General features: G+C 40.0%; 1 protein-coding gene across 4 annotated transcripts; it reads left to right on the top strand.

Moving 5' to 3' along the window:
* The first annotated feature begins 11631 nt into the window (after positions 1-11631).
* SPATA13 (spermatogenesis associated 13) lies at positions 11632-111836 on the top strand. Of its 4 annotated transcripts, none has more exons than XM_081327178.1 (13): positions 11632-11904; positions 53765-55563; positions 72544-72900; positions 77918-78062; positions 88173-88309; positions 88442-88621; positions 96856-97041; positions 98719-98898; positions 99634-99866; positions 103238-103367; positions 105808-106180; positions 109008-109082; positions 110311-111836. In XM_081327178.1, the coding sequence occupies exons 2-13, from the start codon at positions 53923-53925 to the stop codon at positions 110490-110492; spliced, it is 3819 nt and encodes a 1272-aa protein (XP_081183304.1). In that variant the 5' UTR covers positions 11632-11904; positions 53765-53922; the 3' UTR covers positions 110493-111836. The 4 variants fall into 4 exon arrangements, with proteins under 4 accessions (XP_081183304.1, XP_081183303.1, XP_081183305.1 ...); XM_081327177.1 differs by lacking the exon at positions 11632-11904 and adding an exon at positions 46824-47050; XM_081327179.1 differs by lacking the exons at positions 11632-11904; positions 53765-55563 and adding an exon at positions 55564-55575.
* Positions 111837-122400: the final 10564 nt, after the last annotated feature.

Raw genomic sequence — 122400 nt, 5'->3', positions numbered from 1 at the left:
ACGTGTTATCACATTGGAGCAGGAAGAAGTACGATGAGTTTCATATGAAGATTGTACAAAACTTTTCGTGGAGACAGACATGGATCCAAACATACATGCAGAAAACATTTCTTTCATTCCAAACTTCTGTTTCCATCTCTCTTGCCTCTCTTCCCTAGCTATTATGCTACAAGCGAGAAGCAAAAACCAAAACAATTGTATGTTCAAAATGCTTGAACTCCTTTTTAAAAGATAGCAAAACAAAATTAATCCTTCCCAAAAGCAGCTTCTGGTTGCTGTTATTTAATTATTAACACTTGTGCACTGCAGGTTGGATTATAGAAATGATTTTTTAAAACCACCCTTCAGACTTTGCCCCGTAATCCTTCAGCAGCCTAAAGTAAACACATGTTCTGTTTTACTGTTTGGATGTGTCAGTGGCATTTGTTTTATATCTCTGCCTGCTGTATCTTAAAAGCAGTGGTGATAATTTATTTTAACTTGCTTTTCTTGTATTCAGTGTGCCAAGGTGGTAAACCCATGTTATTACATTCTATTCAATGAAAAAAGATGAAAAAAGCAAAATGTTCAGAGTATCCCATCGACATATTAAATGAAACTGATGGTGATACACTTCCAAGTAATCATGGATAAGCTCAGCATTTTCATTTAGGCTTCAGTGATTTTGCAATAGGATGGTTAACTAGGTATTAAAGTCCATTGACAAGCTTTAAAAAAGTTTAAAATGTTATTTATTAATTGTCATTTGGTTTGGAAATATACATGTTGTCCTTGAGGTGTCCAGGCCAGTATAAATGGAATAATTAAATAGTATACTGGATAATAATGTGACAGGAAAAAATATGAAAGCATTATTAGCATAATCCAGCCTTCCTCAAACAATCTCAGGGGCTACCACAAAGAAGAGGGAGTCAAGCTATTCTCCAAAGCACCTGAAAGCAGGACAAGAAGCAACGGATGGAAACTAGTCAAGGAGAGAAGCAACCTACTGTAGAACTAAGGAGAAACTTCCTGACAGTTAGAACAATTAACCAGTGGAACAACCTGCCTCCAGAGGTGGTGAATGCTCCAACACTGGAGGTTTTTAAGAAGAGACTGGACAGCCATTTGCCTGAAATGGTATAAGGTTTCCTGCCTGAGCAGGGGGTTGGACTAGATGACCTCCAAGGGGGGTTGGACTAGATGACCTTCCAACATCATCATCATCATCATCATCATCATCATCATCATCATCATCATTATTATTATTATTATTATTATTATTATTATTATTATTATTATTATTTATTGGTCCCTGTGGGTGTCTGGAGACTACAGCTTGCAGAAATCCATGTTAGCAACTTCATGGAAATTCTGGGAATTGTCAAACAACACAATTGGAAACAACCAGGATGAGGAAGTTGTGCCTAATCATGGAGATGCTTTCCTGAATAAATAGCTCAAGTGTGGTATATTTATGGAAGCATGATAGATTCTCTTCTTGTTGTTAGCTGCGAAGTCATGTCTGACCCATCGCGACCCTATGGACAACGTTCCTCCAGGCCTTCCTGTCCTCTACCATCTTCTGGAGTCCATTTAAGCTCCCGCCTCCTGCTTCAGTGACTCCATCCAGCCACCTTATTCTGTCGTCCCCTTCTTCTATTGCCCTCAATCTTTCCCAGCATTAGGCTCTTCTCCAGTGAGTCCTTCCTTCTCATTAGGTGGCCAAAGTATTTGAGTTTTAGCTTCAGAATCTGGCCTTCTAAAAAGCAGTCAGGGTTGATCATCAATAGGACTGACCGGTTTGATCGCCTTGCAGTCCAAGGGACTCAATCAGACTTAAATGTCTAGGGTTAAATAATACTATTTGAGCAATTTGTTTGAGCACAAAAGAAAAAAAAGAGGAACTATAGCTGTGTTACCAAAGGGGCTGGAGGGAAAATGGAATGGCAGATACAGCAGAAATGGTGCAAAATCTATAAACTGAAAAAGGAAGAATTCTAGAGGAAAGTAATTGATTATCTTCAGATAGTGAGTCAATTGTATTTAGGTGAAACTGAACAAGGAAATCAGAAACAGGTTTGGCTCTCTTTGTGGCCCAGAAAACACTAGGAGCAAAGCAGCTTATCAAATTACATTACATCATCAAAGTTTACTCTCCCTTGCAAAATCATGGCCTGTAGCCATCTTACAGCTGCTGAATGGGCCTTAGACTAATTTTTTACATAGAATTTGCTGTCTCCAAAGATGCAGATCAGCAATTCTCAAAACAATGGGCTTCTTCTTTAATCCAGGATTACCTTGGATTAGAAATCATGCAATTCTCAATTAGCCAGGCTGATATCAGTAGGTTAGAGAAATCCACATTAAAGAGTAACTGATGGTGGATACTTGTGGGCAGCAGTCAGTTTTGAAGTTCCAACCTGAAACATGACAACTAGTTTTTCATTGGGCTTTTTATGTAACACCACCTTGTTCCGATAGTTGATTTTGTCATTGCTGATCAGTCGCTAGGATCATACCCGACTCTTTGAGACCCCATCTAACCATCTCATCCTCTTCGGTTCCCTTCTCCTCCTGCTTTCAATTTTTCCCAACATCAGGGTGTTTTCCAGTGAGTTCTCTCTTCTCATTTGGTGGCCAAAGTATTTGAGCTTCAGCTTCAGTAGCTCTCCTTCCAAAGAGCAGTCAGGGTTCCTTTGGGGTTGAGGTAGTTGATTTGCACGTAGGTAAATCTGAACCCACATCAATCACTTGTGAACATATTTTCCCAATGAGAGTTCTCCATAATATTTTCCTCAGCAGCAAGAACACCACCCTGAATTCTAAACCATAATGGGATTATTTTGGACAAATTATGACTATGGATGCAATCATGCATGAATCAGGCCGCTGCTGGTGTTTAACAAACCACAATTTAAAAATCCTGCTTGGCATGTGTGATTGAAGTCCATGTACTGTCCTCAGTACAATGCAGTTCAAGTATTAGAACAATTAATCAGTGGAACAACCTGCCTCCAGAAGCTGTGAATGCTCCAACACTGGAAGTTTTTAAGAAGAGACTGGAGAGCCATTTGTCTGAAATGGTATAGGGCAGTGATGGCGAACCTTTTAGAGACCGAGTGCCCAAACCACAACCCAAAACCCACTTATTTATTGCAAAGTGCCAGGGGCGCATCAGGATTATGGTCCCCTTGGGGGGGAGGGCAGGGAGGCACTTCTGAGTGCCGCCTCTGGCACGCAAAAACCAGGGGCGCAAAAATGGGCCACCGTGCTGCAAGGAGCTGATACAAGGCACTGCACCACGCAATGGGGCAGGGCTAGTGAGTATCATGCAGGCACGTGCATGCTCGCGGCCCCGTGCACACATGCATGCAAAATGCTTTCCCCTCCCTTTTCTTTCAGTCCACCAATCGACAATGGTTGGTGACCTTTGCTCTACCACCTCTACTTGAGCTTGCTAGTCGGCCGCTTCACCTCCTTTGTGCTGGGCGGGGTTCCTGCTCTGGGCGGCGGTGGCGGCCTGATGGACCTGCTGTTGCCAGCAATGGTGTAAGTGCCAACAGAGAGGGCTCTCAATGCCGCCTCTGGCACCCATGCCATAGGTTCACAACCACTGGTATAGGGTTTCCTGCCTAAGCAGAGGGTTTTTATTTTATTTTTTATTTTAATTCCATTTATATCCCGCCCTTCTCCGAAGACTCAGGGCGGCTTACAAGCTTAGCAGTAGCTAAGACTACTGCTGGACTAGATGACCTCCAAGGTCCCTTCCAACTTTATTATTATTATTATAACAGCACAAATGTTCCCATTTTGTTGGGGATACACAAACTGATGGCATTATAAAAGAAGGTGAAGACCAATGTAAGGGGCCTATTGATATCAGATGGTGATAATTAGGCAACCATCAAGGATCCTCTCCTCTAGGCACAACCTATTTCCTTTCTTTTTTTTATTAGCATTAGCAATGCCAGCAATGGAATTGGAATTGGAAATAGAATAGAATGGAATGGAATGGAATGGAATTGGAATTGGAATTGGAATTGGAAATGGAATGGAATGGAATAGAATAGAATAGAATAGAATAGAATAGAATAGAATAGAATAGAATAGAATAGAATAGAATAGAATAGAATAGAATAGAATAGAATAGAATAGAATAGAATGGAATGGAATGGAATGGAATGGAATGGAATGGAATGGAATGGAATGGAATGGAATGGAATGGAATGGAGTGGAGTGGAGTGGAGTGGAATGGAGTTAGAAGGAACCTTGGAGGTCTTCTAGTCTAGCCCACCCCCAAGCAGGAGAACTTATACTATTTCAGATAAGTGACTATCTAGCCTGTGCTTAAAAACCTCCAGTGATGGAGCACCCCCTATTTCTGAAGGCCAGCTGTTCCAATGGTTAATTGTCCTCACTGTTAGGGCAATTTCTCCTTAATTCCAGGTTGCTTCTCTCCTTGATCAGTTTCCAACCCTCGTTTCTTGACTTGCCCTCTGGTGCTTTGGAGAAGAATTTGACCTCCTCTTCTTTGTGGCAGCCGCTCAAATATTGGAATATGGCTATCATGTCATGCTGTTTCTTCATTTCTTTAGACTAGCCTAACCCAAATGCTAGAGGCACTGTGACTGTGGGGCAGGCAAAAGGGAGGGGCAAATCAGGCATATTGATATCATAAGGCAAATATTATTACCCATATACATTGGGATACAAGGACATAATGACAGAGTTTGCATTATGACATTGCTGAACTGTGTCATTGCTGGGATAGCCTATAATTCAGGTCTCATGGTTTCTATGATACCATAAGCCTGGCCTAAGGCAAACAGCAGGCCACATACAGATCAAAGAGGTTGGAGATCCATCTAATAACGGTTCCATTACTATGGACAAGTAACTTAATTCATATTTAACTGGAACTAATTCCATCCTCTGCAAAGGTAGGGGACTTATTTTCTGAAGATTTACTGTGGATTTAGCTTAGTGGCCTGCTGGGGTTCTTGTTTCCATTTGGAATTAAAAGATGCTTAAATAGGACCACAGAATTTCATCCTAATAGACTAAATCAGTGATGGCAAACCTTTTAGAGACCGAGTGCCCAAACTGCAACCCAAAACACACTTATTTATCACCAGGTGCCAGGTGGGATGTGGCCCACTGGGTGGGCGTGGCTGTGGTGGTCATAGCAGACTGGGTGAGTGTGGCCAAAGTGGGCACGGTCCCCTCAATGTTGCTCATGGGAGGGATGCCTGTGGGGACCGGACAGGGTTGGGGGAGATCCATGGGGTCTCTGGCAGGTGGGGTGGTGGGCAGGAGGCTCGTCCTACGGGGTGAGGTGAAGCAGGATGGGGGTGCCATTGCCATGGGGCAAGGCGAGGCAGGGGCCAGGACAGCTGTTGCCTGACACCATTGGCCCCCGCACACAGAGGCCAGTGAGCTCATGGGGGCTGACTGTGTCCGTCAGCAGCCAGAGCCTGCCGGCTCCTTGACCGGTGCAGTCTGGAGCTCTGCAGCCCGCTGCCAGCAGTTAAGAGAAGCTGCCTCTGAGCTGGACAGCTGACTGACAGCTGAGGAGGTGATGCAGTGGGTTGTGCCCAGGAAAAGGAGAGCATGTGAGGCAAGGAGGGACGGGACAGGGGGGAAGGAAACCAGCCATGCTGGGATGCATCCGGCCACGTGGGACCTCGGGTGGCTGGTTGAAGAAGGACGGTTGCCATCTCCGGGGCATGTGTGCCCACAAAGAGGGCTTTGAGTGCCGCCTCTGGCACGCATGCCACAGGTTCGCCACCACTGCACTAAATCAGAGGATATTGGTAGATGTCTGACTCTTCAGGAAGCCACACAGCATGTCATGGAAAAGCTGTAGCCGGAGTGCCTATAAAAGAAATCATGACAGCTTAGTATATATAGGGATCATTTTAAGGAATTCTGGTAATTGAGTTGACAAGGCCTGAAACTGGAGTGCTGCAAGTTTATCTATCTATACACTACTAAAATTCTTGTTCCCATAACCTTTAACTGTGTGAAATGATACATCATAAGACAATTTTTGAACCAACTTATTTCAAATGGGCTAACTTAGCAGAATGTCCCCAAAATCTGGGACTCATGACTGCCATGAAATTGAATTTTGACTAATTTTGTAAAACATTTTATGACATAATTCAGAAAGTCATAAAACATTCCCTGTGAACAACTTCTAATGTTTGATTATCTTATATAGTTCAGTGTAGGCTACAATTCAGCAAAACCAAGATCATGGCATCCGGCCCTCTCAATTCCTGGCAAATAGATGGGGAAGAAATGGAGGTAGTGACAGATTTTATTTTCCTGGGCTCCAAGATCACTGCAGATGGGGACTGTAGCCAAGAAATTAAAAGATGCTTGCTCCTTGGGAGGAAAGCCATGGCAAATCTAGACAGCACATTAAAAACCAGAGATATCACCCTGTCAACAAAAGTGCGTATAGTCAAGGCTATGGTCTTCACAGTTGCAATGTATGGCAGTGAAAGTTGGACCATAAAAAAGGCTGAGCGCCAAAGAATTGAGGCCTTTGAACTATGGTGCTGGAGAAGACTCCTATGAATCCCTTGGACTGTAAGGTGATCAAACCGATCAGTCCTAGAGGAGATCAACCCTGACTGTTCTTTAGAAGGCCAGATCCTGAAGCTAAAACTCAAATACTTTGGCCACCTAATGAGAAGGAAGGACTCACTGGAGAAGAGCCTAATGCTGGGAAAGATTGAGGGCAATAGAAGAAGGGGACGACAGAGAATGAGGTGGCTGGATGGAGTCACTGAAGCAGTAGGCATGAGCTTAAAAGGACTCCAGAAGATGGTAGAGGACAGGAAGGCCTGGAAGAACGTTGTCCATGGGGTCGCAATGGGTCGGACACGACTTTGCAGCTAACAACAACAACAGTTCAGTATGTGTGGATGTTTGCATTGTCACTCTGTAGATTCTTGTTGGATTTTTCAAATATTATGCAAAATACTGAGGGCAGAGCTGAAACTTTGATGGTGATTACAAAGACATAACTATGCGGTATTCATAAGAGCAGGTAAACAATTATAAGTGTAGTATTTCAATTGAAATTTGCAACAGATAAGCAATGTTAATATTGAACATTACCTCAGCATGTGTTTTTAAAAATTAGGAATGGTATGTTAAGCAGATCTAGCAGTTATCATTATAAATACTTATAATCCCCCTGTTGAAATAGTAAAATATTTGCAATTGTGCAGTGAAAGGTAACCCTAACTAGTTAGATAATTTTCAGTGGCTTGCTTTAACCATATTTAAGCACTTCAAACTTTAGTTTCAATGAGAGGTATTTCAACGTATGCTTAATAGTTTAATTTAAATGAAAAAGCTGACTGTCTTGTAGAATAAAAAGCCACAAGAGTGGTGCAAAAAATCTACTTTTTATGATAACAGATCACTCTATTAATTAATTGGCCAGGATTGATGGCACCTTTCTGTTACTGGTAATGGGAACAAAAACAAAACCACCTATCTTAAAATGGATATTTGAGATGCAAAGGAAATCTTCCTTGCTTTTCTCTTCCTCCCAGAATCAAATTTTAGCAAGTTTTCCTCCTGGTCATCTACTTGTTATAAAAAGTGCTATCTGTTTTTCCCACTAGCCAACTGATCAGCTGGACTACAAAGTGTTGTCCATATCACAAGGGGTTAATCAAATCTACTCTGAAGCCTGCATGAAATTCAGCTGAGAAGCATCTGTGGCAATAAATCCACACTACAACAGTCTATATAAAAATGGCTCAAAGGCAACACATTTATATGCCACTTCACATTTTAGAAGGTATTACAACTAATTCTAGCTGAAATGGTCCTTAGTATCAGCCACTGCTGATTATTCAAAGCTGACAGATGTTGCTGCTTTTCTCTCACTGAAGTTTTTTGAGTGCACATTTTTACTGTTATATTTTTATGACTGGTAATTCTAAATGATCCATAATATAAAATAAATTGGTGTGATAATACAGTGAAGGTGATCAGTGATTTGTCTTTAACTTTTGCCTTTCTTTCATTGCAATTTTTTAATTATTTGATAACAAATGGATATATCAAGTAGGGTTTGGCTGTCTCTCTCAAAATAATATTTGTGGAGGGGTAACTTAATTGGGGAAGGAAAGAAAAAGAGGAAATGGATAGGACTTTCCTCTTGAAAGTATACAGAATGTTCTAACTGGCTGCGAAGTTGTAAACAAGAGTATTGAACTGGAGATATTAGCATGATTTATGCTTTGCACCTCTACTTGCTAACACCTCCCCTGAGGGTATGCCATGTGGAATATATTTTGTATGTGCATATATTTCAATGCATACATTTTCTAAACTACAACTACTACATCTACAACAAAATAGGGCTGAGATCTCAGTCTGCTCATATATAAGCAAAAGCATCAACTAACATTTTTTAAGGACTGTTCTCATACAGTGCCATTAGAAAATACGATAAATGTGGACCTTAATCACATTGCCCTTCCCTAAAACTCAGTTTTTTAGGAATCTTCCACCCTTCCCCCCATGGCCAGAGTTTGTTCCCAAATAGTTGGAGAGGGATGCCAGGTTAAAAAAAGCTCCTTCTCTGTGTGAATAAATGTCTGGATGCAGAGGGGGATCATTATGGACTTCATGATAAAGAACCAGATAAAATCTAGCTGGACTGTTGATTCTTTCTTCAGCTCTAGTGAAGGAAGCATCAACTAACAGTAGCACCTTCAATTGCACTTTAAAATGGATGGTTATATTAAGGAGCAAAAATAAGTTGAATTTTCCATAACTTTGACTTTCACTAGCTGCTACTTCTGCATTCTGAATAATTGTCATTTGACCTAGAAGAGCTCTGTGGTTCATATCTGAATTTAGCAGGAAAGGAGAACAGGACTTTATGCATCCAAGCTGAGCTTTTTGACCTCCAACCTTGACTTTAGATAAGGATACAGCCATCAAAAACATCTTTTTTCCATTCTATGCCTGGAAACTGGCTCTTCTCTAGGACAGAGTAAACAGGCTACCTTAAGCAGTAAGTTTTGGATGGCATCAACATACAGCAAATTTATTATTGCACATTTATTATCAGCGTTGGGAGAATTGGGATTTGGAAGATTTTCTGCCTCATATAGGGAGTATCTTGGGCAGCAAAATGTCTTAGGTTAGAGTGATTCTTCCTTATATTCTGTCAATATACAGGGTAGAACTGAAAACTGGATTTAGAGAAGCTATGTGGTATAAATTTGCTTCCCATCTTAATCCAGAAAAATATCCTCTAATCATAAGCATAGCTGCTGTTGCTACCATTAAGAGGAAAAAATAAAGCTTGTGTATACGCATATGTTCAAGCAAAAAGTGAACACTGTGTGTAAAGAAATATAGTACACACATACTGTATGATGTTTAGCATTTCAGGAAGTACCTCTTTCCATCCATGAATGTTCCTTCCTAAAGACAGTAGTTTAGAAATGAAATCAAATTTATATGGAAATTACCCTTGGTAGTTGAACTGATGTAGCACTTGCCCAAAATTGGACTATTTCTAGCATCAGGTGATATTACAATTCTTTGGATACCTGCCCAGAGTGAGCTAGAAATCAATGTGATTATCCTATTTGGAAATGTTGATTGCATTGCATTTAGGTCAAAGATGACTAAACTCAAGGCAAAGATAGAGTTGTCGGAAACACTGCACTCCAAAATCGTTTAAATATCATTTTGCATATAAAAACGTTTGACCTCTTCATCAACTAGTGCAGAAGAACAAATTTGCATCCACACACCACTGCTTTCCTACTTGGAAATTATCAGCCTGGATTAGAAAACGTGGGGAACAAATCATCCAGCAGGAAGATGGAGGGGGAGGAACCCCATCTTTATACTAAACTCTGAGCATGGGTGGAAGGGGAATTTCAAAGAACTAACAATTTTTCATATGTAATTTTGATTATAGGCCTTTGAAAAAATACAAGAAATGAGTTTGACACTGATGATCAGTATTTGACATTAAGCAGTAGAAGTTTTCCTTACATCATCAGATTAGTAAGCAAACTTAGATTTCCTGGGGCATTTTCTCCCTCCCTACCCATAATGTACATATGCACCCACATTCATATGGATGTACATATACATAGACATAAAACATTCGCTTGTATTTTATATTATGATTATTTTAATAAAATTCTTAAAGGTAAAGGTAAAGGTTCCCCCGCACATGTGTGCTAGTCGTTTCCGACTCTAGGGGGCGGTGCTCATCTCCGTTTCAAAGCCGAAGAGCCAGCGTTTGTCCGAAGACGTCTCCGTGGTCATGTGGCCGGCATGACTAGACGCCAAAGGCGCACGGAACACTGTTACCTTCCCACCATAGTGGTCCCTATTTTTCTACTTGCATTTTTACGTGCTTTCGAACTGCTAGGTTGGCAGAAGCTGGGACGAGTAACAGGCGCTCACTCTGCTACGCGGCACTCGGGATTCGACCCGCCGAACTGCCGACCTTCTGATCGACAAGCTCAGCGTCCTAACCCACTGAGCCACCGCGTCCCTCATAATAAAATTCTTAGGTAAAGGTAAAGGTTCCCCCACACATGTGTGCTAGTCGTTTCCAACTCTAGGGGCCGGTGCTCATCTCCGTTTCAAAGCCAAAGAGCCAGCGCTTGTCCAAGGACGTCTCTGTGGTCATGTGGCCGGCATGACTAGACGCCAAAGGCACACGGAACGCTGTTACCTTCCCACCGGAGTGGTCCCTATTTTTCTACTTGCATTTTTATGTGCTTTTGAACTGCTAGGTTGGCAGAAGCTGGGACGAGTAACAGGTGCTCACTCTGTTACGCGGCACTCGGGATTCGACCTGCCAAACTGCCGACCTTCTGATCGACAAGCTCAGCGTCCTAACCCACTGAGCCACCGCGTAATGCACAAAAAATATTCTACTACAGACTGGAGAGAAATTACTCTTACTTTTCATTTATAGTGGTGGTATTCTTATGGAATGCAAACATTCTGAAGGGCCTTTAGCTATGAGGAGTGACCTTTGCTTACCATTGCATATTAAAGGAAAGTGTGTGCATACAAGTGGGCCTGGGGAAGGACAATGACTCTTGCAGAAAAATACTGGGGACCCGAATAGGGGGTTGGACTAGAGGTCCTCCAAGGTCCCTTCCAACTCTGTTATTCTGGATCTGCTCTGATTCTTCCCTCCTCCCAACATTGTCAGCTTTTTCCTCCTCTGTTGGTAAACGGGGGGGGGGGTTTCCATCAAAATTATCATAGAGAGGGGATTTTTTTCTTTTTCTTTTTGTAACTGGTTCTTTCAAAAGAAACGCCTTCAAAAGAAAAAAAGAAGGAAGGCAAACGAAAATGTAACAACTTAAAAAATGTAAGATCTATTTTCTTCTTGAAGAGGAGAAGCGCGCGCGGGGGGGGGGGGAGAACAGGCGTGTCCAGAGAGATTGAGAACAAAAACAAGGCAAGAAAAAGAAAGAAACGTGTTCGTTTCGTGCATTGACATTAATTTCCAAGCTCGCCTCCTACAGTACTGCGGGGAGAGAGAGAGAGAGAGAGGAAAGGAGGCGAGGCAGGCTGGAAGGGAAAGGGAGAGGAGAGGTTGGCTTCGGAGCAACGGATTGGTAGGAGAGGTTGCTCCTGAAAAAGAGGGCGGAGGACCGGCCGCTCCGAATCCATCTGGAGAGTCGAGCGGTCAAAAGCCAAGCGAAGCCGAGATCCCGGCTTAGACCTTAATCCTAATAACACCCGCAAACCGGACCGGGGTGTTTTGCTGGAAACGCGGGAACTTTTTAACTTGCCAGGCGAGGAGGGATAGGATAGTTTTGAATCGGTTTCCTCTCGGGGGGGAAGGATTTCCACGTGCCCCTGACTACCTCCTGCGGACCGGAAAGGAGACAGGTGAGACTGTTGGCTTGGTATGTCCCGCAAATGGGCCTCTGACTCTCGACCCCTCCCCTGCCTTCTTTTCCTTTTTTATGGGTAATAGAACTTCTGGGAGGTGGTAACAGCAACCCAGAAGGCACCTTGCAGCGTTGTCAATCACACACCCCACACTGAAACACACTCCTGTGGAAAAGCGAGGCAGTGGTGGAAGAAAGCACTTTGGGGGTGTATATGACGTTTGTTAAGAAGGTTAAGGCGATCTAAATGTGCAATTTTACAGCCTTCCCCCAGACAGACTCCTTTCAAATCTGTTGGGTGGCAGCTCCCACTCTCCCCAGCCAACATTGCCAAAGGGCTGGAATGAATGGGAATTGCATCCAAGGAGTTCGTCTGGGGAAGTGAAGATTGAAAATGTAAAAGAGCTGGAGCCATCCAATCACCCATGCAAAGCAGATTTGGAAGTGCCTAATAAAACAAATCTGGTAGAAAATATTGTATGTGGGTGGGAGATAGGGGTGGTGGTCTATTCTGTAAAATCAATTTAAGCATCTGTAAACAGAACCAGGAGCTAGCAGACTGAAATGGATTTGCATTGCAGCAATGCCCAGCATCTGGAGATTCAATGATTTAAGTTTGATCCCTGATTCTTAGTCTAATTCAACCTTCCAAATTTCCTAACAGAGTCCTTGGAATATGGGTGTGTGAATTTGTGCTTGTTTGGGTACCACCCAGATGATCAGACACATACATTATTAAGCCAGGATAGATACAAATCTTCTGCCTATGCATACAAATGCGGCAAGAAAGTCTCTTAAGAAACCAGTTTCAAAAAATAATAAGGTGAATGGAACCATTTTATTTCCTAAATGATCTGATTGGAAAAAATAGCCGCCATAAAACTTTAAGAGTTACAACCATCCTATTATTCTCAACCAGCAACTCAATTAGGAATTCATTGTCTTTCTTTCATAGTTTCCCCCCTCCATTTTAACGGGCAATAAGAGTGTTTAATTAATGCATTTTTTAAGGATTGGGGTGCCTCTTGTAAACTATTATCATCAAAGGCTAATATTAGAAGTACACTTTAATGGGAAGGAAAGTGAAGGAAACAGCAGAAACAGCTTGTGGATATTCCCAAACTAATTGTACAGAATAATGATTTTTGTGTTACTGCAAATGTTTATTATATATATTTTGTACCCATATTCAATTATTATTTTCTCTCTTTAAAAAAGGATCAGGTGCATGTTAGGCAAAGACTGATTTATGTAGTGGTCTTCTTCTGAGGTTTGGATATTTTGTTGGTATTAAATTGTGTTTTAGTCCAATAGAGAACAGGTTGATGGAATTGTGAGGGAGGGTAACGTAAGAAATCGTGTCAAAGCATCTGTTGCTGCTAAGCTTCAAAGTGTTTGACAGACTGAACATTCTTCCTTCCGTGACCTTAAATCCTCCCACCCGCCTGTTTGTTCCTTCTGAAATGTTTGAATCATCATCTTTCTCTTTTTCAGCTACTATATTTGAGCAGGGTGGATGCAATCTGAATATGAGAAAGACTCACTGTAGAATCTGAAGAGGGCATATGCCTCTGATGTTCATACATTCAAAATAAATTCTGTACCTTATACAACAGTAATTTCCTTTTGTGTGCTTGTCCAGGCTTCCTAGGCCACATAGCAAGTCTGGGTGGGCGTGAAGAATGCATGTAAGTTAATTACTTACTACATTCAAGTTACAGAAGATGACCAGGAACCTGAAGATATTAATCTTCAAATCCATAATCAGTGGCTACTTCCTCCAGTCGCCAAATGGAAGAGATCACCCGATGGATTGTGGTTGTGGGAAAATAGATGCTAGATAGATCAATGCGTAACTGCCTTGAGCTGTTTGTAAAAATAATAAAATCAGAATACGAATTAAATAAACCAATGTCCTCCATCAGCTCTTGAAATGGGAAACGTGGCAGCTCTTGCCCGCATTTTTTACATCCAATTCTGATCCAACTGGTAAAAGACACATTTTTATTTTCTAAAATGAGGCATAAGGCTGAAAGAACCTTTCTCTGCTGCTTTCTGCCAACATGGATGCATGATCCTTTTAACAAAAAAAAAAAGATAGCAAAAGAGTGACCATGAAGGACATTAATAGAAAACCTGGCAGTTCCACTAATAGATAGCTGATATGAGACACAGCCATAAAGAAAACTTTGTTTGGTGCTAGGTACACTGGGCAGAAAACAGTCAGAAATAGTTTACCCATGTGAAACTTTAACTTCAGCAAATCTGCCAAGGTCAGCTAGATTTAAGGTCGTCCTTCTCCAGCCTAGCACTTTCAGGATGTGTTGGGAACATAATTCCCAAAACTTCAATCAAAAGAGCTTTGTGGAGCAAGAATCAGAATTAGAGTCGCCGAATCAGTCAATTTTGCAAGAGTTGAAGTCTCTGGATTGCTAGGATTGGAGAAATCTTCCTTAAGTTATTCCTTGATCAGTACATGTTATGCAAAAATCAGCTTTTGGGGAACTGTGATGCATCCCATTTATTTAGATTTTCCAAATACATATTGTGCAATTTAGTTTTCTACTTAAACCCAGCTTCTAATCATTGTTCCACAGCTCACAATGTCAAAGACTTGTCACCTTCCTTATATTACGCATTGACCTATGTTGTTTTACTCATTTTATCTGATTCTGAAAAAATTGCCAGCACCTTTCTTATTTGTTCTGGGCCATTTTTTAAAAAAAATTATATGTGCCCCCAAATTCATTCAGATATTCATGCTGTGGGAGGGAGGGTACATAAAAGGACACTGTATTTTTTGCACTTTGATTTTCTATTACAGAACACTTTTCTAGCGGGGTGTGTGTGTGTGTGAAGGTCCCAATATCTACCATTGTGACACGTCTTTCTATTTACTAAGTGAAAGGTAAATTAGAGTTTCTTCCCCGCTTTATCAGTACATAAGCACAGCGGCACAGTTTAGCTTACGGGGGTACATTTAAATAACCAATGTTATATTTGAAACTAAATACCTAGATCTGTAATTATGCATAGCTGTACTAACCATCTATATACATTCCTAACTAACTGCCTCTTGAGTATAATCTTTAATAAAAATAGGAAGCAAGAGAGACTGTTATTTGCTACTATCCTAATTATCCACCATAATCTGTTCAGTCATTTGGGGCCTATTTTTGTTTATTTGTTAGAACATTTCTTTCATGCCATTCCATTAGGGATTGTCTAAGCCAGGGGTAGGCAACGGTGGCTCTTTTATGACTCATGGACTTCAACTCCCAGAATTCCTGAATCAGCATAGCTGACTCAGGAATTCTGGGAGTTGAAGTCCATGAGTCATAAAAGAGCCGAGGTTGCCTACCCCGGTCTAAGCGGCTCGCATATAATATTTTACAATGATTTTCAAAAGGATGTTTTAAAGAAACAATCATTTTAAGAACCTCACCTGGCTCTGTGCTACATGGGCTGTTCTTCGTTTTTCTGTCTGACATGTAATGATGGGCACGAGGGGCATTTTGGCAGATTGTTGAACATTAACTTTCACTAACTTAAGGCAATTTGGTTAATAATGAGGAATCAGGAAGTTTGACTCCAACATCTGGAAAGATACGATTTTTCTGATACCCGGTTTAAATGGTTGGATGAGTGGAATTAATGTTAGGAATTGCCTTTTGTGTACACATCTAGAAACACCTCACATTATTTTTGCGTGTATTTTGGAGATTCATAGTCATTCAGCTAACTAATCAGATCCTCAGTCCTAAAGCATCAGTAAGTCTGGCATCTGACATCAACATAAGAACAACCCCAATTCCTGGATGCACTTGGCAGTTTCTACTTATATGTACAGATATCACAGACAGTACTGGATATATATTATAAAATGGATATTTATTATTTGCAGTTTTCTTTTTTCTTCTTCCAGGCTGCTAGAAAGGTGTGTGTGTGTGTGTGTGTGTGTGTGTGTGTGTGTGTGTGTGTGTGTGTGTGTGTACACGTGTGTGTAGTTTTCTTGGCAAGATTTCAGAAGCGGTTTGCGATTGCCACCTTCCTAGGGCTCAGAGAGCGTGATTGAGTCAAAGTCACCCATAGTTTTTGTGCCTAAGGTGGAACTGGAATTCATGGTCTTGGAATTCTTTATATATGTAAAACTGTATATTAATATATCTGCTAGGTTATGTTTATGGCTTGCATATTTGCATGAAAAACTTAACTGGGGTCATTTAAAATTCAAATACCTACAGTATATTTGCATTTGCTAACTTTGGTATACAGTATTTCTAATCCTAGTTAGATTTGGTTTGTGTTTTGGAAGGTTTTGTAAATCCAGCTTCAAATTAGTTTATGCTTCAGTCTATTGCTTGAATCCAGAAAATGGATTAATATAGTAACCTTGCTATGCAAATTCAGCCTTTGCATATATTGGACTAGAAGACCTCCAAGGTTCCTTCCAACACTATTATTCTGTTATATGGGTATTGTACACATTTGAATTTACTCTGGTTTTCTAAATTATTTTGCCCACATACTTTATAATTTGTTTTAATCTGGCAATCATTAGAGTGGAAGTGGATGGAATCCTTATAAGTGTGTGTGTTTCCCTGTTAAATTATCAAAAACAATCATATTAATTGCATTCAGTTACTGTATTTATTTATTTATTTTATTTATTATTGGGACTTATATGCCGCCCTATCTCCCGAAGGACTCAGGGCGGCTAAAAACAATAACGTACAATAAATACAGAAGTTAAAATAAAAAATTAAAATTAAAGGCCCTTGTAGAATAAATAAAAATAAAAATAAATTAAAAATTAGAGTTAAAAATTAAAAACATAATTAAAATCCCTGTCAGTCCAGGTCAGCCAGGTGGAAAAGGAGTGTTTGGAGGCCACGGCGAAAGGACTGGAGATCTGGGGCCATCCGAAGCTCAGGGGGGAGCTGGTTCCATAGGGCTGGCGCTCCCACAGAGAAGGCCCTCCCCCTGGGGGTCGCCAGCCGACATTGTCTAGCCGACGGTACCCTGAGGAGGCCTTCTCTGTGTGAGCGTACTGGGCGATGGGAAGTCGTTCCCGGCAGCAGATGGTCCTGCAAGTATCCTGGGCCTAAGCCATGTAGGGCTTTAAAGGTAAGTACCAGCACCTTAAATCTCACCCAGAGGACAACCGGTAACCAATGCAGCTCACGCAGGAGGGGTGTAATATGGGAGTATCGGGGTGCTCCCATCACTACCCGTGCGGCCGCACTCTGCACTAGCTGAAGCTTCCGGGTGGTCTTCAAGGGCAGCCCCATGTAGAGAGCATTGCAGTAATCTATACGGGAGGTAATGAGTGCGTGGGTGACTGTACGTAGGGCATCTCGGTCCAGAAAGGGGCGCAACTGGCGTACCAGGCGAACCTGGGCAAATGCAAATGCTTTCTGCTCCCTCTCATTTTTCTTTTACCTGATGATGTTGCCATTTGCACTGAGGCCTCAGATCTGCCACTAAAAGACTGATGCAGATAGATTTCCTTAAAAGAGGCCACTGGTGATTCTCCTGCAATACAGGTAGTTCTTATGACCATAACTGAGCCCAAATTTTCTGTTGCTAAGTGACAAATTTCTTAAGGGAGTTTTGCCCCATTTTACGACTTTTCTTGTCATAGTTGTTAAATGAATCACTGGAGTTGTTGAGTTATTGACACATTGTGAAGTCAATCTGGCTTTACCATTGAGTTTGCTCATCACAAGATTGCAAAAGGTGATCACGTGATCTGGGATGCTGCAATTGTCATAAATATGAGTCGGATGCCAAGTTCTGAATTTTGATCATGTGACCATGGGATGCTGGAAAAGTCATAAGTGTGAAAAACAATTGATAAGTCACTTTTTTCAAAACTGTTGTAACTTTGAATGACCAATAAACAAACTGCTGTAAGTCAAGAATACATGTAAAATGAAAGAGGTCATTACCCACTATCATATCTTTGGAAATGAAAGTTTTGATAAAACAGCAAGGAAATACAGAGTTTTTGCTGCAGATCAGAGGTTGCCCAGGCTTAGGCAACCCTATCTGAAGAGCCACTTCAGGAGCATAAGAGCTGATACAGTCTGTTTAAAATTATCCTTATGGCCAGTCTTAATGGATAAAGAACTCTGAAATGTAGAAAGCAGTTAAAGCTTTGGTTATTAGTGGAACAGACATCTGTTTTGTATAAGTCTAAAAGATGGGCTAGAAACAACTGCATACAAGATCTTTGTTTTATAAAGACAAATTTTTTTACTGCTAGCGACCTTTAAAATCACTATAAGGAGCAAGAAATACACAGCTTGAGCCATTAAAATGTTATTAAAAAGCAGCAAAGTCCAATTTAATTCTCAGCAAAATACCTGACGCAGCTGGGCATCAGAATTTCAGTGGAGTCAAGCATATAATCACACACACATTATTATTATATTTCATGCTGAATCAGATACTATGTATAATGTGACAGGTTCATTACCTTTATAAGAACAGACTCTTATGCAGTCCTTTGTTGATGGGGGATTGCCATATGTTTTTGTATAATTATGAATAGCTTTTACATGCAGAGTACAAAAGAGTTGCTTATAACAGGTGAACCATATAAAAAAAAATCCTGTGTAGCATTTAAAGGTATATCAGTACTAGCACTTCAATTGAGTGGGCGGCATAAAAGTTTACATCAGTGTTAAAATATGATTCCTAAAATGTTAATGAACATAAGATTGGCTAAGCCATACAATTAATAAGTATAGCATTGGTAAACAGTTGCAAAATGCATTGAATTAATTGATAATATTAGAAAAGTTTAAATTTTTGAGCTTAATACCAAAAACGAAAGTCTCCACTCTATTGTCGTTTCTTGTGATTTATAAATGTTAAAAGAAAAAAAAAGAAAAACAAACTGTTGGGGGGGGGGAAAGGGTGTTTAATTTCTAACTTCCTTTTTCACATTCTAACCAATTTAGAATTTTAACCAAATTCAAGCGAGAATTCTTTTCATTTACACAATACATCACATAGCAATGCAAATACAAACACATAATGGTTTTTAAGAGGTTCTATATTATTGTATATTCAGAAGTCAGGCTCAGTTATGACCAATAACTATCAGCACAAACATCTGTATATGAGCAGGAATAATTCCCAAATGAGACTTGCTACCAGGAAAATGGCATTGGATTATTGCTTAAAAGACTGGACACACATGAACTAAAACTGCTTTGGTTAAAAAAATGTCTTTACTTTTAAATCCTAAATTATAATGTAGATTTGCATTAAAATATATACAGAATATTGTCATACGTCTTGTTCCACAAAAATACTACAACTGAAATCCATTTTTTTTTAAAAAGAGCTTGCTTTAGCCAGAGCTCCATCACAGTTAAAAAGACTGCCTGTCATTCACTGGTATGCCAGTTACAAGTATGTATGAGTGCTAATGAAATGCAGATTGGAACAGATGGTCTATGGAGTACAGCAAGTGCTGTGTTATCTGCCAGTAGTTGTTCCTGCTGGTGAGCAATGCCAAATTATGATGGAAAAAGCAAGCATAATTTGCAAGAATGCTTTGCCATGCTAAAAGTTATGCTGTAAGGAAGGAACGAGTTCATCACTATAATTATAATACTAATTTCATAAAACTGCTTATATAATTCACATTTTCTGCAATTCTGCATGAATGGAATGTTGCATATGTTACATGGTGCAGAATTGGAGTAACTTTTCATGTTGTATTCTCATTTCCTAGCAGTCTGTTTTGACTCTAAACTCATTGCATTGCCCTGTACTAAGCATTTTTTTAGCACAAATGCAGGCAAGAGAGGGACAATTCTCTTATCAAATATACCATAGAGGAACAACATTTTAAATATACCAGTTGTTCTCGATTTATGACCACAGTTGGAACTGGAAATCTGATTGTAAGTCATTGCAGTTGTAAGTTAAGGAGCCCACATGACCTGATCTTTGTGGTAGTTGTTAAGTTAATATGATGGTTGTAAATGCAAATCCATTCATTGGAATGGGAGCTTTTGCTGGAAAAAAAGTTGCAAATTGTGGTCACATGACTACAGAATACTCAACTTGTCATAAAGGTGAGCTGTTGTCAGGTGTCCATTATGCAGTCACGAGATGGGGGGGGCGGTGGCACAACCATTCATGATGGCCAATGTGCTTTACAAGCCATAAAGCACTAGTTTTATGGCTGTCATAAATGCAGTCATCAAATGATCGATTGTAAGTTGAGGTCTATCTGTATATATATTGAATAACATTGCAGTGACTGTAGCAAGGTTATCACCAATAGGAGATGGAAAACAAGTGCAGGCAAAATCACAATTTATAACAATCATTGACCTGCAGTGTCTCCATGCTTGTAGATTTATTGAATTCTCTAGGTTATCATTGATGGAAATGGAATACAAGATACATAGTGCTTTATTGATTGCTTACATCTCTAGGACTTAATTGCTTGATTGTAGGAGTTAATTCTTTATCATTTCCCACAACATCATTTCTTGCTTAGTAGCTTGCTTGAATTGTCAAATGATGCCAGCTGTTCTATCACCATATCAATAGTATCCCAGATGGATACATAAAAAAGGAGAAACTGAGAACATGAACATAAGCTAAGTTTTTGGCTTCTCCTACTCATATCCCCAAATCTTAGGAAGGATGGCCTCTGCAAGATACCACATTATTTCATTCAGCTGGACAGGTGAACAAAGAATCCTTACCTGAGTCACAGCTTTCTGGTGACCTCATGAAGCAGTAAACAGAGAAGCCATGCCCAAAAGACAAAACTCTTTTGAATTGAGCCTCACTGCTGATGACAACATGAACACATCTTTATATTTTCTGGGCAATAGCTTGTTCTTGCCTTTTTTCAGGATGTTTATTTTATTTCAGTGTAGCCTACAGTCTTGGATTTTCTAGCAGACTCCCATTCAAGAATAAACTAGGCCTTCCCCTATTTTATTTTATTTTGTTGAAATCAGCCAGCATTAGCTCATTTGTTAGGAAATACATATAGTTCTCCATGTATAGCAGTTCATCAAAGTAACAACAGCACTGAAAAAAGTGACATCATTTTTTGCACTTGCAACCACTGCAGCAACCCCAAGGTCACATGATCAAAGTTTGAATGCTTGGCAACTGACAATATTTATGACGGTTTCCCTGCCCCAAGGTCATATGATCACCTTTGGCAACCTTCTGACAAGCAAAGTCAATGGGGAAGCCAGATTCACTTAACTACTATGTTACTAACTAGACAGCGGCAGTGTTTCACTTAACAGCTATGGCAAGGAAGGTCATAAAATGGGTCAAAATTTACCTAACAACTAACTCGCTTAGTAACAGAAATGTTGGGCTCCATTGTGGTTGTAAGTCAAGGACTACCTGTAGTTGTTTGAAATCTTGACCACTGTCCACTAATAATTTGGACTATGGATACATATCTCTGATTCATACTTGGTATTCACATAGGAAACATACTACAAATAATAAACAGGTCTGTTGCACTATATATGACTTGATTCTCAATTTCAGTAGTAATTGAATAATGGGGAATCTGCAAACTGATCTCTGAATTTTGATAGAAAACACAATTAGCCTTCCTTTCTATGATGATATAATTAGTGAAAAGACCATTTTAGCTTTTATAGTCTACCAATACCATGACATAAGGTAGTAATATTTATCAAGTAAATCATTATATGGCTATTAGTTTAATTAGTTCCTGAGGGCTGGGGAGGGATTGGGAGGATGGTTACCAATGAGAAACCAAATGCCATAGAGTATTTGTAGTTTCCACTGAATGGCATACTAGCTTACAAGCAATTGTGACTAATTGTAGAAGTAGAGTTTATATAAACTTTTAAATACATATTGAAAATGCTTATATAATGCCAAGCATCTAAGCAGAATTTATACGAGATGGAATTAAGCATTAAACAAGCACATTATAAAAATGTCCTTTATGACTTTGGAAGATTTTGGGTCCTGATAGTGAATACAGAATGCAAAAAAAGATTGGTACCCTTTGTACCAGTTTCTGCAGCATAAACTGAAACTTTGCATATCTTTACCCTCATCCACACAGACAAAGATAAATTGTTTTCAATTAATACTTAAGCAGAAGGTGAAATTTCTCATTGTACTTTTGTCAGAACATTTTTATTCAGGAAGGTACAGTGAAAGTAGCTATCATGGTTGCTGTTCCATTTATGTTTAGCTGGAAATACTCTTGTGGGCACCTTTAGCAGGATTTGAATAGACGTGCAAAAGACTATGCTGCAAATATTTGATTTTTTTTCTAGTTTCAAAGTGAATTTGGAGGTAAACTGATCATTGACAACAGACTAGTTTATTTTTACTGAAAATAATTACATGGTTAGCCCACGCTATGGCCATATTCTCCAAAATATGGTTTTCCCCTTTGTAACTTTGATGGAGCTGCCCTGTGGTCAAAATCCTCCATCCTCTGATGCAAGGATAGCCAGTGAGTTGCCCATGGTTACCGCTTTGGGACTTTATGCCAAAACACTTTATTTGTAAGTTTCTTGATTCTTTTCATTAAAACAAAATTAACATGATAATTCAAAATGCTAAAGAACAAAGTATCAGCTTCCAACCATCTTTAATTACAGGAAAGTGACCTGGGTATCCCATAAGCTCCTAAGGAATTTTATGGCTGAAGCCTAGTTGTATGTAGGGAAGTGTGTTACCAGCCCAAACAACAACAACTAGGCAGTTGGGATGATAAAATCTGAAAAAACGGTAGAAAACACAGTAAGAAGCAGCTTCATTGTTTTCTTTAAAAAGTAAAACATAAACTAATTCATTATACTGTAACTTTCATGGAGCTTAATAGTTTAATAGGTGTTTAATTTTAACAGAGTCTTTAAGGAACCACAAGATTGTTCTTTTTATTACTACTAACACAGTTCTTCCTTTGGAAACTGTATTAAATAGATGTTATAGCCCACTATTTTGTGTGGTTCCCTTAAAGAAAAATATACATAAAGGCAACTGAGTAATTTTCTTTATTACATGTAGTGACAGTTTTTTCTAATTAAATAAAGAGACAATTTATATTTTGCTCCTTTGAGGTTCTTTGAGAATTTCCCATTTTTAACCAATTCTTCAAAAAGCATTCTGTAAACCCAAAAAGTACACCTGAAACTAATCTTTTTGCAGGAAGATCTCAGAAGCTATACTATAATCTAAATAATCTGAAAATTAGCTTCTCAGGGTCATAGAGCAGATAGGAAGCCTTGTGAACAAGGGAAGTCCCCAGAATGGTGGATAATCTCTTGTGGTGTAAATGGCCCTGTCTGCTGCTCTATTTGTGTCAAAGGAGCCGAAAGCTTACATTTCAACAGGTGGTTGTTGTTACATGAATGGATTGAAAATATCTTATTATTACAGGTCTTTTTTAATTAAAGAAATTCTGATATATGACAGGAGTAGAAGAGTTCATAGCTTAGTTTATTGTCTGAAAGCAAGGCTGCCTATAAAAGCCTTAAGTTAGCATTTTAGGCATGCTTAGATATTCCCAGAACATACCGTGAGTGTTTATCTTTCATCAATTTGGGCAATTAAATGAAGTTTAGATGGGATGACGATAAAGGATGTTATTCGGTCAGAATTAGCAGCAAGATGAACATTATCAACAGCTTCAGGAGGAGCTTTCAGAACTGTTACCTTATCACCCCCCACAAAAATTCAACAAACCATGCATTGAAAGAGGAAGATTGTGTTTGTCTATTTATACACACACTCAGGAACACATACACACAAAGACATTAGAACAGCTTTTCTCAATCTTATCAGCTTGAAGATTTGTGGATTTTAATTCCTAGAATTTTCCAGGGATGAGGTTGAGAAACACAACACTAGAGGCTACTGATGGCAGACTCGTAAGTTGTAAAGGTTGGTCTTTTCAGTGGTTGCCTATCATCATTTAATTTTAATTTAATTTTAATTTAATTATATTTTTATACCGCCCTTCTCCCGAAGGACTCAGGGCGGTGTACAGGGCAATAAATATAAAAAAGCAGAATACAAAAATTAAAAAACGATTAAATATTTAGCCCAGTTTAAAACAGTGTTAAAACATATTAAAACCCCAACCCTAACCCATCAGACCAGGTCAGAACTGCTCGAATAGATATGTTTTTAAGTCGCGCCGGAAGGAGCGGAGGTTGGGGGCCATCCGGAGCTCAACCGGCAAGCGGTTCCATAGGTCTGGCGCGCCCACAGAGAACGCTCTCCCCCTGGGGGCCACCAATCGGCATTCTTTGATCGGAGGCACCCTGAGGAGGCCCTCTCTGTGGGAGCGCACTGGACGGAGGGAAGTTGACGCCGGCCGCAGGTGTTGCCGTAGGTAATCCGGACCCATGCCATGCAGCTCTTTCAGTTTATTACAGTCTTAATCAGAATCCAAACAAACAAATAGGTTATTCTCACCTCCAACTAAAATAATTTGACAGCAAGAAGGTGCTGAAGGGGGGGGGAAAATCAACTTTAAAATTGTTTTAAAAGCCTCTTAAAACATAACAGCTCTGAAATCTTGAGTGTAAAGTGGTAAAATATTATTATTATTGTTGTTCTTATTATTATTTTCAAGCTGAATTAATCATTCTAGCAAAGGTATCCCTGTCCTTTTCCTGACCGAAGTCCCATTCCTTAGTTTTCATGAGAGATTTGCTGCCTTTTTTTTTTAAAGGAGTGGCTGCTCAATGGAGCAAAATGCTCCCTGACAGGAAAATCAAGAGAAGGAAATCAGGATCACTGGCAGCAACAGAGCTTGAAGAGGTTGGTAGAAGTTGGAAAGAGCTGGAAGAGAGGCTCCTGATCTCTTTTCCACCCAGTGAACCATTAGAGACTCTGTGAAAATGCTGATAAATGTTTGGTGAAGTGCAAAGAGAATTGGCAGGGCTTAGAAGGTGGGTATCTGATTGACTGAGTCCTGCTATGAAAGACTCAATATGCTGTGGAATGGACCAAGAGATTTTGAGGCATGCTGATATCCCATTGGGACAGCTGTCCCACAACAGCATCCAAGAAAGGATCCCAAAGGGCAAGGGAGAAGTCTGATCCCAGGGAAGCATGGGTGGCATGCCAGGAGAGAGACAGTGAGCTGGATGAAGCACTTTTCTAGAACCAGTAAAAGTAGTTCTAGAGATTGATTTGCCACCAGATTGTATGGGACAGGTTGGTAAAGAAAGGCCAACCTGAGGACAATAATATTGCTGGTCTCCCAAGCATGTGGGTGAATTGTAGGTAGTCTTGAGACGAGGTGGGGGATTGATGGATGTGCTGGGGAGGGAAGTCCGCCCAGATAAAGAGGGTGAGCCAATCCCAGCAGGGACTGGCCAAGATAAATACGATGGGGGAGTCCAGGCAATAATTTATGCTGTTCTTATTTCTGACTCTGAAAGGGTCCTGGTGGCCAATTCACTAATGACCTTAGCCTTACCATGTCTGCCTAGAATAAAATCCTATAGTAAATGAATAAAGAGACTTAGTCTATTATTACTGAAACCGGCTTGGATGAGGGTGGAGATGTTCCCTTTTCAGAAATCTGCCCTCCCAGGTTTCAAGACTTACAGCAATATTGATGCCAAAGCAAGGGGTGGGGTTGGCAAAGAGCTCTGCTGCTACTATTCTAGGAAATGAGTGCTTGAATGTTAAATTGGACTATAAAGACAAATCTGTATGCTGGCTGTCCTGTTGCCTGCTAGGACTCCTTGCCTGGGTTCCTGAATTTGATCTCAGGCCCTAATCCTCTCATCCTTTGGTGCAAGTGGTCTCCACTCCCAGGCCTGGGGCTGGGGGACTGCACTGCCCTAGATTTCAAGGCTTCTGTGATAAACACAAACAATGAAATAATCTGAGACACAATGTACGCAAGGAGTTTTACTTTGGATCTTGTGTTTGTCCCAGTATTAGATACATGATCTAGGTATTAAGAGTATCTCTTTTAGCCTTTGCTAAGATCATTTCCTTGTCCAATGAAATCGACAATCACCCAGGATCTCTATAGAGCAAACAAATTAAAATAATCTTCCTCACACATCCACTTGTAATTTCTTACTGGTTAAATATTGTCACTATGGTGAATCCAATTCTTGGTGCGATTAAAGTTTAAAGATGTTAATGTTTTGCTAAACTATATTTAAAATTATCTAGAATCGTTCAGAAGGAGGATCGTTAAGTCAGAAAACCCGCCAAGTGTTTTATTGGGTAGTATGAACAGAGGGGTGAGAATTGTTACATTATATTTGATTCTTGGAGGGAAAATTTAGATCTGGTTTCACTTTTGAACATGCTGATATTATGTATCCAATAAGCATGTTCTTTTAGGAACTTTCCTGCCTTAGAGTTCTGATTTATTTGGTCATATTGATCGGAACCTTGACAATGTACTTACATATATCCAGCTAGCCATAGGGTAGAAAACATTAGCTCTTCAGCTGAGTTCAGTTCACTGTCCTTTTTCTCTAAAACACTGGTTCCCAAACTTTGATGACTTCCACATGTCTGGATAGCCACAGTGGCGATTTACTGAGAAGTTTGCAAGTCGGTCCATACAAACTGAAAGTTGTCAAGGTCAGGAAATTACTGCTCTGCACCTCTACATCTATCATTTTTTAAAATGATAATATTATGCTATCAAAGAACCGTTATCTTTCTTTGTAGGGAAAGAGCTCCAGTCTTTTTGATAGTTTTAGATTTGTTTTGTTTGTTAATTTATATATCTAGAATTTCAATGGGACATACAAAGTACTTCTCTATTTTTCCCACAACAAAACCATAGTAGATTGGGCTGAGAAAATTATGGCCCAAGGGGATTTAGTGACTGTCGAAGGAAGACTTGAGCCTCAGTGTCCTGATTCTTAGAACGTCTACTTTCTCTTGCTGATGTGCATGACTCACACCCTGGACGGTATCTCTTTACTCTCCTACCATCGGGTAGGAGATATAGGAGTATAGCCAGCCGCACCAACAGGCTGAAAAACAGCTTTTATCCGTGGGCTGTTAGGCTTTTGAATGAGAAATACCTTTTGTGAATTTTATGCAGAATTGACTTGGGAAGCCGGTGTGTGGTGTAGTTGGTTCACATGGTGTAGTAAGATGGAGGGTTTGTTGTCACTGTGTGTTGGGGGGTGGGAGCACAAAGGGAGGCTGAGCTAATCTCAATGTACACATAGTTGTACTTTGACAATAAAGGTTCATTTCATAACACCAACTCATGAACTTTGTACAACTGAAGGAGTGAAAGGTATACATAATGTGCCCTCAGCTGTCTTAAATTATAACTTTCATTATTATCTGGAAGTTATGGTGCCTATAATCCCAAACATTGTGGGCACTGGTTTAGGGAAGCATAGGGATTCATGTGAACTGAAGAAAATAGTAGTCAAATATAAAGTCATGCTTGGAAATTTTTGAATGGATTTAGTCCAGTGTTGGCAACTTTATGATGCGTGGGTTTCAACTCCCAGAACTTCTCAGCCAGAGGTTCTAAGAATTTCATTATTTCACTAATGCCTCAGATCATTTTGTGAGGTTACAATAAAATAATCCTTTTGGTCCCATTGAAGTGCTTACAGTACACTAGTGGCCAAAATTGTGGAAGCCTTTTGGGAAAAGTGTACAGTAGAAATGCCACCTTTGATTAAGTTTCCACCAATTTTTCTTCTAATTTCTTTATAATTGAAGCCCTGTTCACTAAATAATACTATTTTACATCGCTTTCTGGGAAACCAGTCAGCCTTTTGCACCATTACTTTAATTTTATTACGTTTTACAAGCTCACTAAATGAAAGAACACAAAAAAAACCAATCAACTTGATAGCGATCACATAACACACTGACAAATGTCCTCCTCTCAGCTTCAGTACATGACATCAATAACTGAATACTACTGTGATCTGATTGGCTCTTTGCCAAAACAAGATGACACCTGATTGGCTCTCTAAACACTCATGCTCATTGGCTACAATCAGATGAAGGAAAGCTACCTGACATCAACCTAAGCAAGTTGTGCTTCCTTTTTCTGGTTATTTGGCTATAACTTTTCATAGAATACAGTACAGATAATTGAACAAACTTTGTTGCATTACATTCTTGATTAAATTATCTTTCCATTGATATATAATTTTATGGTACTACTCCAAAAAAAGTGGTGTTATTAGCCATCAAACCTCAAAAATATTTTTCCCAAAAGGTTTCCACAATTTTGGCCACTACTGTATATGCAGAGCATTATATGTGATTAAAATCAGTTATCCTCATTGCAAATTTACAACCATGCTATATGTAGGATATGCTTTTGAATGAATACAGAATGAACTGTATCAGATGATTGTATTTACCAAGAATGCATCTAGTGCTTTTTCCATAAGTAAACAGAACTGTTAAAACAAAATTTGGACAAGAGGTATAATAGCAAATTAAAGTAAATTAAAGGGTGATAGAATAGACTAATCTGGCAAGCCATCCTTTCCCTCTGCAGGAAGTTAGGCTTATGGAGATATTATTTTAAAGAAAAACTGGGAGGTAGGTGGAGGTTTATATAAACAAAGAACTCTTTCAGTTAAAAAAAGAAAGGCTTACCAAATATGTTTGGTATAAGATTAGAGTAACTATTAGTTTCCATTTTGAATCTCATGGAAAGCAAATTATTTTAATCAGTCCACTCTTTTTTGGAGTGACAGAAGTTAATATAAATCAGGTTTAGTAGATTAGTGAAATTAACATCATTAATTAAAACAGAATTTGAAGGATGACACTTGCCAAAACCACATATCTAATCTCTATGATAATTGGTACAAGAGTAGTAGGTAGAAGTAAATACTTATAGTATGTATTATTACTCTGTTTGGGGCAATTAAAAATATAAACAGAAATCCAAGATGTTTTTCTCAGCTTGTAGAAAAAAAGCTTTACCTGCTGAATTTTTCTGTTACTTTAAATGTTCACCTTATACCACACAAAAAGTTGATAGTATTGATTATGAGTTCTAGGAAACACATACAGTTATTGTGAAACAATTTGTCAGTATGCTATTGAGCCGTGTTAGTACAATTGGGTTATTTGTTACTTGTTTAACATAAGTACTGCAGGGTAAATTGGATTACTAATTTTTATTTACTAAAAAGAAAAGTTGGAGGCTTTGTGTTAGACATTAATGCAAATAAGAATTTAAATAGGTCACAACTGCTTTTCCTCTAGAATATTAAAATTTATATATCAATAAGGTATAGTGATTTTCTGGATTTCATCCTAAAAAGCCGAAAACCTTTTTTTAACATATAAAATCTTCTCTATTTCCGCCTACTTCTATAATTAGGTGTAATAATTTCTGGAAATATATATTGCTGCTAATATAATGATTAAATGTGATTTCTTTGCAAAACATAGATTTAATAGGACATTAAAATATTGTTACATAGTAAAAGATTGTGAACAGAGGCTATAAATGCGCTTGTCAAATTATAGTATGCATAGTTGAAAATGTTTATTTCATAACCCAGATTAAAAATTTAATTTTTAAAAAAAAATCTAATTCCTTTAAATACAAAGAGCTACATTTTCTTGGCTTGATACTGTTAAGATTCTCAAGTCATCTAATACAATAGTCCTTTTTTTACTGTTTTAACTTTGCTATATTTTGTTCTTTCTGTGGGAAACGTAGGAAGGCTTTCAGTATATTCTGTGAACAGATTAGTTTCTTCAAACCCACTAAGAGTTTCTCACTATATGAGAATAAAAGCCTTTTATCTAGGACTTTTATCTGACGTGAAATTACCCCAAATGGTAAAGAGACGCCAAGCATTGCTTTGGTTCATCTCTTGTTCTTGTGTTGAATGTGCAAGAGAGACATGTTAAGTCAAGAATTCTTGTGTGAGGCGGATTTGGAAAGATGGCGTCCGCACTTACTCTGTTATAAATGAAAGGATGAGATGGTCTTTTCTACCTGAAAAGTGTTTTTACAGGTAATGCACTTTTAAGACCCCCAAGAATCATTATGTTTCTTTTGTTTATAAAATAACTGAGAAGTTTCTTTCTATTTTCAGTCCACATACAGTACAGCTCCCCCACCCCTGTGCCACAGACTGGTCCGTGGCCTGTTAGAAACAGGGCCACGCAAACAAGGGTGAGCATGTGAAGCTTCACTTGCGCATGCATGGGATTAGGTTGCACGTGTAAAACCATCCCTCCCCCCCCAGCAGCTGCCACTGCTGCCGCCAGTCCATGGGCCCGAAAAGGTTGGGGACCGCTGATATATGGAACCATAGCAAAATTTACTGGCAAAACAGTTTATTTCAAACTGGTGAAGGGACAAGGATGTCTTATAATGTTTGAAGATAGCAGACTAGCTTAGTTTGTTCAATGTAATTGAGTAGATTGTGTAATGCACACAGGTCTGGAAGAAGGGAATTTCTGGGGGCTGCTTCTCTAATTTCATCAGCTAACAAAACCTTTGCTTCATTCTTTCTAATGGTCAGATTAGCCCTGTATACTGTAATATTGATTTTTTATTTCATTAACAATGTGGAAGAAAATGACCACAGTCTGCAGTGGTGTTAATCCATCGTACCAAGTGAAAATATGTGATTTATTTGGTTTTGGCATAATATTTTCTATGAATCTAGTTTATAAAGCAAGAGAGGGGTCGAGTGCCATCACCAGTCTTGAGTCCCTTCACACCCATAAAAGATCTAAGTCCACCCCACCTTGAATTCCATTGACTTATCTACTGCCTATTTGCTTTGATCTTTAGTAGTTTGGATTCTTGTAGAGAGTGTTAGCATGTAGTAAACCTGTATTATTTGAATCTCCTCGACTCCTGATTTCCTGCGCTTGACAATTTAATTTTTTCTCATTGAACTCTACATGTAAATCTTTGGAATATGTAAAAACCTAAGATGCATGAAAAGTACAGGTCGTCCTTGCTTAACAAACCAGGCACCTAGTGACTGTTCAAAGTTACGATGGACCCCTCCCCCCAAAGGTACTTATACTTGACAACTGGCTTACAGTTAAGGCAGCATCCCACGATCATGTGATTGTGATTTTCAACATTTTTTAAAAAGTTTCTAAAATTTACTTCTGGTTTCAGGCAGAAAACGCCCTTTGGATAAAATGGGTTTGTTTAGCCACCACATTTATTTAATGACTGCCATGTTCATCTAATAACCACTTCATGACCACTGCAAAAATCATAAAATTGGGCATGATTACAGGGTGACCCCCAATTTATGACTGTAGTTCCGGGCTCAATTACTGTTACCTGTAGGTGTGCTCAGAACAGAAACTAAATGAAAAAAATATAGACATATTTTCATCACCTGCATTTGCAGGTTGCTCTTGTTCATTCATGACACAGTGTATGAATTCAGCAAACTATGGTTTATTTAACAACTGGAATTTTTAGAAAATGGGTTTGAACCAAATCATTACATGTGGGGGTTTGCATAAATATGAATCACAGAAAGCAAGTCAATGTCTAACATCTGCTGATCTACTGCCTTAAGGACTGAAGAATCTCAACCGCTTTATCTAAGGAAAAAATCTCCATGGCACACTGGATCAACATATGCTCCAGCTTCTTTGGAGAAATTAAATTAATTTTGGCATGTTCAGGCATAATAATAAATAAAAACTCAATTACAAATTCAAGTCCTGCCAACAACCACAGAAATCAGTCGTTACGCTGATTAAATTCCACGAATTGTATATCTTTATGATAATTTGTCAGCACATTCCTGTTGGGAGCCTCAGGCTTAAACTCTTTCTCTGTTGGGTAGATTACATGTGTTCCAAAACACCACCCATCTGCAGAGAGGCAAATAAATTCTACTTATATGATTAATAGATACTGAAGAAACTTGAGATTCAGTTCTGACTGCTTTCTCTTAGATAACCTGTCCAACATTTCTGTAACTACAACTTCCAGAATTCCCAGCTAGTTTGGCCTAATATCGCACTTATGGTAGAAGAAAGCACCTGCATAGGTTTGCTTAACACTCTTCCTGATGAGAGCATTCTTGAACGCCATTTTTGTTTCTGAGAGCTGCACCAAACTTTTTTGGAAGGGAATCTCAGAAACTGAAGAGCAAAGTAGTTGGGATCGCGGCATTTTTTCCCCCAGGGTTTCTTTTGCTTTTAAAAGCTATTAAGCATATTTTAGGAATTGTGAAACTGTTTTTAATGCAATTCTTGCTTGCAATGGTGGAAAAATACCTATTTTGGGCAATGGTGATGTAGGATGCTTTTTGGATTCCCATCAATTGCCCATCTCTGCTCTAGCAAAAGAAATTACTTCTGAGGACACAGACAACTATCTTCTTCTCTTGTTCTACACCCTAATCCATGGAGGATAAGATTCCATTTAGTTCTAAAACCACTTACAAAACTGGTGCGAGTGTTCCCACAACGGAATACTGTTTAGATATCAAGATATGAAGGCTTCTCTGCTTCCTTGGATGCCACAGTGAAAGGGCCTCTCTGCAAGAGAAGACTATTTGCTGTTAGTGAAATAGCCAAGACCAACCTCTTGAGATGAAGATGAGATATGAGAAAATGACTGTTTTATTTCAGGGAACTTACACACTTACAGGTATTCTGAAGAACTCCAGACCGACAAACACTCAATAGAAAACCCTGGTCAACAGGAAGTGAGCCTGCAAGGGCCCATTATATCACACAGGTAAGCAAGAGGGTCTCATGGGTGAGGGGTAGGGAAGAATCTTATTCCTTAAAATATGATTTTGAAATTTAAAAGACTCCCTGGCTCATAGAAGAGAGTCACACATGGCCAAACCAAACAATGAATGAATTACTTTAGAACTTAGAATGATGTGTGAGCCAGGATTATCTCCTACTTGATTAACCCTAGTCTGTGAGAAGCTTCTGCTTTTGTTAGCTTCCATCCCTTACTTTTTATTTAATAGTTTGTATATGTGTCTGCTGTAATATGAGCAACTTGATGTGTATGGACTGTGCAAGAGGGAGAGAATTCAGAGAAAATATGCCCCTGCTGTAAGAGTTGCAGAGAGTTGCTCCATTTGTGTTCTTACACATTTCAAGTCTCCTTTTTGGAACTGAATTTGGAACATTGCACAGCCCTAATAGATACAGTAGTTGGAAATATCAAGCATTTTGTTGTTTTAACAGGAAGATCCAATATTCATGAAATCCTTTTTTCTCCCCAGGATTAGTGTGAGGCTCCCCCAAAAGAATAGTCGCTAGAAATCACTCCATATTTTCACATCAGATGGGTGAGTATTGTTTCAGTTATTGTATTGTCTTCTGGGCAAACATTCCAATATCAGTCTCAGAAGAAGCCAGCAGTAATAAAATGGGACTGGGACAGGAGCAGAACATTATTCTTGAACCAACCCAACCCACCATGCTTGTAACAATTACTACTCATTAATCATTACCACCCCCATGTCTGTGTTGTCTCTCCACAGGTAAACCAGATCACCATTGAATACTCACAGGGGAAAGGATGTTCCACACCATCCTCACCTGTACCATACATAACACAAAACCGACAAGAGCAGCAACTTAAGTGACACCATAGGTGCTACTTTCTTGCTTGGGTTCCTGTGCCTGTCAGAAATACACGACCAATGAAAGTGGTACATGTGTTGTTTCCACCCTGCGTGGCTCTGTAGTCTCCTACACACTTACAGAGGCAAAAAATATTGCAGCTCTTGTCAAGTTGGCGTAATACTGTCAATACTTTTGTGTTCAATCTGTTCAATAAAATATGTGACTGTGTCTGTATGTTTCTATATCTTTCTGTTCTGCTGTTGACTAGTAGATGTTTTCCTTTTGTCACCTTCACATGGGAGTGTAACAGAATTCTGTAACGCCATACCTCACCTAAGTATAACATATGATTTAAATACCTTCTATTTCATTACTCTTTTACATAAAACCACTAGAAAGCCTCATTGTTATTCTCTTGTGTGAATTTGTTCTTATAGCATGGAGTTTTCTTTATTATGTGACTCACCCTTTACTTCATATGTTTGTTGGCTAACTGCAATCATTGGTATGAAAAGTATTACATGAAATTCTTGTTAGGTAGCAAGAGTTGTACCCTTTGAGGAGGTCTATAAGATATTACATGGAGTATCAGGTCCTCTGAACTATATTGTTGTGATTAAAATAGTTTCATTCTGGTTATTGAATCTCCTTCAAGCAAGCAGTAATTAACCTTTGAGGTAGACAAGCATAGGAAACAGAAGTCATTAGGAAAGTACTTTAATGCAATTTGGCCTATTAGGATCTTGAAAACCTGTCAGAGTCTTGCTCTACTTCAGAGCCCCAGAAGGAGCCATTTTGAATTTCTTTCTTACAATTTCTACTTTTCCTAAGACCAAGATATCTTTTCTGTATCAATTTCACATTTGGTCACACCATGGAACTTAAGCTTGATTCCCAAATTTCAGCACTCTCAAGTTCACAGAATGCAATGATTGAGCCTTTTGCCCTACATGTGGATGGAATGTTTTAAGAAATGTGTCTTTAATTAGTCACTGGAACATCACAGGACATTTAATGAGAATTACATTTTACGTCATTCCAAAGCATTGTACAAGAGAAGTCAATTGTTCAAAATGTTTTTGTACCAATATTATGAGTAAATCTTGGCTTTAGAAATTAGGAGAAATTCCTTACAGAGTAATAATTGTAGACAATCTTTCCTGAACGATATGTGGGTTCTGATATGCTGGCTTGCAAAGTGGTCAGTTTCTTGATTAGAATTGCTAAATTGTGCAAAATAATAGGAGCAAGCTTGTGATTAATTGAACTTTGATGGTGCTTGTAGCAAACTGGTTAAAATAGGCCAAAACAAACTACTATTGTCCTTATTGTTAGCAGAGAACATTTATTCACTTGTCTCTTTGTTTATAATTTAGATTGATAAGGCCTACCAACTCAACACTGATTCTGTTGTATGTGACAGAAGTTTAAATAAGGTTATATTGTAGTCTACGCCAGGGGTGTCAAACTGCCAGCCCACTGGCTGGATGCATCATGGCGAAACTGCATCCACCCCATTGCTGGCAATGGAAAAAAAAGTCACAATATGTTGCAACACGTCACATGACATGGCGATTTTGACACCCCTGGTTTATGCCTTCTCTTAAAAAGAATCATGTGAAAATCATATTATTAACCATAATCATAAAGCCATAAATCTCAGTATCTTTGGGCCTATCTGACCATGGCATAAAGATTGTGATTAAAAAATTATAAGGAATCAATAGTAAATGTATGAATTGATAAATTATACACACACACACACACACACACACACACACACACATGGAAGTAAGACAAATAGGAAGAATGTAAAAAATCAGAGTAAAGATAGTTGTCATGGTTCTGACAGATGAACCTCTTCAAAAAAACTTCGAGGCATTGTTTACCTTAAAGAATCTTTTATTCAAGAAACAAAGTATCAGCACTACATAGTTGAAACCAGAAACTAAATTCCCCTCCCCTGGATACAAAGTAACAAAGTGCAATTCCCACCCCCCAATAAACAGTCATAAATCACATTCCCCAGCTCTCCAGCCCGCCAAAACACTTATCAGCTCTGGGCCCAATGTCCTTGGGTTACCATGACTAAGTTATTATTGTTATGACTAGCTGGACTCTCATCTCTATTCCCCCTCCCAGCAGCAACTAATTCTAAAAGCAATAGAGAAAATGGCTGCATTTCCATCTGTTGTCAAAGCAAGAATATCTGATGTTAGCAGCATTGAGATCATTTAGATCATCTAGACCGGGATGCCTTGCGTACAGTCACTCATGCGCTCGTGACCTCTCGGTTAGACTACTGCAACACTCTCTACATGGGGCTGCCCTTGAGGACCACTCGGAGGCTCCAACTGGTGCAGAATGCAGCCGCGCGAGTTGTGTTGGGGGTCTCCCGATACTCCCATATTACACCTCTGCTCCGTGAACTGCATTGGCTTCCGGTTACCTTCCGGGTGAGATTCAAGATACTGGTAATGACCTACAAAGCTCTACATGGCATGGGTCCGGAATACCTTAGGGAGCACCTGCGGCCGGCATCAACTTCCCTCCGCCCAGTGCGCTCCCACAGAGAGGGCCTCCTTAGGGTGCCACCGGTCAGAGAATGCCGTCTGGTGACCCCCAGGGGGAGGGCGTTCTCTGTGGGTGCGCCTGACCTTTGGAACCGTTTACCGGTTGAGCTCCGGATGGCTCCCGACCTTTGCTCCTTCCGACGTGATCTAAAAACCTATTTGTTTGAACAAGCCGGCCTGGTCTGATGGTTTTGGGTTTTAATTATTGTTTTAATATAATTTATTTTTACATTTGGGCACTAAGGTTTAATTTGTTTTTAATTTTTAATTTTGGTTATTTTGGTATTTATGGCCCTGTTCACCGCCCTGAGTCCTTCGGGAGAAGGGCGGTATACAAATAAAATAAAATAAATAAAATAAAATAAATAAATAAATTTAGATCTATGCTTCAGTAGTGATTATGGAAGAACGAGAACAATCTTAGGAACAATTGTGCAACATTGTAGATCAATGTGATGCAGGAAAAACAGAATTCAATTAGGTAGCATGACTAGATGGGTGGGAATGAGTGAGAACAGAGAACTGAAAAAGTAATTGGGTCATTTTGATCCCAAGAATGAATGAGAACAATGATTGATGAGCATCTAGTAAGTGGAAGGTATGTTTGTTTCAAATATATGGTTTAATGCATAGTTCTTTTTATACGCATCCATGGCAAAAGAATGAATATAAATCTAAAGATATTAAGGATTTGATTGTTTATGATTAAATACTGAGAATTAGTGAAGTATACTGGCTGATGAGACATTTTGAATATGGAATAAATCTATATTTGGTGGTATCCAAGTCAGTCTTGGAATAAAATGAAAATAGAAGAAAAGAAACAAAAGTAGAGCGATGTGGGAGTCTATGAGAATGATTCAGTGGTGAACAGAGAATAAGACACGGACCTGAAATGTCCTTATGTTTTGTTTGTTTATTACAAGTAATACTTCTCATTCTTTAAATACAAAAGACAGTAGTTTTCAAAGCAACGGGTAACCATTGTTCTTCATGAGATTGCTTATCTGCTGCTTTCAGGCTTGCTTTCTTCAAAATAAATATTTTTTTTATTTTTTGAATATTTATTTTAATACAATAGAATAGAATTCTTTATTGGCCAAGTGTGGTTGGACACACAAGGAATTTGTTTCCAGTGCATAAGCTCTCAGTGTACGTACAAGTAATAGAGATAATCATGATCATATACAACATAAAAATGCATTCATCATAAATCGTGAAATACAACACTTCATCATAAATCATAAGATGCAACACTTAGTGATAGTCACAGAGTACTAGCTAAGCAAACTAGCTAAGCAAGTACTAGCTAGGGTACAAAAACAATAGCTTCACTTGCTGCTTCCTGTCTGTTAGAAAGCTTATGATCCACTTACAGGTGTGGTCAGGCACGGCTAGCTGATTTAGTTTAGTGAGAAGAATGTCTGGAATGATAGTATTAAATGCCGAACTGAAATCTACAAAAAGGACCCTTGCATAGGTCTTTGGAGATTCAAGATGTTGTAATTGCAAGGGGTCTAATAGTGGATCTGTGATGGTTTTCAGGTGGGCCAGCACTAACCTTTCAAAGGTTTTCATAACTACGAGAAGCGAATTGCTGTGGAGAGTCATTGGCCATTACAGAGGGCAAGTAAGTTGGCCCTGTTCTTTGCCCCTCCCTTCCTCTCCCCTCCCCCCCACATTAACCCCACTAGCAAGTGCAGCCCGGAGCCGTTGCGGTTTCTCTCGTGGTTAAGGGCAGGTGTCCTGGTTGTGGATGCAGAAGACCTGTGTTAGGTAATAATCTGATTTCCAGTTTACATTAGATAAATTTCATAATGCAACAAAGAGCACAGGGCAGAAAATTAATATTTCAAAGACCAAGGTAATTACCATGGAAAATGGAGTGAACGATTTCACATTAGACATAAATGTTAAAAAGCTAGAGCAAGGAGATGAAGTTATGTTCCTTGGTAATTTTTCCCCTAAAGATGAGGAAATGTATGGACTACAATTACAAAATTACAAATATTGGCAGAAAGGTAATCGGTGGCATATGGTTTCTTGGCATGGGGAATGAATGAAGTAAAAACAAAGAAGCAAAAGGAGCTATATATAAGGTTGTTCCATCCATTTCTGTATATGGAAGCGAGAGTTGGATATATCAGGAGAAACATAAAATGAATGAGGTAGGAATGGTGTAATTAAGAAATTATGTTGTAAAACAACCAGAATTAGGCCCAAGAATGGGTGGTGAGTAAATGTGGATTAAATACCAAATAAGTAACTAATATAAATAAAGTAAGGGATGCAGTGGCTCAGTGGATTAGGACGCTGAGCTTGTCAATCAGAAGGTCGGCAGTTTGGCGGTCAAATCCCAAGTGCCGCGTAACTGTGAGCGCCTGTTATTCGTCCCAGCTTCTGCCAACCTAGCAGTTCAAAAGCACGTAAAAATGCAAGTAGAAAAATAGGGACCACTACGGTGGGAAGGTAACAGCATTCCGTGCGCCTTTGGCATCCAGTCATGCCAGCCACATGACCACGGAGACGTCCTCGGACAAGCGCTGGCTCTTCGGCTTTGAAACGAAGATGAGCACCGCCCCCTAGAGTCAGAAATGACTAGCACGCATGTGCGGGGGAACCTTTACCTTTACCTTTACTATAAATAAAGTACATTAAGGTGGTTTAACTAGGTAGGTAGAATGAATGCAGACTGAATGACAAAACAATATATGACGGAATAATAACAGAAGGAGAAGATGAAGAAAGTCATGGTTGCATGGAATGGGTACGCCTACAAAAAAACTAAGTGGGAAGTTTAAAGAACAAAGGGCAATGTGTGAAGCAATGTATGGACATGATGTCCCAGACTCACTGGGACAGGCAGCATATACATTTAATAAAAATGATGGTGATGGTGGTGGAAAAGGATAGAAAGATGTGGAGAAATGTAATAAACATCATACATATAAAGTATATTTAGCTATGTTTTCTTATCTAATGCCTTTAATTTCTTTGGCTTATTCCCTTTTTGCATAAAGGAGTATAAATGTTGCTTGCCCCCCCACCCCAAAGAATTACACAATGGGTACATGTGCATGTATGAATGTAATCTGAATGTCATAAGATATTACAACAATCTTACTTCTTTTTCGAGTGTCTTGGATTATCCCTCCAGCTACCAATCATAGGAGTTGTAGTTCAACAAATCCACAAAGCAGTGGCTTGGAAAAGCTGCATTAATTCATTAATTAATCAACCAATTAATGGGAATTATATGGCTGCCCAACTTATGAATTCTGGGTGGCTCACAGTAACAGCGATAAGAACATAAAATAAAAATACAACATCTAAAGAAACAACTCCTTGAGCCCTAATGCATGACAAATCACAATCATTGGGTCCAGACTGAAACTATCCCAACACCAGGGGAAAAGCTAGTTTTTAAAGGCATTTTAGAAGGTTAGAACGGATAAAGGTAAATACTGCTGTTTCTCTTCATCTCTAGTGCATCTAGGAAAAATAAATAAATTCTTGAAATAAGAGGAATTCCATATGGAAGTTTTAGGAATTTGTAAACCATAGTTTAGAATAGCTCCTTGAATGTGAATGTATTTCTATACAGACTTGCCTACTACAACTGTTTCACATGTGGTGCAGAACAGGCAATTTAAAGCATTTAACACTTCCTCATTATCTTTGCAAAATCTGAAATGGCTTAGAGGGGCATAGGGCTAGCAGGAGAAATGAAAGATATTACTTAATTTTAAAACTACTCCTCATACCATGACATCTTTCACTTTGATATATTCATTTGTTCATGAGAAAGTTTCCCCTTGTGTCAGGGATAAATTGATGCAGTAAAGTACAACGTTATCTCTAAATCTCAGCTAGTCACTTTTGAGTCTCAAAATGTACATCAGAGTCCTTTATTTTTGTGAGAATCAATGTATGGTACAAAGTGTTGTCATCTCATCTGTATAGATCAGGGCTTTTCAACCAATGATGCGGGTACCACCTGTGGTACATTGGCACTTGACAGGTTGTACGCGGCCATCCTGGTAGCGGGGGAGGGGAATGAGCTGAACCAGTGATAGCACCGCACAAGCCTGAGCGAGAGACAGCTGGAGCTGCAGGGCTGTCAGGACTCAGCGGAAGCACCAGGATCAGCGCTTCTTCGGGGCTGTCAGGGCTCAGTGGGAGCACCAGGATCTGTGCCAGGCTCCAGCTGGAGCTCAGCGCTGATCCCAGTGCTTTTGCTGAGCCCAGAAGAAGCGCCGATCAGCTGGAATGTTGCAGCATCCCAGGGTCTTGTGATTTACATTCAGATGCTTGGCAACTGATTCATATTTATGACGGTCAGTGTCCCAGGGTCATGTGAAGTGACCAAAACCTGCTGCAACCACCCAGCAGATGAGGGGAATAAAAATCAAACACCACCCCACCCCCGCTGCCAATCCTCAACAGAAATGCTCACAACAATGAAAATCTTGGACAGGAGGAAGAGCGCTGCCAGGCGGGCAGGCAGGTGTCTTACTCGGCTGTGGCTTGGGGGGCACTTTTTTCAGTGCCATTGTAACTTCAAACAGTCACCAAGCGAACTGTTGTAAGTCGAGGACTACCTGTACTTCATCTCTTTTTTCCTTTTTTTTTTTTTTGGTCATCAAGTTTTTGACACCTTGCTAGGCGACTGTTGGTACTCGGATGTTGCCATATCCTAAAAGTGGTACAATGGGTGAAAAGGTTGAAAAGCCCTGGTATAGATATTTACACATTCAAACCGTTAAGTGTTTCAAGGAAGAATATTTAGCTTTTTTCGAAACCATTTTAATTGTGACTTAATATGTAGAAAAGATCTACCCATTCTGATTATATGAATGATTTTTGAAAGCTTTGAGCGATGCCTGGAAGGCTGTAGGTTTGTAGTATGTGACAGTTCTAAATAGAAAATAGTTTTCTTGTTTATTGGTTGGCGTGTTGTACTGACTCGAGTGTATAACAGATTTTAAACTAAAACACATGCTTCGTCTATTTAACTCAAAAGGCATGGTTTGTGTATTGTTCTTTGCTCTCTTTCCATCTGAAATATGACACGGTAGAACCTGAATATTCTTTTCATTTAACAGGAAACCTATTAGCTCTAATTGCTTTAAAAACCTAGATAATCCAGTTAAATTAAAATTTGAAGAAAAGTGGCCATGACTGGCCTTTCCCCCCCCCCACATGCATGATTTAACTTCTGAGTTTTAAAAACATTAAGTTAGAAATCAGATGGGGATGGGGGAGATGTTGAGTTGCAAGGTCTTTCTTGGAAACAGGAAGTTTTTCCTTTTATGTTTAGGCACAATGATCCATTTATAATAAATAAAAAATAAAGAAGCATCTCTTCAGACCAAGCTGCCTGGATAATGCCTCTTGGGGATGGGGAGAAAACACAATAATAGCATCAGAGAAAGGCTGAATGAGGATATAAATAGCTTTCTTCCAGACTGAAAGGCTGAATCCGTCATTGAGCTGCGTCCAGCTGCAGTGGGGAAGGTGGGCGGGTGGGCTAGAGCTGTTCCTAGGGAAGATAATGGTAACCTGGTACGCAGAGGTCTTGTTTCTCAGATTGCGTCATTCTGCCAGTCTTTTGTCTCAGCCTAATGACAACAGTGTGCCAAGTGGAGGGCTATAAGCTCTCAGCCACCAGGAAGAAGGATGACTGATAAAACTATTCAATTCAGAGTAGAGCTAGAAGGGACCTTGGAGGTCATCTAGTCCAGCCCCCTGCACAAGCAGGCAACCCTTTACCATTTCAGACAAGCGGCTGTCGAGTCTCTTCTTAAAAACCTCCACTGATGGAGTACTTGCAACTTCTGAAGGCCAGCTGTTCCACTGATAAATTGTCCTCGCTGTTAGGAAGTTTCTCCTTAATTCCAGGTTGCTTCTCTCCTTGATTAATTTCCATCCACTTTTTCTTGTCCTGCCTTCTGGTGCTTTGGGGAATTAGTTGACCTTCTCCTAGTCCTTCTTTTCTTTAGACTAGCCATGCCCAATTCCTACAACCGTTCTTCATATGTTTTTGATAAGTTTCATTATTTCATTATAAGTTTCATCATTATTAAAATTATAAGTTCCATTATTTTAAGGGGGCATGTTTTACTCTGATCAATATTACGGATGTTATGTATCCATAGAAAAGGAGATAGGAAGTTATTTTCATATCTCTCAAAGTAAAAGAAACCCTGAGACAACATCTTTTCGCCCATTGCATGTGCTTAACCATGAGCTCATTTATAAAATATGAAACTGAATTGGATGGCTAGTAGTGTAACCCCCAATAAATTTGGGTGGGTTTTTTTGTTTAATTCAACAATAAAATAATTGAAATCTGCTTAATTTAACCTTGTAAGTTACAGGTAGCCCTTGATTTACACGCATTTGTTTAGTGACCTCTTGAAATTACAACATTAAAAAAGTGGCTTTTAACTGTTTTTCACACTTATGACCATAGCAGCATCCCCATGGTGACATGATCAAAATTCAGATGCTTGGCTTGGCTTGGCTTGGCTTGTATTTATGACGACTACATGGCCTAGGGTCCTAGGGTCATGTGATCACCTTCTGACAAGCCAAATCAACAGAGAAACTAGATTCTCTTAACTCTAGGATTCACTTAACAAGTGCAGCGATTCGTTTAACAATTGTGGCAAAAAGATTGTAAAATTGTGTTAACAACTCATTTAACAACTGTCTTGCTTAGCAACACCAAAGGTGCTTTTTCACGAGGCAACTGGACTTTCTTCTTTTCTTTGAAGACATTTTGCTTCTCATTGGAGAAGCTTCTTCAGCTCTGACCATCCAGTCAGAACTGAAGAAGCTTCTTGGATGAGAAGTGAAATGTCTTCAAGGAAAGAACAAGAAAGTCCAGTTGCCTCGTGAAAAAGCACCTTTGGCATAACTGTGACCCAGATGGCTGAGAATCTCCATAGACATCTTGCTTAGCAACATTCTATGTTCTGTCCTTCCTGAGTGAAATATTTCACAATCATAGCTAGGGTGGGAAAATGGGATACTAGGTAGAAAGGTAGAAACTGTGCATACAGAGCAGTTTTCATTTCATTTGCTTTATCCTTTCAGCTGCATTATCTCCAAAGATCCTTTCATTTCTCTTCCTTTCTCTTAGTTCATTTAATTTCTAAACAACAGATTGTCTTTTCTTTTGCTGGCACCAACATTGCTTCCCTTTTCCTTATGTATCCTATCTTTGCACTATTTTTATCACTATGATTTTCTACATTTTCACCTGATTTCTATCCTCAATACTTCCACTTAAACGTCACCCTGTAAAAATATCTCCATTGTGTCCTATCCTTCCAACCCCTGGTTCATGCTATGGAAACCACATCAAGCTGTAGTTTTCCACTGCAGACAACCACGTAACTTTCCCACAACTCTACTAGTGAACAAGACATAAATCTATTTTGTGGCAGGCCAAATCCAGAAGAATTTGAGGCTGTTTTTATTCTATCTTTCTTAGATACACATGTATGTATGTGCTAGTAACTCTGAATGAGAATGTTTGTGCCTAAATCTGTTTTTTTGTAAACCTATAGAGCAGGCGTGTCAAACTCGCGATGTCATGTGGCATTGCGTGACATATCGTGACTTTTTCCTCATTGCCGGCAATGGGGTGGGCACAGTTTCGATGTGATGTATTTGTCCTGCGGGCTGGCAGTTTGACATGCCTGTATTAAACAATTACATTCCCTCATGAGAATTACGGGTCGTCTGTGACTCGTGACCACAATTGAGACCAAAATTTTTGTTGCTAAATGAGACATTCTTTGAGTTTTGCCCCATTTTACAGCCTTTCTTGTCATAGTTATTAAGTGAATCACTGCAGTTGTTGAGTTAGTAATACAGTTGTTAAATGAATCTGGTTTCCCCATTGGCTTTGCTTAGCAGAAGGTTGCAAAAGGTGTTGACATGACCTCGGGACACAGCAACGGTCATAAATATGAATCAGTTGCCAAGCATCTGAATTTTGATCACATGACTATGGGAATGCTGCTATGGTTGTAAGTGTGAAAAACAGTCCTAAGTCACTTTTCAGTGCCGTTGTAACTTTGAACAGTCAGTAAATAAGTCGAGGACTACCTGTACATCATTTGAGAATCAGCAGAGGTATACAACACAATTTTTTTTCTACCATTCAGTCATATGCAAGTGTCAGAGACTATCTGGACAGGTTCTTGCAGATTTCTTGGCAAAGTGTTTTTAGAAATAGTTTGCCATTGTGTTCTTTCTAAGGCTGAGAGAAAATGACTAGCATAAAAGTCACCCAAGCTGGCTTTGTGTCTAAAGAAGGACTGGAACTCATAGTCTCCCAGTTTCTGACCTGATGCCTTATCCAGTATAGGAAACTGGCTTTCTGTGCTATGCTACATTTGGTCTATTATGATATAAACCTAGATCTGCTTTCTATTACACATACTCCCTGATATCCAAACATAAAACTAGTTCTGAACTGAAAGAAAGTTTAGTGAAACTGCCCAGAGGAAAAATAAAGGTGGAGATGATAAACCAAATGCAAAAGAACATACAACAGTAGATTAATATTTATTTTCGCAAGGTCTAGCAAAGCAAGTACAGTATATTTCTTCTGTGCTACAGACAGTACAATGTCAGTCTGGCCTGAGGGAGTTTCCTTGAGTTATGAATATTAATAGTTAGGATTAAAATTCACATGTGCCATAAACAATGATTCATAACCACATTGGCTGCATTGATTAACATATAAAGCCATTCCAAAGAAACCATATTATCATAGACGTCCATTCCTAATCATCATAGCTGAAATGATGAAAACTGTGTTGTGGTGTCACAGCACAAGCTCTTTGTTTACATATCTCCATCGTGAGATCATATGCAAATCTATAAAGACAGAGTTTGCATTGAAAGAAATGTTTGGTAACTTACCCCAACCCAGCAGACACCTATTCATATTCATATTATACAACTTAACATGATGGATAAACCCAGCCACAGTATAGCATTTTGATAAGTTAGTGGATCATAGCAACCATTTGTAAAATGGGAATAATAACAATTACAGAATGTGTGACGCAAAAATAAATACAAATTTAAAATGCTATAGACATGATAAATGTGTTGGGAAACTCATACAAACCACAATATCCATTAAACATATATATATATATATATTAATAAATAGCCCAGGCTTTGGTTCAACTAGCTTCCGGTAACATTTGGATAATTATCTTGTACACATGATAGAGGTCTGTCATCCAATTCATCCTTCCTAATATGCACATTATTTTAAACCCTTCTTTTGGGTTACTTTGTGATAAATATCGATTGATAATAGCTCTTTTGTCCTTCACCAATCTAGAAATTGTTCTCTAAAACCTTTGCATTCATTACTATCTAATCTTTACTTGACTTTCCCATCCTTTATTGTTAGCAGAGGCATTGAATGAATTAGATATTTTATCATTCATCAGGAGGGAAAATTAAACCTTCTAGCTTGTAAAATAATTGAGATGTGCTGCTCTGTAGAGCTGGTTGCGTGAAATTCTTGTTAAACTCCTTGTGCTTCCTTTCTTTATTCTCTGTTCCAGTGTTTCTCAACTTTGGCAACTTTTAAGATGTGTGGACTTCCCGTCCCAAGATTCCCTAGGGCCCTAGGCAGTGCTTATTGGGGAATCTTCAGAGTTGAAGTCCACATATCTTACAGTTGTCCCAATTGAAAAAAAAACATTAAAGGTAAAGGTAAAGGTTCCCCCGCACATGCGTGCTAGTCGTTTAAAGTTAATGTTTATATGATGCTAAGCCTTAACTTGACTGCATTGGTTATTTTTGAAGCCTGTTGCTATAATTAGGAAATCATGGTTTAGGCTGCGACATGTAAGAACCTAATGTAAGAACCTAATCGTGGCAAACTAGCCATTGAATTGAAAGTTTATTCTTGGATATGTATTTCAAACTGAAATCTGCTGTTAGTTCCTATGATTCCGCAAAAGTGATTGTATGAACATTAATATTCACAGCAACTTTCCTCCATCTGGTGAACTGCTAGATGGGGATTATTGGAAACTGCCGTCCAAGCGAACCGGAGGGCACCAGAAGGAGAAAAGCTGTGTCACGCCAGTGATTTACAACAATGCATCACCGCCCTGCCCGAACCAACATACAAAAAAGGGTGTGTTTTAAAAGAAAGTTTCGCCGATGGCCCCCGTTAAAAACAGCGGCTCCTTGCCATCGGCCGGGCCCGGTTCTTCAGATGACTTCGCCAGCAGCCTCCCTTTGTCTCCGGCGGGGTCGCAAGGAGGGCGGGAATTGAGGCGGGGGGGGGGTGGTGGAAAGAGAATCGTCGCTTTGAGCGTTTGGCTTCTCCAAGAGAGCTCCCTGCTAAGGGAGAAGCCAGACGACCTTTCCCCGGCCGCCAAACCGAAAGTCCCGGTTTGGCTTTTTTTTTGCAAATAAAGAGGCGGACTTTGGGCTGAAAAAGCCCCAACGAGGAGCGTCAACCTGCAACGCTTTTCCCCCTCTTGCCCGGACGGAGCGAGAAGAGGCGGGAGGGAGGGGGCGGAAAGCGAAAAGAAAGTGGGGAGAACTTCACGGCAGCCCGAGAGTAATACTAGCCAAGTCCCTGACCTCATGACCAACTTGGTCCCTCCAAGCGCTCTGCACGCCTTCCACCCTCCCCTCCGCTCCTCCAGTGTGCCTGTAGGGCTTCCCCACCCTCTCTGTTCCGGTTGCTGCCATAGTGATGCGTGGAAGCAGCTTAGCCTCGGCTACCCAGGGGAGGGGAAAAGACGCCGCAGCCGCAGCAGCGAGAGAGGGAGGCAGGAGAACGCTGGTGCTGCCGCTGCTCCTTCTCTTCTTCCTCCTGCGTCCATGTAGAAGCGTTTAGGGGACACCCCCCCCCTTCCAGGCGATTGCTTCTTCCCAGCCCGATGCGGATCTGGTGCTCGGCGCATGCAGACGTTCCCTTCCCTTTTCCAGGTAACTGGTGCCACCATTGGTGGGAGGGAGGGAGGAGCGCTCGTGGTTAGGCTTCCCTGCTTTCTTTGTCGCTTGAACGCACCGAGGTGGTTGCCGATTCACTTTTGCACTTTGTTTTGCATTTAATTGTTTCTTCCACACACACACACCACCCCCCACCCCCTTTTTTTAAAAAAAAAAATTTTTCTGGGATTCCTGAAAGGAGAGCCTGGGAGCCCAGCAGGTGCCGGCCTCACACAAGTTGTGTAAAAGTTCAAAGCAAAGGGAAAGTTGGAAAGAGTAAAAAGAGAGAAATGTAAGGAGAGAGACGTCATCCTTGGCTACCCATTGAGAAACCGATGCGTTGAAAGAACAATTTTGAGTGGCCATTGTTCCCTGCAATGTTATTTTTCACGCCTTTTTGCTTCTAGTAGGAATATATTGATATTTTAGAAGTATTATGTGTAAGCGGCGACTGCCCTCCATTATAATGTCTTGTCCTGCTATAACTTTCTTCAACCTGGTGCCCTAGATGTTTTGAACTACATAACCCTAGTCATTCCCAGACAGCAAATACCACGTGATTGAGGTAATTCAGTATACTTGGAAAATACACAAAAGGGGAAAAATCTCATTCCACACTATCCATTTTTCTTAACCTTGTCTTTAATTGTTCTGGTCTCGTGTGTGTCCTCTGAGAAGTTCAGAAGTAAACATTTCACTTGGACTTATAAGTTTAGGATTCTGGCTCACGTTTTCTCTCCTCCCTTTCTAAACTTTAAAACTAACTTTAAAAAAAAATTGAGTTGTCATCAGAGAGATGCCGATGGGAGTATTTGAATCTGAAGCTTCTAAAAGTTACCTGAAAAACAGTTCCAGCAACATTGAAAGCAGCCCCTTGTAAATATTTAGATTTAAGCATGTCTTGGTAGGAGTGTTGTTAGTTGCAAAGTCGTGTCCGACCCATCGCGACCCCATGGATGGTGAGTGAAGCTGAAAAGATTTGAATAGGGCAGCAGGGGGAAACAGAATTAAAGGAGGATGTTGAATATCTCTGGGAAACACTAAGCTTTTGTTTGCTGCTGTGTAATGTCAATTTTAAAAGAAGGAAAATGGACAATATAAGGGAAATGGTACTCATTTAGGATGAAGTTAATTGAAACAAAACATTTTGAAGAGTTTTTATGGAGTATACATAAAAGATTGTTCAAGCAACATGTTTTTATATTTAATTAGAAATTAAAACAAGATTGAAACAATAATGGTTGTTTGAATTAGCAATACTCCACGCGGAATGTCAAGAATATATTGCTTATTTATGTGGATAGGTTCTAGATGTCTCTTTTTCTTCCTCTTTCTCTTTAATATTGATTAATTCTAGATTTTAGTGCATTGATTCCATTTGTTATTTTGGCTGTAGTATTTATAACTTTCACAAATCTCAAGGATGTCCTAAAAGTAAAGGCTTAAAGGTGATTATAGTAGCTGCAGGTCCTGCATATCTATCCCCAATTTCTTGGGTTTGCTAAGAGAGGTTTTCTTTCCTAAATTAACTCAAGAAGTGTTTACAAGAATGGCTTCCACTGAGTATTAACAGATCCGGAATACTGTAGGTGATTTGTGCTTGAAGGACCTTGATAGAGTTGCATTTGGTTTGTGTTTTGTCAGGGAATTTTAAAGACCCGATAAAGAGGCAAGATTGAAGCAAGAGATGGATACAAATGTAACCAAAAAATATCATTTTGAATGAATTCAAATCTTTAGGAACAAATAAATTGCATCCTAGGTTAATGGAGGAAGTGGCAGATGAGTTGGCCAAATTCAAAAGGAATATTATCTTTAAGAAATTGTAGAGAATTGGTAAATATCAAATGATTGGAGAAGGACAAATGTTGTCCCTCTCTTCAAAAGAGGTAAACAAAGATTCAGGAAACTAAATTAGTGAATCTGACCTGGATTTCTAGGAGGATTCTAGAACAGATGATAAAGAGATTGATTTGCAGTCTCTTTCAAAATAATATGGCGATTATCAGAAATTAGCATGTTGTCAAGATCTAATCTTGGAAGACTAACATTGTGACTTTTTTTTTAATTGCCTTAATGAAGTGTGGGAATATTATAGACATAATGTATCTTGAATTTAGCAAACATAACCATAACATACTTTTTTCCAATAATTTTATTAGAGATTACAGTTAAAAAGAATAAAAACTATACAAACTTCAAAAAATAGAAGGAAAAATATAATGTGAAAAATAAAATACAAGAAACTTTCTCTCTCATCCCAGCAAGTACACACAATTTAACTAAATCTATCACTGTCTCATAAGTTAAAATATATACTCACTTCACCTCATATCTCATCTCTTAGCTAAAAACAACATCCATCGTTGTCATGAATTCCATATCAGCAAATGTCCAGTACGGGTTGTCAGGTATAACTATCTTAATCCCTTGTCAACTAAGCCAACCTTGTATTCCTTCCCTAATTTTTTTAACAAATTAATTCTTAACACCTTCAAATAGAGTCTTATAGCTTGATTTCTTGTCATATTTTTCTATCCCCCAATCTTTTATAACAGACATGTGAAACTTGCGACATCACGTGACATCACACAATGTATCGGGACGATTTTGCCATTGCCGGCAATGGGGTGCGCGCAGCTTCTGCATGACACAACCGGCCCACGGGCCGACAGTTTGACACCCCTGTTTTATAACTTCAGCAAGTGTCTTTTGTACATCTCATAAGAGGAATTCATCCTTTTGTGTCACTTCTCAAAAAACTCTTCAAAACTTTAACAGATCTGTTTTGTATGTCCAGCAAAAATAAATAAATCCATCTCTCTTTTCTGATTTGATAGTTGTATATCTCCTTTAGGCATTAGGTATCAAGGGGCTATCCTGGAAGAGTACAGATAGTCTTCAACTTAGAACAGTTTGTTTAGTGACTGTTCAAAGTTCCAACAGCGCTGAAAAAAGTGACTTATGACCATTTTCACTATTATGACCATTGCAGCATCCCTACAGTCAGGTGATCAAACTTAGGATGCTTGGCAACTGGTTCATTTTTATGATGGTTGCAGTGTCTCCGGGGTCACACGATCATCTTTTGTGACATTCTGACAAGCACAAGAAAAATTAGTGGGGAAGCCAGATTCACTTAACAATATGTAGGTCACTTAACAGCTGTGGCAAAAAAGTTCATAAATGGGGCAAAATTCACTTAACAAATGTCTCACTTAACAACAGAAATTTTGGGCCCGATTGTGGCTGTAAGTCGAGGACTACCTGTAATTTGGAAGTTACAGTGAGTCCAGAATGCAGCAGTGCAGACAGTTTTGAGGGCCCATCAGGTAGCCTATGTAACACCACTGTTGCGCAAGCTACTCTGGCCATCGATCTGCTTCTGGGTGTCATTCAGGGTGTTGGCCATTATCTTTAAATGCCCTGAAGGAGCAGCTGTTGGCTGGAGGTGGCTAGTGTAGTAACAGAGAAGCCAATACTACTCTAAACTTGTGGGTTTTTTTTAGTTTGTTTCATTCTTTTGTAATTTTAATCTATTTTTGTATTTATAATTGTTTTAAATCCTTGTCTTAGTATGTTGCGAGCCACTTGGAGTTGCCTTAGACTGTGAGATGAACAGCATGTACATTTGATGAATAAATAAATTAGAGCATTCTTTTTCATTTCAAAGTTCATTATATCCTTTTCTTTATCCTTCTCATTACTTGCCACATTCATATCCACATTCAGATTAATTTCATTTGTTGTTCTTCCATTGCATCCTTAGCAGTCCACCTATTCATTTACAATAATGTCAATATCTTTCAATTAAGCAATTACTTTTCATAATTTTTCACTTGCTAGATTCTCACTTGCTAGAATATTTCTCGCATCTCCATTCTTTTGTTATCCTCTAGCTCTCCTCTAGTGTCCAACATTTAAAATTCCATTAACTTGTTTTTACTGAAGAAACTGCAAACAATGACAATTTCCCATGGGAAGAATTCTTCCAAAAAATTAAAATTGTAATTGCAACTCCACTTGAGCCCTTAACCTATTGTTAAATTTTCTAAAACTCATATTCTAAGGACCCTTTTTCTGTTTAATCTGAAAAAAACAATACTTTTCAAAAGCTTTTAAAATTATATTTAAAAGCTCTAAGGAGAAGGCAACTCACCTAGCAAATGCAGTATAACTTACTGATCTGAAGGGTCTTAATCCTTAATGCAGAATAATTAAGCAGTGAAGCTTGGTTAAGCTTAATGTTCTTTTTAAAAGGTTGTGTTGATGACCATGAATAAAGATGCTTCCTCCCTTGATTTCCAGATGCTCAACCCATAAGCATACTGTAAAATGACATTCCTATGGCTTCATGAGAAGCTGATGTGCAGACTTACATGGGCTATCTCAATTTCTCCCCTTACCATGGAGAGATATCGGTGGCCTGGTTCTTGCATAATGCTTTTATGTTACAAAAAAGGGACATCTAGCTAGCCATGGCTTTGAATCAGAAGTCCATATACATTACATGCTGACTAGGAAACCAGGCAACTGGATGGCATGATAATTAGATATAAGTGTCATGAGAATCTTACTCAAGAAGTGCTTTTTAATGGCTCATCAATTTGAAAACAGGTAGCAAGCGGGGTTCAATAGAGGTCATTCCTGGGCCTATATACTCTTCAGTATTTTCTTTAATTAGTTGGATGAAGAGATTGAGGAAATGCTTGTCAAATGTTCAGATGACATAATACTAAAAGGGAGAGTATTCAAGGTTTTGGTTATGATCTTCAAGTCCTTACATGGCATGGGTCCGGGGTACCTCGAGGACCACCTGCTGCCGGCGTCAACTCCCCTCCGCCCTGTGCGTTCCCACAGAGAGGGCCTCCTCAGGGTGCCTCCGGTCAGGGAATGTCGACTGGTGGCCCCCAGGGGGAGGGCCTTCTCTGTGGGCGCTCCGGCGCTATGGAACCAACTGCCGGTTGAGCTCCGGATGGCATCGGACCTTCGCTCCTTCCGGCGCGGTCTGAAGACCCACTTATTTGAACTAGCTGGCCTGGCCTGATGGGGAACGTTAGGGTTTTTAATGGGTCTTTTATTGTTATTGTAATTTTTAATTGGGCATTTGTTTAATTCCTTTTTAATTTTTGTATTGTTATTTATATATGCCCTGTTAACCGCCCTGAGTCCTTCGGGAGAAGGGCGGTATACAAATTTAATAAAAGTAAAGTAAAGTAAAGTAAGAGAGTTAATAATTTACAGGAAATGTAAAATTCAAAGTGATCTTGATAGGCTGGAGAAATGGGCTCAAGGAGAAAAGCGAAACATTTTTCATCTAGGAAACAAAAATAAAATTCTCAGGTGCAAGATAGTTGATACCTGGTGTATTAATGATATTTGTAAAACATTTTTGGAATATCGGTGAATTACAAACTGAGCCAGCATTGCCAAAATGGCAAATCAAAATCTAGACTGCATCAGAAGAACTATTTTCAAAGGACAAGAAATAATTGTTCCATTTTATTCTGCCTTAGTTAGACCTAACATCCTCTGCTGGGTCTAGTTCCATATTATGCCTCATTTTGAAAACAATTCAGAGAAATTGGGACAGGCAATGAACACAATCAGGGGTCTATCAAGAGAGGTTGAAAAAGCTGAGTACGTTTAGCCTTCAGAAATGGTAATTGAAGGGAATATTCTTCAAACACCTGAAAGATTGTCACGCAGAAGATCAATACATTCTGTCTTGTTCCAGAATGCAGGACAGAGAATAATGAATTTAAGTTGTAGGACGGCAGATTCTGATTGAATATTATTATTCAATATTATATTGAATATTATAGGGTTTGAAAATGGAATGATTTATCCAGAGAGGCAATTTCCCTATTTCACCTTCATGAGATATATTCATGCAGATGCTAAACAGCCATCTGCTGGGGTGAATTTAGATTTCTGCCCGGAAGATGGGATTCAACACAATGGCTGAGATGATCCTTTGCATTTCCAAGGTTCCATTATTTTAGGTGGAGTTCATAATTGTGTTAAGCCGTTATAGCTTGGTTTTTGCATAATGTGATATAAATATCAACCAAAATGGTTTGTAAACCACAGGTTATAGCTTAATATGTGTGAGTTTAATCAGTTGTGAGTTATTAAAATGGCCAGATTTCTACAGTGTGATTTCTGGTATCTTTCCAGGATTATGGGGAACAGATTAAAGGCAGGTATGGGACCAGCTTAGTCACCAAAAGCTTCATTCATATCCCCAGTCTTAAAATATCCATCCCTGCTCAACACAAAATTAATTGAAAATTACATTGCTGGAAGACTGAATCTATTTACAGGATGTCCAAACTGTATGATTTGCTTAGTGTGATGTGTCAAATTCAAACTCTGAATGACTTGCTTATTATGATGTGTCACTCAGTAATATGTCTAAACCAATGGAAGCTTCAAATAGATTCTGATAAAGTTATGTGGTTGGTAGATTGAATTTCTTTGGCTGAAAGGATTAATGTTAGATATAACTGCCTATTACCAGTATATAAGTCAGCAGAGTAAGTAACATATGATAATATTCATTTAATTAATAAGATTAGTATGGTATCACTTTAAAGACTTTCTCAGCTATACTAGAGAGCCTTACAAACCTTTTCTATCATACATTCTCTCTTCTGAATAGAAAAATATCCGAAACGCTGACTTTGTTTTTTTTGTGTGTGTGTGCAGGCAGTGCAGACTACCAAAGAACTGAATTCACTGAAAATATCTATGAAGGAGGAGCTTGAAAAATGTACAGGTGAACAAAGGCTTCAGCATGGAGGAGATGAAGATAAAAAAAAAACTTGAACTATGACGCCTGATGTTCTTGTACAAAAACTGTAAACATGACAACTTGGCAGAATGGCTTGGGAAATGCCACCTCTGTTATCTGTATAGTAATGGATAATAAAGAATCAGGGAGCAATGCTACCTCATTATGTCATAATGGGGGAATCAGCACAAATAACAAAAATGGAAATAACAATCAGGATGATAAAACCAGCCCTTCCAAAATAATGCATTTTTTCCCCACTCCTCGGAAGAGATCCAGCTCCAATGTAGAACGACCTCGTTCAGTTATAGTTATGGGGAACTCATCAACATGGAATGCTTTGTCTTCCCTTAAAAAAATGGGATCTTTCAAGAAGTTAAAATCATCAGTTCTGCAAGGAATTCCAGCCAAAGAGGATCCAGATAGCTTAAAGGATAGCCTGCCAGAGAACAAAATCAGGAAATACATTCCAAACAATACAACGGTGAGAGTTCAGACAAACAGGTATTCTTATTCAGAGCCTTTACATGACTTGCACAGCACCAGTGAGATCACGGTGGTTTCTGATAATTCTGATGGAGAGGAAGATTCCTTCCTGAGGAACACTCATCGATCACGCAGCATCAGGCGTGCTTATGCAACTGGGCGTATAAATTTATTAGATGGTGGTAAAACCCAGGACCCACAGAGCAATACCAAAATAGTCTCCCCTGTCATGCAGGAATCCCAGATTTGTGAAATTGTAGGAAAAGATCCAGAATGTCCCAAAGTGATCTACAGGAGGAGTAAGAGCAGTGATAACCTGAATTTTCTCAAAAAGAGTTCATTCAAAAGGAAGTCAACCTCAAACCTCACCGACCTGAAAGCTGTAAACGAAAAGCATCTGCCACCAAGAACCACGAGTGTGTCGTCAACTGACTCAGACAAAACCAACAGGAACTCGGAGCGGAAATCAAAACGTTGGAAGAGCCCAATAAGAGCAAAGGATTTTGACAGAGTTTTGAAACTTGTCAGCAACGTAACTGATGGTGCTTTGAAGAAGGACTGTCCTAGGCCTGATATTTCTTCCCCTGGTGAACACTTGAAGACAAGACCAAACAGCAGGCTCCATGAGGACTATTCCCGCAGGGTTTCCAGCAGCACTGAGAACGATAGGCAGAAGTGTTTGTCATCCCGGCGTCACCCAGCCTCAGCTCCTTCCAGGTGCAGCATCCAGTGCTCCGAGGATGACTCTGCTGGATCACCATCTCCATTAAATGTTGATGCTACTGGCCATAGGATGTCATCCTGTAATCTTTCAGACTTGGTTTGTTCACCACCTCCACTTCAGAACCCTGGGTCAGTTCCTGATGAAGTTTTCCATGAAGATTTTGATGGGTCAAAAAAGTCCAGCCTATTTACATACAGCACTGAGCCCCCCAACCATCCTGCTAGACCCAACGTTCCCAAGCCTCAGAGCCTTAGTGCTGAAAGCATCAAGTGCAGTATGGATGTCCATTGTCCAGACCGGTACAGTACCCTGTCGCTCAACTCAGTGGAAAGTGAGGGAAGAGGGGAGGGGTCGTCTGCCAAGTTGGGGAAGAGGAGTCCTGTTTGCTTCCAGGATTCTGTGCAAGCCGTATACTATGACGATACCAATGAAGACAGTGGCATCAGCAGCCATTCTCAGCTGAGTCTCAACTTAGCTATGAGTGCTGATGAAAAGAAGGAAGAGGTAAGAAGGAAAGTAAGCACTTTTTAAAACAATCAGTAATGCTTTATATGGTTGTCCTGTGCCTATCTGTATTTTACCTTTCGTGGAATGCTTTCCTTTATTTTTCAAGAAATAAATACCCATGGATAGAACTTTAAAAAAAAATGAAAGTAGGACTAATTTATTTTGCTTCCCTGTACACAAGAATCATAATAGCTCTAGTGGAAAGGTTGACTATGGACATTTTCAAGGACAGCCTTATTGTGTTTCACAAGGTTAGAAGCTTGGGGCAGGATCAAGACCAAGCAGGTCTAGTGAAGATTGCTGGATTCTTGACAGAAAACATATAGTACAAACTACATGTCTGTTGTGTTGATGGTAGTAAACTGGTAACTGATCTGGCAACCAGCCCTAAACTTGTTAAGCTTACAAATGCATAATGTATATGTGAATATCAGTATAGAATATACGACATATATTGTGTTTAAATGGCAATATATGTTGGCAAATGATTTAAATATGCATTGGTTAGAAGTAAGGATACCATTACCACCAATTTATAAAGTAGCATCTGGGATGTAATGCAATTATTATGATTTTTGTAGACTGTTTCTTGTTTTTTCCTTACATTTTCCTTCTTTCCTCTCAGCAGCGCTAATCTATATAGCGTCAAATAACTTGTAATCATTAAAAAGTTTAACATTTTAAGAGCCGTGGTGGTGTTAAGAGCCGTAGTGGCACAGTGGTTAGAATGCAGTATTGCAGGGTAATTCTGCCGACTGCCAGCAATTCGATTTTCACTGGTTCAAGGTTGAATCAGCCTTCCATCCTTCCGAAGTCAATAAAATAAGGACCCAGATTGTTGGAGGCAATGTGCTGACTCTGTAAAACCTCTTAGAGAGAGCTGCCAAGCACTATGAAATGGTATACAAGTCTAAGTGCTTTTGCCATTACTATTTTGTATTAGTAAGAAACGTGCTGTGGTCACTGTTTTTGGCTGCGTCCTGAGAACGTAAGCAATGTGTCCCGTTGGATTAGACTCCTGGCCCTTCTAATCCGGCAGTCTGTTCTTACAGTAGCCACCCAACTACACAGGACGCCCCTGGTCTCCCAGCAAGTGGCCTTCAGAGACAGTCACACTATCATCAAGGCAGTCATGGATCCCCATGATTTCCACAAACTGATCTAACTCTTTCTTGAACCAGCCAAGCTGCCTCTCATGGTAGTGAATTCCAAAGTTAAATTACATGTGGTATAAAAAATATTTCCTTTGGCCTGTCCTGACGCTTTCAGGATTCAATTTCATTGGGTGACCTCTAGGTCTAATATTTGGGGAAGAAGAAAATAGCTTCTCCTCGTTCTCTTTATCCACACTGCCTTTATATATCTCAGTGATGTCTCCTCTTTTTTTAAGACTAAAAAGACCTGTATATTGCAGCCTTTCCTCATAGGGAAACTGCTTCACCACTTGATCATTTTAATTGTCCTTCTTACAACCTTAATCATTATAGATTTTAATACCCAGACTTGTATGTATGGTTTGGGCATTCGTTTTGATTTTTTAAAATGCAAATTTCTGTTCCTTGTGACTTTACAGAATGGCTTGAATTTTGCCTACATTAATTAAGGTTCAGAACCTGCTCAAGATTTTTACTGGAAAAGACTTAAGTATCCTATTAAAAGCATTTTGCCCTTGTCCTCCAAGTACCATCTACAATCTTTTGCCTTTTCAGTGTTCTTGTAAAGTTGAAGCCTGAGAGTAGAACTATGCTAAATGCAAGAAGCGTGTGGAAGAACAGGAAAAGGAAACTGATTTAATAACCTGTGGCTTTAAAACTTAACTGCTCTTTTTATTATTTTGCTTCCTGTTTCTTAACTACCATTCTTAACTTGCAACATACGCTGACAGTGATGATGTTTCAGAAAGCTTTTAAAAGCTTCCATATAAATTGAGATAGACAGGCATCTTTCTTTCTTTCTTTCTTTCTTTCTTTCTTTCTTTCTTTCTTTCTTTCTTTCTTTCTTTCTTTCTTTCTTTCTTTCTTTCTTTCTTTCTTTGATTATAATACAACTATAGATTTCATAAACTTCTTTACTTGAATTTAACAGTTCCAGCACTGATGCAGTAAAGTGTACCATTTTCTTCCTGCTGTTTGTGGCTACATCATTGAATCTGTGCTGTGCCACTATTTTAGATGTTATCCTATCTTGCTTATTTAGAGCAGTTACCTATATAACTGTGTGAAGACTCTGCCAAGTTTATTCTAAAATGCTTTATGTTGTTGATATGTGAAAAATTATCTGACTTTGGCTTGTTGCATCTGATTCATTTTTTATCCCATCTCAATTGTTATATATATATATCACCGGTGTGACTACTGCCTGTTCGATGGCCTTCAAGATAGGCTGAAACAGGAAATAAAGATTTGTCCCATGTTTGGGGCCTAGCAAGGTAATCTAAATAGTTAACAAGTATTTGACATACATACGTGTGTGTATGTATATATATATATATATATATATATATATATATATATATATATATATATATATATATATATATATATATATATATATATATATATATGTATGTGTGTGTGTGTGTGTGTGTGTGTGTGTGTGTGTAGATCTTTGGTCATTCGGGTTTTTCCCCACATAGAATTGAAGGTATAAGAGCAACGTTTCGACGAAATCTCATCCGTCATCCTCAGGCTGGTGGCTTCAGCCTGAGGATGACGGATGAGATTTCGTCAAAACGTTGCTCTTATACCTTCAATTCTACGTGGGGAAAAAACCCGAATGACCAAAGATCTACATACAAACACCCGCGAAAACCTCAGAAAACACACACACACACACACACACACACACACACATATATATATATATATATATATATATATATATATATATATATATATATATATATATATATATATATATATATATATATATATATATATATATATATATATATATATATATATATATATATATATATATATATATATATATATATATATATATATATATAAAGATAGTAAATATACTATACTTAATATGCCTTCCTCCTCCCATTTTCCCCACAACAATCACCTTGTGAGGTGTATTGAGTTAAGTGAGGACTACTAGCCCCAATCCCCCAACTGGCTTTCATGTCAATTTCTAAGTCTCTACCCTCACCAGTGACTGTACTGATAAATCAAAGAAAGTAATGCAGACTTTATTTCCATAGTTGGGGTCTCATTGTACGAAAGAGAAGACCACAGAATAGTATTGAAAAGTTAATGGATAACTTTTTTGTATTGAACCTGTTTTATATACATTCATCTCTGAATCCCATGCATGTTCTTCCTTGGAATAAACTTCAGCAGATCAATCAGAGATGCATAAATCATATGGAATATTTATTTGACATAGCAAAATGGGTAGAAGTCACACGTAGCCTTATAAGTTCCCAGGTTAGAACACCTGGTTTAAACTGCAGGAGGATATAATTTCCAACATCCAGGTAAAAGGATACAAAGTATGGATTTGGGGAAATTCAGTGTTCAGCCGCTAAACCAATAATAGAACAATAGTATAAAGTTTTTAGATTGCAGTTTTTTGTCTTTAAATTAATACTGTTGCTACTGATTTAATGGAGAAGCCATAGATAGAATGAATCTTTCTCCACAGGGATTAAAACATTGAAATGAAAGCTGAAAGGTTTTGTGTTCCTAGTTCTGAAGCAAAATTCACAGAGCACTTACCGTATATACTTGAGTATAAGCCGACTCGAGTATAAGCCGAGACCCCCAATTTCACCCCCAAAAACTGGAAAAAGTTATTGACTCGAGTATAAGCCGATCCGCCGTTCTGCAAGCCTCTGCCGCCAGCAGAGGCTCGATCCGCCATTTTGCAAGCCTGAATACACAGGAATACCCTGTGTGGCCGCGGCTCGTCGGCAGGTCTCCGTTCCTCCTGCCGACCTTTGGGGAGGTTTGGGCGCCTCCCCAAACCTCGGCAGGTCTCCGTTCCTCCTGCCGACCTTTGGGGAGGTTTGGGCGCCTCCCCAAACCTCCCCAAACCTCGGCAGGTCTCCGTTCCTCCTGCCGACCTTTGGGGAGGTTTGGGCGCCTCCCCAAACCTCGGCAGGTCTCCGTTCCTCCTGCCGACCTTTGGGGAGGTTTGGGCGCCTCCCCAAACCTCTGCAGGTCTCCGTTCCTCCGCGCAGACCTGCCGACCTTTGGGGAGGTTTGGGCGCCTCCCCAAACCTCGGCAGGTCTCCGTTCCTCCTGCCGACCTTTGGGGAGGTTTGGGCGCCTCCCCAAACCTCCCCAAACCTCGGCAGGTCTCCGTTCCTCCTGCCGACCTTTGGGGAGGTTTGGGCGCCTCCCCAAACCTCGGCAGGTCTCCGTTCCTCCTGCCGACCTTTGGGGAGGTTTGGGCGCCTCCCCAAACCTCGGCAGGTCTCCGTTCCTCCTGCCGACCTTTGGGGAGGTTTGGGCGCCTCCCCAAACCTCGGCAGGTCTCCGTTCCTCCTGCCGACCTTTGGGGAGGTTTGGGCGCCTCCCCAAACCTCCCCAAACCTCGGCAGGTCTCCGTTCCTCCTGCCGACCTTTGGGGAGGTTTGGGCGCCTCCCCAAACCTCCCCAAACCTCGGCAGGTCTCCGTTCCTCCTGCCGACCTTTGGGGAGGTTTGGGCGCCTCCCCAAACCTCGGCAGGTCTCCGTTCCTCCTGCCGACCTTTGGGGAGGTTTGGGCGCCTCCCCAAACCTCGGCAGGTCTCCGTTCCTCCTGCCGACCTTTGGGGAGGTTTGGGCGCCTCCCCAAACCTCCCCAAACCTCGGCAGGTCTCCGTTCCTCCTGCCGACCTTTGGGGAGGTTTGGGCGCCTCCCCAAACCTCCCCAAACCTCGGCAGGTCTCCGTTCCTCCTGCCGACCTTTGGGGAGGTTTGGGCGCCTCCCCAAACCTCCCCAAACCTCTGCAGGTCTCCGTTCCTCCGCGCAGACCTGCCGACCTTTGGGGAGGTTTGGGCGCCTCCCCAAACCTCCCCAAACCTCGGCAGGTCTCCGTTCCTCCTGCCGACCTTTGGGGAGGTTTGGGCGCCTCCCCAAACCTCCCCAAACCTCGGCAGGTCTCCGTTCCTCCTGCCGACCTTTGGGGAGGTTTGGGCGCCTCCCCAAACCTCCCCAAACCTCGGCAGGTCTCCGTTCCTCCTGCCGACCTTTGGGGAGGTTTGGGCGCCTCCCCAAACCTCCCCAAACCTCGGCAGGTCTCCGTTCCTGTTTGGGGAGGTTTGGGCGCCTCCCCAAACCTCCCCAAACCTCGGCAGGTCTCCGTTCCTCCGCGCAGACCTGCCGACGTTTGGGGAGGTTTGGGGAGGCACCCAAACCTCCCCAAAGGTCGGCAGGAAGAACGGAGACCTGCCGAGGTTTGGGGAGGTTTGGGGAGGCGCCCAAACCTCCCCAAAGGTCGGCAGGAGGAACGGAGACCTGCCGAGGTTTGGGGACGTTTGGGGAGGCGCTCAAACCTCCCCAAAGGTCGGCAGGTCTGCGCGGAGGAACGGAGACCTGCCGAGGTTTGGGGAGGTTTGGGGAGGCGCCCAAACCTCCCCAAACAGGAACGGAGACCTGCCGAGGTTTGGGGACGTTTGGGGAGGCGCCCAAACCTCCCCAAACAGGAACGGAGACCTGCCGAGGTTTGGGGAGGTTTGGGGAGGCGCCCAAACCTCCCCAAAGGTCGGCAGGTCTGCGCGGAGGAACGGAGACCTGCCGAGGTTTGGGGAGGTTTGGGGAGGCGCCCAAACCTCCCCAAACAGGAACGGAGACCTGCCGAGGTTTGGGGACGTTTGGGGAGGCGCCCAAACCTCCCCAAAGGTCGGCAGGTCTGCGCGGAGGAACGGAGACCTGCCGAGGTTTGGGGAGGTTTGGGGAGGCGCCCAAACCTCCCCAAACAGGAACGGAGACCTGCCGAGGTTTGGGGACGTTTGGGGAGGCGCCCAAACCTCCCCAAAGGTCGGCAGGTCTGCGCGGAGGAACGGAGACCTGCCGAGGTTTGGGGAGGTTTGGGGAGGCGCCCAAACCTCCCCAAACAGGAACGGAGACCTGCCGAGGTTTGGGGAGGTTTGGGGAGGCGCCCAAACCTCCCCAAACGTCGGCAGGTCTGCGCGGAGGAACGGAGACCTGCCGAGGTTTGGGGAGGTTTGGGGAGGCGCCCAAACCTCCCCAAACAGGAACGGAGACCTGCCGAGGTTTGGGGACGTTTGGGGAGGCGCCCAAACCTCCCCAAAGGTCGGCAGGTCTGCGCGGAGGAACGGAGACCTGCCGAGGTTTGGGGAGGCGCCCAAACCTCCCCAAACAGGAACGGAGACCTGCCGAGGTTTGGGGAGGTTTGGGGAGGCGCCCAAACCTCCCCAAACAGGAACGGAGACCTGCCGAGGTTTGGGGAGGTTTGGGGAGGCGCCCAAACCTCCCCAAAGGTCGGCAGGAAGAACGGAGACCTGCCGAGGTTTGGGGAGGTTTGGGGAGGCGCCCAAACCTCCCCAAACAGGAACGGAGACCTGCCGAGGTTTGGGGAGGCGCCCAAACCTCCCCAAACGTCGGCAGGTCTGCGCGGAGGAACGGAGACCTGCCGAGGTTTGGGGAGGCGCCCAAACCTCCCCAAAGGTCGGCAGGAGGAACGGAGACCTGCCGAGGTTTGGGGAGGTTTGGGGAGGCGCCCAAACCTCCCCAAAGGTCGGCAGGAGGAACGGAGACCTGCCGAGGTTTGGGGAGGTTTGGGGAGGCGCCCAAACCTCCCCAAAGGTCGGCAGGAGGAACGGAGACCTGCCGAGGTTTGGGGAGGTTTGGGGAGGCGCCCAAACCTCCCCAAAGGTCGGCAGGAGGAACGGAGACCTGCCGAGGTTTGGGGAGGCGCCCAAACCTCCCCAAACGTCGGCAAGTCTCCGTTCCTCCGCGCCCTGCCTGCCTGCTTCTTTCCGCTGCGGAAAGAAGCAGGCAGGCAAGGCGCGGAGTTTGGGGAGGTGCGCGCGCACCTCCCCAAACCTCCCCAAACTTCGGCAGGTCTCGGACGGCGGTGGCTTGGGAGAGGTGCGGGCGATCCCGGAAGCACCAAAGCCTCGGCCGCGCACAAGTCCTCGGTAATTTTTTTTGTTGACTGGAGTATAAGCCGAAGTGGAATTTTTCAGCCCAAAAAGTGGGCTGAAAAATTCGGCTTATACTCAAGTATATACGGTAATTTACTAGTGTTGATGTAGCAAAATCAGCACGTTCATAATCACAACCTATAAATCCACATGGAAAATTAAAGCCCTCCGTTAATTTTATTAACTTCTTTTAAGGGGAAAACGGTCCGTGTTGCCTTGGGGATCAATCTGTTTGTATTCTCAACATGCCCCCTAGTGGTCTGCATGGAAACTGGACAGGTTCAAATTTCAAAAATTTATGATGTTCTGACATCTAAAACTTTTAATTATCCAGAAAATCCCCTTAATTTTGGGAATTTTGCAATTCCCATTAGATTTACAGAATCTTTTAATAAGGCGTGCCTGGAGTACCCACTTTTTTTTTGCTGTTGTTGTTTTTTAATCACCAGATGTGATCTGCTATTTGTTCAGTTTTGGAAATACAGTAAGACAAGGCAAAGGAGGATATCTGGCTGAATGAAAAGTAGCCTTTAGTTTCATTTTCCCCCTCTATGTGTAAGATCATCAGGGCTGGGATATACTGTATACTGATCATGTGATTCACTTAACAACTGCAGTGATTTGCTTAACAGTTGTGGCAAAAGTTTTTTTTTATTTTTTTATTTTAATTCCATTTATATCCCGCCCTTCTCTGAAGACTCAGGGCGGCTTACAAGCTTAGCAATAGCCTTCATTCTATGTTATATGCCTGCTTATTAGGGCTTTCACACACCCCCAAGCGGCATTATTACAAAGTCAGCTTAATTGCCCCCAACAATCTGGGTCCTCATTTTACCTACCTCGGAAGGATGGAAGGCTGAGTCAACCTTGAGCCTGGTGGGATGCGAACCTGCACTAATTGCACTAATATATATATATAAGCTGTAAATAATTACAGGTGATCTAGAAACCAGGAGACTGTACATTCTAGTCCCGCCTTAGGCATAAAGAACTAGCTGGGCAACAATGGGCCACTCATTCTCTCTGAGTCCAATACACCTCACAAGGACATTGTTTGTGGGAGAAATAGGAGGAAGAAGGAACATTGGGACTGTGCTGCTTTGAGTTATTTATAAAGTAACTCAATAATAAAGATGGAATAAAAATCTACTAATAAATGAATAAAACAACATCTATACATGTTGATTCCTTATAACAATTGTACAGTAAGCCAATATTACTGCTGCAGCATGCTGGCTTGTTTGTGGCTTGCCAAATGCTAATGATGAATGACAAAAACAGGGTTTTGCTGCCAGCGCCTCCCTATTTAGGGACCATGCCATCTTATGATACATGTAAAAAAGGAGCAGGGCTGGTGTTACAATGCTGTTTTCAACATTCTGCCCCCACCCCCCCAGCAGATGGTGATTTGATAACCCAGGTTCATGATTAATAAACTTCATAGTGAAGTTTAATTTATAGAAAAATATAGTCAAGCGATGGCAGGCAAGATTCATTCAGGCACTACAACATAATTAGATCTGTAATGAAGCCTGTGACCTTTATTAACTAAACAACTGAGCAAATGCATTAATCATTATCCACAACAAGGATGCAGAAGCCAGCTTAGTTTCCCTCGCTCAGCTGTTGCAGAAGAAGAGCAGTAGAGCTGACTTCACAAGGTGCAGTTGCATCATCTAGATTTCACACCGTTTAAATGTAGATAATAAACCTAATTATCACTCACTCAACTCTTTTTATTTTTTTGTGGCTTTGAATCAGCTTTGTCTCTTGGTGACTATAATGTTTCATCTGAGAAATTGAGACCCAGTTTGGTGTAGTGGTTAAAGTGCTTCCTTGGAAACTAGGAGACTGAGTCCTAGTCCTGCCTTAGATGTGAAGCCAGTTAGATGTTGTGGGGGGAAAATAGGACAAAAGAGCGTTAGATATTTTGCTGCCTTACCTTGCCTTGAAATACACACACATGCATAATCTAATAATAATCTGTGTTTATAATATGGTATTTTAAAGTTGCAGATTGTAGCATGGAAGAAACCAGCTTAACTTTCTAGTCTTCCTGAATGTCTCTGTGCTCAATGCACTGATGTTGGATCAAAAATACTGTATTTTCTGTGAACCGTTTCTGAAAACAAGCAACAATAGCATGTCTGCTCCTGAGAGCGGTGTGCATGCTATGGATATGACTAGAATACTGAATATCCTAAGAGAGAGGTTCCTAGAGCTTTGGGACTGCTTGTTCCCATAATTCCCAGCCATTGTACTACACTCGGAGTAATAGAATTATAATTGCCAGATTGAAGAAGGCTGACTTTAAGAAATGCCAACGATAAGCAAAGACTATGCTACTTTCTTTCCAGCATCTGCTCTGGATCTTGCTTTACCTGCTGAATGTGCAGGATTGCAGTCCATTATATAACACTGTTCATAAATTGTGCTTGGAGAGTATATTTCTTCAGGAAGAAAAATCAAAATCACATTTACGGCAAAACACCTCTTTTTATTCCCTATCGGTCCTTTTCCATGTGAATATCCCTACAGCAGAAATATGCATACCTAAACAGGATTGTATATATAAAGTTAACCTCCATATCTATTTATTTATTTGTATCCTGCCTGGTTATTTTTACAAATAGGTCAAGGTAGTCATAACATATCCAATATACTTTCCTCTTCTGACTTTCCCCATAGCAACAACCCTGTAAGGCGAGTTGGAGCTGGGAGGGAGCCAGTGGCCCAGAGTCACCCAGCTGGCTTTCATAGCTAAGGTGGTACTAGAACTCACCATCTCTGCCTTTCTAGCCTGGTGTCTTAACCACTAGACCACAGGTCTGCAACCCGCGGCTCCGGAGCCGCATGTGGCTCTTTCAGCCGTCTCTTGCGGCTCCCAGTCCTCTGACATGTGCAGTCCAAAAAAAAAAGTGGGACTAAAAAAGTTCAACCAATCAATTCAAATATGCAGGGTAGGTGCATATCTCGCCTTGGATCCACTCTTCAGTCAAACCCTGTTCTGCGCATGCGCGCATGTATGCGCATGTGCACCCATTTTTTTGCGGCTCCCAGTTTCTCCTTTTGTGAGGGAACCGGTTCCGAGTGGCTCTTTCACTGTTTCAGGTTGCTGATCCCTGCACTAGACCAAACTGACTCTGTCCATTTTGGGAGTATGGAAAATCAGATTGGATTGTTTTAATTTGCTATTTGGTTTCAAAAACAATTATAGTAAACCTATCACTGTTTTCCCCCCTACCCCATTCCAACTTTCAGGAGGCTATTTTTCTGAATGTATCTTTCAGGAACTGTGATTACCAAGAACATCCAAAATCTAAAACTCAACCTTGTGTTTTCCAACTGTTGGGATTTCAACTTTTACTAAGCATTCCAGATTAACTGCAATAATTGTAATATAATTACAGTGATTATCACAAAACTCGGTCACAAAATTAACCTAAAAGAAATTGACTGCCTTAGTTTTGGACTGGTTAAAATAGGCCATGACTGTGTTTCCCTCCTAAAGATATAATAAAGCGGCAATTTTTAGCTAGTTGCTTAAACTGGTTAGGAATTCTGAGAATTACACTAGTTGGTAGTTGATATTCATGTTTAATATGTTTTTAATTTATACAAATACATTTTTTAAAAAATCAGGTAAAAACTACACGTGCACACAGCTGTTTCCCATGGATTTTAAGATAAGGGATTATATTCCCAAATATATTCTTGAGATTTTACAATTTAGATTGATAAGAATAAAAGTAGCTTTGGAGAAATAAGTAAATGAAGATTTACGTGGCTAATATGAACTCATTTGCCAGTTGTCTTAGAAGCATTTTGTTAGGAACAGATAACAAATCCCTATTCATGTTGCAAATACTTCAAGCCATCTGGAGTATGGGAGGCAAGGTCATTGCTGCATTACAGATTACAAATCTTTCTATGAATTCTTTGTTTCCATCAAGTAAAAATGAAACATTAAAGCCATTAATTTGATCATTCTTTTTCAGTATCAGGAGACTAGAGGAGTAATCAGAGAAAAGGGGAAAAATCTATTTGGATTTTTAATTATAGCAGTGTTCTTGTCCCTTTTCCACTTTGAATGCTAAGAACTTTGCATTCCTTGGCACAATCACCAGTCAAGAAAAAATGATGAAATGTGCAGAGGAATGAAACAAGAAGGGAACTATGAAAGATCTAACCCAAATGATGGAACCCATTGAAATGACAGGAGATGCAGAAGCCCTATTCCTAACAAGAAACGTGAAGCCAGATGCAGGCTATTCATTAGTCTGAGTGTTACTTGGAAACTGACTAACAAACAGAGTTTACGGTAAGCTATGAAAAATAATGATGGGTTTTCTCATATTTCCAAGAGTTGTTTTTTTTAAAAAAAAAATCATCTCCAAAGATTATGGCAGCACATAAGATCTTGAGTATATTAGCCGTGGTCACCTGAAGAAGATAAAGGTTATTTCCTGGAAGAGAACCTTGAAACGCTTTTAATTTGGCTCAAGTTGGTCCATCTCATATTTGTAAAACCCCCTAAAAATGGGAAAGGATTAAGTTTTGATACCTTGGAAACAACTTTCTGAATTTGAAGCTCAATGAACTGGGTTTCAAAAACTTGTGAACATAAAGGCCAAATGACACTGTTTAATAAGTTTGCATTAAAATTTGACATATGGCTGTTGATTTGTGCAAGGTACTGATAATTGATTTGTTGGGCTTACTGGAAACAGAATCTTTTAAATTTTTTAATACGAAGTTGAGCTGCAGTTAAATATCAAAATATTTTGCTATATCTACAAATTCATGTTTCCTTAATCAGCTATTAACTCAGCTGGTTTTTTATGACAACAAATTATTTAGGCTATAGATTGGAAGTGATATTATCATATTTTGTGACTGTCTATGCTCAATAGCTGCAGAGAATTTGGTGAAAGTAAGATACATAGGTAATTTTATTCTTCTATTTTGGATGTTAAAAAAAAACCTTAACAAATGGAAAGCTGATCAGTTGCCAGTTTATATGATGCCAGGGTGTAATTTATTTTATTATTAATTACATTTTTATGTCGCCCATTTCCCCTATAAGGTGACTCTGAGTGACTTACAGATTATGAAAAGACAAATAGAAAAATAATTAAAATATTAAAGTCATGCAAATTAAAAATTTTAAACGGTTAAAAACAAAACACCAGGACTAAGAGACAGACAGCATGGGGAGGAGGTCTTCTTATCCCATCAACCACTTCCAGCAGTGAGTGTCCCCCCCCCAAGCCAGCCAGCAAAATCAAGTTTTAATACCTTTTTGGAAGGCCTAAAGGATGGGAGCAGTTTGGGAACGGGAACTGCTTAATCACAGTTTGAAAATGCATAGTGAAGGTAAGAAAGGTTGAGACAGTTGACCCCTCCATTCCCTGACAATGCACTATATTTTATGGTCTATGTGTACATGCACGTATATACCATGGATTCTCCAAATGTGCTTTACAGGTGGGCTATAACAACCGAGACAGGTTTTAACAACTAAGGTTTCCAGCCACTGTGAAGATTCTGGGAACTGCACTTCCAACATAGTTGGAAGGCAAAAGTGACACATAAACAGAAACATTATTCAGTATGGATTGAATATGGATTTGTCTGAAATGGTATAGGGTTTCCTGCCTGAGCAGTGGGTTGGACTATGAGACCTCCAATGTCTCTTCCAACTCTGCTGTTCTGTTATTCTGAATAGAATATATTAAATTTTAGATCTAACTCTTTTTGAAATGGTAATAATGCACTGTTAGTAACTTAAATGAAATAAAATATTTAAAGGAGACTTCTGCTTAGAGAATGCAGACTTCTGCTTAGAGAATGCAGAACAAGCTGTACTTTTATTATAATTTGGGCAGAATGTAGCTGGTTGTAATCTTTCCAATTGTTCGCCAAGTTTTATTGCTTACACTACTAGGGCAATAATGGATTAGCACATAAAAGAGGACATGTGACGTGTCCTTCTCTAGTTTAAAGGTACAAGGTCATGGAGATGACCATATTAAGTCTGCAAGTTGTGTTAGGAGTTGTACTTTTCTTTTACTCAGCTCATTTTAAAATGAAATGAAAATTACAGAAGGATGACTTTAACCAACATTTTAATGTCTCACTGTCTATGTGGGTCTCCAGTGCCTGTGTCCAATGCTAAGGTATGCTCTCAGGAAATGTTTTCTTTCTGATTTGCTTGCCCTTGTCCGGTGTATAATTTCAAGTGTTTAACTGGTGTGAACTGGTATAACTATTTTTAACTTCAGTGGTGTTATTGCTGTTTTCAATCAGATAACACATTTAGAAAAAGAAAAGTTCTGAATGCTACTGTGGCTGTTTTGTAATATGAATTGCTGCCAACTGTTGGGAGAGTGGGAGTAGACCACTGAAGAGTTACGTTTAAGTTCTTAATACTGTACTACCTAACAAGGATGTACAATAAAGGAAGGGGTTAATCGTTCAAACACAGAGAAGTTGATGTCGTGACTGCAGTCTTATGCAGATATATTCAAGAGTAACTCTGAATATAGGGGGATGCATGTTCAATTAAACATTCATCAGGTGGCTTACACAGGTCTATTGCTGACTTGTTTGCCTGAGGTAAGGCTCATGCAGGGAGTTGTTTCTTAATAAGCAGGTGGAAGTTAGGGCAGTATAAAGTATACAGTTAGGGCTGTATAAAGTATTTGGAAGTAAGACTGCTCAGTACAGTCTTTTCCTCAGTTATGGGGCTTAAAATTACAGCCTATGCGATATTTTGCTTTATCCATAACAATTTCATATCTTTAGGACTTGAAAATATATATTCTAAACTGGATGTTATTTTTAATAATACGTTGCATTATGTCTTGAAATCCTAGCAGAGGGTGAAATTAGCGAGTGAGTGGGAAGTATAGATGATTACCAAAATTTGGTATTTTCTGATTGGAATGTTTATCATCTGCTGCAGCCTGAATCCTTCCAAAGGACTGGAACGGCCATTCCCAGGCATGCTAGCCAGTGAATTATGGGAGTTGTGGCCCCATAATACTTGGAAGGTATTAGATTGGAAAAGATACTTTGGACCACTGGTAGGGTCCCTACTTTCATAGTCCAAATGTTGCTGAAACATCTTTTGTTTCAGTTAGTTGTAAGCAAAACTCAGATCAATGGATCAGTTGACAGTATAGTAGTTTCTTTTTCTCTTCTCATCTCTTCATTGTGATGACAACTGGCTGCCTATTTCAAGTAAGGAGTAACTATAATTATGTAAGTAGTCACTTTGCCCCATTGTTAGTGACATTTGGCCTTTCGAAAGTATCACCAATGTCAGGACCCACCCCAATCCACGTCTTTGGAAAACAAAAAACTCTTGGAGTCAGTTCTAGTCCAAAAGGAATTTTTACTAGGACATGCTTGGTTGTGGAAATACAAGACAGGACTTGGTATTGTTTTACAGATTGAAACTTTATAAAGAGTTCCCGGTTCAACCCCACTTCCCTCAACCCCATTTGGTCAGCCCCCCCATCATTTTACTTCGTGTCATCCCTTTTGTGGGAAAAAGGGAACTTTGAATCTTTATGGTTATTGCCTTCTTCCTTTACAGATTCAAATGGAGACACAGGCCAGATGCCTTCTTCCCTAACCCTCCCCTTTGTTCCCCCAGTTCAAAAGGTTTCCCTTGGTCTTTGAAATAACCTAAGGCAGGCTGAATCCATATGCGCTCCTCCTTCCTCGGGAGATGGCAGAATCCATGGGGGGGGATAATGTTTTAAACATACATTTATGAATGTGATATAAATGGTTTCTGACAACCAAGCTATTGAGACTCTTCTATAGCTTTGCTTCAAGCCAGTTTTCTATAGCCAGATGCTTTTAGCTATGTTAGTTACCATGATATGCCAGATGGCATGGGCCTAGGCCAGCTGGAGAATTGTCAGAATAGAAATTCAACGCATCTGGAGGTTATTGGGTTAAGGAAGAGTACTGTAGATTTTGTTCAAAGGAAGGCATGTTCTTTTAAGTATAGATATTAGAATCTTTTTGAGTTAATTGTTTCTATTCATTCCCATCAGATAAGGTTTCAAAATCATCTGCCAATATAAAGATAGTTTCTAGTTTCACAGACTGCACTGAGACACAATGTGTATGTATGGCAGGGGTGGATAGGGATGATCTGTTCATTTTCCATTAAGCATATTGTGTAAATCAAGAGTTAAGTTTCATAAACCATGATTTACGAACCAGCCCTTTCTGGCTTGCTCAGGCAACATGGATAAAAGAAAATGAGTTATCATGGTGAATAAACCTAATATCTTCTGCAAATTAATTGGAAAAATAGCTAAGAAATGAATTTAACAATCTATATAGATGTGTCCTCTTAATTAAATGTCTGTGTTTCATGGAACTCACAACTTAGCAAGAAGGTTGCAGAGTGAAGCATAAGGTTCACTTTTGATAACAAATGTTGATAACAAAAGGAAAATGAGATAGCAAGTCATTAATGTATCTTGGCTTTTTTCCAAAGTAATTTATTTTTATTTATTTTATTTTAATCCCATTTATATCCCGCTCTTCTCCGAAGACTCAGGGCGGCTTACAATCTAAGCACAAATCAAATGTGCTTAGCAATAGCCTTCATTCTATGTATATGCCTGCTTATTAGGGCTTTCGGGGGGGCCCCAAGCGGCATTATTACAAAGTCAGCTTATTGCCCCCAACAATCTGGGTCCTCATTTTAATTTCAAATCATCATAGCCATATATTTCATGTCATACAATGACCCATAACCTCCCCATTATTCAATATTAATGTCCCCCAGTTAAGAGCAAACGGTTGGAGATACTGTATAACCATTGCATTTTGCAACAAAACACGTTATAATGTCATTGCACAAATAACTAAATTATGTAGTTTCCCGAAGTACATTTTAACATATGATGGAAATCCATAAGCCATGTCTTAATACATGTGCCATCAATTCTCTTTCATGAGTCTCTTGAGGACACCTTTGACTGCATCAGTTATACTTCCACAGTCAACCTGGTCTTTGTAAGAATTATAATTATAATCACAGATCTGAAAACATTATTTTATGCTTTGGTCACATGATGTTAGAAACTACTGGATAAATATCTCCTTTTTAAAAAAAACAACTTATATTTTGGTAAAATTTCCTAACAAGAAAAATGTCTATGAATTGGCCATTGGCTTTTTTCTGTTAATATTTTACCACAGTCTCACATTTGCTATCAAATATGGTTGATTGTAAGGGACGCGGAAGGTCGGCAGTTTGGCGGGTCAAATCCCGAGTGCCGCGTAACAGAGTGAGCGCCTGTTACTCGTCCCAGCTTCTGCCAACCTAGCAGTTCGAAAGCACGTAAAAATGCAAGTAGAAAAATAGGGACCACTCCGGTGGGAAGGTAACAGCGTTCCGTGCGCCTTTGGCGTCTAGTCATGCCGGCCACATGACCACGGAGACGTCCTCGGACAAGCGCTGGCTCTTCGGCTTTGAAACGGAGATGAGCACTGGCCCCTAGAGTCGGAAATGACTAGCACGCATGTGCGGGGGAACCTTTACCTTTTTACCTTTTATGGTTGATTGTATATGTATAATCTCATCAAATGGCTTATTTTACTTTTGTTGACGGGTGGGGGTTATTGTTTTTTATTGGTTTTTTTTATATTGGGTTTTTATCCTTGTGAGCCACCTGGAGTCACTGAGAAGAAATTGGGTGGCCATATAAATTTTGTTAAATTAAATAAACGGAAATGGAAATTGCATGGCATATAGACCCTATTTAGAACAGCTTAAATCCTTATGTGATTTTAAAGTATTTTTGGTTTATTTGACTTGTTCACCTTTGAAAAAAAGGTTGTTACTGATGATCACTGGAAGAAGTTTCCATTCCAAGATGAAGAAAAAACAGATGCTCAAAAAGTCCCAACCAGAAGATGGGGTTCTGGAAAAAGATCCCGGCCTCGGCCCCTCTCAGATTATGGCCAATTGGCAATTAGAAGTTTTTCCATTCCAGAAGATTCTGTTGCTATGGATTCCCAGGAAATGGACTCTTTGGAGAATGACAGTGAGATCAAGCCTCCCCCTGTTAAATCAGGAACTTGTGCAGTAGCCAACCCAAAAGCCCTCAGAAGACGACCCATCTCTGTCATTGGTGCAGTCAGTTACTATGAGAATAATCAAACAGAAGAAATAACTGCTCTCCTTGCACAAGTAAGAAATAAAATTCACTCACTGAAAAAACTCAATCAAAAGATCATCCTTCTTTTCTTCCCTGTAACTTTCAACGTAGTGGACACTCCTATTCCTTCTTTCTGCTTCTTCCAAATCATCACCACATAATTATTCTTCTAAAAGCATGCTATCTGATTAATTAATACTTTTATATAGATAATCCTTGCTCTATAATTGTACACAATAGTATATTAACTCCCCCCTCCCTGAATGTTGATTATTCTATTTGAGGTTTTAAGATAGTTCTCTTTTACTATGCACTTCTTCATTCTGTAATAAAACAGTACTGATAATGTTGCATTATAAGAAAAGTAACATGATATTTCAGAGTATTAAGACAATTATGAATACCAATTGGAGCATTTATATAACCAATTTAATGCAGATTTACAAGAGACCCTCCATGATTCATGATGATTCATGAATCTGGCCTAGATAGTTAGAATATGATCTATCTTCATAATTAAAAAAGTTTAAAAACATAATAAATGTTTGTTATTATTTCATTGGTATTTTAACATAATTATTGAAAATCAAAGATCTTGTTATCATGTATATAATATGACCATCTAGAGGAGTATATATTCCTCTATGTATTAAGCAAGAATTGCTTTGTGATGCTACTTATGTCTATTCTTTTATTTTTCATTATCCAACTTTTATTTCAGAAGAAAAACCAAAGCAGGCAACCATCATTATAAAATCCTTTTAAGAAAGTCACAATAATCTGATATATCATTTGTGGGACTAGCTTGTTGCAGTCATTCATCTAAAGTTGACCTTTTGATTATGAAAGTATAAGTAATAAATAACATAGAAATATGAAGGGCCTATTGATTTTTTTAAGAAAACAAAATGAAGATACAAATCAAGTTATAATATTGGAAACTATACATTATTGTGTTACAATTCCAAGAAGGAATGTTATAAACAACAGTGAATCTGCAAATGTTCTCAAGAGCTTGCAACCTCATATTGCATAACTATAAGATACTCATCTGCAATTCGTTTATAGGTTGTTGTGCTATATCAATGACAGATATGGAGAAAAAAAGACAGAAATGCAGTAACACTCTTAATTCTTGCTGGTAGATTAAACCAGGGGTCTTCAAACCTGGCCCTTTTTTGACTTGTGGACTTCAACTCCCAGAATTCCTCAGCCCTGGATTAAACCATCACAGTCAGGTGATTTGCAGCTGGGCATCTAGGCATGTTCACAATTAAAACATAGTTGGCTATAGCAATAGTCCAAACATAGCCCTTGGCTCAGTTATATGAAACACAAGTTATAAAGAAATGAATATGAACAATATTGACTTCATTCTTATTTTTAACTTGCAGGGTTTTTTTTAAAAAAAGTATATGTTTATATTTTTAGACATACAGCCCACCTTTAAATGTTGCTTGTGTGATGGCACATTGTAACCAAAAAAAGAATTTTGCAGACATAACCAAAAAAGGGGAAAGAATTTTTCTGAACAAGATACATCTATTGTCATTTCATTCACTCAGAATTCAAATTTTGTATTAACAATGTAACAGTCACTGCAGTATTTATTCATTTATTGGGGGAAAAACTAGGCTATTATTTTTTAAACTTCCTATTGTGGAAACATCACAAATATTGTTTCATTATATTGTTACTTTTCTTACAATTTCAACAAGATGGACAGTTTTCCCATGCATGTATGATTCACCCTCCTGCCTCCCACATACTCTATTCTCCCAGGCTCTCTTCTATAGTAAAAGTTTGCTGTTCTGTTGCATATTTACTGGATGTAGGCTTGAAGTAAATACTATCTTACTGCCAGTGTTAATAAAAAGCTGAAATGCTTGCAAACAAATGTCTAGAAAACATTGTAAACTCCTTGTGCCTGTATCGGACCCATAAGGAAAATGGGACGTAGAGGGTTTTATTAGTGAACCATCTAGTTTAACTGGAAGAGATGAAGCACTGTAAAGATGATGGATCAAAACACATTTTGAAGTTTTTCGTAGAGATCATATTATTTTAAGAAAAAGGAAATCAGCTGTATCCAAAGAATGAGGGAAAATGCACAAAAATACCAGGATATTTAAGTTGTATTTCTTTTTTCTTAATCAGCTCTTTTTAAAAAAACCAATCTAGAGTGTAAACTAGTAGAATGCCAGAAAGCAAAACAAAATCCCTTATTAATACTACTTTCATTTGCTTGACAATTTAATTTAGAAGAAGGAAGCATTTCAGTTTCAGTGAATATTAAGCCTTTCCAGACAAAAGAGCTACTTGAAAGGCTGTGAGAACCTGACAAAGAGGTTGTCAGAGCTTTAGAATTGAAATGTGAAAAGTGCTCACTTCCTCTTCATTAAGACCAAATTAGTTAAAAAGAGCTAAGAAGCAAAAATGAAAAGGGATATTTTATTTTTGTAGAAGAAGAAGCTTAGAGGTAGACATTTGTATGAAAACATGAATTAAAAATTGCTTTTAAAAATATTTGTTGTGTTGGATTTGTGAACAGGACCAGAAAAAAGTAGGTCATGAAAATCAAATGCTCTATCCCTGATTCATGGTTTCAGCCAAATCATAAACCAGGGCCTTCCTATGTAGGAAGGATCAAGAAAAGCCAAGATGGTACTTGTGACCCACGATCAAAGCCCCAGTGATGAGTAAGGACGAAGCTTCAGCTGTACGTTTGCAGCTGCCATCTTGCCTTTTTTTTTTTTTGACCCTCCCTGCAGAACCCCTTGTCATAAGCATAAAATGAGCTACGTGGGTTGCTTCTTTGCTTCCTGCTATGTTAATAACACGACATTCCCCCTTCCGTAAAAGAAACCTTTCAGTAGTGGGTCTGAAATTTTCCCTGTTATTTATTTTAGTGACTCTTGGGAGCTTATTGGAAGCTATATCTACCCGAGCTTATCCTAGAATATAATAATACTAATGAGAGTTAATATGTTTCTGGGTTAGTGTGTTTGTACATTTTGACTGCAAATGAAAACTACTCTGGTGATTATGGAGACTGTAACTTTAGAGTAACTAGTATCTCCATAGTAACTTGGGTTTTCTAAGTTTGCATTTCATTTCATTTAGTTTTGCTATATTTACTTGATTACATCAACTTCTAAGAGTCTTGATACATCATTAGATGAACTCCGTCAAAAATTAATGTGCACACTTCATATATGTCAGTTGTTCATTGTTTAAACTATACACTAATTTCAGCTAGAAAAGAAAAATTGCGCTTCTTATTCTCCCCCCTAAATTTAGTCAACATTTAATTCAGTGGTTCTTTAGAATATGAAATTATTTATTATTTGAATTTATTGTAGCCGCCCAACTCTAATTGATAGAATATGTGCATGTGTTTTAATACAAACATATTAAAATGCTAAATAATAGATGGGCCATGCAAAAAAAAAATTGGAAGTTCTTTTGCTTTTGCTTAATGCTTCAGCAAGCTATATAATCCTTTGTTTTATTTCACTTTATTTCTCTTTCTTATGCTTTCCCTTAGTTCCAAGAAGTCAGGTAGCATATATTGTTGGATTTAATTTTTTCAATAAATATATTCTGAATATCTGCAAGCTTTAGACTTTTCCCAAATCCTCTGATATTTTCCATGTCTGCATGAATGACACCCTTGTATGCAAGCAATTATATTCACCTCACAGTAGAAACAGTGATAGCAGAGGAACAGTATGTTGCAGCAAAATATGTTCAATATTTCACTTAGACTGCAAGATCTTTTTCCCCGGATGTTCTTATATATTACCTCTCTTCTCCATTTTTACATTACTTGTTCAATTGTCCCTGAAAATGACTAGTACTGTTATTAAATAATACGTTTATAAAGCCACCTAATCATAAGTAGCTCAAGGAGGCATGCAAAGAGAGTTTAAAAAATCATAATAAATGGGCCATAGGAATTTTAGAGAAAATGCTATAGGTAGTCTTTGACTTATGGCCACAACTGAGCCCAAAATTTATGTTGCTAAGAGAAATTTGTTAAGTGAGGTTTGCCCCCTTTTATGATGTTTCTTGCCCCGTGTGAATCACTGCAGTTCTTAAGCTAGTAACAGGGTTGTTAAGTGGATCTGGCTTCCCTATTGACTTTACTTGTCCAGAAGGTTGCAAAAAGGGATCACATGATCGTGGGACACTGCGACCGTCATAAATATGAACCAGTGTTCAAACAAGAAGCAACGGATGGAAACCAGTCAAGGAGAGAAGCAACCTAGAACTAAGGAGAAACTTCCTGACAGTTAGAACAATTAACCAGTGGAACAACCTGCCTCCAGAGGTGGTGAATGCTCCAACACTGGAAGTTTTTAAGAAGAGAATGGACAACCATTTGTCTGAAATGATGTATAGGGTTTCCTGCCTGAGCAGGGGGTTGGACTAGAAGACCTCCATGGTCCCTTCCAACTTTATATTATTATTATTATTATTATTATTATTATTATTATTATTATTATTATTATTATTATTATTATTATTATTATTATTATCTGAATGTAAATCACGTGACCATGGGGATGCTGCAACAGTCATAAGGGTGAAAATTGGTTATCAGTCACTGTTTTCAGTGCCGTTGTAACTTCAAGTGGTCACTAAATGAACTGTTGTAAGTCGAGGACTCCCTGTATTCCAGCAGTGAAGAACGTTGACAGAGAAGCACGCCTCCCAAAGACAAAGGGACCCAGAGTATGCAAATCCTGCCTCCAGGAGTTATCAAGCAGACTTGTTATTTCCAGGGCTGTTTTTAAATTTCTTGCTATCCTTCCCCCCCCCCCACACACACACCGGACCTTTAACTTTGGATAGGATATTCTGCAGATTTTATCTCTTTTGGTATTTGGATAATTAATTAGCGGGTAAAATAAGATTATCAATCTTGAGAATAACATGGAAGCCTAATGCTAATTTATAGCAAGAGGTTCTTTTATGCTTGTTTCAAAAACAAGCAAATAAATATTATTTCCTGCACGGCTGTAATAAATTTTTTTTCCTTTTTAGCCTGTGGCACGGCCCCCGGTACCAGCACATCAGGTTCCCCCCTACAAAGCTGTCTCAGCCAGATACCGCCCCTTCACCTTTTCTCAAAGCACTCCCATTGGCCTGGATAAAGTTGGGTGTAAGCGTCACATGAGAGCATCCAATGGTGAGTTTCATTTGGGATGAAAAAAGTAAATAAAGTAAGAATATTCAAAAGTTTTACTCTATCCCTCTTAAAAATAATTGTCTTCTTCAAACGTATTTTCAGTTTGGATTTTTTGTCCCCTGTACCCTCAGAATCACAGTTTTAGAAGTTTGTGGTATTTTAATGTTTGTGTGTTTGCTTAATTGCAAGGCTCTTTCGTCTTTTATCAAGAAAATAAATATTTTAAAAATAGAATAGAGTCACATATGCTACGTGTGTAGTATTTTAGACTGGAGATTTGTATTCTTTTTATAGATGCCACCACATTTTCTTAAACTATGTGGTGTTTTTAAGGGAATTATAAGTTAAAAGATATAAAAAAATGTATCAGGTTACATCCATGTGTGGGAGTGGGGGTGTGCCCTACATGTGCATATTGATACATCTTGAACCTACATCTTTATGTGGGTGTGTGTACGCCCATATGTATACATTATAGTAGGGGGGTCAAACTGCCGGCCCGCGGGCCAGATGCGTCATCAGGAAACCACGCCCACCCCATTGCCGGCAATGGCGAAAAAGCTCCGATACGTTGTGGAATGTCACGTGACATCACGAGTTTGACATGTCTGCGTTATAGCATATGTATTATGATAACATTAGTGCTCAAAAAATAGAAAGGATTGCTACAATATTGCTTTGGCAACTTCCTTGCTAAAATCACATTATATTTCAGCAGGCATGCAAAATTGGTGTGCTTTAGTCTGGTCTTCCCAACCCACCAGTTTCCTTATTACATTGTTGTTGTTTTTTTGTCCTGCTGGAAATAAGCAGTCAGGACAATAATCTGTTTTAGAGCAATAACACCATACAATCACTCTGATTGTATGTTCCTGGTTTCTTATTCTGGTTTTCAGCTGCTAGTTGATGGCTTGTCTGGTGACCTCAGTGCTGTCTGTTTGCTTGCAGACATTTCATTACCCAACTAGACTTAGTACCACCGAGCTCTTATTCAGTAGTTTGTCTTTCCAATTTTGGCGGTTGTGTGATTTTTCTCCTTGGTAGTTCCTTGATTAGGGTATTGTTTGCTGGATTGTTTGTCTAGTGCTAATCCCTGCTTATTCTGGGTATTGGCTGCTGGAGAAGATGTGTTCTGCTCTTTGTTTCCTCCTTCGCTTTTTATTGTCTCTTTTGAATGTTAATTTATAAATTGTTCTACCTCTTTGTCTATTAGTAGCTGATATGCCTGAGTGCCAAGCTTCCAGGAATTCCTAGTGTTTCTGGATTTAGATTAGTCTAGGGCTAGGATGGTCACAGTTTCCTATTTAAAAATATGGTTGATTCTGTCCATGTGTTATAAAATTAAGGAGCTTTCCATCTTCTGACTGGTAATTGGTATTAATGCATGTGCTCTGCTAGTCTTCTGCCTGTCTTTCCTACGTTGTGGCTGTTACAGTCCTTACACTGAATGTTGTAGATGACTCCTGATTTTTCTTCTTGGAGTTGTGTCTTTTGGCTTACTGGAGATGTCCTGCAGAATTTTAGTTGGTTTCTGTGCCACAGTGATGCCATGTAGTTATAACAAGTCTGTTGGTACTTTCTGAAATGTTTTTGATGTATGTTACTGTTCTTTTTCATAGTATGTGTTGGTTATGCTATAAGGCAGACATGTCAAACACAAGGCCCGGGGGCTGGATCAGGCCCGCGAAGTGGTTTCATGTGGCCCGCGAAGCCATCCTGGAAACAGTGAGGGAACGGCCCCCACTGCCTTGGCCCTGGCCCAGAGACCCTCAGATCTGTCCCACTCCTGCCCAGGCCCCCATAGGCACCCTTGATGCGAACGATGTAGAGCTGGCCACGCCCACCCAGTAGGCCATACGCACTCTAGCCACGCCCACCCAGTAGGCCATGCCCACCCGGCCCCTTGAAGGCAACCGCAATGCTGATGTGGCCCTCAATGAAATTGAGTTTGACACCCCTGCTATAAGGCATTGAGCGGTCAGACATTTTGGATAAAGTTGCATGGGTATCCGCTTTGTTGGATTTGTTCTAGAGGCAGCCAGTTTCCTTTTTGTTTTCTTATGTTGGATAGATTGTGGTCTTCACACATGTGCATACTCATGTACATGGATTCCCATGCCTGAATGTATACATGCAAACACTTTGTGTACATGTTACTCTGTTTTGGGGAGAAGAGATAGCAAATGCACTCTCTTTCCATGTGCAGTATTTCTGAAAAATACAAAGAGCTAATTTGTAGATTGGATGGATTTGTTTACTGGGAACGAAAAGCTATAGCACTAATGCTTTGATACTTCTGGCAACTCAGTAGTCAATTGTGGACTTTGAGGAGACATTTAAACAGCTTATCGGGCAGCTTATTTGCAAGCCTCAGAAAGGTACTGTAGTGCTTCAAGTACCTTGGCCATCAAGAGAGTTATTTCCTGCTGGGGAAAAATGTTTCTCTTGTGTTGTAGAGCTTTATCAATAGTCTTGATAGTTAAAGTGAGTTAGTCTCCTCACTTCATTGCACTAACCGTATTTTATTTTTATCTTTCATTGATTTTATTGTCATTTCTTTGATTCTTGTGAATTACCCACAATCATTGAAGGTCAGGCAGCACACTAATAATAATAATAATAATAATAATAATAATAATAATAATAATAATAATAATAATAATAATAATAATAATAATAATAATAATAATAATAATAAAAATACCACCACCAATATAACTGCAAATACTGCCTTACAACCACAACATTTATGTTGCTAAGTGAGAAATTCGTTAAGTGAGTTTGACCCCATTTTACGACTTTTCTTGCCACATTTGTTAAGTGAATCATTGCCATTCTGAAGTTAGCAACACAGTTGTTAAGTGAATCTGGTTTCTCCATTGGTTTTGCTTGTCAGAAGGTCACAAAAGGTGATTCGCATGACCCCGGGACACCACAACTGTCATAAATATGAACCAGTTGCCAAGCATCCAAATGTAAATCATGTGACCCTGGGGATGCTGCAGTGATCAAAAGTATGAAAAAATGGCCATACATCACCTCTTTTCAGTGCCGTTGTAACTTTGAATGGTCACTAAATGAACTGTCGTAAATGAAAATTACCTGTACCAGATTCCGGGGAGGATGGGAATACTGGTGGTGGAGAAGAAAATTTTAATGAGCCTTAAGGTTGCAGTCCCTTGGACTGCAAGGCGATCAAACCGGTCAGTCCTAGAGGAGATCAACCCTGACTGCTCTTTAGAAGGCCAGATCCTGAAGTTGAAACTCAAATACTTTGGCCACCTAATGAGAAGGAAGGACTCACTGGAGAAGAGCCTAATGCTGGGAAAGATTGAGGGCAATAGAAGAAAGGGACAACAGAGAAAGAGGTGGCTGGATGGAGTCACTGAAGCAGTAGGCGTGAGCTTAAATGGACTCCAGAAGATGGTAGAGGACAGGAAGGCCTGGAGAAACGTTGTCCATGGGGTCACGATGGGTCGGACACGACTTCGCAACTAACAACAACAACAACAAGGTTGTATACTTGGTACTTTGTTTCCTAGAGACATTTTTCACTTGTTACTTGATGTGGGTAAAATAAATATTCATTTATTTACTCAATTTGTATAGCACCCATATCAAACCAATGACTCTGGGTGATAAACAATCATAAAAACTATTCAAAAGAAATGCTACTGCTTCTGGCTTACTTCTGCATGCTTCAGTGAATCTCTTAGATCAAGCCTGGAATCTAAAGATGAAAATTATTTTGTGTTAGATAGATTCTCGTTATAGCTTCCAAGAGCTACTCTGAGTTCTGCTGATATTAACCAATAGAAAGCTGTTTCCATCACAACTGGGCCATTTCTTTCAAAAGGTAGCAAAATGCCGACGCCTGCAAGTGCCAAGTGTAGAAATTGCCACATAATGCCCAACTGTTCATTTCCCACTGAGCCACTGAAGTGCAGGAAACCACATGACTTGCATGGCTATTTCAAAACTACAGTATTGCCTCAGAGAGCTTTTGAGTAAGAGAACAACAGGGTGGGAGAGCTGTGATCCAAGAGGGTGGGGTGTCTCACTGATAAGGCCAACAGAATTGAGCACTCAGGGATTTTGTTTTTAAAGCTCTGAGTTGCAAAGCATCAAAATACAGTACAGTGGAGTTACTTTTTTGATTAAAAAAAGTAGAATTTCCATTGTTGCTAGTTTCAGAAAGGAAGTCAAGTATAGATACAGGAGCTATTGCTTAATGTGTCAGATCAGCACAGTACAGACATTAAAGAGATACATTCTGACCTTGTATTTGTAACTACCATTGCTGTGCTGGGAAAGGACAGCTCTTCATAGATTATTTCAAGTTCTCTGGTTAGCCTCTTGCTTTCATCAGATGTGGGAAAGTTTAGCTACATGGATACTTATAACTAATTTCTGTACACTCCCCCACATTTTTCATCTGTTTTTCCCCTTCTGATTTAGGCTACATTTTTGCTACAAAATAAGAGCCTTGGTGGAGCAGTGGGCTAATGCCTCCTTAAGTAACACCAGCTGCCTGCAATTAGTGCAGGTTCGAGTCCCACCAGGCTCAAGGTTGACTCAGCCTTCCATCCTTCCGAGGTAGGTAAAATGAGGACCCAGATTGTTGGGGGCAATAAGCTGACTTTGTAATAATGCCGCTTGGGGGGGGGGGCAAAAGCCCTAATAAGCAGGCATATACATAGAATGAAGGCTATTGTTAAGCACATTGATTTGTGCTTAGAGTGTAAGCCGCCCTGAGTCTTCGGAGAAGGGCGGGATATAAATGGGATTAAAATAAAAAATAAATAAATAAATAAGGCAACAGTATACAAAGCTAGTTTCTGTGCTTATTAAGGTTTGCACAGCTATAATGTTTTGGGCCACTTATGGCTGTATCAAGAAAACCAAACGACTACTTTTAGAAGAATAAGCAAAGCACTTGTGATGGTTGGTTTCAGCTAAGATGTATTCTCTCTCCTATCATTTCCTCTCCAATTATTGTAACAGGTACCAGTGGATTTTTGAAGTACTTAAGAGAAAAGTTTATCACCTCCATTTGAAGAATACTGGGTGATGTCTGAAAATCCTTAGAATCAATAGAAGGAAATAAGTAACAAAAAAGGAAATAAGTAACAAATAAGGCCTTAATTATAAAATCTAGCTTGGCAATGCTGTCCTTAGGAATGCTTTTCTAGGATCTATACAAGTACATACATTTTTAAAACATACTTCAAACCTTTAAACTTCACTTGTATTTATTAAATTGCAACATAATTCAAAAATGTACTTTCTTTGTCAGGCACACTAGAATCACATATTATTAAAGAATAATATATACAGTATATTAGATTGAGTTTTTTAAAATTAAATTCTTATACTATTCTCTTGAAGATTATCCAAATAATATGCTACCTATCCATGGAAAATAAGATCCATATTGTTTAAGGTAACTTATTTATTAATATCTGTTTTCAGAATATTTTCACCTCCTTTAATGGTACAGCTGGTATTTTTTAAGAAGTAAAAATAGTCGACAAGCTACCTTCACTAAATTAAAATTCTCTGACTTTTTTAAAAAAATGTCTGTGCAGTTGTACAACTACTAAAGTTGAACTGATTGCTTAATAAATCTATCTTGCTGCTGCACAATGATATTTAATTATTCACAGACTGAGTAGATGTTGTAGTTGTGAGGTGGCATTCCACTTCATTAACAATTTCAAATCCTAGCAATCGGCAACCATTGGTACTGAATTTTGTGATCCAGAAAAGGCATCTCACAAAGCTAATTTCCAGAGACAGCAGATCAAGACTCCAAAGGCAGATTCCACTGTATATTCAGGAAATAATAATAATAATAATAATAATAATAATAATAATAATAATAATAATAACAACAACAACAACAACAACAACAACAATAACAACAACAATAATAATAATAACAACAACAATAATAATAACAACAACAATAACAACAACAACAGCAATAATAACAACAACAATGATAATAATAAAAAGTTGGAAGGGACCTTGGAGGTCATCTAGTCCAACCCCCTGCTCAGGCAGGAATCCCTATACCATTTCAGACAAATGGCTGTCCAGAAGGCAAATGTTCCAGAAAAGGCAGATTGGAAGGAGCTGAAGTCCAAAGGCAAAAGTACATTTGAAGCTGGGATCTAAGGTTACAGATCTGATATGGGAAGGCCAGAAGCAGATAAAAATCAGGCAGTTGTGACTTTGAAACAGCACTTCGAAAAATGGACAGGGGTACCTCACAGTTACGTAATATCGTTCAAGTTTGTTTTTTTTAGACTATAAAGATTTTCACAGTAGTTTATGTACAGTTGATGAAAAAAACAATCCCTTGCCTGTAAGCCTATGTAATTTAGAAATCATATCACAAAAGGAAAAGAGGATGGCGAGGGAAGAGGAAAACAGCAGGTTCAGGTCCAATTCTTCATGTGAAATAGCTGTTCTTACAGAATGGCCAACGGGATTGGATTCAAGGAGAAAAGATAATGAAGCTGAGTTTCTATCTCTCTGTTGCTAGTTGCTGGTTCCTAATGGCAGTTTGGTGGAATTAGTCTTTTGGCAAGACTAAAGAGAAGTCGTGTGGGGCTGAGGAACCAGCTCTTTTATACCCCTGGCTTAAAATAGGTTTGAACTGTGAGTCAGCTGATAAATCTTTGTGCAACTAATCCTACTGATGTAGAAGCTGTCTTAGCCCATGGAATTTAATTTACCCAACTACTTTAGTAAGCTGGTGGGCCTGCACAGCTGCTGAAATCCTGGTATCAAGAGCTGAAATATGCAATTTTTCATTTTCCAATAATGCAACTTCTGCACATTTTGCATAAAGTGAATTATTATTATGTAAATGCTGTGGAGACAAATGTAGCTCTTCAACGTTTGAGGTGAAGGTTTTTGTTTTATATATATATTTTTTAAAAAAGATGGATCTGAATGCCCAGTGAAAGTCTAATTCATAATAATAATAATAATAATAATAATAATAATAATAACAACAACAACAACAACAACAACAACAACAACAATAGTAATAGGTCCCTTGGGTGCAACCCCCAAACATCTGGAGCACCACTTGAACTCCATTTGCATTGACAAAAGTCATCCTTGGTCAATTGCAAAATGCAGCTTTACTTAGAATAGATTACATCTTGTAACCTGTACAAACAGCATCTGGCTATTTGTGGTCCTTGGAAAGAACAGGATAGGTGGATAAAAATGCCAGATCTAGTGTAAACATCTGGCTGACTGTTTGACCAACCATAATAATAATAAAGCAGTGCATTGGTTACAATAAGGAAAGAATTGGCCAGGGTTGCATTATATGGATAAATGCTGGATGTGCACTATTTGTCTGTATATCGTTGTTTCTTTCATAACTTCCTAAGGTTTCCCATGATGTCACTGAGGGCAGTAAACCCACAGCTATACATTCAGAGAGTGAGCTGTCATTTTAAAGCAGAGTTTGGCTGAAATGCAGCAACAGACGCTCAAAGCAATGAATAAGCAATTTCGGCATTTCCAATAGCTGCAGCTTCCGTGACCTGTGATAAATTTTATTTACGGATTAAAAAGGATTCTTGATGTGAATGTAAACCAGGTGCAAAGTGAATGATCTTCTTCTGTATAGCAGGATGGTAGCCAGAGGGGATATAACTCGGTTTTGGAGCCTGGAAAGCCTTCAGATAAGTATGTTGATGTAGGAGATGAGTCCCATTTATTCTTTGTGGCATTTGGGATTTAAACTGTTTAAACAGAGGCCTAGACTTGGGTATCAAATATCATGTTTTAACTGGAAAGCTGAGTAGAATAGTGAGAGTGAAAAATAATGAAAATGACTTCACTGTTGCTTTTAGTTTTGACATTCCCGTTCAAGAGATAAAAATTGCCCATTCACGTTTGCTTATTTACTTCAGACAGTAAACAATAGAGTGATGCTTACAGTGAACAAGAAATAATTAGCTATACAGAGTCAAAGCTAATTTCAGTGGATGAATCATCTCCAACTTATGTTACCTTCTTGATGGTTATCGGCTTTAAAACTCGCTAAAAAGCTAGACAATTAAATCTAGATACAGTATTAAGTTAGAAACCAATAATGGATCTTAATGAAGATGGCTTTCAAAGATGTATTGCATTTCTGTGACTTTTATCAGTTTTTAATCTGTGTGCCTCTTGTTTTTAGGAATATTTCCTATGTTGTGATTGTGATCAATGAAATAATTTATTCTAATTACTCTTACCTTTTTGATTTATTCTAAACAAAAGAAGTTAAAAGAACTGAGATTAGGTCTTAGTCTGAAGCTTTTAGGAGGACAGATCTAGTCTACTTTAAAATATCTGTAAGTTAAATATTTTGTACAGCTCTAAAAATTTAAGACTCCTGAAATGCAGCGCCTTAAAAAGATTAGAACTTGTAGTAGCAAAGGTAGAAAGGATATAATTTGATGGATCATTATTTACATGTACTGTTTCTGGGATAACAAAAGTAAAGTATTAAATTTTTTTGAAGAACACAAAAATCACCCTTTATTAAAAGATAGCAATGTGAGTGCCTTTTTTCTCTAGCTTATGGGGCCACCACTGAAAAGGTTCTCTTTCACAAGTACTCTCCAAACATTGAAATGAGGATTATTCAGAAGATGAGTTAATGTCACCCTGGATAATGGAAAACCTGTGCCTGTTTCGTTCTCCTGAACTATTCTATTCAGATCTCCCAATCAACATAGTCAGTAATGAAGGACATTAGCAACTGAAGGCCACTGGCTTTCCTACCTTCTGTAAGGCATGTGGAGGCACAGAAATTTTGGGAAAATATACAACACTAGTATTTAAATAATTAATATATTTACACCTTGCTGTTCATTGGTTCTCAGGCTTTGTTTAAAAAATGAGAACCAATTTGGCATAGTGGTTAAGGTGCTGGCCTAGAAACCAGGAGACTGTGAGTTCTAGTGCCACTTTAGACACGAAAGCCAGATGGGTGGCTTTGACCACTCTCTCTCTCTTAGCCCAACTCGTTTCATTGGTGTGGAAAAAATAGGATGAAGAAGGAATATTAGATACAATTGCCGCCTTGTGTTATTTATAAAGTAATAAAGACAGGATAAAAAACTAATAAATAAATAAATAAGGGAGGGTGGCTACTCTCATCTATACATTATGAGAAAATATCTAATCAACTGTGCTGATAGAATCTTGGAAACATATCTTATAAAAACATTCTTCTGTGTAATAACCCAAAGCATTAAATTGGGAAGAAGGATATGCTTAGTTAATTGGGGGGAGCTGTTAAAAAGAAAAAAGATTTATTCCATTATACCTAATTAATAAGGGTACACGTTGGCTCAGTGGGTTAGGACACTGAGCTTGTCGATCAAATGGTTGGCAGTTTGGTGGATCGAATCCTGAGTGCTGCATAACAGAGTTATGTTACTCATCCCAGCTTCTGCCAACCTAGCAGTTCGAAAGCACGTAAAAATGCAAGTAGAAAAATAGGGACCACTACGGTGGGAAGGTAACAGCATTCCATGAGCTTTTGGTATCTAGTCATGCCGGCCACATGACCACAGAGACGTCCTCGGACAAGCGCTGGCTCTTCAGCTTTGAAACGGAGATGAGCACCGGCCTCTAGAGTTGGAAACGACTAGCACACGTGTGCGGGGGAACCTTTACCTTTACCTTACCTAATTAATAACAGAATAACAAGAGTTGGAAGGGAACTTGGAGGTCTTCTAGTTCAACCATCTGCTCAAAGAGGAAACTCTATACCATTTCAGACAAATGCCTGTAAATAAGTACAGTTACTTTCTGAGTGCCATTGTAACTTTGAACTGTCGCTAAATGAATGGTTGTAAGTTGAGGACTAACTGTATGCATTCAATTCTTTTCCCTACTTTGAATATGTTTTTAGTAGCTTTTTGGTTCTACTAGGTTGGTACGTTTTACTGTTCATGCAAGTGGTTATGATAAATAAAAAATCAGAATCTGGTGCCATTTTAAGAAAGCATTTTGTAAAACACATATGTAATGGACAGTCGGTTTGACAATACCTAATTTCTCAGAATTTCCCTTTTCCGCCAGGTGCTGCAGATGGTAGTTCTGAATCTCCAGCTTTAGTGGATGATAATGGCAGTGAAGAGGATTACGGCTATGAAGAACTCTGCCATGCCCACCCAAGGTACTTGCAGCCTGGAGGCGAGCAACTAGCTGTCAATGAGGTAAATTTCTAACTTTGGAATTTCCAGACATTGCAACCGAAAATATGTTAGAAGTTCCACATTTTGGTCACTGCAGTGGCTCCTTTGGGTATAGCAAGATCTTTTTCTTTTAACAACGTGTTTTTATTGCAGCTGATAAGTGATGGAAATGTGGTCTGTGCCGAGGCTCTCTGGGATCACGTGACCATGGATGATCAGGAATTAGCCTTCAAAGCTGGAGAAGTCATCCAAGTCCTTGAAGCTTCCAATAAAGATTGGTGGTGGGGGAGAAATGAAGACAAGGAAGCCTGGTTTCCAGCCAGTTTTGTCAGAGTAAGTGAAGCAAGATCTCTCCGTCTTTCAAGCACTTGTTTATCCTGGGAGACCTGGTTAAATTCTGTCCTGCTTTCTGTCCCACCAAGACATCTAGATTGCCGTGATTCATTGGATTGTTTTTCATTCTTAAGTGATTCCCATCTATTAAAATCATCACTGTCCTGCTCTTCCGTTTCTTTCTGCTTGTTTTGTACTGTACTGTACATAGGAGTAATCTTTCTTGAGCCGAGCTCAGTTCTTGGTGACGTGGACATCTTTGTGTAATGTTATGACAATAATGCAAATGCATTTGCCGTTGCCTTCTTCTGAAGTGTTTTTTCCCCCAGCTTCCTAATCTAGTCTAGAGACGTTACCGTATATACTTGAGTATAAGCCGAATTTTTCAGCCCACTTTTTGGGCTGAAAAACTCCACTTCGGCTTATACTCCAGTCAACAAAAAAATTTTACCGAGGACTTGCGCGCGGCCGAGGCTTCGGTGCTTCCCTCCAGAGGAAGAAGGCGCTGGATGCGGCCGGCTCTGCGGGGAAGGGGGAGCGGCGGCGGGGGCGACGGAAAAGCCGCAAAAACGGTAGGAGAGATGCTGACTGGCGGCGGCCTCGGAGGAGGCGGAGGGGGAGGAGGGAGGGAAGGGTGACCGGGCGGGGGAGGGGGGGGTGAGCCAGAAGGAAAAGGGAAAGTCATCCCGCAGAGCGGTTGCGAAAAGAGGGAGGAGATAAGCCAGCCCGGTACCTGGATCCGCTTCCTGTGTCTCCTCTGCTCTGCCATGATGTCCCCGTTTTGGTCTCCTGGTGACGTGGGGCTGAGCCGGAAAAGGGGGAGGGGGAGACCGAGGGAGGGAGGAAAGAAGAGAGAGAGAGAGACGAGCCAGCGTCAGCCAGCGGGCTCACGCGGGGCAGCAAGCCATTAGGAGCCCTTGGGGAGGCAGCGCAGTCTGGCTGCTGGGCTTCCTTTCCCTCTTGTCCGCATCGCTGCAAGGAATTGCATTGTTTGGGGACGGCGACGCTCGCCCATTCACACGCTGTCCAAACGCTGGTCATTTGCTGCGGGGCTCCCGCTTGGAAGGGAAGGGAAGGGAAGATTTGTGAGGGGAAGATGCCCTATTGGGGTGGACATAAGGATCCTCCTCCTGAAAAATGTTACCCCAAGTATTCAAGCCAGTCTGTCCCAATAACCTGGGAAGCCTTTCCAAATCCCAGGCTGGTTGTAGTCAGGGTGACCTTCGCGCATCTGGAAGGCACCGAGAGAGCGTTTTTTGTTGAATTGGAGCCATGGGCTAGTTGTGGTTAAGGCACTTGTAGGCGAAGCAAATCACAAAAGCCCCCAAATCCTTCTAAATGCAGCCCACGGGCGAGCTTCCCAAGTTGTTTTAATTTAGTTTGCACGTGGCAATAGAAATAAGCTTTTTTCCTCCTCAGCGGATCGGTGCGGTGAAGAGGCTGGGCTTCCTTCGGGGGGCCTTTCATTCCTGTACAAGGGGGAAGGGGAACTCTCTGCTTTTGTGTGTGCGTGTGTGTGTGCGTGTGTGGCCCATCTGCAAAGCTGCCGAGGAAGGAGAAGTGGGATACTGGTTGGGTGGGGGAGCGGCAAAAGTGGGGGGGGGAGAGAGAAACGGCTCCGCCTTTGGTTCCCCCTCCTAAAGCACAGGGGCGCTAGAGAAAGTTTGGAGTTGGGTAAGGAAGGGCAAAATTCAGGAAGAAAAGCGGGGCGGCGGGCAAACGGGAGACCTGTACAAGGGGGAAGGGGAACTCTCTGCTTTGTGTGTGTGTGTGTGTGTGTGTGTGGCCCATCTGCAAAGCTGCCGAGGAAGGAGAAGCGGGATACTGGTTGGGTGGAGGAGGCAGTGGCGGAGGCGGCCGCAGCACCGGCAGCCTTCCGCTTTTGCCGCTTTTGTGTGTGTGTGTGTGTGTGTGTGTGTGTGTGGCCCATCTGCAAAGCTGCCGAGGAAGGAGAAGTGGAGGAGGCAGTGGCGGCGGAGGCGGCCGCAGCACCGGCAGCCTTCCGCTTTTGCGTGTGTGTGTGTGTGTGTGTGTGTGTGTGTGTGTGTGTCCCATCTGCAAAGCTGCCGAGGAAGGAGACACACAAAGACACACAAAAGCGGCAAAAGCGGAAGGCTGCCGGTGCTGCGGCCGCCTCCGCCGCCGCCACTGCCTCCTCCATTTCTCCTTCCTCGGCAGCTTTGCAGATGGGCCACACACACACACGCACACACAAAAGCGGCAAAAGCGGAAGGCTGCCGGTGCTGCGGCCGCCTCCGCCACCGCCACTGCCTCCTCCACCCAACCAGTATCCCGCTTCTCCTTCCTCGGCAGCTTTGCAGATGGGACACACACACACACACACGCACGCACGCACGCACAAAAGCAGAGAGTTCCCCTTCCCCCTTGTACAGGTCTCCCGTTCGCCCGCCGCCCCGCTTTTCTTCCTGAATTTTGCGCTTCCTTACCCAACTCCAAACTTTCTCTAGCGCCCCTGTGCTTTAGGAGGGGGAACCAAAGGCGGAGCCGTTTCTCCCCCCCCCCCCCGCTTTTGCCGCTCCCCCCCCAACCAGTATCCTGCTTCTCCTTCCTCGGCAGCTTTGCAGATGGGACACACACACACACACACGCACACGCAAAAGCGGGGGGGGGGAGAAAGAAATGCCTTGTTCTCTCGTCTCAGCGGAGACTTGTTTCGGGGGATCCAGCCTCTGTCACCCCCTTCTCTCAGCTGGGCAGCTGAGAGAAAGGGGCGGCAGAAGCTGCATCCCCCGAAAGAAGTCTTCGCCGAGAAAATGGGCGCTGAGATTTTCTCGGCGAAGACTCACCTTCTCCCGTTCATCACATTCTTCGGTAAAGAGATTCACTCGATCCATGGTTTCAAGGTTGGGGTAGAGAAATCCCGGTTTGTTTCAAGAAACCGGGGTGGTTTATGAGCCTATAGATTTTAGACTTTGCATCTTGTTTTGCTTCCTCGGTTCCCACGAAGCCCGAAATTCTTTTTTCCCCCCTCTGGTTTCTGCCCAACTGTCAACTCGTGGTAAAACAAACAAACAAACAGAAAGCCCTTGCCTCTGGTTCCTGAGGAAAGAAAAAGTTGAGGCGAGAAGTGGAGAACATTCCCTTCTTCATTGAAAGCTGAAAGCAAACGCACTGCAAAATTCGTTCATCCTCATCCTCTTCCTCATCCTCATCCTCATCCCCCCCCTCTCTCTCTCTCTCTCTCTCTCTCTCTCTCTCTCAAACGAATTGAACAGGCACCCAAGCTATCAGGTGATGGCGTTCACGCTTGGGTGTTTGCGCGGATCAGAAACGGAAGGAAAATTCATTTCTGCTTGCAATTCACTATCTCGGGCATCCCTGAGAGAAGAGAGCTTTTAAAGAAGCAGCTGCAAAATTCGTTCATCCTCATCCTCTTCCTCATCCTCATCCTCATCCTCTCTCTCTCTCTCTCTCTCTCTCTCTCTGTGTGTGTATGTGTGTGTGTGTGTGTGTGTGTGTGTGTGTGTGTGTGTGGTGTGTTATCTCGAACCAGATGGGATGGCAAAGTCAAATGCAAATGGGGATCTTGCAGATCTTGCCCTGCCTTTCCCCCCACGCTCGAGTGCTCAAGGACAAAATAGGGCAGGGCAGAGCCGGCAGTTAAAAATAGGATGCAGATAAAAGGAAAGGTAAGGAGGGGTTCAGGTTGAGAGGAGAGGCTGCGTAGCCTTAGTGTAACTCCTGTTTGGGCTGACTGGGTTGCCTCCGATGGGCTCTGACAGTGGAACAGAATGGAATAGAAAATATGGAATGGAATGGAACAGAACGTAGAACAGAACAGAACAGAACAGAATAGAATAGAAATATAGAAAGTGAATGGAATAGAATAGAATAGAATAGAAATATAGAAAGTGAATGGAATAGAATAGAATAGAATAGAAATATAGAAAGTGAATAGAATAGAATAGAATAGAATAGAATAGAATAGAATAGAATAGAATAGAATAGAAATATAGAAAGTGAATGGAATAGAATAGAATAGAATAGAATAGAAATATAGAAAGTGAATAGAATAGAATAGAATAGAATAGAATAGAATAGAATAGAAATATAGAAAGTGAATAGAATAGAATAGAATAGAATAGAATAGAATAGAATAGAATAGAAATATAGAAAGTGAATGGAATAGAATAGAATAGAATAGAAATATAGAAAGTGAATAGAATAGAATAGAATAGAATAGAATAGAATAGAATAGAATAGAATAGAATAGAATAGAATAGAATAGAATAGAATAGAATAGAATAGAATAGAATAGAATAGAATAGAATAGAATAGAGCTGGAAGGGACCTTGGAGGTCTTCTAGTCCAGCCCCTTGCTCAAGCAGGAGGACCTATACCAGTGGTGGTGAACCTATGGCACGCCTGCCAGAGGTGGCACTCAGAGCCCTCTCTGTTGGCACATGCGCCACCACCGCTGCCAGCAGCAGGTCCTTGTCGGTTGGTGGACTGGAAGAAAAGGGAGGGGGAAGCATTTTACATGCGTGCATGCGCGCACGGGGCCACGAGCAGGCACATGCTGCAAAGGGGGCGGGGCTAGTGCCTGCGTGATACTCACTAGCCCAGCCCTGTTCTCACGTGGTGCGGTGCCTTGTATCTGCACCCTGCGGCGCGGCGGTTGGCATTTTTGTGCCTTGCGGTACGGTGGCCCATTTTTTGCTCCCCCTTTTTTTTTGTGCCAGAGGCGGCACTCAGAGGCGCCTCCCTGTCCCCTCCCCCGAGGGCACCAGAATGCCGATGCTGCCTTGGCACTTTGTGATAAACAAGTGGGTTTTGGCTTGCGGTTTGGGCACTCGGTCTCTAAAAGTTTTGCCACCACTGACCGATACCATCTCAGACAGGTGAATGTCCAGTCTCTTCTTAAAAACCTCCAGTGATGGAGCACTCTTGATTTCTGGTGGCAAGCTGTTCCACTGGGCAGCTGAGAGAAAGGGGCGGCAGAAGCTGCATCCCCCGAAAGAAGTCTTCGCCGAGAAAATGGGCGCTGAGACGCCTCATTCTCTCGCTCAGCGGAGACTTCTTTCGCGAGATCCAGCCTCTGCCGTGCTGCACCGAGAGAACAGCAAGCCGCCCCATTCTCTCGGCAGAGCACTCCACCGCCCCATTCTCTCGGCGGCTTGCCACCCCGTTCTCTCATCTCAGCAGAGACGTCTTTCGGGGGATCCAGCCTCCAGCTGCTGCATTTCCCAGCCTCGGCTTATACTCGAGTCAATAACTTTTACCAGTTTTTGGGGGTAAAATTGGGGGTCTCGGCTTATACTCGAGTCGGCTTATACTCAAGTATATACGGTATTTATTTATGTATTTGCTTACTTATTTGCTTATCTGTTTATTTCAAAAGACTTATATTGATGCTTATATTGTAGCAGCAACTCCAGGTAGTGTACAAAACAGCTAAAACATTAGTAGCCCCCAAATTATAAAGTAAAATTATTGCACCTTGGGGCAGTGTTCTTCCTTACATCATCATCTTGCTGGGCTTTTGCCTTTTCCACCCCCATGCCTGCAAGAAGAGACAGCTCCTCAAGACCTTTTAGAAGGCAGGGAGGTTGAATCTACCTGAACTCTGGGGAAAGGGTGGAACACAATTGCAAGGGCAGTTTCAGAGGAGCCTCCCACTATATGATAATGTTTAAGGCAGTAGTCCCGAGGTTTTCTGGCTTGGCAGACTGGGGAGGGGGAAGGATGGTTCCGTGGAGTGACAGCCATGCGTGCGAGCATGTGCAACTCCATTTGCTCAAGTGGCAGGCAAGTGCGCGTGCATGCCACTTGCACAAATGGAGCTGCTTGCGCGAACGACTGCCACAGGTGCGAATGGAGCTGCACGCGCATGCCACTTCTGCAGACTGGTTCTGAATGGGCAATGACCCAGTAGTGGGCCATGGGCCGTGGGTTGGGGACCCCTCGTTTAAGGGAAGGAACCTATCTGACCTAGTGGGATAGGCAAATATCCTCAGGAAGAGGCAGTCATGCAGGTAGCCTGGTCTCATGCCATTTAGGGCTCTAAAGGGGATACCCAACACCTTGAATTGCACTGGGAAAGAAACCAGAAGCCAGTGTAGCTCACACAGCAGTGCTGTAATTTAGGGAAAATGTGGAGCACTCAGATCTACATCATTGCTGCATTCTGGATCAATTATAGCTTCTAGGCACTGGTCCAGCACCAGGATAGCATCACTTAGCCCGGGAAGGAGATGCATTATTGGGTATCATCAGCATAGACAGAGACCAAAGTTAGCTTTGTTTTTTCATTCCCAAATACTGTTTCCCTCATGTGCAGGCATTTAATCTTTCCAAACTGCTGATTCTGAAGAATATCATTTTTTCTTCTGCTTGCAGGAGAAAACCATTAATAAGTAATGATTTCAAAAAGCATATTGTAAAGGCTAAATAGGCAATATAAAGGCTAAGAGGTTCCACTGTTGACAATTAAGCTGTTGTTAATTGAAATTATTCTTGAGATCGCTTGTTGTATCTTTCTAATTAAAATGCAACATCTCCACACTGATTTTTAACTGGTAATATCTAAAACCACAGATGGACAACCTGTCCAGCGCACAGGGAACTCCTACTCTATTTTATAGCCATGAAAGCCTCTAAAATTATTCTGTGAAAATTCAAAATACAGATAATCCTTGATTTAAAACCATCCATTTAGTGACCATTCAAAATTACAATGGCGCTGAAATAAGTGACTTATGACCATTCATCCCACTTATGACCATTGAAGCATCTCTAATAGCTGCAGTGAACAAATGTGGCAAGAAAAGTCGTAAAATGGAGCAAAACTCACTTAACAACTGTCTCCCTTAGCAACAGAAATTTTGGGTCCAGTTTTGATGATAAGTCGAAGACTTCCTGTACTCAGTTCTCAATGAAACATTTTTATTTTTCTATTTTACAAATACATGGAAATAGATGTTTTAACATCTAATCAGACAGGTATCTCTGTTGGTAACTCCCAGAGGTCATGACCCAGTGCTGCACAAAACGGCAGTTTTGAGGCATCATGCAAAAAATTTATAAAGCAAATTCTATCTATCTGTCTGTCTATCTATCTATCTATCTATCTATCTATCTATCTATCTATCTATCTATCTATCTCTATCTATCTATCCATACATACATACACACACACACACATAAATTGTTTCTTAGATTTCAAGGGCATCCAGCTTCAAAAAGACATTGGACAACTTACAAAGTTGAATATAAAAAGGGGAAAAATAACCAATTTGGAATGATTGCTAGAAGATGTGTGATCTGTGCTTTGAAAGGAGTTTAATAATAGTAAAGGAAGGATTTTAAGAATAACAAGATAAACATGAATCTTTTGTCATTATATAATAAGGGAGTTAGAGACAGTCAGTCTTGAGAACTTAGAACTTACCTCTGAAGTTAAATCAGAGTGAATTTTAGTGTAATTTCAGTTCCTATAAAAATTTGGATAATTGGATACTTCCTTAGGCTAGATTATATTTGCTCACTTTAGTTTACTATTACATAGACTATGCAGTTAGATTGCCTAATTACTCAAATTCCAGGCAACATACAAATAAATTCATAAAATATAGTAAAATAGTGGGAGCTATTGTATAATAATAATATTTATTTATTTAATATCAAGATGAAATAAGCAATAAGAATACAGGCAACATAAAATCACAATAAAGCTTGCAGCAAAATCAACAGTGCAGATACCTAAAACAATAAAGTAGTTATTAATTTCTTAGAAAATAAAAAGATCTTATTTACTTGGCACTAAAATGACTAGCACGTGGATACCAAGTGGAATTCTCTAAGGCAGACATGTCAGACTTGCGACATCATATGACATTGCGCGACATATCAGAGTTTTTTCTCTATTGCCGGCAATGGGGTGGGCGCGGTTTCGTCGTGACGTGTCTGGCCTGTGGGCCGGCAGTTTGACACCCCTGCTCTAAGGAGGGCATTCAGAAATAGGGTAGCATGACTGAAAAGGTCATATAATCCCCATCATGTTATTTGACATGGTTATTTGTAGGGAAACTTTGATAAAGATTGTAGACATATGATAATGGATGTGGGAGATAATCCTAGATATACCTAGGCAAGATACTTAAAAATATCAAGTACATTGCCCTATTACTGACATTATATTCTTGGAATGATGTTGGATATAGGTATACTTTTTCAGTTCAGTTGTTTGATCTCCATTCTGCTTTTCATTCCAGCTACGAGTCAATCAAGAAGAACCTGCAGAATACTCTAGTGGCCTCCAAAACGAAGAACCAAATATAGATCTTGAAAAGCATCGCCAAAAAATAGCAGAAAACAAAGATCAGATGAGAACCAATGTAATTCAGGAAATAATGAACACAGAGAAGATTTATATCAAACATCTGAAAGACATCTGTGAGGTAAGCTATAAAATGATAATATAACAAGGGAGAAGAAAAGAACCCAACTTTTGTCGTGAAGAGTCTATGAGCCGTCCAGAAAAGTGATGTGGTCCCTAATGAAAAGCAGCATCACAAAAACTCTTCTGACTGTTCCTTTCTTTTCCTGTGATGTGATTTAGGCTGATTCACACATCCACATTGCCCCAGTGCAAGTGTGGGCTAAAAGCCATATTATACTATCCTTTTTTTTACTCTCCAGACCACTGGGAAGGCCACCTTCCCCTGTCTTTTCCTGGTAGAGATCAAATTAGTGTTTGAGAAATTGTGGTGGCCCAAGTGACAGAAATGTTTTATATATTTATTTAGTTCCTGGTCCATTGATGGACATTAGACAGGAAGGTATCAAGTACAAGGGTGAGTCAACTGGTTGAGTTTATTCAGAAATTCTGCCAATAAAAACCACAAAGCACAGGGTCCTTCCTGTCTTGGATGGGAGCTATAATGACGTAAGAGAAAATCCCAGCAAGGTTATCTGGTCCACACAGTCCAGGAAGAACACCAGGTCATTACTGGGGACAAAGTCATTTCTAGAGTCAGTCAACATAAGGCTGCAGTATGAAGAAAACAGAGAAAAACCGGAGAAAGTGACAGGAAAAGGCAACATGGGCAAAGAGAAGAAAGGAACTACAGGTAGTCCTCAACTTACAATAGTTCATTTAGTGACTGTTCAAAGTTACAACGGACTTGAAAAAAGTGACTTATGGCCGTTTTTCACAGTTACGGCCTTTCTAGCCTTTCCATGGTCATGTGATCAAAATTCAGATGCTTGGCAACTAATTCATATTTATGACTGTTGCTGTGTTTCAAGATCATCTTTTGTGACCTTCCAACAAACAAAGTCAATGGGGAAGCCAGGTTCACTTAACAATCGGGTTACTAACTTATCAACCCTAGCGATTCACTTAACAACTGAGACAAGAAAGGTTGTAAAATGGGACAAAATTCACTTAACAAGTGTCTCACTTAACAACAGAAAGTTTGGGCTCAATTGTAGTCGGAAGTCGAGGATTACCTTTAATGTCAGTGCCATAATAACAAATATTTATTATAAAATTTGAAAAAAACCTTTTTCTGTTTTACAGAATAAAGGTTGCTGGTTATCATGACTTCTATTGAATATTTTTGCTTTGTCTCAACTGACCCTGTGTCTATCAACTGCTCTTCCAATCACTTTCCCAAGTGAAAGAGACACTAACTTGTTATAAATATTTCCCCAACTTTGTTTTAAAAAGATACGGGAAGGCATTTGCTGCTACTCAGACTATGGTGTTTTGTTTTTCAGCAAAAAACCAAGTCATGAGCCTATTCCAATATATTACACTAGGTTTTCTTGCCATAGAAATATAATATAGATGTCTGGGAGCAAATTGAAATGTGTTGTCCAGATGCTGAATTAAAACAGTTGTTACTTCCTTGAAGTAAATTAATTCTGTAATGCTGTAGAATTCAGTCCCTGTAGGTTGACTTTGAGTCGTGTAAAATAATGGTTCCTTACGAATTCTATGGGATGATTGCAGTAGACAAGTGAGGAAATGTTATGACTTAACTTCTTTTAGTGTAAAGTGGTAGAGCGCTTACCTTCAATTTTTAGTTACCCTGATCAATATTAAGACCCTTTTCGGTTGGATTTCTTAGGGATACATTCGGCAATGTCGCAAACATACCGGAATGTTCACATCGGCCCAGCTAAGCACCATATTTGGAAACATTGAAGATATTTACAAATTCCAAAGAAAATTTTTGAAAGACCTAGAAAAGCAGTACAACAAAGAAGAGCCCCACTTAAGTGAAATAGGGTCCTGCTTTCTTCAACATGTAAGTTGTTTAAATATCCTCATTTGACTAAGTAGTAAAGAGCAAGAAAAAGGGTGAACTCAGGTGAACTGGGGAAGCCTACAGTGAGATAACACTGCAGAATTAATGTCAGCATAATTCAATAAAAGTTATGTTTTCTGAAGAGGCCAAGGTCAGAATGAGGAGGCTGATTACGCAAAAAGGGCCAGGACTTGGGGGTTTATAGTAAGTATAGTTTAGGGCACGGGTTGTCAAACTGCCAGTCCACGGGCCGGATGCGTCATGCCAAAACTGCGCCCACCCCATTGCCGGCAATGGAAAAAAAAGTCACAATACGTCACGACATGTCACGTGATGTTGCGAGGTTGACGCCCCCATTTTAGGGGCTATACCAGTTTTTAGTGTTTCTCATCTCTAAATGTTAAGAGAACTGTGCTGTAGATTTTCATCAGTTTTAACCAGGAAGGCTAGGGCTGCAGGGATTCATTCATTCTGGGTCCTGCATGCCTGACTTGATTGCCAAGCTCAATTATTCATTTTTAGTCAGCTTTCTGAAAAACAGTCATATTGCTTCTGTGCCTTTGCAGGAAATCCAGGTGTCTTACATCCCTGTCCTCTCCCTTTCTTCACTTTGAAACAGCTGCAGAATTGCAAAAGCAATTTCTACAGCCTGTAGTTTTATCTGCGCCTTTAGTTTTCTCCTTCCAGCTGTGAGATATTTTAAAATTGTTTTCGCATTTTTGTTTTTGCTTTTAGCAAGAAGGATTTGCAATCTATTCTGAGTACTGTAACAATCACCCTGGAGCCTGCCTTGAGCTTTCCAACCTGATGAAACAGAGCAAGTACCGCCATTTTTTTGAAGCTTGTCGCCTCCTTCAGCAAATGATTGACATTGCCATTGATGGTTTCCTTCTGACTCCTGTTCAGAAAATCTGTAAATATCCCTTGCAGCTTGCTGAATTATTGAAGTACACCACTCAGGATCATAGGTAAGGTCACATGATTAGGTTTTTCTCTGGGAACATTCCACATTCAGGTTAGCTGCTATCCACTCACCAAGGATGCTTGCAGGATATGATCAAATACTTACGAAAGCAGCCATGATGGGTGCAATAAACATTGCTCCTGTTTTTCTTGTCCATCACAAGCACACACATAAAGAAGGGAGACATTCAATTGCACCCTTCTTGCCTTTCAATTTTTTTCCAGAAGCACAGGCTTAAATTTGTATGTCCTCTTCATATTCAATTCTTAGTGATAGTGAAAAGAAACTTCTAAACCATCTTGAGAAGTAGGTAAAATTGTTAAACTGTGCTGAAATGTAAATTATGTATTTTAGCTGAGAGGATTTGGTTAAACTGGACTGGAACGCAGCACATGCAGCCTATGATACCTCTAGACCAGGGATAGGCAACCTTGGCTCTTTTATGACTCGTGGACTTCAACTCCCAGAATTCCTGAGCCAAGGTTGCCTACCCCTGTCCTAGACAGTATCCATGGAATTAAATTTTAAAGTGGAAATGGTTGGCTCTCTTAAAGTTTTTGGACAAGAATGACAAAATCCTATTAGATTTCAGTCATTTTACGGGAGACCTATCAAGATGTTAGCATTTTTTGTGCAGTGTGACAAGGGTGAGATTTGAAACAATTTTATAACCTCGTGGAGAGGGGATCCTCAACTCTTAAAAACATAGTTGAGCTAGCCTTACACCACCCTAGCCCGACACTTTCCAGATATGCTGGACTTACAACTCCCAGAATTTGCAGACAGCACTGTCAATTTTTGTGACAGGTTGTGGAGCTGAGGCCCTTCTGGATATAGTTTTTGAATTACAACTTTTTGTAGCTCTCAGTCAACGTAGTCAATGGGGTGGAATGCGGAGAGTTGTAGCTACTTACTAAAGTAGGAAAGATTGATTTAGAAGATGAATCAATCAGTTCTCTGCACCTCCCTGATCTGTTTTCTAATTCTCACAAACTGAATGGAAATTACTAGTGTGAGAGAAAATAATCTGTTGGTTGATAAATTATGATTCAGAACTTTAATACTTCTTGATTACTTAACATGTCTGTTACAAGTTCTGCTATTCTGAATGGACTGAAAGTGCATGGACTGCGAAATCAAATAAAGAGGAACTTGCTTGATATCCAACTTTTCACCCGAGAGCTCAAAAGATAGGCTGGATGACAGCTCCCATCACACACCCATGACTTTCAAACTACATGACTGTGCATCCCTCTTGTAACCCTATACCCTTGCAACAGTATAAATCACACACCTCCTACATGGATGTTGCAGGCTGATGAAAAAAGAAAATGTTATCTAACACAAACTAACTTCTTCCTAGATTTCTTTGAGCCACTCAGTACCTGTGAACACATTCTTTCTCACCATTAGAATGAAAATAAAAGTCGGTAACTATGCAAGGAGAAAGTTGTAATTGAGAGACGTCAGTCCTAGGTATACCCTAGTACTAGCTCTGTGATTATTTTAATTGGAACAATCTGCTTAAGAGCCTAGGGCAGTGATGGCGAACCTTTTAGAGACCGAGTGCCAAAACTGCAACCCAAAACCCACTTATGTATCGTTGGGTGCCAGGTGGGCGTGGCCCATTGGGTGAGTATGGCCCTTTGGGTGGCTGTGGCCCATTGGGTGGGCATGGCTGCAGTGGTAACGGCAGACTGGGTGGGACTAAAAAGTTCAATCAATTCCAACTTTGCGAGATCTTTTTTCCCCCGCGAGAAGTTGAAATTGGTTGATTGATTGAACCTTTTTTTTTTTGCACACGGCGGTGGAAGCCTAAAGCGAAAAGGTTTTATAAAACCCAGCTGAAGGCCTAGGACTGGGCTGACGGCATGCGTGCCCACAGAGAGGGCTCTGTGTGCCACCTGTGGCACCCGTGCCATAGGTTCGCCACCACGGGCCTAGGGAGTTGTTATCAGAGCTAACGAGGTCTATAACCTTTTCAGTCACTGAACCTTCTTGCATAATATTATGCACTGTCTTGCCATCAGTTTTTTTTTAATTGCTAGTGAGATTTTAGCACCCTTATCTAGGAGTCATGCAAGAACTCACAAGACTTCAGTGTTCCCATATAAGCTCATAAAATCTGATATGAAAATGGTGGAAACTTGCAAGTGTAATAATCGTGGAAGATTTTGAATGTTACATTTTTATTTAATGTATTGGTCTTTCAGTGCTTTCTAGGAATGTTGCAAATGGTTTGACAATTTTGCTGGCCCCTGGCCTGTGGGTCACTTCTCTAAAACGAATGAGAGGAAAATGGCAACTTTGCACTGTTTGAAGTATCCATAGCAGCAGTTGAGAAGCATAGTTTATGGTCTTTCCAGTTAATTGCAAAAGTGTACTTGTTGAAATCATACAGTCTTTTTACGGGACTGTTATCATGCCAGAGGTTTCTTAGATGAATCATGCCAGAAGTAACGTAGGGGTAGTTTGGAACATCTTTTCTAAACTTAAAGGTGGTTTCAAAAATTGCTCCATAGGAAGTCTGTTTTTTCCAACAAGACTGCAAACTCTAATTTCCTTTGTAAAAGTGCTCAGACAATGAGGCAATTAAGTGTGTGGTTCATTTTTATTTTTATTTTTTAAACCAGTTAATATGCAACCTGGACAGGAAGTTGTGGTTATCTTATGCACCCTTTTTGGATATAAATCCCTTTCAACTGCAGCTATACTCCAGATAGATAGGAGTGTGGGAGATATTTGTTGTCTTGATTTCTCCTTTTCCCACTTTGTTCTTTGGGATTAATGCAGGGCTGTCTTGGAGATTCTGAAAAGATTTGTAGAGCTTTGTACAGAAAAGGCTCCAGCCTTCCTTTTATCTGAGCTGCCCCATGTTCTCTCTGCCTAACAAAGGGGTTGCTGTTAGAGCCGTTGTCTCTGTTTGGTGGGGAAAATCCATCATGGTACTTGTAGCAATGGAGTCTCCTGCCACTCTCCCCACTGCCCATAAATGTCTGTGTGAATGTACGTATGTGTGTCAGAAAGGATGCTAAAGAAACTATAGATTGTTTCCTATACGTGTGGCATTTTGTAAGGCTATTAAGACATTGCTGTTTCAGCAACCTTTTGGAATTTGGCAGATAGGATAATTCCCTCTGGTAGGAGAATGCTTAATGCGATGTCTTTATGGGGTATTACAATTATTTTTTCCCCTTTATTAGACTGATCATTCCTGTGGTTTTTGCTATTGTTTTGACTTTGTCTTCATTACTGAATCAGGCAGGTATAAACTGCTCAGGGTCATTTTTTTTTATTAAAGTAGGATATTAATCTAGTAAATGTATAAGATGCGTCGTCTGCAAGGATTGACCAGTATCTTTCTTTCTTTGACAGTGACTATAACAATATCAAGGCAGCATATGAAGCCATGAAGAATGTAGCTTGCCTCATCAATGAACGCAAACGAAGGCTAGAAAGTATAGACAAGATTGCTCGCTGGCAAGTCTCCATTGTCAATTGGGAGGTGAGGGAACATTACCGGGCATTTTTCAAGCTTGAAGACCCAGAATTTCTCCCTACTGTTTCAAAGGGTGTTTTCTTATTTTGGGCTGCTTCCACTGTAAAAAGGTGGTGGTTGATTTCCATTGTGGTGATTATGATTAACTTCAAATAATTTATTAATTTATTTCACTTTTATTTTTCTCAATGATTCCATCAAGTGGCTGATGTCCTAAAAATTCAACAACTCAGCTGCACCAAATTTATTTATTTATTTATTTATTTATTTATTTATTTATTTATTTATTTATTTATTTATTTATTTATTTATTTATTTAATTTTATTTATATACTGCCCTTCTCCCGAAGGACTCAGGGCGGTGTTGTTTCTGCTTCTCCTCCAAAAGGCTTAAAAAAATCTTAAGAACAGCAGAATCATTCTAAACCAGGGGTAGGCAACCTTGGCTCTTTTATGACTCATGGACTTCAACTCCCAGAATTCCTGAGTCAGCTCTAAACCAAAAAGCAATGGTAGAAATCACTGAAGTCAATTATTTACTTACTTGGGGATTTTACAGAGATTTTTGTAGCAGCTGGGTGATCATTTAGTTTTATACTTGAAATTGAGAAGAGGTGAAGTTGGAGTCGATATAGGTTTTTCTTTTTCCTGAATACAGGTTAGTTTTTCTTCACACTCTAGCATTTTGAGGGTATAATCTGTGCAAAGGAGAGGCATTTTTACTTAACTGGGCTCTCCTGGTTTTTGGCTATTTTTGTAAAACTGCTGCAAGTAATCTCATTGAACTGGGATTGGCAACTTGGGGGAGATTTTTTTAAAAGTTTCATTTTTTTGAGAGATTTTGGCAATCATAGTCCATGATCTGGGAGATTGGGGCACTATTTAAGAGTATAATAAAATCCTGGAATCCTTAAGTACCTTTCTGATAACCCTTGAATTGGAGGGATAAAGGTAAAGGTAAAGGTTCCCCCGCACATGCGTGCTAGTCGTTTCCGACTCTAGGGGCCGGTGCTCATCTCCGTTTCAAAGCCGAAGAGCCAGCGCTTGTCCAAGGACATCTCCGTGGTCATGTGGCCGGCATGACTAGACGCCAAAGGCGCACGGAACGCTGTTACCTTCCTACCGTCGTGGTCCCTATTTTTCTACTTGCATTTTTACGTGCTTTCGAACTGCTAGGTTGGCAGAAGCTGGGACGAGTAACAGGCGCTCACTCTGCTACGCGGCACTCGGGATTCGACCCGCCAAACTGCCGACCTTCTGATCGACAGGCTCAGCGTCCTAACCCACTGAGGTTTAAATCTAAAATCCAATACAATCATGTATATTTAGGTTCAGAATTCAGCAAACATTTGAATCAGCCTGTTTTGGAGTGGCCAACTATCATTTAGGACCTCTGCACATATTGCTATAACTAAAAACAGGCTCATAAGCACGACCACAAACTTTGAAACAGAGAAAAAGAGACAGAGGCAAAGACCACATTCTTCAGTAGAACAAAATCCCTATGGAATTTTTATTTTAAAAAATTGATGGAAATACAAATTTTGAAAGAGAAAGGTAAGGAAAGTAACGTATTAAGTATGTGAGAAAGAGTCCGAAAAGTGAAATAGAAAAGACAAAGGAAGACAAGAAAAGAAGCTGCTGCAATTACAAGTACATTTATATTGTATTCTCCTTTCTCTAGGGTTAAAAGGCATAAGCTTTTATGACTAAGCTTAGGCCTTTCAATAAAAGTATTAGTCTGAAAAAGTGATACTGAAGTCTTGATTTTTGTGTAGCCTAGACTTCACAGCTCTTCTCTTAAGTGACTTAAACAATATTTTAGTGACTTTAAGATAGTAGCTCCAAGTGAATAACAGGAGAAAAGCTTATTTCCCACCAAACACTCTAGAGCAGGGGTCTTCAAACCTGGCCCTTTTGTGACTTGTGGACTTCAATTCCCAGAACTCCTCAGCCAGCATGCCTGGCTGAGGAATTCTTGAAGTCCACAAGTCATAAAAGGGCCAGGTTTGAAGACCCCTGCTCTCGAGTATTGCCACAAGGGTCTCTGACAAGCATAGATATTTTTTGTGGCTGTTGTTCACCAAGAAATAATCTTCAATATTTATGTACGCAACAGACCATTCCACTGGCTTAACTGGAGATGGGGATGATAGTTAACATAGGTAACATCTAGCTCTAATTTTTTAAATCGGGGATGGGTGGAGTGGGATGTCTTCCCCATTCTGGTAAGGGAAGATTTTGCTACATTTACTGACATAGGTATAAAGAAAGTGTGGCAAGCCATTCAGACTTGGTGGCTACCATATTGGAGACTAAAGATTAATAAATTAATATTAAAGATTAATAGAAGCATGAATTATTTATCTTAACATCATTCATGGTGCTAATAAAGTAAAATTTGCTATCTCCTTTTCATTATTATTATTTTTTATCAATGTTTTAGGGGCAAGACATCTTAGGCAAAAGCTCTGAATTAATCCACTCAGGAGAATTGACCAAAATCTCCAAACAAGGCAAAAGTCAGCAAAGAACATTCTTCCTTTTTGACCATCAGCTTGTGTTCTGTAAGAAGGATTTATTGAGAAGGGACATGTTGTATTACAAAGGCCGGATGGACATGGACGAAATGGAGGTGGTAGATGTTGAGGATGGCAAAGACAAAGACTTTAATATCTCTGTAAAGAATGCTTTCAAAGTTGTAAATAATGCTACAGAAGAAGCTCACCTATTTTGTGGGAAAAAGCCAGGTGATAAAAAAAAGTGGCTGGAGGCTTGTATAAATGAGAGGAGACGAGTGCAAGAAGACAAAGAAATGGGTAAGTATTATCTTTTGCTAAGTGAAAACTTTAGAGTGGAAATTTGGAATATCTCCCCATTGCACAGTCTCTCCCACTGGCCTCGTTGCCTGCCTCCCCAGATCACCAAAACTATATCAGATCCAAATCTGATCGAACACAGCTAAGAACGTATCTTAAGTCTTACCTAGTGGCGATGGAAGCGGCAAAGCGTGTTTTCTTTTCCGCTCTCATTGCGTCCGCAGATAACCACCCAGCTGCCCTGTTTAGAGTGACCCGCTCCCTGTTTAATCAGGGACCGAGGGATGACCCCTTGCAGGGTAGGGCTGAGGAATTTGTACAGTATCTGCAAGACAAAATCGCTCAGATCCGGACTGGCTTGGACTCCGACTGGGCGGAATCCGGCGGAGTGGAGAGGGCAGGTCTTTGACTCTGTGACTGTGGATGATGTGGACAGGATCATGCGTAGACTGAGCACTACAACTTGTTTACTGGACCCATGTCCCTCCTGGCTGGTTTCAGCCGCCTGGGAGGTGACAGGGGGCTGGCTCCAGGCAGTTGTTAATGCTTCTTTGATGGAGGGTGTCTTCCCCTCCGCCTTAAAAGAGGCGGTGGTGAGGCCCCCTCCTCAAGAAGCCTACTCTGGACCTGGACTTGTTGAATAACTACCGTCCTGTCTCCAACCTTCGCTTTGTAGCGAAGGTTGTTGAGAGTGTTGTGGTGCGTCAGCTCCCGCAATTCCTGGATGAAGCGGACTCTCTGGACCCGTACCAGTCTGGTTTCAGACCCGGCTACAGTATGGAAATGGCACTGGTCGCACTGGTGGATGATCTCTGGAGGGCCCGGGACAGGGGCTGTTCCTCTGTCCTGGTCCTACTTGACCTCTCAGTGGCTTTTGATACCATCAACCACGGTATCCTGCTGAGACGGCTCGAGGGGTTGGGAGTGGGAGGCACTGTTTTACGGTGGTTCTCCTCCTACCTCTCGGGCTGCTCGCAATTTGTATTGGCAGGGGTACAGAGATCTACCCCTAGGCCCCTCACTTGTGGGGTGCCTCATCGGTCGGTTCTCTCCCCCCTCCTGTTTAACATCTATATGAAGCCGCTGGGTGAGATCATCCATGGCTTTGGGGTGAGGTATCACCAATATGCGGATGATACCCAGTTGTTCATCTCCACCCCGAGCCAAGCTAGTGATGCCCTTGACATGATGTCCCAGTGCCTGGAGGCAGTACGGGTCTGGATGGGAAGGAACAGTCTCAGGCTTAACCCCTCCAAGACTGAGTGGCTGTGGATACCGGCATCTCATACTGTCCAACAAGTTCCATCTCTTTTGATGGGGGGATGTATTGCCCCCCTCAGAAAGCGCTTGCAACTTGGGTGTCCTCCTGGATTCACGGCTTAATTTGGAAGATCATCTAACGGACGTGACCAGGGGGGCCTTTGCACAGGTTCGCCTAGTGTGCCAGTTGCGCCCCTTTTTGGACCGAGATGCCCTATGCACGGTTACCCATGCCCTCGTCACTTCTCACCTGGATTACTACAATGCTCTTTACATGGGGCTGCCCTTGAAGAGCACCCGGAGGCTTCAACTGGTGCAAAATGCGGCCGCGCAGGTGCTTATGGGAGTATCTCGGTACTCCCATGTTACACCACTCCTGTGCGAGCTGCATTGGCTTCCGGTTACCCTCCGAGTGTGATTCAAGGTGCTGGCAATAACCTTTAAAGCCCTGCAAGGCTTAGGCCCGGGGTACTTGCGAGACCACCTGCTGCCATTGTCAAACTCCCATCGCCCGGTTCGCTTCCACAGAGTCGGCCTCCTCAGGGTTCCGTCGGCCAGGCAATGCCGGCTGGCGACCCCCAGAGGGAGAGCCTTCTCTGTGGGCGCGCCGACCCTCTGGAATGAGTTGCCTCCGGAGCTGCGGATGGCCCCTGACCTTCGGTCCTTCCGCAGTGACCTAAAGACGTTGTGGTTCCAACAAGCGGGCCTGGACTGACTATGATTTTTAATTAGGCTTTTACTGGGTTAAATTGTTTTGTAATTTGTATTTATTGTTTAATTCTCTTTTAAATTTTTTACTCTATGTTTTTTTAATTTTTATTGTTGTGAGCCGCCCTGAGTCCTCAGGGAGAAGGGTGGCATATAAATTTAATTAAATAAATAAATAAATATTGAAAATCTTCATAATGTAACCCAAATGTTGTGAGATTGTAGCATGTAAAATTTCATTATTTTTTTAAATTCAATTTGATTGTGATTAAATGCATTTTTGATTAGAGTTGTTCCATCAATGGGCTGGAAAGATTGCATTACTGTTTTTTTTTTTTAATTAAAGCCAAGGTGCAATATTTTCTTTATTTCTGAAGTGGTTTTGGTATCAACGGACTCAACACCCAGAGTTGGGTGGTTAATTTTAAATAATGAACAACTTTTAAATATGTTGTTATGTACTGTTATGACTGAAAAGGGCAAATCCAGATTCTCAGGAATAATTCCTTGTGATTTCCACTTATCTACTTCATTTTGGCAGAACTGTTCTGGAATGACAAATCTACATTATTCTGAATCAAACCACTTGTCCATTTTCTCAGTATTCTCTACACTCAATGGCAAAGGCTTGTTTATCTTTTTTCAGAAGTTATGACATCCTTGCAGAGATGTTGAGAATTGAAACTGAGCTTTTCTATGTGTAAAGTCTGCACTCTGTTATTAAATTGTGATGCATCTCCTCTTTTGAAATTAGATTGTTACTCAGTGATGCTTTTTATTGAACTTTGCTTTAACAACATATTACAATCTGGTTCTTGAAATAGCATTGAAATTTCTATCATTTATCCTTCAAATATAGGAATGGAAATCTCAGAAAACCAAAAGAAGCAAGCAATGCAAAATGCACGGAAGTCAAGAAATGGAAAAATGAAAGGTGAATATTTAAAGCATCTTTCCCCACCATGCCCAAAGACTGGTTCACCCAAGATACCTTTCTTTCAGATGAATAATCTTGTTTTCTTGGGTATTAAGGGTACAAGGAAGTGGCACATAGACTAGGCAGTATAGATGCAATGGGTTAGGTTTTTCTATGCTTTACTTGCTGGATATTGGCAAGATATCACTCCTCCTTGTTATTTTTTTTTTTAAATTTTAATCCCATTTATATCCCGCCCTTCTCCGAAGACTCAGGGTGGCTTACAATTTAAGAACAAACCAATGTGCTTAGCAGTAGCCTTCATTCTATGTATATGCCTGCTTATTTGGGCTTTTGCCCCCCCCCAAGCGGCATTATTACAAAGTCAGCTTATTGCCCCCAACAATCTGGGTCCTCATTTTACCTACCTCGGAAGGATGGAAGGCTGAGTCAACCTTGAGCCTGGTGGGATGCGAACCTGCACTAATTGCAGGCAGCTGGTGTTACTTAAGGAGGCATTAGCCCACTGCGCCACCAAGGCTCCATATGTATTATTGTCTTCATAAGCACATGACTGTAGATATAGGGGGTCCCTGGTAATAGAACAGGATGATGAACCTATGATATATATACAGTATAGTGCTGAACTATGACTCCCAGAACCCATTCACTGTATTAGTTAATATGTTTCATTTTCTAGGTTTACACAATAATTTAATCATAAGCTAGCATGCTGTGTTTACATAATACACACAAACGAAACTAACAAGGGTTAAACAAGTTATATGAATACATTTTGTCTTTGGACGATTTGGTTAAACATGCTGTTTGAATCAGCTTCTTTTTGGATCCTGCTCTCTGAATCAGCCAGGTGTGCAGTTGCAGGAAAAATAGAGTATCACAAGCAATGGTGTCTCAAAAAATATGCTACTTGAGGTAGGAGAAGGACTGCTGCTTAAGTAGATAAGAAGATCTCCCAGTTTCCCTTCTTCTATTGCCCTATTACCCCAACAGCTTTTTCTCTGTCTGTTGTATACTCCCATTCTTAACACTTGTAATGAGTAAACTGTTGTGGACAGCAAAGGGAGTTGGCTCCAATTTACCATGCATCCTGTTTGGTCCTTGTAATTTTGTCTAATGGTGAGACCGCCCCTGGCCTCAGATGCCTATTTCCTGATGTATGGCCAAAAGTGTCATGAGAACAGGTCCTGAATTATAATCTTTGGATATTGTTTTCCTTCTACAGGTGTCAGCTATAATGGATGCCCAGTGGCACCGCCACACCAGAGTTTGCATCCTATCCATCAGCGTCATGTTACAGTGCCCACTAGTATTCCACAGCAGCAGGTGTTTGCCCTAGCAGAACCAAAGCGGAAACCATCCCTTTTCTGGCACACCTTTAACAAACTGACACCATTTAAGAAATGAGAGGCCATCTGGAAAAGAGGAACAGTTTACCAGCAAAGCTTTCGTTGGCCCAGTTGGAAAACCTGGATTCTGCCCTGGATAGAAGATATGGGTTGATTTCTGATTTTCCACCATAACCTTCATTGAGCAACATGAAGAAAACATGGTTTATTGAAGGAGGTAGTGAATGATCTGAAATGGATGTGGTCCTGAATCAATAAACAGACGGATGGGAGTGTTACCACTTGACCACAATAGCAACTTGCTGCTATCTCAGAAAAGGGCATGTGCATAAGTCACCCTTGTACCAAAGGAATGGTTCAAAACTTTTAAGTCATTTCGACAGGCTTAACAGTGAATGGGTTGACCAAATTTAAAAACAGGAAGGATAGTTTCTCCACCTTTGTGCAGAATTTGTCAAAGGGTGGTCTCATTCTTCCTATAGCTCTTACATCATCAAGTTGTTGGTACTGACAAAACTGCTTAGTTCTTCCTATTTGTCTTTGTTTGCTGTGTTGTTCTGTCAAGTGAAACTTAGACTTCCTCCAAGGCACATTCATGGCAAAAGGAAGAAAATGTGAACTCGGTATCATAAATATATGAACATGTATTTTTATATGAAGAAAGTCCCCCTTGAACTTTGGGTGGAAACTTACCAAAAACGGTATTTTGCTGTATACATTAACTGTTCATCAAGAAATGGATTTCATTTTGTTATCTCTGGCTCTTGAGTCCATGAAAATTACATCATTGGTTTCCAGTGTGCCTGCTTGTACTTAATGAAAAATTGAAAGTTAGGAGTGCCTTAAATGGCATCGGTGTGGCTATACAAAAATAAGAATATGAAAAAGGAACCTGAGAGTTTTTACTCAATCCCATAAATATATTCATTCCATCTGGTTTGCAGGTTTCTGACAATAATGACTTTAAACCAGTTCCAACAAGATCTTTTTATGTGGTTGCTCTTATGGGCATCAGACAAGCCAGAAAAGGCTTAGGAATTATTTGTTTGGCATTCTGTTAAGAGTATCCAACACTAGAACCATCTGGTGACATTAGAAATGAATTTTGATTAAACTTGCTTAGAAACATGGCCTATTTATAGACTATTAAAATGATATGTCCTTGTTTTGATTTGCTTTGTTCTCTTCTGTGAAATGAAATTGATTTTTAACACGGGGTTGCTAAAAATACCCTCCCTCGGGACAACTGCCATAAATTAGGGTTTATGGCATGCTGTTCGTCACCCTCTTACATTGCTAATGCTTATAGTAAAACAGTGGATATTTAAAATAGGGTGAGTATATGATTTGTAATTAGCACTAAGCCATAATGGGTGTGTTCAATTTAATCTGTTACAGTAACCCAGCCTCTACAGTTTGTAAACCATGGCTCATGGCTCAGTTTGTAATCCATGGCTCAATAAACCATGGTTAACAAAACTACAGCTCAGAGTATTTCATAAACAACTTATGACAACAAAAACAAATTCAGGGATTTTTATATTATTTTTGTTACAAAGGTTGGGATTTTTTGGGAGGGTTCTTTTTTTAAAAAAAGGATCAGCCTTTCCTAGATAGGTTGGACTATAATTTCTTAGCCAGCTTGAGCCAAAAGAAAGGCTAAACTGTATGAAGTGCTATGGATTCAACTAGATAAGGTAAAATGTAAAACACGTATATGAGTCATTCCTCAATAGAAATTTAGAAAGTAAACCATTTTGATTTCATCGGAACTTACTTTTCAGCAGTTATAGCTAGGAGAGGTTGCCATCCAGCTAAACTGCAGCACTTTTCAGTCTCTACTTCAGCAGACATGCTTCAGTATTAAAGATTGAACTTAGGGAGATTCAGTAGTTCCAAAGTTTGACTTCATTGTGCCGTGGTATATACATATAGGAGGCACGGTGGCTCAGCGGTTAAAGATGTTGAGCTTGTCAGCTGGAAAGCTAACAGCTCAGGTTTGAGACCCGAGTGCCGTGCAGCAGGGTGAGCTCCTGTTACTTACTCCAGCTCCTGCCCATCTAGCAGTTCGAAAGCATGCAAATGTGAGTAGATAAATAGGTACCACTTCAGTGGGAAAGTAACAGTGTTTCATGTGCCTCGGCATATAGTCATGCTGGCTATATGACCACGGAATGTCTTCGGACAATGCTGGCTCTTTCGGCCAAGAAACAAGAGATGAGCACCGTGCCCTAGAGTCAGACCCAACTGGACAATTACTTTTATGTACATATAGGCACACACATATGGTGTTATAATGATTTTTAACAATGGCAGCTTCAGCAATAGGCAATAAAAACTGTCTCTGATATAATGAAAATGCTAACGAAAGATGCATCCTGATTAGCTCTGACTGATTTTATGAATATATTGAAAGGAATTGGTGCATCTTCATTTTTAATACACATTGAAATGTCTTTACTAACAAGAATGTTTAAATATGAACAGATAGTTTTAACAACAAGCATGCTACATATGCCTCAGTACATAGCATAACATATCCCTCAAAACAGGCCTTCTCCCCTTCATGTATGCTGGATTTTGAGTCTAATTCCAAAATAGCAGTGGCACTGGGTTAGGGAAGCTGAAATTTTAATTCACCTGCAAAGCACTCAGCTGGGGGGACGATGCCTGAAAATAGTTTTCATGTTCAATTGTTCATTGTGTTGTTCATACTTGCTTTTGATATCAGTCTTCCCCACCCCCCAAGGTATTAATTTTTTAAAAAAACAAAACCAGTTCATTATCTTCTTAGTTGCCTATTTGGTTTGAACAGCCATATGTTTTGCAAGAATAAGTACTGAATGAGTGCACAAGGTGAAATGGTTATGTAAGGCAATTTGAATTTGTCTTGTATCATTCAAAATAACAGAGTTGGAAGGGACCTTGGAGGTCTTCTAGTCCAACCTCCTGCTCAGGCAGGAAACCATACCATCTCAAACAAATGGCTGTCCAATCTCTTCTTTAAAACCTCCAGTGTTGGAGCACCCACAACTTCTGAAGGGAAGCCATTCCATTGATTAATTGTCCCCGCTTTCAGAAAAGTTCTCATTACTTCTAGGTTGGTTCTCCCCTTAATTGGCTTCCATCCATCTTGGCCAGCTAGATCCACCTCCTGTTCAATGCATGATCTCCAAGAACGCCGCCCTGAGTCTTCGGAGAAGGGCGGGATATAAATGGAATTAAAATAAATAAATAAAAATAACACTTGACTGATGGCTGTCCAATTGCAGTCTGGAAGCCCCAGTGAAGGGGAACATGCCTAATGAGAAATTATAAATTTAATTTAATTTAATTTAATTTATTAATATTTGTATACCGCCCTTCTCCCGAAGGACTCAGGGCGGTGTACAGGGCAAGAATAAAACACAAAGCTACAAAAATTAAAAAGTAATTAAATACATGCCCAACAATAAATACATTAATAAAACCCCAATAAAGTGATAGTAAAAACCCCACCAATCCCCCCTCAGGACAGGCCGGCTTGTTCGAACAGGTATGTTTTCAGATCGCGGCGAAAGGAGCGAAGATCGGGCGCCGTCCGGAGCTCAACCGGTAACTGGTTCCATAGCTCCGGGGCGCCCACAGAGAAAGACCTCCCCCTGGGGGCCACCAATCTACATTCTCTGACCGGTGGCACCCTGAGGAGGCCCTCTCTGTGGGAACGCACAGGGCGGAGGGAAGTTGACGCCGGCAGCAGGTGTTCCCTGAGGTACTCCGGACCCCTGCCATGTAGGGCTTTAAACACCATGACTAGTACCTTGAATCTCACATAAAGACCTTGGAGGTCTTCTAGTCCAACCTCTTGCTCAGGTAGGAAACCCTATACCATCTCAAACAAATGGCTGTCCAATCTCTTCTTTAAAACCTCCAGTGTTGGAGCACCCACAACTTCTGAAGGGAAGCCATTCCATTGATTAATTGTCCCCGCTTTCAGAAAAGTTCTCATTACTTCTAGGTTGGTTCTCCCCTTAATTGGCTTCCATCCATCTTGGCCAGCTAGATCCACCTCCTGTTCAATGCATGATCTCCAAGAACACTTGACTGATGGCTGTCCAATTGCAGTCTGGAAGCCCCAGTGAAGGGGAACATGCCTAATGAGAAATTATACTCCCCCCTTTGTCACATATAACCCATCTTAGTAGTTTTGCATACTCTCTTAAAATGAAAACTTTTAAAATTTGAAAAATTCATATTTTGAAAATGTGCCCCTAAAATTGTGTCTAATAATTGGGACGTAACAAAAGACTAAAATATATTTTAGATGGCTGACCAAACATTTCTGATTTGGGGCTCACTATGCTAAAAGAATTTTTGTTGTAGGTGAACTCTGTAGTGGGTATGGCTGGGATGAGATGATGTCATCAGAAGACATGTGGATTTTTTATCATTTTGGCAGGCTGAAAATTGAAAAGTTTTCTTAATAGATGCGTTAAGCGTGTTGGAAGTTTTATATATCAACTTCCTTTTATTTACCACCAAATATCAAAAAGTTGCAGAATTTTACATGTGGTTTGCAGCCACACTTCAGTACTCTGATTTTTAAAATACGAGGCATAGGTTTTCTACCTCTAAGCATAATATCAAAATAGCCATATTTTTCTCCAGGAAGACCTCCTTCTCCCCTTCTCCTTAAGTAACACCAGCTGCCTGCAATTAGTGCAGGTTCGCATCCCACCAGGCTCAAGGTTGACTCAGCCTTCCATCCTTCCGAGGTAGGTAAAATGAGGACCCAGATTGTTGGGGGCAATAAGCTGACTTTGTAATAATGCCGCTTGGGGTGTGTGTGAAAGCCCTAATAAGCAGGCATATACATAGAATGAAGGCTACTGCTAAGCTTGTAAGCCGCCCTGAGTCTTCGGAGAAGGGCGGGATATAAATGGAATTAAAATAAAATAAATAAAAAAAATTCTCACTTTTCCCTATTTCCACCCCAGAAAGATCTGTTAAACATGCTTTAAGTCCTCTTTACACTGTTTAGGTCAGGGGTATCAAACTGACGGCCTGTGGGGCAGATACATCACGTGCAGGCCACACCCACCCCAGCTCCGCAAAGGCAAGAAAAACCCATTGTGATGCATCATGTGACGTGATCAAGTTTGACACCCGTGGTTTAGAGGGAGAGACTGCTATTTATAATTACAGGAAGAGACCACCATTATTGTTGGTACTCTTAGTTCAGTATGAGAAGTAGTGAGGTATAACTACTATTTTGTCTAGACCACAGGTCTGCAACCCGCGGCTCTCCAGAGCCGCATGCGGCTCTTTCAGCCGTCTCCTGTGGCTCTCAGTCCTCTGCCATGTGCAGTCCAAAAAAAAAAGTGGGACTAAAAAACTTCAACCAATCAATTCAAATATGCAGGGTAGGTGCATATCTCACCTTGGCTCCACTCTTCAGTCAAACCCTGTTCTGCGCATGTACGCGCATGTGCACACATTTTTTGTGGCTCCCAGTTTTTCCTTTTGTGAGGGAACCGGTTCCGAGTGGCTCTTTCACTGTTTCAGGTTGCTGACCCCTGGTCTAGACAAAAGAGAGAGGATTAAAACAACATTCTCTATTCTCTGCATGTTCCCAGTTCCTTTTCCAGTAAACACTGTAGATTTAGTGGTTGAAATGAATAGAATAGAATTCTTCGAATTTGCTTGCAGATGCACTGATACTATGTTACATTCTTCAGATAATCCTCAAATGTTACAGAGAGGGAAATTATACCATTCATATTATGAAAGAATAATGCTGTATTCAACGTTTTGCTTGGCAAACTGTTTCTGTTGATAGTCTGTTAGCTAGCTTTTTGCAACCTAATTGTGTACTCTATGAAGGAAAAGCTTTTGCACTTTGCAAGAGTATTTGAAGAGAGAAAATTATTAGGCTTTTTCAATATTAACAATCATTTGGTCTGGAATACTACAAAGATCTGAGAGGAATGATCACAGTTTAGATTACTACAAGAACTCTTGTAAGCTATTTATCCTAACAAATTAAGTGCCCTAACATTTCCTGGGTAATATTTTATCCTCCTTTGCTGATTAAGTTCTGAAAAGCCAAGTCAAAGTTTGTATTTGTTCTCACATTTTCTACTTTTCACCAGATCCCTTTCCCAAAACAAGAATTTCTACATTTTTTCCCAGAAATTTCAATTTGCTTACATTTAAAAATCCTGATTTCAAAAATGTACTGCTAATGGTACACAACTCTCATTTCAGAAACACAAAGGCAAAATGGACATGCAAAGTTAACTAATTCTGGCCTATCTGAAAGTTAATCTACATTTCAGAATGTTGTGTTTCCAATTGCTCATAAACTTGGCTTGGTAAGAACTTCATATTTTAAAGAGTATAATTGATTTTAAAGCTGTACCAATTCCACCCAACATTCAGAAAAGTGGATAATTGCTTGTTGAATTTGATTGTTTCTTGGTTTAACTTCTTAGATTCCCTCCAAAGTCTTTACTACAAAATATTATAAAAAACAAAGTTGAATACCCAGCATCCTTCGTTTTAGATTTCTCATATTAAATGCTGTGCAAACCTGGAGTCCCAGATTTTGTAGGATCAGTTTCTATTATTCAGGACAGTAGCCATGCTGGTTGGGTATGGACAACATCTGGAAAGTTACTGGTATGAAGACTGAAGGCCATTTTTACACAGCCTTTTAAAACCCTAGATTAATAAGAGTTGTGTGAATAAACTGAAAAACAGAAAACTCCATCTTGCTTCTCTTGAGAAAGAGAAGTGCCAAATTCTGAATCCTTGATTCATTAATAATTTATATTTTAACAAGAAAGGTGAACAATATTTCCAATTCAAAATATGTCTTAACTTCAAATGGCTTGTTCTGATTTATGGAAGTTTCCCAGGCTGATCTGACTATCCTGGAAATATCTTGGATTCAAAATGGGACTGTTTCAAGTTCAGAACACCACAGAATAGTCAAAACAGCATTGGAATATTTCTGGAACTGGCTGGAACAGTTATCTTAAACTAAAAACCGATCATTTCAAACTCAGAATGGAAGATGTTGAGCTCAAAACACTTAATGCACCACTACTTTCTTAAAATAAGTTAACTAGAGGTTATATTCTCATGAACTAAACTGAAAAGCTTGGCTAGTATTACTATACAGTCTATTGCCGTATTATTCCACTTTGGACAGCTCTTAAGTGTTATGCAAAACAGACACCTTTTGGGTTTCAGAAACCAGAATTTCTAACTTAAAACTTTGACTATAAAAGTTGTATTTTAATATTTTAAAAAGTGAAGAAGTTAGTTGAAATTTTGTTGGAGGGCGCTTTTTTAAAAATTATAATAATAATAGTATTTTAGATGTCAACTTGGAGCTCCAGCCAAAGGAACTTAGCCATAATAAAACAATATTGTTATCAATTGCTTTTTTTCCTGTGTACATGAGATTTCTTTATAATGAATGCATTCTGAAAAAAATCAATTTAAACCATTAATATGTGTACAAAGTATTCAGCTTATATATTTTATTTTGCAAGTTTTCTGTGACATTTTTCTTTCATACAGTTCATTTTCTGCATCTATATGGGTAGTCCTTGACTTAACAATCAATTGTTTAGTGACCATTTGAAGTTACAGTGGCACTGAAAAACTTACGGACCTATGACCATTACAACCCTTGCAGCATCCCCATGGTTACATGGTTGAAATTCAAATGCTTGGCAACTGGCATGTATTTAAGAAAGTTGTAGAGTCCCAGGATCATATGGTCATCTTTTACAACCTTCTGACAAGCAGAGGCAATGGGGAAGCCAGATTCACTTAACAATGGTGTTATTAACTTAACAACTTCAATGATTCACTTAACAACTATGGCAAGAAAAGTCATAAAATGGGCCAAAACTCACTCTACAATTGTTTTGCTTAGCAATGGGAATTTTGGGCTGGGTTGTGGTCATGAGTCAAGCATTACCCATATTTGTTTTAGACATAGATATGTCTTCATTTTCAAAAGGCTATGGAACCTGAAATTCAATGTGTGTACAGTATATGGTCCCTTTAGCCTGCTATGTATTTGCTGTAATCCCTCTGGCTAGATTTATCTGCATTAATATGTTATATCAAATGTATTTTCCTGCAATGTATATAGAAATGTACATTCCTTTTATCTTCTTCTAACTTTATATTTTAATGTGCACATTTACCAGCAGTGTCTTATATAAATGTTACTATACAGTTTATTTTGTGTGTGATTTTTCACAGTGCACAAAGTGAAAATTTAAAAATGAAGTTTATCAATAGCAAAAAGAAAGTGCTTTTATTTATTTGGCCTACTTCTGTTTTTTTCAAAAAACTTTAAGAATGTTCTCAATTTTCATAGAAATGCATAGTGCATAAACATTAAGTGCCTTGTTTGCCAAGTTCAACTCAAATGAAGGGGCACAGATTCTGCATTCTACATTAATATTGCTATATACACATGTTATATGGTCGTAATTGCTTTTGCCTAAACATGACCTGTAAATCCCAGTATGATCTGCAACTTAATGGGTTTTTGTGAATTCAGCCAACTGTATTGTTTGATAAATTATACTTAAACTGTATGTGTATGTGTCAAAGTGACTAAGGGAGGGGAACAGTTTGAATTTTCACTAAAATTACTCCTTTGTCATCAGCCTAACACTTAACACCAAGAAATAATTTCACCACTAATAATTTGCACAAAAGGCATTGCTTCCTGGTATCAGATATGGACCACTGAGTCTTGGGACTGTTTTTTTTTAAAATTATCCTACATTTATTATTTTATAAGTAACTTAAGATGGCAACACTTGATAATACTCCTTCCTCCTATTTTTCCCACAACAACAACCCTTTGAGGTGAGTTTGGCTAAAAGAGAGTGACTGGCCCAAAACGATGCATTTGGCTTTCACATGGCCATCCACAGTAAACCACAAAACAAAGTGGGATGTTCAGTTACACATACATATTCTATTTATTGCATTCCATTCAGAAATAGTACAAGTGACATGTCAGGCAGAGAAGAACATTGGTGAAATGAGAGGAACTGTTCTTAATGCCACAATCTTGTTTTTCATCTTGCTTCATCCTATACCTGGCACCTGACACAGAAAAATTCTGGAGCACTCTTTCTAAAAAGGTGTTTATTGATTTATTTATTTAAGTTATATGCTGTCTATTTCATTATCGAAAGTAACTCTTGGTGAAGAAAGAATGGAATGGAACAACAGAACGGATAGGATAGGATTGGGTGACCTAAGATGAGATGAGATAAGATAAGATGATAAGATAAGATAACCTTTATTGTCATTTTTTAACTGGGGGCACAACAGTACACATCAAAAATGAAATTTAAACAAAATGGATGAATATATCCCACCACTTGATTATAAACTGATACTGGACACGATTTTGACAATGACAGAGCAAATTAAAGCCAAACTGCAAGAAAAATCTGACAGCTTAAAGCCACCAAATCAAATTCTGACCTTAAATGAGGAAATGACAATCCAAGAGCAAATAGAAGAAATGGAAACTAACACTAAAATAGGAGATTTCAAAGAACAACAAATGCAACCTACAGAGAACCTTAAAGTCCAAATTTCAATGTCAACTACAAAACTTACAACTCAAAAAGCAATAGCACCTGAAGAAAGCAATATTAAGAGTGAAGACACTAAAGGCCTTCAAATATACTATATTGAGAATTCAACTAATCAAATGACAACCATAACATCTGCTACTACTTTCTACCTAATCCAGATGGAATTGGAAGAAGAAAAAGACTTAACTGATCTAATGACAACTATATTACATCAATCATCAAAAACTGAATTCTTAAAGCAAAACTTCAATGGTTACAAAGAGGACATTTTTTTGCAAAACTGATATTTGGATACTCTCCCTGGATTCAAATAAGGGGTATAGGAAGAAAGGGAGATACATTTGAGAATTTAAAGATGTTAAAAGGGAAGTCTGATTGGCACAAAAGGAAGGCAAGAGTTAGATTTAAAAAACTCAACTTGTTTTTTTTTGGGGGGGGGTGTTTCCTAAAGATAGAGTATAAAAACACCTTTTAATGGATTAAGGGGAATCTCTTAAAAATATAACTGATTTTACATTTAGGTTGTAGATCTGTAAGGGAAAATAAAATTAAGCTTTTAGAATATAATTTTGAAATATAGTATTTGGAATGATATATCAAAAGATAGTATGTTAACAATTGATGTATGGTTAAGATGATTTATAGAATATATTAGTTGTAATGATATAGATAGAAACTCATATTTAATTTTTAAAAGAAAGTTATTAGAATCGATATATATCATAGAATTTGGAAAGATATAAGATATTTTGATATAAGTGGTGAATTGTTAAGATAATAAATAGATGATATTGGTAAAAATAAGAATGTTTTGAAATGAATAATGTAAGTTTTGTAGACAGGATAATTACTTTTTATTGAAAGAGGGAAACATGGGTTATCCAAAAGTAAGCTTTCTCTCATTTAGTATAAGCTACTTTAGATTACTTCATTGCATTTAGGTAAAACCTAAAAACAGGATATTGATATGTATTAGTGAAAATATATTGAAAATTCTTTTAATTGACTAGGTTACAATTAGAAACATATTAATTTGATTAATTTGACTATGTTATAACTAAGGGAAGCGGAGAGGGAATTTTTGTTGATGTAACCTGAGCTATGTTCAAATAACCTGTTATTTGATGTTGTTCACTTTTGATTACCCCACCACCGTATTGCTTCACAAATATTTGAATGTAAATAGTATAAAATTAATAAAACTTATAATAAAAAAATGAAATTTAGTTGCCCGCTCTCAAAGTGAACACATACATGACACACGCCTAAACATACTATATACAGCATATGTATAGACCCACACTCCTACATATACATAACAAATAAAATATTAAATACTGTCCATCTTGAATATATAATGGAAGGAGGAAGCTTGAGAGTTCACAAGGTTAATGGTGTATGGAATGAAACTATGGCTGAATCTGGATGTTCTGCTACAGATACCACAAAGCCTCCTCCCAGAAGGTAACAAGGAAAACAGGTTGTGAAGAGGATGTGTAGTGTCCCAAATAATCTTGCGGACTCTGCTCAAGCAACGCTTCTGTGCTATGTCCTGGATGGGAGGGAGGGAACTGCCAATGATCTTTTCAGCCATCCTCACCACTCTCTGCACAGCCTTCCTGTCAGAACCAGGAAGATGCTTCTAAACCAGACTGTGATGCTGTTTGACAGGATGCTCTTGATTGTCCCCCTGTAGAATAGAATAGAATAGAATAGAATAGAATAGAATAGAATAGAATAGAATAGAATAGAATAGAATAGAATAGAATAGAATAGAATAGAATAGAATAGAATAGAATAATGGATATGAAAAACTGGTAAACAGAATATGATAAACTGGTGTTCCGAAATAACCTAATTCCTAAGCTAATGTTTAGAAATGGCCTCTGCATGTCAGGGTGAGCTCCTGTCACTCATCTTAGCTTCTGTCCAGCTAATAGTTCAAAAGCATGTTCTATGCAAATAGATAGATAGATAGGTATCACTTCAATGGGGAAACGGGTTAGTGCTCTGTGCAGGCAGATTCCTGCCAGTTCTGAATCTTCCTGGTTGCAGTGCCTGTTGACGAGGTGGCTCCAGAGAAGGGATACAACGTACATCCTTTTTCAAAGAGGCAAGGATATCTTTCCCTTGAAACATACATACAAGGAAACAGAAGCTCAGATCAGTACATCTACATAAGCCAATATAACTCTGAAGCCCCCATTGTGTAGAAGGTGATAGAACTCTGTGCAGTTAATACCAGTTTTCAGCAGTTTGCTGGTGATTAATATTTAAATACCAAAATCATTCCACATCAACATCTTGGCATCTATCTCTACATTAATCATTGAACAT

This window comes from Vipera berus, assembly GCF_964194415.1.
Source record: "Vipera berus genome assembly, chromosome: 4".
Classification (NCBI taxonomy): domain Eukaryota; kingdom Metazoa; phylum Chordata; class Lepidosauria; order Squamata; family Viperidae; genus Vipera; species Vipera berus.
Note: the sequence above shows the minus strand (reverse complement) of the source record. Positions and strands in the feature narration are given on the sequence as shown.

Coding starts and splice junctions, on each gene's coding strand:
- SPATA13 (XM_081327178.1), top strand. CDS start 53,923: ATGACAACTTGGCAGAATGGCTTGGGAAATGCCACCTCTGTTATCTGT. Junction 88,622..96,855: donor TTCCAGCCAGTTTTGTCAGA/GTAAGTGAAGCA, acceptor TTTTCATTCCAG/CTACGAGTCAATCAAGAAGA. Junction 99,867..103,237: donor TACACCACTCAGGATCATAG/GTAAGGTCACAT, acceptor TTTCTTTGACAG/TGACTATAACAATATCAAGG.